Source organism: Oryctolagus cuniculus, chromosome 14 (genome assembly GCF_964237555.1).
Source record: "Oryctolagus cuniculus chromosome 14, mOryCun1.1, whole genome shotgun sequence".
NCBI classification, from domain to species: Eukaryota; Metazoa; Chordata; class Mammalia; order Lagomorpha; family Leporidae; genus Oryctolagus; species Oryctolagus cuniculus.
Window position 1 is genome coordinate 36,655,041 of NC_091445.1, and position 144,179 is coordinate 36,799,219.

The 144,179-nt window shown below is 46.3% G+C and overlaps 2 long non-coding RNA genes across 3 annotated transcripts in view; both read left to right on the plus strand.

Moving 5' to 3' along the window:
• Positions 1-1,040, plus strand: part of LOC127487493 (uncharacterized) — a 37,432-nt gene extending 36,392 nt beyond the window's left edge. For both annotated transcript variants that reach the window (XR_007914342.2, XR_007914343.2), the window contains exon 3: positions 1-1,040. This exon is cut by the window's left edge and continues 4,884 nt beyond it. This is a non-coding gene — a long non-coding RNA (uncharacterized lncRNA).
• Positions 1,041-7,022: 5,982 nt separating this feature from the next.
• LOC108178929 (uncharacterized) lies at positions 7,023-69,510 on the plus strand. Its single transcript, XR_007914340.2, has 7 exons — positions 7,023-9,089; positions 12,900-13,092; positions 35,566-35,626; positions 40,100-40,570; positions 41,510-41,608; positions 64,821-66,722; positions 67,307-69,510. It is a non-coding gene; the product is annotated as an uncharacterized lncRNA (long non-coding RNA).
• Positions 69,511-144,179: the final 74,669 nt, after the last annotated feature.

Sequence of the window (144,179 nt, forward strand, 5' to 3'; positions counted from 1 at the left end):
CTTTTTTTTTTCTAAAGTTTTTATTTATTTATTTGAGAGATAGAGTTACAGATAGTGAGAGGGAGAGAGAGTAAAAGGTCTTCCATCTGCTGGTTCACTCCCTAATTGGCCGCAATAGCCAGAGCTGGACTGATCTGAAGCCAGGAGCCGGGAGCTTTTTCTGAGTCTCCCAGAAGGGGGCAGAGGCCCAAGAGCTTGGGCCATCTTCCACTGCTTTTCCAGGCCACAGCAGAGAGCTGGATGGGAAGAGGAGCAAAGCCGGGACTAGAGCTGGTGCCCAAATGGATGCCTGCGCCACAGGAGGAGGATTAACCTATTGACACCACAGCTCCGGCCCCTTCATTATGTCTTTAGAGGCCCTATAGTAACATGCTGATAGGACACTTCAAAATTTGAATTTTGGGAGAACACAGTTCAGCCCTTAATAGGACATGCAGAGTTTGAGATGCTGGTGGACATTGCATGAGCAAAGGTTGAGGAGAGGATGAGAAGAGGGCAAGCATGTGGTGCAGAGATTCACCTGGGACACCCACTTCTCATATCCAAGTGCCTGGTTCAAGCCCCTGCTACTCCATTTCTGATCCAGCTTCCTGCTAATATGTAGCTTGGGCGTCAGTAGGTGATAGCTCAAGTATGTGGATCACTGTCAACTATGTGGAAGACCCAGATGCAGTTCCAGGCCAGTCCTGGCTGTTGTGGGCATTTGGGGGGTGAACCAGAGATTGAAAGATCCCTCTCTTTTGTGAACCCAAGAGGCTTCCATAGCCTTGGTAGCTCATGACAAGAGCCTTGGGTGATCACTGACATCATAAAAATGAGTGTCAATTCTTAAATCAACAACAGGAGTCACCTGTGTACTTGCTCCCCATGTAGGACCTCTGTCCTTAATGTGTTATACCATGAGAATTAATGGTAAAACTAATCTTCAAACAGTACTTTATACTTTGTGTGTCTGTGTGGGTGTAAACTGTTGAACACTTTACTCAGTATAGTTGATCTTCTGTATATAAAAAAAATTAAAAATGAATCTTAATGAAGAATGAGATGGGAGAGGGAGTAGGAGATGGGATGGTTGGCCAGTGGGAGGGTGATTATGGGGGGAAGAATCTCTATAATCTGAAAGTTATACTTTTGAAGTTTATATTTATTAAATAAAAGTTTTTTATTAAAAAAAGAAAAAAGATCCCTCTCTGTCTCTCTGAATTTCAAATAAGATAAAAAAAAAAAAACAAGTAAAATTCTAAGCTAAAAAAATGCGAAGAGATCACTATGGGAGTCAGGGTGGTAAAGATAATAATACAATAGTGACAGCTGCTATGTGTTGAGTTGTCCGTGTATCAGCTCTGGGCTGAGCCCTGTGTACTTGAAACAATTCTCTAAAAGAGTCATTATTCTTCTTAACCTTGGTTTTAGAGAAGAAAAGGCTGAAGCTTGGAGAGGCCAGGGGGTTTTCTAAAGTTTAAGAGCTCTTAAGTAGCACAACCAGAATATAAAACTCAAAGACTTGTACTGAAGCACTAGGCTGCACCGTCTCCGAGGCAGATTTTGGGGATGTGGCAGGGGTAATGTGTAGGGAAGAGGGGCAGATAAAGAGCAGTGATAAAAGAGAATAATCGGGGTGAGATGGTGGGCTAAAGAGAAAGGTAGTTGTAGAGGCGCCACCAACAAGGCCTCATGTGTCAGCAAGAGGAGAAATAAAAATAGGTCTGTGGGCTTGATGATAGGGAGGCTGCTGGTAACCTTTGTGAGAGCTGCTTTCTGGAGAGTTGGAAGCAGGTGACAGATGGAAGTGGGTGGAAGGGAGAATGGGATGTGAGAAGAGGAGGTGGCAAGCTTTGTCATCATGGCAAGAAGGAGCGAGAGTTATGGTGGAAGGGGATGCATTATCAAGGGAAGTCTAATTTTAGAATGGACAGGAAGATCTTACAGCATTTTTTGGTAGAAGAGAGGTTCTGAAGATGGGAGAGAGGAAATGATTTAATGAGCAAGGCATTGGCAGAGGTAGGGGTGGGAGTGTGGGACCACAGAATGAAAATGGCTTCCAAAAGGAGCGAGAACTCTTCCTCTGACACAGAGGGGGATTAATTAAGCACAAGTGATGATTTTTGATGAGCTGGGTTGACTGGCTTGGAACAAGAGAGGAGTTTCATGAATAAATAGAAGTTTCCAAAGAAAGTTAGGTACAAGAATGATGAGTGTTCCAACCATGGCTCTATCAACACAGAGATGGTTCTGTTTTCTCAATCTGTGACTTGGATCAATCCTAATATACCCAACCAAAAATTATTTGTGGACTTACCTATGTGTGCAAAGCATTAAAAATATTGGGAGATTGATTTTACAAAGATTTCCCAACTTGTTTTTATGAGACATTCTAATCTCACCCCTAGTCTGTGACAGCAGCAAATGTAGAACATGGATCAGAGTGTGTTAAGTCCTAATCCTGGGCCTTCTCCACGTTGTCTTTATAGATGACTGTAATTGTTAGGGTTGGCCAGCGTAATAGCATACAATGAAGGGACTCAGCCTCTAGCAATCTGGCTGGGGCAGCACCAAGAGCCAGTTAACTAGGAAGTAATTTGCTAATGCTACTTGTCAGTCATCTTCATGACTTGATGGAGGATTTGGGGTTTTGAGAAGTAATCAACATTATCCAGGAAAAGTTCAGGTACAGAGTGGGAGTGAGTTGGACATAGAAACTCACCTGCTCTATAATCCTCTCCCAGAGGGCCCCAGCAGTCACCGGTGGATTGGACAAGGTTCTGTTTTGGTTGCTTGGACAGTGAGCACAGCTGCTTTCTTCCCAGGGAGTCTTGGGGTGGGGAGAGTGGCTTAAGTGTTTGGGTCTGGTAGGAAGTGGACCCCAAGGCAGTGGAGACGGCGAATGAAGGTTTTGTACCAGCACTGCACAGTCTCGTGGGCCACATCAAAAGTCAAAGGGATGTGGATCGACCTTGTCACCGTCTTCCCCAAGGGTGGCAATGGCTCACAGGTATTGTCCTCTTGGAGGATATTTGGGAGTTGGCTTCTTCAGTATTCAGAAGGAAATTAGCACCATGGGCCATAACTAAAGAACTCCTGAGTCTGGAGTTCCAACCTGGGAGGCGGCCGAAGCGGGGAGTCCTTGCAGCCAAAACCTGAGCTTGCAGAGGCAATAGGAAAACATCCTTCCAGCAGCCTCAGGCATTTGTGTGTGTGTGTGTGTGTGTGTTTAAAGATTTATTTATTTGAAAGGCAGATTTACAGAGAGAGAGGGAGAGACAGAAAGAAAGAGACCTTCCAACTGCTGGTTCACTTCCCAAATGGCTCCAATGGCCTGGACTGGGCCCTGCATTGGTTGCAGTGGTCCAAGCCCATGGGCCGTTTTCAGCTGCTTTCCCAGGCTCATCAGCAGGGAGCTGGGTCGGAGGTGGAGCATCAAGGACTCCAACTGATGCCCATATAGGATACTGGTGTCGCAGGTGGTGACTTTACCTTCTAGGCCACAACACTGGCTTCAGGCATTTGCTTTAGTGATATCACACCAGGAATTTCCAGAGAATTTGTCGTATAGATGATAAAGACTCAGCATGGTGTCTCTGGGAGACTGAGTGAGGTAGGCAGGTGCCTGGGGAGACACACATGCTCAAAAATGAGACTCTTTAAGGTTTTAAGGAAAACAGGCTCCAAGGCTGAGAGTAAAGCTCTATTTTTTAAGGAATGACAAATAATAGAAACAGTAGGAGATATTGAAGGGAAGTTGAGTCTGTCCCCAGTAGTAAGAACATAAAAACACATTGTGCACTACAACCGTCCCTCATTGCATAGCAGCCCAGGACTTGAGGTTTGTCAGGATTTGCTGAAGGAATGAATGAATCAGCAAATCAAGGTGCATCTCTCTCTTTCTCTGCATAAAAGCACAGAAAGCTGCTTGAAATGATTACTTGGCAGTCAGTTTGAAATGGCTTACATTAAGGATTATGGGGCTAATGTATCTGAAAGACGTGGAAATGAAAATTAAAACCCCAACACCAATTAATTTAGGGTGGGGTGGAGTATTGGCATTGGAAGGAACATTGTAGCAGAAACCTAGACTCAGGAGAGCTAACAATAATGAATGCAAACCACCTCTGAGTTACCTATCAGTCAAAACAAACAAAGAAAAACAAAAATGCTGGATTTGTGAGTTGTTTTGAAGAAGCATGTCGCGTCACGAAGAGAGAAGTGTGCTGAGTGTGGAGAGAAATTTCTTGCCATTTTGGGTCATTATGTGATGAGCCTCATAACCACCAGCCAGAGAAAGGGCTGTTTCTTAAAGACTCTTAATGAAAACACTGAGCATGATCTGAAGTCCCCCTGGATAGGAAGGAATTCTAAAGAGAGCTGGGTAGTAGAGTCTGACCGTGAAAGCCTTATCTTTTGACTTGAAGACCTTACTGGCTGCCTTGGTCAGCGTTTCTCCCAGAACCAGGAGGACCCAACGCCATGTGCTAAACAGAGCACAACCAAGGATGTTCATTCCATTCAAACTGGGACCAGAGGAAAGAGAGGAAGTTGAGCGGCTTAACTGGTATCTCAAAAATACTGCATGTTAAAACAAGTCTGGGTACATGGTGAATAACAAAATACCACAAAAATGTTTTTATGACAGACCCTCTTGGAAGGAATTGCTTTTTTTTTTTTTTTTGCAGCCCACTTTGGACTGCATTTCTAGACCTTGTGATAAAGGTATTTATTCTCTACTGACCCTGGGGATGATTCAATGGAAAACTCCGGATCCCTCCCTCAAGTATGTTATTTACCTCCTTTCTCCAGTACATGGTGACAATTCAGAATCGAGGTTCTCAGTGAATGCTTGAAAGTCAGACATTGTCAGTTGGGAAAAGGACTCCATCACTCCCTTGTCCTAAGCAGGTGGAAAGAAAAATGAGATTTGGTGGTTAAATGGTTGCAGGCTCCCCATGCATGTCTCCACCCTACCATCATGGCTTCTGAGCAAGAACCTCAGTTTCCACAAATACTGGCACACCTGGACATGCCTGGATTGCGAGTTATGGAGGCTTCTGAGTTACAGATGCTTCTCTTGTGTATTCAATGAAGGGTTGTGCATTTGCCTGTAATACTCTTTGTTGCCATTTTATCTTCACATTAAAAATAGGTCTTTATGTTAAATTACTTTGCATATTGCCAGGGTAGAAGAGCAGCACCAGGGCTGCAAGTAAGACAGAGACTTCTACAACAGGGAACAAATCCACTCAAATCCAGGTACATGGAGGCAGCAGACTGAGCTACTTCATTATGGCGGTGGCAGCACCAGGTTTCTATGAATATTTGGTTCAGAATGTTACTGCTGTCCCTGCCCCAGGCTTGCTGTTGGCAAGATCTTTGTAAAATTTCCTTTCCCATCTCCTGTGGTTTCCCATCACAATCTTGGAATAAAATTCACAATCCTGAGCATGGCCTACAGGGTGTTGTCTACACCCTCTATGACCCCCTCACAGTCTAGGTTGCCCTTCTGCAGCCACAGTGGTTAGGGGGCTCTCGGACTGCCAAGTTCATGTCCACTTCTGGCTCTGCTCTCCCTTGGAACACTCTTCCCAAGGTCACAAACCTGAATCCTTCACCCTCAGACATCTACTCCTCAGTTTGAATCTTTTCACTGCAGCCCTGCCTGATGTGTTGTTTCTGTCACTTTGCCAAGCCTCTTGTTTTTCTTCAAAACTCTTATCACTGACATCATATAATGTATCTGCAGCATGGTTTGGTTTATTGCCCATCTGTCTCCATCAGAATGTGAACTCCCTGAGGTCAGGAAGTCTTTCTGTTTTGTTCACTCCTGGGTTTCCATGATCTAGAACAGTACCTTGCTGAGAGTATGTGCTTGGTAACTACTTTAGAAAGACTTGGTTAATATCTAATGTGGGGAGCAAACCGGACTAGACTGAGTTACTGGAATTAAGACTTATTCTATGCATCTGCTCTCCCACAATATGGCGCTGGGAGAGAAGTAAACAGCTTCCACACAGCTGCCTCCAGTTCAACCAATAAACTGTAGGACTTGCTCCTGATTGGAGAGCAGCGTACTCGGCGTGTGGGCAGCCGAGTTGGGATTGGCGGAGGAGGACTATAAAGGAGGAGAGAGACGGCATGCACCAGGAACATCTAAGGGGAACACCTGTGCAGCCCCTGAGAAGAGCCGGCCGGCGGTGTGCCACTCCCCTGCGGAAGTGGGGAATGTGGCTAGGGGGAACTGCCCTTCCACGGAGGTGGAAGGGATAGTAGCCAACCCGGGAAGAACCAGCAGCAAACCCGGGGAGGGCCGAGCAGACGAAAGAACAGCGCAGGGTCCTGTGTCGTTCCTCCATGAAGAGGGGGAGCGACAATCTAATATCTTACTTATCTATAAAATGTCAATGGCCCAAAAGAGGCTACTGTCTAAGACAGGTGACTGTGGCTGGTGTCACATGACTAGAAACTACACAGATGTGTTGGGGAGAGGCAAAGCGTGATGAGTTGAAATACTTTTCAGTCTCTTCCCATGGGAGAAAATTCTGGAGCACCACAGTCTTTGAAGAAAATGCTAGAACTACAACATGGTGGAGTAAATAAGTACCTTAGGAAATGCTTTGCAGACTTTATATCACCAAGAATCTCCTTTAAATTTCTTCTACATATTTTTTTTTTTTGGACAGGCAGAGTGGACAGTGAGAGAGAGAGACAGAGAGAAAGGTCTTCCTTTTGCCGTTGGTTCACCCTCCAATGGCCGCCAAGGCCAGCGCGCTGCGGCCAGCGCACTGCGCTGATCCGAAGGCAGGAGCCAGGTGCTTCTCCTGGTCTCCCATGGGGTGCAGGGCCCAAGCACTTGGGCCATCCTCCACTGCCCTCCCTGGCCACAGCAGAGAGCTGGCCTAGAAGAGGGGCAACCGGGACAGAATCTGGCGCCCCGACCGGGACTAGAACCCGGTGTGCTGGCGCCGCAAGGCGGAGGATTAGCCTAGTGAGCCGCGGCGCCGGCTCTATATATTTTTTAAGATCTTCTTATCAAAATGCTGAACTTCCTCAATAATACATTGATTTTTCTCAATTCGTTAATTAAAGTAGTAGGTAGCTCCCAATGAGAACAGTATATCAAAATAAAATAATCAGAGTATCATGAGACTATGAGATAATTCCTTCCAAAGCAAAGGCAGGGCTTGTGCAGCCTCATCTCCTATAATTAGATGCTCCCCATGATATACCGTGAGATTTTGAAAATAGCTCAAGGGCCCCCATTAGCATAGAAAGAGCTGGGACTTGCCCAAGATCACATAGCAAGTGACTGGCAACACTGGATCAGAATCCTGGCCTGGGACCCCAGGTCGGTGCTTGGGAGCATTATGGGCACTCACATGTTAGGTCTGCCTGAGTTACAGACTTAGAGTTCGATGGTAAATACAGGTGTTATTTACTAAACATACAGTACATTTGTGCTAGGTGATTTTCTTACATTTGATCTGATGTCCAAATAACCTTCATAATGGGTATTATGATCTGCGTTTTGCCCAAGAAGAGGCCCAGAGAGGTGGAATAAGTAGTGAAGGCCTCACTGCCAGTGAGCAGCGGAGTCAGGAGTTTCACCCAGGGTTCCCTTCTTCAAAGTTGTCAGATCTTCCTCACCTATTGCTGCCACTGTATCCAGAGCCAGGGCCTTGCATGTGACTTATCCACTGGGAAATTGTGGCCCAGAGTGGTGGTCATTTCCAATTATTCTGATAATGGGACACTTCCCCAAAGTTGGTAGGTGACAAAACACACTGTCTCTTTAACTGAATGTTTATTAGACTCCAGGCTGGGGAGGAGACAATGGCAGGAAGATTGTCCAGAAAGGTGGGTGGGCGGGGACTTCACAGCAGGGAGATATCTCAAACCCTTTCCATAGCCACTCAAGCCCCCTAATTTTCCACTGCGTCTTGGCCTCCTTCCTTAGGTCATGCTCATCTTATACACAAACTATATATTATTTGCATTACCTGGACCTGAGAGCCTTTCTCTCCGGGAATCACATGTTTCCTGGCCATTTTGGAGGACTGTAAACTCTGGGGGCACTGGCAGATGGGGAGCCTCTCACGCAGCGGTCACGAATGTTTAGAAGCTGCAAAGGTCACGTCTGCTGCCTCATGAATATTTGGTTTCTGATAATGGACTTGTGACAAACACCTATCATTTGAATGCTAATTACAATGATTTCTATTTCATCCTCATTGGCTGTCTTATGAGATGATGTTCCAGAAAGTCCCTGGTGGGTGAGAGACGTAGAATCATGTCTGGCGTGGGGCTGTTAGAAGGAAAACAGAACACTTTGTTCTTTTGGCGACCTCCCATGCAACTGACGAATCTGCTGCGCTGGAGAAGTTTTGTTTAAGTAAGGAATGAGGAATGATTCAGTTCATGTGACAGTCTAACTATGATATTTCCAAGATGGGCTGGGAGAGGCCGGACCTCTTTTCTTTACAGAAGGAAAGTGGAGCCTGGTGGGAAAATCATGAACTTGTGAAACTCAGAGACCCGGGTTTTTAACACCAGTGGCATAATTCATTTTATTATTGTTGGTGTAAGTAGTGATAACAACAACAGTAACAGTACCATTTAGTGTTGGCCAGATTTGTGAAGTTTTTGTAGTGATTTCTATTTCACAATGGAGGGGACTGAGGCTTACAGAGTGGACCAGTGAGGGTCCCGGCCGGAATCAGAATTGGATTCAGATGGGTCCAATAAGGAGCGTTTAAGAACAAGCACCTGCAGAGGCAGGGCAGCAGTAAGAGCGTCAACAAGAGGGCACCTGGGGTTGGCAGCTTTGGCAAACCCAGGGCTGAAGGGTGGAGGGAGGACACGGAGGGTGCTGGGTGTGGGGCAGAGCCTGCCTGGCAGGAGCTGGCAGCACAGGGGAGTGCTACAGTGGTCAGAGCTGTGCACCAAGTCAGCGAGAACCGAGAACCAGCCAAGAAACACCTCCACGAGGCTCTCTTTTGTCTCTGCTGTGATCTGCAGGTGCTGCTTGTTAATGAATGCAAAGAACAGCCAGAGACTGCGGGAGCCTGCTGCGGCTTTGCAGATCAACTGTCCACGCACAGGTAATTTAGAGAACGAGAAGGGATGCAGGATTTACACTCTGTAGGGCGGACCCCAGCAGAAATTCAGTTTGGATGATGCCACCCATACATTGAGTGGGACCACAGGGTTTCACACAATGGTGCTTTCTGGAGAGGGCACGCAGCTCCCAAGCAGGTTTGGAAATGGTTTAAGAGAACAGGGAGAGGATGCAGGCCAGGGGGAGAGTTCCCAGGCGCCTTTAAACAGTCTGGGTGGCACCCAGCGGGGAACGCCCAGGCTTCCTCTTCAGCTCACAGAAGAAGGAGAAGAGGAAGGAGTGAGTCCCAAAAGTTGTCAGCAGTCAAACATCAAAACTGGAGCCAGCCCTCGATGACAAGGCGGCCAATGAGACGAAGCAGCGGAGGGAAGTTCAGCGCAGGGCCCCAGAGCAGGCAGCCACCAAGTGGCAGAGCTGGGTTTTCAGCCTTTGGCCAAAACTCATGCCTTTAATATCAGATTAACTGACGCTGTGACCTTGGGCAAATTCCTGAACTGCCCTGAGCCTTGGTTTTCTCATCGGTGAAATGGAGAGAATGACTCTGGGTCTGATGGCCGGCAGGTGCTGGGTGCTGGTGGCGGTTATCATTGTCACCCGTTCGTTTCCGCGGAGATTGTTATGTTGGTATTATTTCCTCTTCCCATCTTGCCTTTCTCTGCCAGCGCTTCGGGGAAGCCTGGCGCTCTAGATTGGACTCCCATTTCCTCATGGAGCGTACCCTTAGTCACCAAGCTACCCCTGTTTCTCCAGTGTTGGGAAAAGCTCATCTGATTCAGCAGACCAGTTTAACACCTGTCTCTCAGAAGGAAGGCAGCATAGCTTTCACTCACTCAGGGGCCTCAGGGGTGTGACGGGGAAGCTGAGAAGTGACAGCAGCCTCTCTCCCTCTGTCCTTGGCCATCAGCTTGACTTTCTAAGACGCTAAGTGAGACAGGCAATTTTTCCTCCAGTGACTAGAACTCTAGTGGTTCTAGAATATTCTACTCTTTACTATCACTCAAGCTCACCTATCCCATGGGCTAAGAGGTGTTTTGCACTTGGTTTCTGCTTCCTCTGCTGAATTAAAACAAACATGTTAGCAACTGTTTTTAAAAAATGTATTTGTTTGCATGAGAGGCAGAGAGAAACAGATGGAGCTCCCTAGTGCTGACTCACTCTCCAAGTGTCTGTAATGGACACAGATAGGCCTGGGGCTAAAACGTGAGTCAGGAACTCAATCCAGGTCTCCCAGGTGGGTAACAGGGATCCAGCAAGGGTCTGCATTGGCAGTATGCTGGAGTTAAGAGCTAGAGCCAGGAATCAAACTCAGGTTCTCCAGTAGGAGGTGTGGGCATCTTCACTGTTCTTAACCATTAACACCAATAGTCTTGGTCCCTAAAGACTGAGTTTTGACATATTGGCATACCAACTAAGCCACTAGTGGTTTATGTATTTTGCTTTAAAAAAAGAGGCCAATAAATTAAGTTATAATAATAAGGAATATTTCTGAAAGAGTTTTGCTGGCAGCCACCTTTTCACGTGTGGGAACTGAAATCACTTCTGAAAAATCCCAGGTCCCCAGACTTCATGTGGACAAATGATCAATTAATTGATGCCATCAACCTTTAGCCTGAGGCTAGGCGAGTACCAGCAGAGAGCTGTTAGGCAGAGAAGCCCATCAGAAAACGGTAACAGGAACTTTCTTTACTGGAAAGAAAATCCTGGCTGTGTGTCCTTCAGCCAGCAGTTCCTTTTGGGAAGAGAACAGATGCTACTCTGGCTCAGTAAAAGGCACAACACAAGTCCTTCTCTTCCTGCTTTTAAAGCCAGAAAGCGCCATCCGTTGCAGGCCAGAACAAGACAGGTGGCGTCCATTAGAATTGGAAATGAGGTGCAGAGATAATGGACTGTGGGATCCACCATGCCAGCCTCGAGGGAGTGGCTCCCCGTCAGAGGGCTGATTGTTCTTCCCTTTTAATGAGGAGGCGCCATAAAATGCACAGCTCCTCATGCCACTTTGATTCTCTAAATTTTATTAATTGTTCTTTTGTGCATTCTCTTTTGCACAATTTGTTTTTGATGAACCACAAGTGTTCACTATAACTGGACTGGGCTGCCTCTGACAGAGACCCTGGGCTTTCTGGGAAGGGACATGGGAGGAAGAGGTTCTGTGGGAGATGATTCCCAAAGCATCTGGAAAGTTCCAGGTCACCTCCTTGGCACAGGCCATCAGCGTCTGGGTGTCTTCAGAGACGGGGAAGGCAGAACAGGAGTTTATGAGTAAAGAGCATGATAGACTCTTTGACCATGGCTGGGTTGGAAAAGGTTGAATTGTGTGGCAGAATGAGGGGATGTGGGCGCTCTATCTCGCCATCCACCCCACCCCTTCGGTGCCTACTCTTTCTTTCTCTTTCATCATAGCATGACACCTTGGCAGCCCCTCACTGCTCTATCTCCCAGGCTTTTTGCTTCATACACAGCAGAATTGGGAGAGTTGGGGCTTGAAGGACAAGACCCATATTTCATGGTTGCCCCCTTTTACAATGCTTCCCATATTTAGATAGCCAACCTCCCAATAGCAACTTCCTGCCTCTCGTGGCTCAGTTAGGGCATCTTAAATTGAAGGAAAGCTTTGAGTTCAGGCCTCAATCTCTCTTAATGGTGTGAAATGTTTTCCAACTCACAGCATGGCAACGTTTGTACTAGCATTTTCACAACATCTGTGCTTGTAACTAAAGCAGGGTGGATAGGATTTCAGTCATCATCAAATAGCTGATGTGGGAACTGTCTAGGTGATGGTGATGGTGATGGTGATGGACAGGAGCTGACAAAGAGGTACAGGTACTAAGTAGACATTCCCAACCTTGATGGGTCAGTTGGAGGGGTACACAAAGGCTGCAGGCATGTATCTCTATGAGTTTCTTTGAATGGGGAGATAAAGAAAGGAAGAAAAGGAGAGAAGCTGCAGGCGGGAGACAGAAGGGAACCTACAGGGGAATTCTAGGGCCTTGCTGCTCAAGGTGTGGTGCTGGGGCCAGCGATGTGAACATCACCAGAGAAAGTACAGGCCTGCCCAAGAACTCGTGGAGGGGGATCCGCATCGTAACAGGATCCCCAGGATTCGTGTGCGCAAGCTGACATTTGGGAAGTGCTGCCCTGGGGCATCCAAAGAGTAAAACAAGATGTGGCCTAACCCATGTCTGCCCGGGACACTGTCGCACGGTAAGACACAGAGCCTGGAGACGTGTGCTTGTTGAGGGAGAAGGAGCAGTTAGAACTCAATCCTCAGGTGACTTTTAGATGATGGAAACCAATGAAAGGGGCTGAGAGAGAAAAGTGTGCAAGAATTACTTGACGCTAAACGTGAGATATGCTGGGAGGTCTCAAAAATAATACTGCGGCTGGGAGAAGGCTGTGGATCATGTGTAACACCCTAGCCCTCTTTGACTTAGTGCTGTCAAGAGGGCCACTACCACTTGGGGCCAGTGCGATGGAAGGGCCTCGGGAAGCCTCAGAGATGTGTGCTGCCGCAAAGATGGTCACTGTAAGGAAAGGATGTAGGCAGTGGGACCCTCTGTAGCCCATGATATGTGTTAACACCGATTTAGAAACCCAAGATCAGAAGGAAATGTGCCTCAGTTTATCCCTGTGCAATTTCATCTTTTACCTTTTTACATTTTTGTACCTGGCAAGCTTTCTACAGCAGAGACAACATAAGTGGTAGTGAAAATCCAGCAAAATGTAAATAGTGCCTCTTTTGCCTGGGAGTGATGTGGAATTCTCTCTTTTCTTCTTTTGTGTCTGTACTGCCTAGATCCTGTCTGTGAGCTGATAAAGCTTTGTAACTAGAAGGAAAACAGCAAGCAGCATGGGATGCGGAAGCAGAAGGCCTGTGTTCTGGACGGACCCTGCTCTGATGGGTGTGTGCTCCATGCTCCTGTACACTTGCTCAGCCTCTCCTGTTCCTGTGGAAGTGGGGTGCTGCCACAGACCTGGGTGGAGGACGAGTAAGTACCACACAGACAACATCGCACTGGTACGTACCACACAGATTTTAGTCCCAAAGCTAGCTTGCAGGCACTGTGAGAGTCCCTTCTCTTTTCCCCCTCCTCCCCTTGGCTCACCTGATGGGAGGTCAATGCAGGGAGCCTATCTTTGGCTGGCTTCAGGGGAAGCCTTGGAATCGTCCTCTCCTTTCCAGAAATGAGTGGAATTTGTAGCCCCAAAGTTGCTCCTCCCCTTGGGTCAATTTGCTGAGATAGAATTCCTGCACTTCTCTAACCAAAATGCGGCCTAGCTGTCAGCCAAGCAGGTGCAACATCTCCTATTAATGCTGTCAGGATCTGGTCACGAGGTCTTTCTATTGAGGCCTCTTTAGGCTGGTTCTTTGGATTTCTGGATGAATAATTATAACCCAGATCTTAGTCAAGAATAACAATTACAACAAAACCAAGAAGGCTGTGTGTCTAAGATATTGAACAGGTTTCTGAAAGCAAGTAAGAAATAGAAGAAGTTGTTAGACCAACTGCTAGGGGGCTTCAGAGCACGGAGCCTGGGAAGTCCTGTAGGGTAGTTGAGTACTGAAACAGACTTGCAGTCTGGGATGTGGCTGATCAGGGCGGTCAGTAAGCTAAGAGGTCCGCATGGCCATAGCTTTCTCCTAATATGAGGGCAGGTGTGACATGTGGACCCGAAGGGCACTGGCTTAGAGGGAGACACGTCTTTCACCCAGCAACCCAGTGCCTGATGACAATCTGGGAAACTTCATGGGACAAAAGCCTCAGGTGACTCCACTTTCAAATTTTGTTCAACCAAGAGGAAGTAGGGCTCGGATCTGGAAAGATTCTGGAAAGATTTTGTGACTTGCAGATGTGGGATGTTCGGCTTTTGTTAAGATAGAACTGTAGCCCAGCTCTTGGACTTAATTCCTAATGGCCTTGATCCTCATCAAATACAAACTAGGCCATTTGTTGACTCATTCACCCTGGTTCATGTCATTGGCTTTGACAGATGGTGGACACTGTGCTGGTCAAAAAATATTTACTGGGTCGGCTCTCCCTGGGGTCTGCTAGGCAGGCTCCCTTCCCCACTCTGTCTCTATAGCCGTTTCATGGCCTCAGCTGGGCAGGGAGGCAGAGAGGCAGCTGGGGAGGAGGAGTGTGGCAGGTGGTGGGAGAACAGAGGCCCTCTTGGGCATACAAGGAGTCCATTAACTCTCGGGATCATCAAGGTGAAGAATGCAAGACAGCCTTTCCTTCCTTCCCCACACCCTTGCCTTTCCGGCTGTCCGCTGCCCTGTCACCACTTTGTTTTTTTCTGGGCTATATTTGATAAATGCAGTTTGTAACTGTGTTAAAAAAAAAAAGAGATTCGTAGTAGAAGTGACACAGTGTATTGTGCTGCAGGTGGGTCTTGAAGGTTAAACTCTGGCTTTTTGTCACTTGGAAGTTTTAATGCACAAGAAAAGATTATGCAGCAATTAATACCCAAAACATTTGAATGACTTTCCTTATTTTCTAGTCATTCAGTTGGAGATGTTTATGTGTACACTTTTTAGAATTTAATGTTGGAAATATGCAAATATAAGTACATTATTTATTTCTACTCATCAGAAGAAGCAAGCACTTAATTCCTGGTGGATAGGAGGCTACTATTGCTTTTCCAAGAGTTTGTCTTTATTTAAAAGATTTATTTATTTGATAGAGTTATACATAGAGAGGGAGAGACAGACAGAGACAGAGACAGAGATCTTCTATCCGCTGATTCACTCCCTGATGGCTGTAATGGCCAGGGCTGGGTCAGGTGGAAGCCAGGAGCCAGGAGCTTCTTCTGGATCTCCTACATGGGTGGCAGGGACCCAAGTACTAGGGCCATCTTCTAGACCATTTGCAAGGAGCTGGATCAGAGGTGGAGCAGCCAGGACATGAACCAGGGCCAATATGGTTGTAGGCAGTGGCTTTACCCACTACATCACAACATCGATCTTGATGATTTTCCTTTGAAAGAAAGATAAACCATCTCTTTGCTTGTGGTGATGGAGCATTGGTGTCATAAATCACCCACACTCTCCAACCCCCATCCTCAAAGCCACTAACAGTATTCCCCTTATGACACCAAGGGATGAAAAGACGTGTTTTACTTTCCAAGTGTTGAGAAAGAAGAACTTGAAGCAGAGGAAAAGGTAGCTCCCAGGAGTCTGGGTCAGCAAAGAGGGTGGTAGGTGGGTGAGTTTCTTTCTTTTTTTTATTTATTTGACAGATAGAGTTAGACAGTGAGAGAGAGAGACAGAAAGAAAGGTCTTCCTTCCGTTGGTTCACCCCCCAAATGGCTGCCACAGCCGGCGCTGCACCAATCTGAAGCCAGGAGCCAGGGACTTCTTCCTGGTCTCCTATGCGGGTGCAGGCACCCAAGCACTTGGGCCATCCTCCACTGCCCTCCTGGGCCACAGCAGAGAGCTGGACTGGAAGAGGAGCAACCGGGACTAGAACCCAGCGCCCATAAGGCATGCTGGTGCCGCAGATGGAAGATTAAGCAAGTGAGCCACGGTGCTGGCCCTGGTGAGTTTCAGTAGTAAAACTTGACCTCTGAGTACTCAGCTCTCTAGAGCATGCTGGAGCTTGGAAGGAAATAACTCAAGAGTTGCATTTGGGTCCTGGACACCAAAACTGATGAGTTCTTGAGGCCAGGTAGGCGTGGAGGGATTACAGCCGCCATTAGGACCACCTGCCTTTGACAAAACAACATCAGTCTGGCAGGAAGTATCTTCGAAGTAATCTCGGTGGGCCGATAATCTGAGGCATCTATCCAGATTCTCATAATAGGGTTTCTGGATTATCAGATTATAGAGTAGGGAAACATTAAAAAAAAAAAAAAAAGACAGAGGTGTGATAAGGATAGTGCAGAGTTGGGGCTGAATTTTTGACATGCTTCAGAAAAATGAAAGTGGAAAAAATCCAAGGATAGACCAAAACGGGTAGAACTAAACTACATGAGAGGAAATATAGTTAAACTATATTCAGATAAATAATAAAGTATTTTAGTAAAAGTATTTCCCAAATATTGCATGGGAAAGCTTATATGTTTACAATATCATTCAGTATTTGGCTGAAACTTGATTCCTGTATTTTTGTTCGACCATATTCTATTAAGTGCAAGATTCACTTTATTTATTTTTGAAATGCACATGCATGTTGTGCGTGCTCTTCTGTGCATATGCTATATTTTATAATAAATTTCTGTTTGAATGAGTTTCTCTTAAATTTTTGAGGAACAATTTATGCCAATTACAAAAACATCGTATTATTTACTCCATCTCCCAACACCTACATGCTTAAGAAATGTACTCATATCTCAGCAGAGATGAAACAACTGAGGTTTACAGGTCAAATAACTTGTCCACAGAGCTGGTAAGTAATAGAACCCTTAGTCCATCAGACCCCAGTATGTGCTCTCAGCACTGTAAAATGCCTGTATTATTAAGGAAAAAAAAAAAAAAAAAAAAAAAAAAAAAAAAAAAAAAAACCAGACCCAACTCCCCAGAGACCCATGGGAAACTTGCAAACATGTTTGTCCTTGGAGCAAGGGATGGTCATTCTTTGGGCAATGAAGTTCACATTAACAAGTTTTTTTAAAAAAAGAACAGGAAAATAAACACTAACACTGACATATCACATATGTTAGACTTATCTGACAAGGATTTTAAAGTCATCATTACAAAATGGTTTGACATGCAAAATGAGCATGCAGGAAACAAAAGAAAAAATAGCATCAGAAAGAAATAGAAGACATAAAAAAGAACCAAGTGAAAATTTTAGAAGTTAAAAATAGGATAACAAAATAAAAAACTTAATGGATTGTCGCTCCCCGTCTTCGTGGAGGAATGACACAGGACCCTGCGCTGTTCTTTTGTCTGCTCGGCCCTCCCCGGGTTTGCTGCTGGTTCTTCCCGGGTTGGCTACCGTCCCTTCCACCTCCGTGGAAGGGCGGTTCCCCCTGCCACATTCCCCACTTCCGCGGGGGAGCGGCACACCGCCGGCCGGCTCTCTCGGGGGCTGCACAGGTGTTCCTTCAGATAGATGTTCCCCTTAGATGTTCCTGGTGCATGTTGGCTCTCCTCCTTTATAGTCCTCTTCCACCAATCCCAACTCTGCTACCCACACGCCGAGTACGCTGCTCTCCTCCAATCAGGAGCAGGATCAGCTCCTGCAGGTCATCACTCAAGTTGGCGAGAGGCAGCTGCATAGAAGTTGTTACTCCCTTCTCAGCGCCATATTGTGGGAGAACAGATGCATAGAATAAGTCTTAATTCCAGTAACAGTCTAGTCCGAGTTGCTCCCCACAATGGATGTGCCCATTGGAGAAGACAGAGGAAAGAATCTGGGAACTTGAAGATAGAACAGTAGAAATTACCTAGTCTGGGGGCTGGCACTGTGGTGCAGTGGGTTAACGTGCTGACCTGAAACGACAGCATCACATGTGGGTGCTGATTCTAGTCCTGGCTGCTCCTCTTCCAGTCCAGCTCTCTGCTGTGGCCCGGGTGTTGCCCAAGTGCTTGGGCCCCTGCACCCACATGGGAGACCAGGAAGAAGCACCTGGCTCCTGGCTTCTTCGGATCAGCACAGCTCCGGCCATTACGGCCAATTTGGGAGTGAATTATCAGATGGAAGACCTTTCTCTCTCTGCCTCTCCTCTCTCTGTGTAACTCTTTCAAATAAATAAATAAATCTTAAAAAAAAAAAAAAAGAACTTACTCAATCTGAGCAATAGTTTTAAAAGACTGAAAATAAATAAAAAATTAATTAACAGAATTTTTCAAAAAACTGAACTACAATGAAAGTCCTCATATTTGTGTTGTTAGAATCTTAGAAAAGAAGGTGGAGCCAGGAGGAGCCAGGAAAGTACTCCATGACATAAAGGTGGAAAACTTCCCAAATTTGGCAAAACTGAGGAAGCCCAAGTGTAATAAATTCAAATAAATCCACACCAACATACATTATAACCAAACTTCAGAAAATAAAGACAAAAACAAAATCTCTTGGAAGCAACAAGAGAGAAATGCCACATAACCCACAGAGGAAAAGCCATTTAAATAACAATGGATTCCCCTTCAGAAACCAGGGAGCCAGAAGGAAGTGCCACAGTTTTTTTGTTTGTTTTCGTTTTTTTTTTTTTTTTTTTTAAGAGCTAAAAGAAAACAACTGTCAGCTCTGAGTCAATGCTCTATGAAATTATTCTGCAGGAAGAGAAATCAATCCTTCATCATTCTCTCGAAGGAAGGAAGGCTAAGAGAGTTTGTCACCAGCAGGCCAACCCTGAACAAATGGCTAAAGCAAGTTCTTGAAACAGAAAGGAGACTATAAAGGAAGGAATCTTAGAACATCTGGAAGGAAGAAAGGATAATGGAAAGAGTAAAAATAGGAGTAAATACAATAGACTCTTTTTCTCCTCTTAAGTTTTCTAAATTATGTTTAATGTTCAAAGCCAGAGGCTTAACATGGTCTGAAGTGGATTTCAGTGCATGGAGAGGGAATATTTGAGACCCTTGTATTGCAGAGTCATGGTGGGAAGGCAGCAGGGGGGCTTACAAATTTCTACATTTCAATCAAAGTAGTAAAACATTGACACCTTAGGTCTTGGTGGTGGTCTGTATTTTGATTGTGATGCTGGTTATAGGAATCTATATACGTGATAAAATAGAATGGAAATATACACATAGTTATAGCCACATCAGTTTCCTGGTTTTAATATTGTGTTAAAGTCAGGAGAACTAAGTGAAGGGTATGTGGAAACTCTCTGTCCTATTTTTGCAATTTCCTGCGAATCTGAAATTATTTCAAAATGAAAGGAGAGAGAGAGAAAGAAAATGAATGAGTGGCCATAGCACTGTAACTCATGTTTTTCCTGGTGTAGTTGTTTGACTTTACGGTGCCTCAGTAAAGCCCAAGTGGTTTTAAAACGTCTGGGTTCAGTTCTTGCTGGATAGAAACGACCACACCAATTGAAGCGAGGCATCTGTGGGTCAGCCTGAAACGAGACAATCTTGTGTCTGGAACACGTCTTGGTTTCCTGTGCTGTTTCCAGGGAATCAATACCTCGATTTTCATTTTCCTAGCCATGTGTAGACAGGACATGGTTTATCTGGAGATGTCCCTTCTCTCTACTTCATCAAAGGACATTGACTGGGTAAATTGAGAAGTCTACACAGATGTACTATGAAGAAACAGGTTGATAAAATTGAGATTCTTTCTTTGGAATTTATTCTGTTTTTTCTTCTGTTTTTCTGTTTTTTTTTTAAAGACTTATTTATTTGAAATAGTGACAGAGAGAGAGGGAGAGAGGAGAGAGAGAGAGAGAGAAGAGAGGAGAGGAGAGGAGAGGAGAGGAGAGGAGAGGAGAGGAGAGGAGAGGAGAGGAGAGGAGAGGAGAGGAGAGGAGAGGAGAGGTCTTTCCTCTGCTGGTTCACTGTCCAGATGACTTGCAAGGCTGGACTTGCAGAGCTGGACAGGATGAAAGCAGAAGCTAGGAACTCCAACCTGCTCTCCCAAATGGTTGGTAAGGGCCCAAGCACTTGGATCATCTTCTGCTACCTTCCCAGGTGCATTAGCAGGAAGTTGGATCAGAAACAGAGTAGCCAGGGCTTGAACCAGCACTGTGACATGGATGCCAGCATCACCAGTGTCAGCTTAACACTGCACCACAGCAGCAGCCCCGCTTTTGTTCTGGCCTTCTGTGCTCCTGACCTGAGCTATCCTGGCCACATACCCAGATCCTTCTCAGCTCCACCTCCAAATTAGATTTCAATTTTCCCAGTCTTTTCTTTATCCATTGCTGTCTTCCTCACCCATATCATTTTCATGACCCATGTGAATTACTTCCCTTTTCTCTTCTTGATCTTCTTTCACTCATCTTGTCCCCTTAAAAGTCATTTTCCATTCAGCAGCCCAGGTGATAAGAACAATGTCCATCAGATTGCATCACACACCTGCTTAGCACCTTAGGGGGCTCCCCTTGCATTTGGAATAGAACTTGCACCTGTTAAGTCATCCTGCAGGTGCCTGCTCATCTCCCTGAGCTCATCCCAGTGACTCACTTTGACTTGGGCTCAGGGGTCATTTTGTTGCTCTTCTACCAGTCAATCCTTGTTACACCTCAAGGCCTCAGCCCTCTCCTTGGAATGGGCCTCCTGCTGCTCTTGGTGCAGGGAGATCTTTCTTTCCATTTGTGATGCCTTTGAAATGTGCTCCATCCAAATGGGCATTTATGATCCCCTGTGTAAAGCAACCCTCATGTCACTGTCTCCCCAGTGTATCAGTCTAGATAATTTCTCCATAGAATTATTTATGCTTTATGATTATCCGATTTCTTTTCTTGCTTTCCATCATTCCTTTAGCATCTGAGGCCTGTGAGCACTGGAATATTGCCTCCCTATTCACTGCAGTAGCCGGGGCTTATTAGACATTCCTTGAATGAATGATACACTATGAACTCTAAGCTGGCAGGGACCTTCTTGCCCTAAGACAAGAGGTCCCTTGGGGACATTTGGAGGGTCTTGAGGGAAGACAGTGATGGTGTTCATCTGATACATGTATGCCAGCCCTCCAGTTTGTAGAGCTGTTTGCACCTACAGCTGTGGCAAGTGGCGAGGACACCATCACTTCCATTCACCAGCTAAGAAGCAGAGAGGTTCCTCCGGGGCACCTGGACAAGTAGCAGGCAGATATGGAATCCTGCCAGGACAGGTCAGCTCCTCGGCTCAGGCCGGGTGGCAAGTACTTTGGAACAAGATGCTCGGTCACCGCAGCCGCTGTGCAGCCCCTGCTGGTTACCCAGCAGCAGAGGCTTCTGGTGGGCCAGCAGCAGATCCTGTTCCATGAATATTTCACAAAGCTAAGAAAATGAATTCCCGGGGAAGGAAGAAGCCTCGAAGAAGCAACCGAGACATCCGGAGTGATGCGCAGGGAAGAGACAGAAGCAAGAAGGTAGATGGCAAAGAAATGAACATGAAACATTTTATTTAAATGAGCTGGGGTCTTGGAGGCTCAAGCATTTGTTGACCCAACCCGGAGACGTCAAGAGCAGACCCAGTCTCGTTCCTGTGAGAGCAGCCCTGGCTGAGAGCGCAGAGCGGGAGTGTTCCCTCTGAAAGCTCCCCGCCCTGCTGCTGCTGCAGTGCGGGCTTCCACTACGGCCCTGTGTTCCTCTGTTTTTGGAGAAGGAGGTGATGATGAAACAGTTTCAAAAGCGACTCTGCATTGTTCCCTATCTCTCCTTTCAAAGGACTCCTGGTATTTAAGTGAGCAGCGTTCCCAGCTTCCAAGTGCGTCCATGTGAGTGGGAAGGGAACCACAGACATTCCACTTGCATGTACCTTTAATCATGTGGCAAATGACCTTATTAACCACCAGGGAGTCTAGTCTTATTATTTAATTAAACCATCTCTTTCTTTTCTTCTTATTAAAACCACATGGGTTTTAACTTCTGTGTGGCTTCAAATCCTTTTCCTCTTTTTGGATGTCTGTGTCATAATTGCTGCACAAAAGAATTTCTGTTATATTGTGTTGATGACTAAAGGGTTAGCAACATTAAATAAGGGGTTGGGGGGAGGTGGGAGACAGGGGTTGTCTGGATAGGCTCACGGTGGCCAGTGATGTCACAGCCACTTGGGTGGCACGAAGGTCTGAGAAGTATACCGGCACTTACAGCTTTCCCTCGCCAAAACATCTGGAACACAAAATCCTGTCATTAGACAACCCACATGTTAGCAAAACAAAAGGACAGAAAAAAGAAAACCCTGTCCCCCCAAATGGCTGCATAAAGTCTCATTATTGCTGGTAGGAAATTAGACATTTAAGGTTATACTTCAAAGCAACTATTTTTATTAGCAGAGACTCAACATTTTGATTTATTGGGCAGCAGAACACGATTGTGACAAATATTTCCACCTCAAAGAAAAGACAAATCAGGCCTCTAAGAAGTCATATATTAAGTAGTTTAAAAATAAAGTCTGTTGCCACAATAACTGTAGTGATGAAAAGCGTATGCTCCTACCCAGGGCCCCAGATAGATGGCTACTTCAGCACACATGCCTGCAAGAAGAAATGATTGAATTTTGTGGCATGCTTTTCTTATCAAAGGGAAATGCTAACTTTTTGTGCAATGGAAGCTAAAGTGGTTAGCCTGGTTGGGCTACCTTTCTACAGAGGTTGGGCCTAAACAGGGCCTGTGTATGATCCTGCATCTCAGTTGGAGCTCCATGGTTCAAGAGGGATGCTAAGAATGGAGGGTGGACTTTGACGAGTCCATAAATACAACTCAAGAGCAAAGCTGAAGAAACTTAGAATATTCAGTCTTTTCAGAAATACACCCAGAACACCTAGAGGGTAACATGTGTAACCATTGTAGGCAGAAGAAGAACACAGAAGTAGTAAGTTGCATTAAATCGTAATCACCTTGATGTATCCCCATCTAGACAACAAGTTTATACAGACCATAGACAACTCTTTTTCCATTTTTAAAATTAAAAAAATTAATTAATGCATAGAATGATATATATTTGGAACCAGCATTGTGGTATAGCATGTTAAGCCTCTGCTTGCAATGAATGCTGGTTTGAGATCTGGTTACTCTGCTTCTGATCCAGCTTCCTACTAATGCACCTGGGAAGGCAGCAGCAGATAGTCCAAATACCTGGGCCCTGTGACCTATGTGGGAGATCTTAATGGAGTTCCTGGTTCCTGGCTTCTGCCTGGACCAGCCCTGGCCATTCTGGTCATTTGGGGAGTGAACCAACAGAGAGAAGCTCTCAGTTTCTCGCTTGCTCTCTCTCTCCCTGTCAGATAAATAAATTAGTTTTTAAAAAATTGTACATATTTCAATACCTGTATATATTATGTAGCAGTAAAATCAGTATAAGCATATCTATCTCCTCAAACATTTATCATTTCTATGTAATGAAAACATTCAATATTCTTTTTCTAGACTTTTTGGCAAATAGAACACCAGATCTTATTTATCCTCTTTAACTGTAACTTAGTCCCCTTTTACCAAATTTTCCCCATTCTTTTCCTGCTCTCCCCATCTCTGTTCACCACTATTCAACTCTCAACTTCTATGATAACAACTTTTTCATATTCCACATATCAGTGGAATCATGTCTATACTATGGAGAATTCTGTTAAACTAAGTCAGTAAAGAGCTTTAGTGAGAATGTGCATTATTGAATCTGGAAGAGAGATTCTGCAGTGGATTATAAGTTGTCTTTTTTGTGGGTCTCTGATAGAGGCATTTATCTTTCCACAGGAGGTGTGGTTTAGATGTAGTTCATCCCCCAAAGGTTCATGTATTGGAAGCTGGCCCTAGTGTGGTAATGTTAAGAGATTGCGGGACCATTAAAAATTAAGCCCAGTGGGAGGTCATGGGGGCCACTGCTCTTGGAAGAGAGCCCTGTAGTTCTTGTGCAACCCTGGCTAGATCCCTCAAAAGGACTGTTATGCAGAAGACTGGCAGCTTCCTGCCTCTCCTTGTAATCTCCTTTCACATGCACCTGCCATCATGCCATAAGGTAACAAAATGAAGGACGCCCTCACTCCAGCCAATGCCATGTTGTTCAGCCTTGCAGCCTCTAGAACTGTGAGGTAAACAAACATCTTTTCTTTATAAATTACCCAGCCACTGGTATTTTGTTACAGCTATGGAAAACTGACTAACACATGTGAGAACAGAATTCAGGGGGAAGAGCAGAGCCTGTGATGTGAGGATTGTAACTTGGGTTCTAAACTCTGCTCTGTCACTAATGCACTCTGTGACTTCAGCCAAGTCAGTTACCTTCTCTGAGACTTGGTTTCTGATCTTTAACTGAGATTGGACCCAATAATTTAAATGACCTCCTGTAGCATATTTTGAATCTAGGAGGAAGGCAGGATGACCATGAGAGAGTAATGTGATTCTTCTTCATCTTATTCTTATCACTCTACCACTACTTGGTAGGGAAATTTGCCAGGCAAGTGAGAGTATTTGTGCATAGGGGTGTGTGTGTGTGTGTGTGTGTGTGTGTGTGCATACATATGTGTGGTTGTGTGGGAGGGAGGCATGAACCATAAGTGTGTTCATCAAACTACAGGTGTAATTTCAAATTATGTAAATCACCTTAGTCTCTAAATGTCATGCAAAGGAATTTTAAAGGTAAATGCTTTGTAAATTGAATAATTGCTACCACAGTTACCAGTTTTGTAAGCACATGTTTTCATTCAATGGAGACCTGATATAATTCTTAACCCCATGTTCCAGTCCCATAAATTTTGTATATGAGTTAACTTCTAGGATTATCTAGCATCAAATCAATGCCAATAGCAGGGAGTTTCAACAAATATGCACCTGAAATGCTGCAGAATAATGATGTGGTTTTTGAGTCATCAAAGGGTAAGTAAGGGGCTGGCATTGTTGTGCGGTAGCTGGCATCCCACATCAAGAACGGATTGGAGTGTTGGCTGCTCTTCTCCCTGCTAATGTGCCAGAGAAAGCAGCAAAAGACAACCCAAGTGCTTGGGCTCACGCACTCAAGTGGAGCAACTGGATGGAATTCTGGGCTCCATGGAGTTTGGCTTTGCCCAGTCCCTGGCATTGTGGTCATCTAGGGAGTAAACCAGCAGATATAAGACATTTCTCTCTCATTCTGCCTTTCAAATAAATACAAAATCTCATAAAAAGTAAGTAAATCTTGACAAGTATACCTTATTTTAAAGATGACTTGCTGAATATCATGTACAATCAAGAGGCCCTCAGTAAGCTTTGATAGATTGGGCAGTTTGTGAACTAGAAAATCACACTTTCTAGAACATTCCATGTCTCTCAGCCTTGTGCTGATGGCCCACCCCTTTGTGACCTATGAGAATGGAGGAGTATCAAGTGAGGAAGGACAGTGGAAATCACAGGACTGATGCCCATGTAAACAGCACATTTTGAGAGATAGCCTTGTGAGAATTTCATAAATCCAAGCTGGTCTCCAAGATTAGCCAAGCACGTGAAGGTCACTGACAGTCTGTGAGAGACAGAGGGCTGGTGAAGGGCGGAGAAGAGGCCGGCAGGCTTGGTGTTCATGTGCCCTCCGAAGGCTCCCCGAGCTCCTCAACATACTGGGCTCCCACCCCTGGACTTCAAAACATTTGGAAAATGTTCATAAACATGTTCAGAATCCCATGGTGTAAGTGAAACATTTTTATAAGATTATAAAATAGAGAAAACTGGCACAGGTTTTGTTTGAACAAGTGCGCTGGTGATTTCTTTTCTGAAGGTGAGAGACTCTTACACAGTCTTAGTAATTGCTCCAAGGGAGTGTTGTGTGTTCATTTTTGAAAACACAATAAGATGCATGCAAATCTCTAAACCTTGTAGATAAAACAGCCCCTAAGCCTCAGAAATATGCAGGGGGAGAATTTGAATGAAAGATGGCTTTACTCAGGCTGTAGAACTCAAAGGGAGACCATGGGATTCTTACTTTGATCCTCGCTTTTGTGGAAACCTGAGGATTTGGGGTGGTGTCTTCATGTGAAGATTCCCCACAGGTTTCTCTACAAGGTAAGCAGGCCAAACCATTAACTAAGGGGTTGTTTCCAGAAAAATGAAGAAACACCGTCACTGGCTGATTCTAATTAATTGCCACTATTAACTGGAAAAACATTAAAAGGAAAGAAAGGGTGAGAAACAAGACTGATCTCTTGTGATCATCTATAATAGAAATTATACATAAATTTCTCCTCTCTCCCTTTAAGGCATTTTCTAAAGCCAACGAAAACCCTTTTGGGATTTGAGGATGGGTTGGGGAAGACAAGGGGAATTATGGAAGTTGTGACTGGATGCCCCTTACTTTCCTTCCCTGACCTCTGTGCACCCGTTTCAAAGGCATTCCTTTTAGAGAAGGCAAGGGCTGTGGTGAACACTTTTGAAAATGAGAAGTTGGAGCTCCCTGCAGGGCCGCTGATAGGACTGATGTTATTCTTCCAGGAAAAGAGAACAATAGGAGGAGATTTATTTAGGCCCTACGTAGTGGCTCTTTGATAAGAGACAGCCATGGAGCTGGCCTTGTTTTTGGTTAATGAACAAGCAGGAGAAGCAGCATGATCAAGGTTGTTTTAGGACAAAATTGCTGACATTCCTGAAATAGCCCCAGATTGCTCACATCTCTGTTAAGAGTCAAGTTCACTCATTTGTGAAGAGGACCCACTACAACCTCAATTCTTTTGTTATCTTGACTTTCAGCTCATCAACCTGTCCCCTTAAGTTAAAACATAGTGACTACTGATTTGACCATTGTTCTCTGCACACAGAGATGGCAGGGGTTGAGATCTGTAGCTATGGAGAACCTAATGCTCAAGGAAAAACTAGAAGACTTCATTCTTGTGGTTGAATATTCTGACATGAAGTGATAGTCACATGTAAAATAATCTGAAAATCAAAAGGAAGTGAGAATCATAATCTCTTGGAGAGCTACAGAGATGATAAAATCCAGAATGCACAAAATCTAGAATTCTATAACTATCTCAGGGTCCTGGTGGCAGCATTTGTGTCTAAATTTCATTTTCTAATCTTTCAAGAATTGTAATACTCTTGAATAGTCCATGAAAATATGGAAGAGTTTTATTTTGTGTATTCTTAGTTTGAGAAAGATGTAAAGGAGAGAAAGAATAAAAAAAACCTCAGAGATTCACTCAAAATACTAGAAGTGGAATTATGTATCAATAAATGTTAGCTGTTTTTTAAAAGATTTATTTATTTATTTGAAAGTCATAGTTACACAGAGAGAGAGAGGGAGAGAGAGAGAGAGAGAGGTCTTCCATCTGTTGGTTCACTTCCCAATTGGCTGCAATGGCTGAAGCCTCTTCTGGGTCTCTCACGTGGGTGCAGGGGTCCAAGGACTTGGACCATCTTCTACTGCTTTCCCAGGCCACAGCAGAGAGCTGGGTTGGAAGTGGAGCAGCCGGGACTCAAACCGGCACCCATATGGGATGCCAGCACTGCAGGAAGCAGCTTTATCCACTATACCACAGTGCCAGCTCCTGGCTTTTTAAAAATACTAAAACAAATACTAGGAAGATATCTTTCTTATATTGGAAAGCAACTGTTACAAGTCCACGTAAATAAATATTTTCTTTTTTTGAGACATTTATTTATTTGAAAGGCAGAGTTTACAGAGAGAGAGAGAAAGAGAGAGACCTTCCAATCACTGGTTCACTTCCCAAATGGCTGCAATAGCTAGCTCAGTGGGTTAAGCTGCCACCCGCGACACCAGTATCCCGTGGGGCGCTGGTTCATGTCTTGGGTGCTAAAGCACATGGGAAATCAGCATGAGATAGCCCAGGTCCTTGAGCCCCTGCACCCAAGTGAGAGACATGGATGAAACTCCTGACTCCTGGCTTTGGCCTGACCCAGTCCTTGCTATTGCAGGCATTCGGGGAGTGAATCAGTAGATAGCGAATCAATCTCTTTTCTTTCTTTCTTTCTTTCTTTCTTTCTTTCTTTCTTTCTTTCTTTCTTTCTTTCTTTCTTTCTTTCTTTCTTTCTTTCTCTCTCTCTCTCTCTTTCTCTCTCTCTTTCTCTCTCTCTTTCTCTCTCTCTTTCTCTTTCTCTCTTTCTCTCTCTCTCTTTCTCTCTCTCTTTCTCTCTTTCTTTCTCTCTCTCGCTCTTTCTCTTGCTCTTTCTCTCTCTCTTTCTCTCTTTCTCTCTCTTTCTCTCTCTTTCTTCTCTCTCTCTCTCTCAACATTGTCTTTCAATAAATAAATAAATCTTTTAAATCTTTTTTTTTTTAAAGAAAGGTATTTCTGGGAAGCTGCTGGGAAAGTGAAAGAAAGTGTGTGTGTTTCATTTTGTCAAAATGGCCCTGCTGTGTGCAACAGGGGGTATGCAATCCATCAAATCGAAACATAATCAAAGGCATAACGTGAAGAAATATACTTACAGCATATGCTTACCTTAGAATCCAGACCTACCCTTGCAACCTCCACTTCAAATTCAAATGAAAATGAAAGCAAATCTGCCGTGTTTCAGCCAAAGTCGCATTAGGCTTGTGAGTGTGGATGTTGAAGGGGATGGAGGAGGGTCTATGGGAGGACTTAACTGTAGCTCCGAAGCACTCCACTGATAAACCGCTGCAAGCATTACAGGGTCCAGCCTCAGGCTGCTAGCGGGGTCTGACCCATTTCCGGAAAGAGCAATCCAGCAGCAGACAGGGCTGATCTGCTCAAGGATGCGCCACTCCTTCGTGATTCTACTTCAGTGCCACGGCCGCGTATTTGGAAATAGGCGATACTCTCCTCTAGTGGGTACTGGACTCTTCCAGCCACACACTTCCAGGGACCCACTCTTAAGAGTGCACTTTTAGTTTCGATTACCTTTCCCTTCTGAGAAGGATACTGGTGGGAAAGGTGATTTATTTTTAAAGGGGGGAATCCCCTTTGTTCACTTTGAAAGGCAGCTACAGAGAGAGAGAAACAGATCTTCCACCCACTGGTTCACTCCCTAAATAGCTAACCCTATCCTCTGCTGCCTTCCCATGCACATTAGTAGGGAGCTGAATCAGAAGAGGAGCAGCCAGGACTGGGTGGGACACCAGCATCACAGGCAGCAGCCTAGCCTGCTGTGCCGCAATGCCGGCCCCTGATCTTTGCAGCTCCAGGAACTTAGGTACAAAACAACAAAGCTCTTAGATACAGGCTGCAGGGATAAGAAAAAGGCCATGTGGGCGGTAGGAGGGAACTTGCTCCACTGCCATCAGACATCAGGGCCACGTGGAGGACACACCTGCTGGGCTGCACAAGGAGTTGTCGTAAAACCTACTGCCGCTGGGTGTTCAGGACCCTGCATGCCTCCTCTGCCATCCCAGGGGCTCCCAGGCTCTCCATCTGAGGAGGTGCAAGAAGATTTGGACCTCAAGGGAGTTGTGCCCCACGCCCTGTGAAGGCGAGGGAGCCGGCAGAGTGCTTACAGGGTCTGGGGTGAAGGACCTGTCTCAGGTGGGGAACGGTCCTGGGAGCAGTGGGAGCTGGGAACTGGGAATCATGGGATCTGCTGCTGGAGACGTCAGCGAAGGGCCCTGAGCACAAGCCTCCCACCCCAACAGGGCAGTGGCACACACATATTGTCCTTGCAGCAGTCAAAGTGCAGGTGGGCACTCACTGGCACTCTCACAGGTCTGTCAACAGCAGGGCTTCAGGTCCAGGCTGCCTCTGGCTAGGTATGTTTCCTCCACAAGCAGAGGGGGCGATGCTGCTGACCCCTCCAGGTCCTAGAATCCCTTCTAGCACCGTCATCTCCAGCGTCCACAGCTGCGCCTCTGTGACTTTCTCGTGTGTGACTTTCATTCAACTGAGTCTGCGGAGACTTCCTCTGACTTTCCAGAAATGACCTAGATGCCACTTGAGAGGTCCTATCATTCAGAAATTTTTAAAAAGAATTTTAAATTTATTTGAAAGGCAAAGTGACAGAGACAGAGTGGAAGGACTGGAGAGAGAGAGAGAGAGAGAGAGAGAGGAGATAGATCTTCCATTTGCTGGTTCACTCCCGCAAATAACTGAGTCTGGTCTGGGTGAGGCTGAAGCCAGGAACCTGGAACTCCAAGGCCCAAGAACTTGGACCATCTCCCACTGCCTTTCCAAGTGTAGAATCAGAATCAAAATGGAGTGAGTATGGCTAAAGGCTAATTGCAGATCTGTTGCTTCTGCACATATTATCTCTGCTTGCTAACAGCTAAGGGTGTATCTTGTGAAACTGTGGGCCCCAATTCCCAGGAACCAGGCTGACCGAAATGTGTCCTTCACTGTTAGCTTACCACCATATCTTGGATCTGTTACTGGGTTTGTTACTGAGAACTGTTATCTTACAGGCATATTCTGGTTTTCCTCTTTATTGTTCACTGCATACCAGGTGTCCGGTTTGAAATTGTGAGCCCTAGTGGACAGAATACTATAAAAAGCTGTGTAACTCACTGTTGGGGGCCACACGGTAATAAGGACTGTTGCTCCTGATCAGTGGCCATTCCTGATCGGTTACCTTGCCTCTCCTTTGCTTCTCACAATCAATGAAATTCATGTGTGACTGTCACTGGTTTTTGAAATACTCTATTTTAGCTGACGAGTGGATGCAACACAGGTGCATTAGCAGGATGCTGGAGCAGAAGCAGAACAGCCAGGATGGTACAGTATGCTGATGTTGCAAGTGGCAGCTTAACCCACTGTCCACTGTGCCACAACACTGGCCCATCAGAAAACTTTCGTTTCCTGTTTGAACCTTACTCCCTCTCCAACCTCCTGTCCTCAGACACACACACAACTCATTCATATACAGTGAGTAAGGACAGGGAAAGCTTGTCTCCTGGTCTCCCATGGGGTGCAGGGCCCAAGCACTTGGGCCACCCTCCACTGCACTCCCGGGCCACAACAGAGAGCTGGACTGGAAGAGGGGCAACCGAGACAGAACCGCTGCCCCGACCGGGACTAGAACCCGGGGTGCAGGCGCCGCAGGCAGAGGATTAGCCTAGTGAGCCATGGCGCCAGCCTGGAAAGCTTTCTTAAAGCCAGTCCTATGAGGAGAGGGGGAAGTCACCGGCATCCCCCACAACATTTCCTGTTTTTCCCTTTTGCCCAGTGTCACTTTCTTGAATTCTAAACACAGCACCAAGATATGGCCTCAGGGGTTTTAAGAGAGCAGATTCTTCAAATGGGGGCTTTGAGATAAAGACAAGGAAAGGTGAGGATGGACCGAGTTCCCAGGAGATCCCTGACCCACGCCGTCACAGCAGGCCGCGCTGCAAACTCCAAACCCAAAACGCGAATTGCCTCCTCTCAAAGTAATTTTCTAAGCATCAAACTAAGAAGCTTAGGAAGAACTAACCTCAGTCAGTGAAGATTAGAAGATGAGCAGCTTCGCAGGACGTGCTACAGAGCTCAGTGCCAGAGCTGAGCTTTCTCTGTGGGTTGGGCCGCCCCTCCTCCGCCTGGACTGAAAAGGAGCAATTTGAGGATTTCCTGCCAGCTTCACTTTAGGAGGAGATTTATGTAAGTCGGAGGATTTCCCTGGCAGCCCAATCAAGGCCACTTGAAAAGCACTGGGGGGCTTCGCCTGAAGACATTGTCATTCAGCAGATTTAGGTCAACTCCATTTAAAGATTGGAATCTTGTTCATTGATTCCAAAGGAGATGGCCAAGTGCTCAGAAAATCATCGTCCTAACCCTGATGCAGAGCAGTAGAGACAGAGATAGGGGTGTCTTGCAAGGACCACAAGTTCCTTTGTGCCTTTAGGGCTTTCCTCTCCTGGTTCTCTCCGGTTTCCTTAAGCATGGTCATGACAATAAAGGCTAACACTCCCTGAACACCCATTTCATGACAGGTGCTGTTTTGGCCTGTACTGGGGTTAGAAAACCGGTTGTTCCCACCAAAACTGGTGCTGCGACTTGGTTCCCAATGAAACAGTAATGGCAGGTGATGGGCCTTGTAAGCCCTAACTGGTTAAGAGAGATTCACACCTTTCTCACAGGACTGGGGTAGTTACTGACTGTGAAGACAGGTTGTCACCAAGCCAGGCTGCCCCAGGTCTGGCTCTTTCACACACATGCCCACCTCTCCTTCTGCCTTCCACCATGGAATGAAGCCTCATGAGACCCAGCACGGATGTGGTACCCAATCTTAGACCTTCCAGCCTCCAAAGTAAACTTCCATTCTGTGTGAATTACCCAGGCTTGGGTATTCTGTAATAGAGACAGAAAAGGGACTAAGAAAACCTCACATGTACTTTTTCTTGTATCTTTACAACCACTTCAAATAGTAAGCAGTATGGTTATGCCCATTTTACAACATATGGGAAAATAAGATATAAAAAGGTTAAAAACCATACCCTTCCTCAAGGGTTCACAGCTATTAAGAGAAACAGAAAAGAGATTCATCCAGAGCCTCAGCACCGGACTACAATGTGTGTTTATAATGGTGTCTTTGAGCTCTCATTCTTCGTATCTATGCCTACAGGATCAAGGTGCTCTCGGTATGTGGGCTCACCTCTCCAGCACTTCCTCCAGGCTTTGTCAGTGTTCTGCCTGCCTAAACTGCCTTCCTATCTTTAACAATTTTACTTTTGTTGTTTTAGAAAGAAACTGTACTGTTAATAATAAAATGTAGTGCTTGTCAAGTGCACGCAGTGTGCCGGGCGCTGATCTGCACAACTTACATGAATTCACTCCCGTATTCCTCGACTTGCCTCCAGGATGCTGTTATGAATCCATCTGCAGAGAGGGAAGCACAGAGGTGACAGCTGGCAAATTGGGAAGCCAGGTTTTACACTCAGGTGTTTCATGCCTGAATACTGAACTTCCTGTCTCTTTTCCACTGTATCACCACTCGCTCTACCTCCCATGCTCAAAGTTTTGGCGCTAGGAAGTGGCTTTTCCTTCTTTCTCACTCATCAGTTGTCAAATAATTTCTCTACTCTCCTAATGTCTTCTCGCATGTACCAGGTCCCTTTCCCTATACTCTGTCTATCGGGGAGCATTTGCTCACTGTCCTATATGATCTAAATCAGTTGCCTCCAACCTAGTCATCTTCCCTTCAATCTCTCTCTCGGGCCTGAGTCCATCCTAAATATGGCTACCACCTCAACTTTCATAAAACATTGCTTGTTTATATCACATCTTTCCTCAAAAATCCTAAATATTTCACTTACCAAATAAAGCCCCAATTTTTTATTTAGACCTCCACAGTCTGCCCAAATAGTCAATAAACTATGGCCCATGGGCTAAGCCCCACCCACTGGTTCTTCTATTTTTTTTTAATGGCTGGCAAAGCTCAAAAGAAGAATAATATTTTGTAACAATATAGAATGCTATAACATCAAATTTCGGCATCCCTAAATAAAGTTTCCTGGCATATATTCACTCTCAGTTTTTACCGTTGGCCTATGGTTGCTTTTGACCTCTAATGGCAGAACTGCAACAGAGACCAAGTAGCCCACAGAGCCTACAATTACCATCTGGCCCTTTACAGAAAGTTTTTTCATTTCTGGTACAAACTGCATTTTCCTTTTCCACATTGTGTCAGGTTCTTTTCTGCCTTAACATTTTTTCCCTCTCATTCTTTGTCTTAGAGTAGTGATTGACAAAGCTTTTCTGTAAAGGTGCAAGAATCAAGTCCGACTGGAACCCTGAACACGGCTTAGCAATAGCCACTAGAGCTGAACATAAATATAGGTATCTTAGGTAGTAGACATTGCACCTGTGGCTATTACTCAACAGAAATTCTCTACATATATTCATCAAAAGATAGACACATAAACATTTGTTGCAACATTATTCATAGTAACTACAAATTAGGAAAGACCCAAAAGAACATGAAGAGTAAAAATGTGGTACTATTACTTAAACAATACCATAAATAGCACAATAGTAAAAAAGAACAAACAAACCAGTGTACACAAGTGTGACTCTCACCTACAGAATATTGAACAAAAGAAAGCAGAAACAAGAGAGTGCACGTTGTGGGCTCCCATTTATTATCAAGTTCAAAGTCAGATGACTTTAGCAGTCAGATTGGTAGAATTGCATTTTAGGTTCTCAGGAAACAGAGATCTGTGTGTAGGAAGCTTATTGAGGTGTCACGTGAGGGTTAGCACTTGTGGCGGCATGAAGGATCCTGGGTGGGGTTGAAAGAAAAGGTGCGCTGTGATGAAACCACAGCAAGGGGGCCTCGGCTAGCCTAAAGGGGGTTCTGTTACCTCTCAGTAGGGTGATTCTGGAAGGGTGAAGGGGCCGGAGTCGTGGTTCAGCAGATGGAGCCGCTGCTTGCAATGCTGGCATCCCATATTGAAATGTTGGTTTGAGACCTTGCTGCTCCATTTCTAATCCAACTCTCTGCTAATGCACCTAGGAAAGCAGTGGAAGATGGCCCAAATACTTGGGGCCTTGACACCCACAGGGGAGAACAGGATGAAGGTCCAGCTTCCGGCTTCACCCTGGTCCAGCCCTGCCCCTGAGGCCATTTGGGGAATGAGCCAAAAGATGGAAGGTCTTTCTCCCTCTCCCCTAGCCCTCTTATTCCCTCCCTCTTTCTCTCCCCCTCTCTCTGCCACTCAGCCTTTCAAATCAATCAATCAATCTTTCAAAGAGAAAGAGAGACAGGAAGAGGGCACCCAGGTAGGGGCTTCTAGAGGTCTTGAAATCTCCTGTTTATACAAATGGTGGTTATAAAGGTGCATTGATGTGTAAACATTATTATTTGTGTTTTATGCACTTGTCTACATTTATTCTATGTCAATAGAATACCTTACTAAAGAATGAAAGGAGTGAGTGAAAAGGGGAGAAATGGGAAGTGTAAATGTGGATCACTCTTGTGACGTGAGTATGAGAATAGTGGCACCTGGAAGTGCAAGAAGGGGTCCAGTGAGAACTCTGTTTTGTGTGGAATATAATGGGAAAGATCTGATGAGAAGTATCCACTGGGGAGAAACTGATTGACTACACTAGAAAGATAAGAGCAGGTTGATAGAGGCAGGTGGTGGTGGTTCCTAAGAAGATGGAGGAGAACTGCATTCAAATCATAGGATGTTAGCCTCATGTAGGAGGAGGGCATTTCTAACCTCTGCTTGCACCAACCGTCCAGGCCACTGATCTGCCTCATGTTGTCATGTCTCCATGTATACAAATGATGCTTATCTTTCAGTAAAGTCCTCTTGCTACCATGATTTTGAACCTCTGTGTTCCCAATGATACCTTAGCATGATGCTTTGTACAAATATAGGTATTCACTAAGGGTAGTGGGTGATGACAATGATACTAGAAATTAAAATAAAAAAGGGCATATCCATTTGTTCAGATCTGATTGGAAGGTTAAAGGAAGACAATTGTAAAAAGTTGGATACAGAGTGCCCTCTGAACAAATGCTGGTATTTTCCCACTGTGTAGGGGTTTCCTTGGCTATAGTTTATGCATCTGAAGACGGGATGGACAGATGAGGCCAGTGACTGAAGTGGGATGTCCCAAGGCATGCTACTGAGAGACGATGGAATTCTCTGTTGATCCCTTATCCAAGACTATGGCATAGCCCTGTCTTACCCTTCAAAGCACTTTCCCAATTCAGAGAGAACAAGTCCATAGAGCTGCAGCGACTTGTCCAACATCACACAGCTATTGGCAGCAGTGCAGCTAGCATCCAGACCTCTCTGGCCAGCAGCTCCATAGCCTGTCTGCCTCCGCTGACCCTGTACTCCCTCCAGATGGACAGCACATGCTGAGGTGTGAACATATCAGGCTCGGGAAATTTCAAATGTGTGCTTGATCAATGAACGTGTGGGTTGGGTCTTGGGTGAAAATCCACTTTTCCCTTGGACTTGTCTGCCCAGATGCATTTGTACTAGGATGACAATTTGTAATTACATGGAGTCTTTCAGCCTTGGAGACTTCAAAGACCTCTTCCATTATAAACATGCTAGAGCCTTCTGTTTGGCTTCATAGGTCACTCTGCAGGCCCACATCTCCTGGCGGTGGCTGGCTATTGGACACCTACTGCTGGAGGGTGAGTGGGAAATCAAAAGGAGTGGAAGAAAAATCTTCAGTCAAAACTATACACCACTGCTGGCAGGATTTCCTGTCCCAGGCATGTCCCATCATAACATCCCAAGTAGCAATATTCTACACAGCTTGGTTACAGATTACAATTCCTTTTCGCCTTGTCTTTTCCTTAAGTCCGCAATATTACAATGAAGTGAAAAACGAGAAGGAACTAGTTGATTGTTTTGTCTAGGTTAACTGAATCTAGCAGCATCTCTTGTTTTCTTTGCCCTTTCTTTCCTACTAAGTTGACATTTCTTGTCCTGTTTTGGCGTCTCATTTTGAAATCTGGTAAGGATGAGTTAAGAGAAGGTCCCAACAATGAACGACAATCTGGTACTTCCTGCAGTAAACACCGTTGGTGCTGACCCTCACACCTCACCCCTCCGCCCACTGCTGGCTTCAGCAGCAGCAGAGGCAGGTGGCTTCTGCTGGTGACAGCTTCCTCCCCCCAAGCACCTGCTCCCCTGTTTTCTGTTTCCCTCTGCCTTTCTCTAGCCCCAAGGGAACAGCTCAGTCCTCCCCGAGCAGTGCAGAAGCTCATGGATTTTATATTCCCAGGGGGAATCCTTATCTGTGGATAAGCACCCTGGTTCCTTAACCCTGCTGGGAGCATTCTAACAGGCATTTTAAACGATTCCTTGTGGATCCAGTGCCATTGAGCCTCTGTTTGCTTACACTGGTGATCTGTGGTTTTTCTCTCTTCCCTTCTCACTCTCCTCACCCTCTCAGGAATGCTTCCTGGACTCACCTGCTGAGTAAGTTACCTGCACCTGAGTCCTGGTCTCAGCGTCTGCTTTCGCATGGTCCCTCATGGAGACACCTCCTAGGCCAGTGTTGTTCAAATGATCATGAATTCAGTCATGGGCCCAACCACTTCCAAGCCACTAGAAAATTAGTGAATGCGAGTACGTATCATGAACACTTAATTAATTATATACATGAATGTACACTGGCTCATGATACAATTTCATTTCTTCCTGTGGGTTGTGGTCAAATTATTTTTACAAGCTTTTTTTTAAAAAAACTATTTATTTATTTATTTGAAAGTCAGAGTTACATAGAGAGAGAAAGAGAATCAGAGAGAGAGAGAGGTCTTCCAGCCGTTGGTTCACTCTCCAGTTGGCTGCAATAGCTGGAGCTGCGCTGATCACAAGTCAGGAGCCAGGAGCTTCCTCCAGGTCTTCCCATGCGGGTGCAGGGGCCCAAGGACTTGGGCCATCTTCTAGTGCTTTCCCAGGTCTTAGCAGAGAGCTGGATCAGAAGTAGAGCAGCCGGGTCTTGAACCAGCACCCATACGGGGTGCTGGCACTGCAGGTGGCAGCTTTATCTGCTACGCCACAGCACCACCCCAGGTCGTAGTTTAAAATGCAACTAAATTTGGAAGTGGTACTGCCCATAGGATAGAGGGTTGGAAAGAGCCCAGGACTGGAGGCAGAGGGCCTGGGTGGCAGCCTCAGTCCTGCTCTGTGGCATGTGGCAGCTCGTGTGTCCCAGGCCACCTTTTCCACACATTGAAAATGGGAGGCTCTCATGGGCTCTGGTGCTCTGCTTCTGTGGTCCATTTCTGACGTGTTGGCAGATGGGTGTTCCCTCTGAGACTGCTGCCTTCAAATGCCACCTGTGTGCAAGGTTCAGGTTATGGGCAAGCTATGTCATCAGGCACAGATGGAGAGTGGGCGGAAGACCCCTCGCAGGAGCGCTCATCCTTGTACTGGCCAGGGAGGAAGTCACACCAGGGTCCTTGCGGGTAGCTTATTCCCTGTGGCCTCAAGGGGACCGGTTCAGAGCTGGGGAGCGACCCCCCAGGAGGGCAGTGGGTAAGGGGTGTAGAGACCCAGGAGGTGGAGCCCCATATCCTTGGCACAATGGAGCTGCCTTGGAAGGAACGAGACAGGATGGAGAACGGTCCTGCGGGGGACACAGAGGACGTGGTTACTTGGATGCTGAAGGAAGATTTTTCTTTCCAAAAATCACAATGATCCCTGAGGTTGGAGCCTTGGGGAAACGTGTTCCACCACGTTTCCAGCGCCCCTCGCTGCGCTGCGCATGCGTGCTGCGGTGGCACCCCGCCTTCCACACCTCGTTTCCCTGAGCTGGGACACCCTGGAGTCCTTTCCCCCTCTCTTCATTTCATGGTCTCTCTCCTCACATCTGTTCAAAACCCAGCCATGCGGGCACTGTTTTTGCTCCCCCTGCTCTGTGCGTGATTGCCGCCGTCGGCAATTTACTCTCCAGGGGAACTAGGAGACCCTTTTAGCCATGTCTGTAGAGACAATTTTTAAAGAACAGGGTGTCTTAAATCTTTCTCTCAAGGACAGCACATAAGATATGGTTTCAAACAAGAAACATATATAAGGGAGGGAAAATCATAAAAATCATAAATGTGCCAGGGCTTGCATTGTGGCAGAGCAGATAAAGCCACTGCCTGCGATGCCAGCATCCCATATGGGTGCTGGTTCGAGTCTTAGCTGCTCCATTTCTGATCTGGGAAAGCCGTGAAAAATGGCTTGGACCCCTGCCCCCACAAGGGAGACCCAGAAGAAGCTCCAGGCTCCTGGCTTCAGCCTGGCACAGCCCCGGCCATGGCAGCCATTTGGGGAGTGAACCAGTGGATGAAAGGTGTGTGTGTGTGTGTGTGTCCTCTCTCTATAACTGTCTTTCAAATAAATAAAAAATAAATCTCTAAAAAACCTGAATGTGCCAATAGGGGACATCAGGATGACCTTATGAGACTTGAAAAAGGCAGCGATAGGGTAATGACAGTAGCCACCATCCACTGAGTATTATCATATGCGATGCGCCCCATGAGTGCGTCCCACCTTCTGACATAGCTAACTTTAAAGCCTGCAGACTGGATGCTGTTTGCATCCTTATTTTGCAGCTGATCCTGGAACAGAGAGGTTGAGAAACTTGCCCAAGGTGCCAGAGCTGCCAAGCAGCAAAGGTAAGCCCAGGGAGCCTGACATCAGAGTCTGCTTTTTTTTTTTTTTTTTTTCTTGACAGGTAGAGTTTTAGACAGTGAGAGAGAGATACAGAGAGAATAGTCTTCCTTCCGTTGGTTCACCACCCAAATGGCTGCCGCAGCCGGCGCTGCACCGATCTGAAGCCAGGAGCCAGGTGCTTCTCCTGGTCTCCCATGCAGGTGCAGGGGCCCAAGCACTTGGGCCATCCTCCACTGCACTCCCAGGCCACAGCAGAGAGCTGGACTGGAACAGGGGCAGCCGGGACTAGAACCCGGCGCCCCTATGGGATGCTGGCGCCGCAGGCGGAGGATTAACCAGTGAGCCACGGCACCGGCCCAGATTCTGTGCTCTTTAAAGAAATATATATCATGTTTATTTGAAAGGTAGAGTTACACAGAGAGAGGGAGAGACACACACAGAGATTTTCCAGCTGCTGGCTCACTTCCCACATGGCCGCAATGACTGGAGCTGGGCCAGGCTGAAGTCAGGAGCCAGGAGCTTCATCTGGGTCTCCCACATTGGAGGCAGGGGCCCAAGCACTAGGGCCATCTTCAGCTGCTTTCCCAAATTGGATCCGACACAGAGCAGCCGGGACTTGAACCAGAACCCATGTGGGATGGTGGCATCACAGGCAGCAGCTTAACCTGCTGCATCTGTGCTGTTAACTGGGACTCCCAAGCCTGTGGGGCTGGGCAGAGCAGGGAAAACTTGGAGGGGAAGGGGAGCATTAGGAGTTGCTCTTGGAGGGGTAGGTAGGAGTTGGGTGATGGGAACAGGGGGCAGGCCCGTTACGTGGAGGTGCTGGTATCTGCTGAAGTGTACCCATCTCTCACAGTCCTAGGCTCATGGTAAGGCTCCACCTCTATTTGAGAAAGGATAAATAAGGATAGAAAAATCAAATCTCACAGAAAGACAAGATACTGTATCTTCTGTTACATGCGGGAATTAAAATGAAAAATGAAACAAAAAAGATCGAAAGCCAAAAACCAAAACAGAAATGCATATTTGTGTCAGTATTGTTGCACAAATGGTTTTATCTCTCTGTTAAACAAATGGTTAAGAAGGACATACTACTATATTTTAATGATCTGTGATTAGTTTTAAAATGTACTGTTTATGAGTGAAACTGACATCTTTTCATTCGATTACTATTGAGAAACGCCTGCTGAACCATGGTCTTTTTACATTTTACTTGTTGAACTCTATTTAGTGGCTCAGTAAGCTTTTGACTGTGATTTAAATTAAAAATATGTATATCTAAACATTTTTAAAGAAAGAGTGAGGAAAGGAGGGGAGAGGGAGGGAGGAAGGAAAGTCTTGTTATATTCTTAGAATTGCACCTATGAACCAAATTAAATCTGTTCTCTTTTTATTAAATTAATTAATTAATTTTTAAAAAGGAAAGAAACCCAGTGGTGCTTTTCATTTGATTTTCTCGGTTTTTCCTTTTTTCTTCCCTTTTTTTTTTCCAGGGTGCTCAGCGTTTGGGAAGATTTAGCCATGGGGCAAGAAAGAAGGATTTATTCTAGGATCACAGGACTTCCCTCTTTGGATCTACTTCCCGTGGAAATCCCCGTAAAGATCGTATCTTGTCTCCGTCTGCTGAGGCATAAAGAAAAATGCCATGAAAGGAGAGCAGAGGAGAGGTTTGGAAAACACGGAAGATGCTTGCACGCAGAGGATCTCGTGCGGCTAAAGGAAGACTTTCATCTCTCCCTTTCATTTCTCCGGGGAGGGTTAGCTGCTCCCAGCTTTCAAATCCCCCTTCAGCGACTGGGTTGCAGCAACTGGCAAAACTGCTTTCATGGTCTCGGAAGCGTCCCTGGAGCTCCGAGAGGCCAATTCCTGCAAAGGAGCCCTACCAATCCAAAGGCAGTCCCACGCTGCAGAGCGCGAGCAGGCAGTGAGAGTGCCGGCCTGGGAGGAATGCTGCGGCATCCCAGGTGCACTTTACAAGGGCAAAGTCTGACCCCGTCTCAGATATCAAAGTCGTGCTCCATGCAGCATGGCCCTTAAAAAATTTATGTTGTGTTTATCAGCGCGGGCAGGTTCAGCGCCGGGGCCACCGCTTGGCTAATTACTCCTGCGCGGCTGCCCTTGCTCCCTCCCTTCCGGTCGCTGCAGCCAGGCCTTAGGATCCTGATTGTCCCAGGCTGTTCCTTGGACATTTATGTGTTTTTCTGAACTGGAAGTGTCCCACCGTGTAGCTGCCTCCCTCCTCGGGCTGGAGTAAGAGCTGTTTTGTAAGCGCCTCGTCCTCCACATCTCCTGTGCTGGGGAGGAGCGGGGGACCCTCTCTGCTGTCCAGCAATGAGGATGAACACCCAGCTCCACCGGCGAGGCGAGTTGTCCTCCTTTGTGTGGTCTCTCGTGTCTTTTATTTTACACAGAACACATCTTTATTCAATCCTCAAGTTTAACAGAAGTGACCCCCTCACACACTCCAGGTTCACATGACAACAGAAAGGGTCTTTCAATAAACTAAGAGTAAAGATCTGGGTTCACGGGGTGGGCCTAGGACCCACCCAGCTTTGCCGGCCCAGTGACCAGTGGCCAGTGGCCGTGCCTTACAGGAAAGCATCAGGGTCCTGCCCAGTACAGGAGGAGAAGAGAGGCGCTGGGGCTGCTTCCTGGGACTTGGCAAATCTCCCTGCCCTGCACGGCAGTTGTCGGTGGCACTGGGGCCCTGCTTTCTGCTTGGGTGACATGGCTCTTCCAGACCACCTCACAGCACACAGGTTAAGTGCAGCAAACCCAGGCACAGCCTCGCCCTGCTAACTGCCAACCAGTGACTTCAGCATTTATGGTCAAACCATCATCCTACCCGTGGAAACCTCTGCTCCCTGCCAAGGCTCATTTCATTTTCCTTCTTTCTTATGCAGATGAGCAGTGGTGGAAAATGTATTCTCCTCACCAGAGTCACCTCCCGGGGCTGCCTGCGTTCTGGAAAACTTGAGCTGAAGTTCGGGTCCGGTCACCTGGTCTGTTTTTCTCTTCCAACTCACTTTTAACAAGGATAGCCTTTACTTTTATTTTCCTCTTTATTCTATTTTAAAATGTACATTACGCAAACATTCCAAAAACACTAAGGAAATTCTAAGTAAAAGGCAAGAAAACAAATCCACAATTCCATTAGTAAAACAAACCAAGCTGTTTTCAGGCTTTGTCACCGACTCAGAGCGACGCGAACACGTAGCTTTGCCAGCATAACGATGGCAGATACACATCCTGGCAAGCGCTGTGTTCTAACTGCACATTCTACAGTAAGTTTTTTTTTTCCATGTCACCACATAGAATTTACATTCGTCTTTTTATTCTCTGCTTATCCAGCCCATTGGGTAAATATAATTGATTTAACCGTGTTCCTACACTAGTTCAGCACAAATGGCTTCCAGCTTCTTGTTATCATATAAAAACACCACTGCTTTTTTCCTTTGGCTCATTGCCTCATGGTAACTTTCTAAGAGACCCCCCTCTATTTTTGCTTTAAACACAGAGAGGTGAACCCTATTTGCTTTTACAGTGTCTTCCTTGGTGGGAGTCCCAGCGGGAACCTTCTCTCCAGGTGTCTGGGGCTGTGGGAGATGGACGGGTGGAGGAGGGGCCGGCCTTCATAAGGAAGTGGAGAAAACTCACTGCACAGTTAATTAGAAAGGGCCATGAAGCAAGTCCCTACTTTATGGCTTTCCGAGAATTGATGACGGTTTTTCTAACCAGGCCCGCCTGTTCTCCCGCAGGTGTGTGCAGCTTGCTAGACCATATGGTTTTTGGCTGTCCAAGGCCCCTTGCTTGAATCAATCCACGATCCTGTAACTGAATATCAGTTAATAACTTTTCATAACAATGTAGCTTGGATCAGCTTGTAGGTCCGGCCAGAGCCCCTGTACAAAGCGCTGTCTTTTTTCAGGCTCCTGCTGCCTCTTTGGCACACCTGGGGAGCTGCAGCCCCACGGCCGTCCCCAGGGCCATAGCAATATTCTAGGCTCACAGAGGGCCAGCTGCAGGTTCAGCAAGTGAGGAGGCCTGGGCACATGCTTGTTCTTCAGCTGTAATTTGTCTCTCTTGAGATCTGCCAGGAGGGCTGGGGTCCTGTGACTTAAATAAAAAAAAGAGCAAGAGCTTTTGACCACAAAATATTGTAGGGTGATTTTCAGCACGCAGGCAAAATCTGACTTAGTGTGAACTGATCTACACGCATCCCTAAGAGGCTTGGGGGTCGTGTGGGATCTTGAGAATGGCTGGGCCAGCCCTGTGACCAAAGGAATTCTCTACCTCCCTATCACCTGTGGGATTTCTTCCTCTTCTACACCCCCACTGCCCCCATCTCCTGCCCAAAGAGGTTCTGCTGTCTTTCCCTCTTGTCCCCTCTCCCTGATGGCAGTGCCCGAGGGAATGGATGGGAGGGAGTGATTCCAGGCTGCTACCGGTCTTCTGCATCCATGTGAACTTGTTCTTGTGCTGGAGTGGCCGTGAGCCCCAGGGAGCTGGGCATCCCTTTAGCCCCACTGTAATCTCTGATCATCAGAAACCCTTCTAAGCCATACTCGTGCTTGGGTCTCTGCAGTCGTATTGCCTTGAAATTATTCAGCTGAGAATTAGAAATGTCCTTGATCATTAAGATAAACAGTTATTGGCAAATGTCTTCAGAGCTTGTACTTGGATCTTCATGTATGGCAAGATCCCTACCATTTGATGTGCAATTGGCAGGGAGAAGGAGGAGGGGAGATTTCCACGAGCCCATGAGTATGTCTTTCCTGGTGATACCAAGCACAAAGATATCCCACCTGCCAGGCAGCGGGTGAAGGGCAGCAAGCAGCTTTTCAACTTGGCAGCCAATGGAAAGGGAGAAATGGAGCTAGGAGACGCAGGAGAGAAATGGGCAGGTGGCATCGTTAAACAGTGAACAGGAACAGCCAGACAGGAAGTGAGTCAGGGCACAGAGATGTCCTGGAGTTTGTCTTGGCAGGAGGTCCTAACCCCTGCAATGTCCTCATCCCAGCTGGACCCAGGCCGACCAGATCTCCCTGCACCCTGGCCTCGGAGGCAACGGAACCCAAGGAGAGGGTATGGATTTGTTATCTTCACTCAAGCTGTATCCCAGCATCCACCACAGAGCCTGGCCATGCTCAATCGATATGTATTGGATATTAAAAGCTGGTGTTTATTTGTAGTGACTTAGGGGCCATGCTAACCACTTGACTTGTGTTATATCATTTAATCTGTATAATAACCCTAGAAGTGAGAATAGATTATTATCCCCATTTTTAGATCTGAAGTGGAGGCACAGTGAGATCAGATGCTCTGCCCAAGTCTTCACTGCTAGCGAGAGGAGAGCTGGGACTAGAACCGAGGCCCAGGCCTGGCCTCCTCTGCTTAGCATCCCTGCTCACTTGGCCATGACCCAGGTGCCTGCCAGATTTTGTTCTAAGAGCCAGCCTCAGGAACATCACAGATCACACCCTCAGAGCCTGATCCCGGGGCATGGCGCTGCCCTTCTGGGAAGATATCTTCACCCCAAAATGAAGCTGAGGAAAATCCGACTGAAGCCTAAGCCAAATGGATCAAAACTGGAGCACTATTTGGGGTTCTCGATATTTCTAAACTCTATCCTCTTAAATGGAGCTCCCAAGAAATAATGCCTGAAGGGAACCTCAATTAAATTCTATGCTGATTCTTATGACATCCGCCCTCCACTTCTGCCTCCTTCCCTCTCCTTGAGTTTGTTCAAGAGCAACAGATTCTGGCTAAGGTCCCGGCATGGCGGGGAAGCGGTCCAACCATCTGCTGATCACTTCTGAATGATCTGGCCGACTTTGCAGCACAGCTTCCTCCAGTTTGCCCCTTGGATCCTATGAGTGGGGATCAGATCCTTGGGGAGGCTCTGGACCCAGCCATCATAGTTGCCTTGGTTACCTTCTAGCAGGGATCCAGGGGAGACCCAGAACTAACCAAGATTCTTGTGAATTGGGAGAAGTTCACAGGCAAATGTCAGAGTGAGATAATCACCTGCTTTGCTCCTTTTCTCTCCAGGTCAAGTGCATCCATCTTCTGCTGTCTGCTGTGGGTCAGGAGGAGGGAGACATCCTGGAGAAACCACTAACAAGGAATTGCTTAATGCAAGTGCCTTGCCAGACACATTAGCAGGGAAGGGTGGCTCAGTCTTCAGACATATTTATGGCAGGATGTGAGGGGGAGTGCCTCTAAAAGTGTGTGTGGCGTGGGGAGTATTAATTCTACAAGGCACTCAGCCTTTGCACACTGGAAAGAGGCAGCCTTTGCTCACTAAGCAACACAGCCCTGGCCATGGCAACTTCCTGGCAATGCAGTTTCTCTCTTAACACCCACATGCCTCAAACTTTGTCTTCATTCTATTTAACAAATGTGTGTGCATGTTGCTCAGTCCCTGGGTTAAACTCTGGCTTAAAAATGTGGGGAGTGTCTTTAGTTTAGGTTGCATACAGTAGGGTCTTACAATGAGCAGAGTGTTCAGCCATGTCTGATGTGGCATGTGTGTAGCATGGGTGCTGTGGAGCAGTGATGACAGTGCTGTATATGTGTATGGAGTAGGTATGATTTGTGGCGTAGGTGTGACATGATGGCAGGGATGGTATTAAGGTGGTGGCAATGGTGACACACGTGTGTGCTTGTGTGTGTGTGGTGTGATGGTGCATATTTTTTCTATTTTACACAGTGAGGCAGCACTTGATGGTAGACAGCAAAACATCCCTCACTCTGCTGCTCCTGGTATACCTCTGCACCACAGGTAAAATCAAGCAGACGTGCCAAGTTGGGTGGAGAAAACGTTAGCTCACAGGTTCTCGGGACTCATCGGTAAGGGAATGATGAGTGGTCACCCTTGGTTGCTTGTCTTACACAAGAAGTGAGTGAGGAGTCTTTGTTAGGGGCTGGCCCCATATCTGAACCTGTGCTTCCCAGGGTCCTCTATGGTAGACTGTGGCATTGCTCTGGTGCTACCCATCACCTCCAACTGGCATTCCTAGCACTGGGCTGAGGCTGACACGTTCTGGGCCCACTGGGGCAATAAGGGTGGTTAGCACTGACCTTCCCCAAGCAAGGTGACGTTGTGAAGATGGCAAACACTAGAAAGAACCCATCATTCCTACCCTGTTAGTGGCACCCAACCTTCCTCTGTCCAGCTCACAGCCTAGACCCAAAAACCCTGTTTTGCTAGATTCTCAACTCTTCAATTTCCCCCTATTTGCTGGCATTTTTCAAAAATTGAGTTCAGTTTGCATAAATGTCCAGAACAGGAAAAGATTTTTACTTTTTGATGATTTATTTTTTTAACCAGCCACATTATCAAGTTACCTTATTTCTTCTAATTATTTGTTAGGATTTGGAGCCTGAAAAAATATCTTCTTTGTCAGGATTTGACTGTTTCACCTTGTGAGATTTTATATTACAGGAAATTCTGATCATCTAATTTTGTCCATTTTTAATGTAATTTTAAAAACCAAAACATTTGTCAGTCTCTAAATTCTAAATTTAATTTGAAATTTTATGACTTCATCAGAGGATGTCATGTGTGGATTTTTGTTCCCCAAATAATTTGCATACCTTTAATTGGAATTCTCTAGATTTTTTTGGTCAGGGATGTTATTGCTGTTCTTTTCTGGGAAATAATGTTTTACCGGATTGATTCTCTATGTTTCTTACCAGTTGGCTCATTGCATAATTCTCTTTAGTTTTCTAGTGAGTAATGAAAAATGTTTGTCTTTTTTTAATCTCTGTAACCTCAAGTGTACCTTTAGTCACTATTTCTTTCTAACATGAAAGCAATATTTAGTAGTTTCAGAGTCCATCTTCTTAGATCTCTAACATCTACAGAGCTCAAATTTTTTGTTTTCCTTGTTTCTCGGGGGCCAAAAAGTTATACAAGGAGACTTTAAAACCATTGTGGAAAAGCAAAATAAAAAATAAGTTGATTTGGGTGCAAAAAATTTTTTGAAATTTATATAACATTTTTTTCAAGACATATTTTCCGTGAACTTTCAAAGTATTTATTCTGAATCTTAAAAATGGTCCTTTGTTTTGAGTAATTTTTGTCTTTTAAAAAATCTACTTATTTTATTTGAAAGGCAGGAGGCAAAGAGAGTGGGTTCACTCTCCAAATGCCTGAAGTAGCCGGGGCTGGGCCAAGCTGAAGCCAGGATCCAGGAACTCAATCCAGGTCTCCCATGTGGATGGCAGGAACCCAAGTACTCAAGCCATCAAGGTGCACACAGTAGGAAGCTGGAATCAGGAAAAGAACTAGAACTGGAACCCAGGTCATGTCGATATGAGATGCAGACATCTCAAACAGGGACTCAACTACTGTGCCAAGTGCTGGTCCCAGTTTTATCTTTCCTATGTCTGATGATCTCCCCTTTTCTCCTTTCTCCCTTCTCCCTTTCCTTTGTGATTTAGTGTTACAGGATGAATATAATTTCATAGATTCCTTTCTTCCTTCTCAACTACAGAGAAATGTCTATACATGTCCAACGTCTGTTGTGAAGGTAGATTATATCAAAGTTCATGAAGATATTTGTCCCAAACTTTAGGGAGATGCTCAACATACATAAGTACATGTGTTACATATATGATATAGATAGGATGTATAGTTAGGCTAATTCAATAAAACTGAGGGTTCCCATTGTCCATGAAGCACAGGAGGTCAAGATCAGCAGGAACCTTGAGGCAAGGAAGTTACTCCTTAAGAAGCATTGCCTTGTGCACCTGCCGTGGCAACTTGCAGTCAGCTCTTCTTGTTTCCTGGGTGAGGGCAGCACTGTCTTTCACAGTTGGCTGGCTCTCCAGTCGGCATGAAGTGGCTTTGTGGGATGATCCCCTGGGGAGCTGCCCCACATGTGGGGTTTCCCAGACCTATTGGACTTACAGTCTGCCTCCCTTCGAGACCCCATCCCACTGACCTAGAGGTTGTATTTCAGTGTTGTTAGTGGTGACAGTCACTTCCTCTTAGTTGTATTTTCTCTGTCACACGCTTGAAAGATTGTATTTTCAAAATGGTTGTATGTCATCCTCTCCCAGAAGTTTGTAGCCCGGGATCTGGCCTTTGAGAACAGAATATAGTAGAAGTAACACTACGTGACACCCTTGCCAGAACATAAAAGGCAATATGGCTTCCGTCTAGTTATCCCTGTCTGTCTCTCCTCTCTCCTGTCTCCTCTCCACCTCTCTCTTTTCTGGATACATGGATCTCATGAGCCTGAGCTGCCCTCTAGTTCCTGTGCTGGAAAAACCTCATGGGGAGATCACACAGAGACAGAGAGAGATGTTCTCTGTCCAGGGTCTTCCCGGCATAAACACTGGATGAGTGAATGAACCATCAGACAAGCTGGTACCTCAGCCTTTCAGCTGTTTCTGACATCTTATTTTCATTCTTTTCTTATTTTATTTCATTCTTATTTCGATTTCTTTCTTGTCATTTCATCAGGGTTATGACTGATGCGAAGACAAAAATTTGGCCACAAATTACTACCTTGAGGGCAAGCCTTGTGGCACACTGGGTTAAGCCACTACTTAGGGTGCCCACATTTCATATTGGAGTGCCTGGCCTGAGTCGTCACTACTCTACTTCTAATCCAGCTTCCTGATGGAGTCCCCAGCTCTTGGCTTCTGCCTGGCCTAGTCCCAGCTGTTACAGGCATTTGGGGAGTGAACCAGCAGATGCAAAATCAATCTCCCTTTCTGTCTCTGTCTCTGTGTCACTCAGCCCTTCAAATAATTGTCTTTTGTAAAAAAATTGCCACCTCAGACTGAAACTTGTGGTTTAGTTTCCAATTGAGACACTGTGCTATTTCCATCAGACACCATCCTTTATCTACACATCTGTGTCAATCGGTTTGTCAGATTAGCTGTTGTCATTGAGTTACGCCACCCTTGGCTGGGCTCTCCCTCTGGCCCTGCCTGCATGTACACATGGTATTAATTTATAGTTTAGGGGGATTTCTAGGTGTTCATCTGCTTGATCCATAAGACAAGCTACTTCCAAATGTTGTCAATCTATTGAGGCAGCTTGCCACAAAATAACCAGAGAGTGTTGTGTAAAGGAAAGCAAAGATAGCAATAGTTTCCTAATTCATGTGGAATCAACAACTCTAAGATCACCAGAATCTATAAACACAATGTCAGAACCAAGATTGAAGCTCCTAAAGAGTTAGAGTTTTACAAAGTGGGAACTGTTTTGTGACTATCTTCCATCTGAGTTGACAGATGATAATAAGTGTTTAAAATATTTCTGAAATTGCTCCATGTTTGCGAGTGATTTTCATTGCCATCCCACTTGACTGGTGTCAGAAGTGAAACCTGAAACATTTTTTTTTCCATCCTGACCAGCACCTTTTCCAGGCATTCTCTCTTTCAGCGAAATATCTGATCGGGAGGCAGATTGTTTAGTCTTTGGAGAAAATCAGCTCTCAAGAGGAGGGATGGGTGAGGAAGAGAACTGCCTGGCAGGATAGAGAGGGCACACAGATCTGAGGCTCAACTTGGACTAAATCTTGGTACCGGCACTTCCAGGTTTGTGGTCTCGGGTCAGTTACCATCTTGGAATGTCAGTCTCTTCATATGGGACATTGACGTGGTGCCGTGCCAATTTGCTGGCGATGCCATAGGAAACTACCATGGCTATGTGGCTTAAACAACCAAAATTTATTTTCTCACAGTCCTTGGGGTTAGGGGGCCAAGGCCAAAGTGCCCTGAGCCCTGAGCTTGCCCTGAGCGTCTCTCCTTGGCTTACAGATGACGTCTTCCACGTGTCTTCTCATGGCCTTCCCTCTCTGTGTGTCCTTGTGACCATTTCCTCTTCTTACAAGAACGCCAGTCGTACTGGATTAGGGGTCACTTCAGGATTTCATTTTAATTGAAAGACCATATGTCTAAGTGTAGTCACATTCTGAGGGGTTGGGATGTGGGACTTCAATAGGAACTTTGTTAGGGACAGGATTCAGTCCATGACAGACACCTGTCCTAAAGCAAAGTTCTGAGATGTTGGAGATAAAGTGCCAAGCACACAATAAAGATGCTAAAAATGTTGGTTCTCTTTCTGCCTTCCCTTGGTTCCAGATTTATTTGTCCTTAGTGGTAAAAGAGAATGTATTTTTTTTTTAATTTATTTGCTTGAAAGTCATAGTTATACACAGAGAGAAGGAGAGGCAGAGAGAAAGAGAGAGAGAGAGAGAGAGATCTTCCATCAGCTGGTTCACTCTCCAGGTGGCCACAACGGCTGGAGCTGTGCCAATCCCAAGCCAGGATCCAGGAGCTTCCTCCAAGTCTCCTACACAGGTGCAGGGGCCCAAGGACTTGGGCCATCCTCTACTGCCTTCCCAGGCCACAGCAGAGAGTTGGATCAGAAGTGGAGCAGCCAGGACTCGAACTGGTGCTCATATGGTATGCTGGCACTGCAAGTGGCGGCCTTCCCCCTACACCACAGCACCATCCCCCCACCCCGCCCTTTATTTATTTACTTGAAAGAGTTACACACAGAGAGAAGGAGAGGCACAGAGAGAGAGGAGAATATATTTTCTTTATTAGCAATTTACCTTCCTCCTTTTACAAAAAAAATATATTTGAGAAATCGCAGGAATATGATCAACCTTTTTTTTAAGATTTATTTATGTATTTAAAATTCAGAGTTACATAGACAGAGGAAGAGACAGGTAGAGAGAGAGAGAGAAAGAGAGAGAGAGAGAGAATCTTTCATCTGTTGGTTCATACTCCAAATCGCCGCAACAGCCAGGGCTGAGCCAGGCCCAAGACAGGATGCAGGAGCTTCCTCCAGATCTCCCATGTGGGAGTAGGGGCCCAAGCACTTGAGCCATTTTCCTCTGTTTCCCAGGCACATTAGCAGGGAGCCAGACAGGAAATGGAGCAACTGGGTCTTGAACCAGCGCCATATGGAGTGCCGGCATCGCACATGGCAGCTTTACCTACTAGACCACAATGCCAGCCCCAGATGTTCTTTCTTATATTTCCCCTTTTCAAAGACCCTAAGTCACTGGCCTCGAAAGGAATTGCTACATTTTTACTCCTGTTTTCTAGAATTCAGATATGATGACTTGGACTGCATCAGCCACACAGAGTCCAAAAGATGATCTTGAGAGGGGTGGGCATTGTGGTGCAATGGATTGAGGCACTGCTTGGGATGTGCGTATTCCATATTGGAGTGCCTGGAATCAAGTCCCATTTTGGCCTCCACTTCCAATCCAGCTAATTTCTGCTAATGTTCTAGGGAGGTGGCCAATGTGACTAAAGGACTGAGTCTCTGCCACACACGTGGGAGGCCCAGGTAGAATTCCTGGCTCCTGGCTTTTGCTTGGCACAGCCCCAGCTACTGTGGCAATTTTGCAAATGAAACAGTGAATAGAAGATCTCTCCTGATCTCTATCAGTTGCTCAAATAAAATAAAAATAAAAAAAATAAACACTAATGAAAAAAGAGATGACCTTGAGGTTGAAAATAAAGATAGAGGAGAGAAAATATAGGAGACACCCAGAAAACGGATGTTGCTGTATAGAGGCCAGCTACCTACTCAAGGCATCACGTTACATGAGAGAAAAAAAGTCTTTATTTATGCCCTTGTTATTTTAATCAAAAGTACTTCCTAACTAATGTGGAATTTGAGTTTAGTTGACAAGTTTAAGGTACATGTTAATAAACGAACTTAATGTATTTAAAAAATAAACTGACTTCATGCCTTTGAAGCTTACATCCAGTGTCTTGTGATTGACTACAGTGAAAGTCCCAATGGGTGGACACAAATTGGTGTTCCAGAAAGTAAGAAAGGGACTATTGGACAGAACCGTAGTGAGCACGGAAGCAGTTGCTATGTGAGAAAGTCAGATCACCAGTCAGAAGATGGAGCATGCATTGGCTAGTCACCAGCTGAACAGATCTGGAAAATATTCTGAGTGAAATGGACATGCACGTTCCAATTTCCATTTAAAATGTCTGATGCTGCTTAAAGAAAGGAGAGTAGTGACAAAGACAAGTATAGAGGCAGAGAGACCATTTAGGAGGCATTGACTTACTTAAGGCAGGAGAAGCGTTGACTTGGACCAAAGTGATGGCAATGACAGTGAAGAAACTGGTCAAATATATGAACTTATTTTGGATACAGTACCCAGCAAGACTTCCAGTTTATTTGGATGTGAGGTTAGGCAGTGGTAAGAGTCAAGGATGATATGTAATTATCTCATTTTAAAACTGTCTGTGAGGGTGGTGCAATGTAAGAAGAGGTGGCTAGAAGGAGATCCTTGTATTTAAGAGACAGGGAGAGGCCGGCGCCGTGGCTCAATCGACTAATCCTCTGCCTAGCGGCACTGGCACACTGGGTTCTAGTCCCGGTCGGGGCGCCGGATTCTGTCCTGGTTGCCCCTCTTCCAGGCCAGCTCTCTGCTGTGGCCCAGGAGTGCAGTGGAGGATGGTCCAAGTCCTTGGGCCCTGCACCCCATGGGAGACCAGGAGAAGCACCTGGCTCCTGCCATTGGATCAGCGCAGGTGCGCCGGCCGCAGCGCGCCAGCCGTGGCGGCCATTGGAGGGTGAACCAACGGGAAAAGGAAGACCTTTCTCTCTGTCTCTCTCTCTCACTGTCCATTCTGCCTGTCAAAAAAAAAAAAAAAAAAAAAAGAGAGAGAGACAGGGAGATAGGATTAAGAGGTCTCTGTGGATGCTTAAAGTTTGAGATGCCTGAAACATGAGGGGACTTTGAAAGGCTTGTGGGAAAGTGGAATTAAAAGATAACCTTATCTTGGTGCTTGGAAATTGAAATCTCTAAATGTTTTTTTCATAACATACATTTTCCTGGACTTGTAGACTTCTCATCTAAGTGTCAATATTGGGTAAGCAGTTGGCTATATGAGTCAAGGCTGAGAGATTCAAGCCTGAGATGCAAATGTAGAAATCATTGGTGCAAGACGGCATCAAAACCATAGGAGTGAATGAGAACACTGAAGGAAATAAATATGGACAAAAACGACATTCTGAACTGGACCCTGAAGTGCTTGTTTCTTTAAAAGTTGGGCTGAGAAGGAAGATGTGGTAAGTAGTCCCTTAAGGAGTGGCCACTGAGATAAGAGGAAAACCTGCTGAGTCCCAGAAGCCAAGGGAAAGAAACGAGAAGGGAGTGGTTGACTGTGCAACATGGGTGCAGGTTTAAGGACAGGAGAGTAGAGTGGTCACTGGGTTTGGCAAGAGGGGGGTTTTCTCTGATGGAGGCTCGGGTTGGTGAAGAAGTAAAGGGAGAAAGTGGAGACAATTCTCCTGAGTTTCCTTATAAGGGGAAGCAGAGGAGTGGAGTGGTAGTTAGACTGAAATATAGGCTCTAAAAAGGACTGAAACATTTAGGAGATTCCAAGTGTGTGTGTATCCAGTAGAGAGAGGAGAGAGAGAACGAGAGATGTTATACAAGATAAAGAGAATAACCGATCTCATGAAATCCCCAAGAAGATACAGAGCACAAGGGGGACTCTGATGGGAGAAGGAACAACTTAGCTTTGTGTTTTCATTCTATTGCCAATGATGCTATAAAGATTGCCTCAATATTTATATCAATTTGTTTGCACACTTCTAGGAAAAGATCGCCATGATCAAGGTCACGCACATTTTTTAAAGGTTTTCCACACAGTTGTAAATCTGCATCCAGATGTATCAGGTCAATTAATGGGAACTCATCTTTTTTAAAAAAAATTGACTTATTTGAAAGGCAGAATGAGACAGAGAGAGAGAGAGAGAAAGAGAAAGAGAGAGAGAAAGGTAGAGAGAGAGAGGAATCCTCCACTGATTCACTTCCCAAATAGCTGCAACAGGCTACTGTCTGTAGCCCGGAGCCAGGAACTCCATCCTGGTCTTCCACATCCTGGTCTCCCTGGACAGGAATCCAAGAACTTGGGCCATCTTCTGCTGCCTTCCCAGGCACATCAGCAAAAAGCTGGATCCTAAGCAGAGCAGCTGGGATTCAAACTGGCACTCCAGTATGGGATGCTGGTGTCACAAGTGGTGGCTTAACCTGCTGTGCCACAGTGCCCACCTCAGGATAATCTCATTTGTACCTTACATTCTCTGATAAACCTTCACTTTATCATCACGGTGATTTTTCTTTTGTAAGTGGCCAGTTATTATTCTGTTCTTTTGCTTCTCTTTTGACCTGGAACATTGGTGATCTCTACACTATGTGCATATAAGCTTTTATGTATTAATAGTTGTTGCCTTTGTCACATTTGGGATACACCCATTTCACAGTTCTCTTTAACAGTTTTCCTTGTAGTTTCCATTTTTTTACATCTGTACAAGTTCCCATGAGGGTTTACACTTTTTCCATTTTTTTACTCATTTTTCCTTTGTGATTCCTTCTGTTGATTTTATCCTTAAAAAGTATTTGTTTTCTCCCAAGAAACAATGCTTACAAAGTGATTTTGAAAGGATGAGATGCTGTGGTCTGGTTTGCCCTGCACCTCAGTACTGTGAACATCCAGCTCTGAAATGGAGCAGTCCACCCAGCCCCAGGACATGAAACATTCCCAGCGAAATTGCATCAGATTTCATGTCTGCTAAGCAGCAAACAACAAGACTCAACTAATCTACATCAAAACAATTGGCCGTAGAAACCTTCACAAATGAAACTTTTGTAATTTCAGAAGCTAAGCCAAGTAACAACCAACCCACATCATAAAGCCCCAAATGCTGCATCAAGTTACCAATTTTCCATGTAAGCTTGCTTTTCCAGTTGTTCGTCTGGTGACATATTCCTTTGTTTCATCCAGAGAAACTGCGGGTCTGGAATCGTTGCCTCCCTCGTGCCCTCCCTCTCCTTCCTTCTCTCCTTTCCTTTCCTTTCTTCCTAATCTTCAGTGTGCAGCATAGAAGTCATAATGAATGACAAATGATAGAAAAATGATAGGAAAATTAGGTGTCTCTGGCCACACGTGCTCACTCTCCCCACTGTGCAGTGGAGAGGCAAATTCAGAGGCAGAATCGTTGACTTCAGGCCCAGAATATATCAGGTCCCTTGTGGTTGGGTAATAGTGAAACCCACTTTTTGAAAGATTTCTTCTAGGCCTTTATCACCTAGTTCCCCTTTGCCCGTAGTCCCTGGCAACTTCCTCCTCATTTCTCTCTGGTATTTCCGTTGGAACTGGGCAATATGGCTCCCGGCTGGATCTAGGCTTCAGAGGATCTGCTCATTGTCCTTCCCTTCCCTTCTCGTTGAAGGATTCGGAGGATGAGGAATTGTGAGCTCTTAAGTCTGCTCCCCTTTAAGGTCATGCGGAAGAAACAAAGGCCCCAGAATTCCTTGCCCAAAGATCCTGAGCCCATTCCCAGAGCCTGTGTGGGCATCCTCCCTGGGTCTGGCCTGAGTGCTGAGTTGCTCCTCTTGGATCTGAATAGGGTTAAGGGAGGCAGATTGCAGGGGGTACAGATGGGCTGGAGTATCCGTGCGCCTGAGTGGAAGCTGAACCAGGATGGGAGTAGGTGGGGAGCAGGTCATGAGCCAGAGACTGGGGCAGGTGAACATCTCCTTCCATGGCTACATTCTGGAACTCTGAGGAGCCTAAGGATGAAATTTACCAGCACTGGGATTCCACTTGCTACACTGATATTTTTGGCAAGGCAGGAAGATATAACATAATTAACAGTCTATCCACCTGATGTTAAATTGTTTTACAAATTCTAGGGTTTTTTTTTCTAATATCTTTCCCAGTGGAGATAATGTCATGGATTCCATTGAATATAATCATAATCATCAAAGTTGCATTTAATTTTTATTATTGTTATTTATTTATTTGAAAGACAGAGCTATAGAGAGGGAGAGGCAGAGAAAAGAGAGAGAGAGAGAGAGAGAGAGAGAGAGAGAGAGAGACAACTTCCATCTGCTGGTTCACTCCCTAAATGGCCATGATAGCCAAGGCCAGGCCAGGCCGAAGCCAGGATCCAGGAGCTTCATCCAGGTCTCCCATGTGGTTGCAGGGCCCCAAGCACTTGAGCCATCTTTCACTTGCTTTCCCAGGCACATTAGCAGGGAGCTGGATCAGAAATGGAGCAGCCAGGACTCAAACCAGTTTCTATATGGGATGCTGGTACTGTGAGTGGCAGCTTAACCCACTGTGCCACAGTGCTGGCCCCAAACTTTAAGTTTTTGAAGATTGATTTATGGACCAGTGCTGTGGTGTAGCGGGTAAAGCCACCGCCTATGGTGCTGGCATACCATATGGGTGCTAGTTTGAGTACTGGTTGCTCCACTTCTGATCTGGCTCTCTGCTATGGCTTGGGAATGCAGTAGCAGATGGTCTAGGTTTTGGGCCCCTGCACCCACATGGGAGACCTGGAAGAAGCTCCTGGCTCCTGGCTTTGGATTGGCGCAGCTCCAGCCATTGTGGCCATCTGGGGAGTGAACCAATGTATGGAAGACCTCTCTGTCTCTCTCTGTCTCTGTCTCTCTCTCTCTCTCTCTCTCTACCTCTGCCTCTCTGCGACTCTGCCTTTCAAATAAATAAATACATCTTTAAAAAATATTGATTTATTGATGGATTTGAAAGTCAGTGTGACAGAGATAGTGGGAGACAGGGAGAGAGACAGAGAATTTTCATCTGCTTGTTTACTTCCAAGATGTCCACAACAGCCAGGGCTGGGCCAGGCTGAATCCAGGAGCCAGAAGCTCCATTCAGGTCAGGAGCTCAAACACTTGGGCCATCTTCCACTGCTTCCCAGATGCACTAGCAAGCAGCTGGATCAGAAGTGGAGCAGCTGAGACTAGAACCAGTGCTATGCTATGGGATGCCGTCATCACAAGTGGTGACTTAAACTGCTGCTCCTTACTTATATATTTTAGATGTTTAGGTGCATGTATATGGAGGTCCATTTTGTTAGTAAAATGACACAGTCTTGCCGGCGCCGCGGCTCACTAGGCTAATCCTCTGCCTGCAGTGCCAGCACCCTGGGTTCTAGTCCTAGTTGGGGCGCCAGATTCTGTCCCGGTTGCTCCTCTTCCAGGCCAGCTCTCTGCTGTGGCCCAGGAGTGCAGTGGAGGATGGCCCAAGTCCTTGGGCCCTGTACCCACATGGGAGACCAGGAGAAGCACCTGGCTCCTGGCTTTGGATTGGCGTGGCATGCCAGCCATAGTGGCCATTTGGGGGGTGAACCAACGGAAGGAAGACCTTTCTCTCTGTCTCTCTCTGTTTCTCTCTCTCTCTCACTGTCTAACTCTGCCTGTCAAGGAAAAAAAATAAAATAAAATGGCACAGTCTTATTTGTGGTGCCATCTATGCCCCAAACACCATCTTGGGTTCTGGCCCCCGCTGCCATTGCTGGAAGCCAGGTGACCAGATGGCCCAGCCACAGGTGTCAGCTCCACCCCCACCCTAATGGGATTTGTTGTTCCTACTTCCCTGCCTGCCCCCGGCAAAGGTATAAGAGGACTTGTTCCTGATCACGTGCCTCTCTCTCTTGATCGCTCTCTCTTAAACTCTGCTCCCCTCTCTTACACTCTCCCCCTCTCCCCCTCCCCCAACTCTGTCGGGCTTCCCCCACCTGACAATAAACCTTTCCTCTAACTCCAGTGTTAAGTGTGTTTTGTGTCAGCCTCACACGTTTGTCCTTTAACTCCTAGAACTCCAACGGTGGCTCCTCTGTTTTCTCTTTTCCTGCTTCTTTTCCCTTCTCTGTCTATCCTCTTTTCTGTTTCTGAGCTGTAACCCCATGACTGTTTGCTGAGGTCTGGTTCCAACCCTCACAACCACTAGTGTTACTGTTTTCCTTTTTGTTTCCTTGCCTGTGCCAGGTCATGTCCTCACCTCACCAGGTTAAGGATCCTGTACACAATGACGACTATTTCTGGAGGACAAACTAAAACCTCTCTAAGGCACCAAAGTACTTCATTTGTGAATGAGCACATGAAATGAAGGTGCTGAGTGCCAGGTGTGTCCCTTCTGTGTGTTTTTTCTGTCTGACCCACTGCCTACCTCCACATGCCTGTCCTTAGATCACTCAGCGGCGGGGAGGGTGGAGGAGGACAGGGACAAGTTTACCTGTTTAGTGAGACTTTTTTTTTTTAAGACTTCTGGAATGATTTTCTTAATTCTTACCACTAGGGTTATAAGTCAGTGGTTCTCAAACATTAATATGCATCACAAATCACCTGGAGGGCTTATGCAACACTTACTGAACCCAACCTGCCAAAGAATTTCTGTGTCAGTGGATGGGAATGGGGCAGGTCCTGAGAATTTGCATTTCTAACCATTTCCCAGGTAAGAATTGTTGCTGGTCCAGGGCTCACCCTGAGAACCACTGCTGTAGGTCACCAGATTTTATTAGATTGTCCTTGTTTGAATCACTGTTGTTAATCTGAAATCACTTTGAACTTGTGGTTCATGAGCAGACCCTGGCAGAGCTGAAAACATTGCCCAAAGCAAGAAAAGTGCCTTGGTACTCTAGCTGCTAGTCCCTGCATGGACCTTCAGCCTGCTTCATTAGCAATGGCCGGGGAGTTCTCCCACAGAGGCAATTTGAACCTCAACTTGGCTGAATATGAAACAACCTTGGCCATATCCTTCCCTGCAAGCTCCTCTTTAATTGCAGAAATCTGGGTGGCCTTCACACAAGCTGTTTGTGTAGCAGAGGAAAAGAGATAAGTTTGGTAACCTTGGAAGGCCTATCTCTCTTTTTCCCAGCCTCCTGGGAAACCAGTGCCCAGAGGAACACACTGTGTGTGTGGGAAACCAGAGCAGGGCTCTGAAGGGTAGACAGGGAGGCCAAAGAGGGCGTGGCTTTTCTAAAGAATCAATGGCTGTCTGGAATTGCTTCCTGCCCCACCAGAGTTCTTCAGCTGGAATTCCCCAAGTGACAGCATTCCAAATCTCTTAGCAGACTCCATGGATGATTCTGCCTAGTGGACTGCAATGACACAGAAGCACAGTCTTGGCTCCAGCTGCTGGGTTATGGCAGCCAGGCCACAAAAAAACAAAAAACAAAAAAAAATGGCTCTTCAATTGAAACTCTTGGGGATTTGCATCTGATAGAGACAAGGAATTCTCTTCTCTGTCTTCAGGGAACCATAGGGTTATAGGAAGCTGAGCCAAGCAGTGGAAGCTTAGCTACCAGCAGGGGTGCCCAGGATGTGGTGGTTTTTACAATCTTGTGCAGATCCATAGGCCAATCACTGCCTTGCTTTTCCAGCCTCACCTCTTCCAAATGACATTGGGGGTGGGTTGCTCTGAGCCTGCCTGGATCTCTCATGCTGTAAGAGCCTCCCTGGCCTTAGACAGTGTCAGTTTAATGATAACAGGAGTAGCAACAATAGGTGCCACTTGTTGGAGTGTGAACTTTACATTGGGATGCATGCCAAGCATTCTTCATCCATGATGTAATAAAATCTTCACAGTCATCCTAGGAAAAGAGATTTATTATCCCCAATCTATGAGTGACGGAACTAACATTCAGGAGTTGAAGAATTTTCCCAAGATCACAGAGCTGATAAGATGAACAGCCTTCATGGAAACCCCAGCTTGTGTCACAGCCCATGACTGCATCTTTTGTATTGCTATGTCTTTATTGATGCAAGTCAATCAACATATCTACACATGCATAAAGGATAATCTCAGAGGCAGGTTCTCATCTACTAAATTATTTAGTAACAGGAAATACACTTAACCAAACACTCCATTTTCCAGGCAAGCCAGTTAACTGAGTTGTTATAGTATAGTCAATACTCAATCAATACTCAATTAGTTGCATTATAGAAAGTAGCATTAGTAGAAATGAGAACTTTGAATAATCTATATAGCTGTTTTTGTGATGGGAGTTTGCTGTCTGTTGCATGGAAATTTGGTGTGAAGAACATGGCACCCCACATGAGGATTGTAGCACCTGGGAGCAAGTCTTCTTTTACTTGGATTATCTGTGGTTACATATTTCCTCAGCTTGTCCCCCAGGTCATGCCAGATTGCAGAATGTTTTCACTTCCTAGAGCAAAACCAATGCTCTTAACTTCATCTTGTTGGCTTTGCACTGGGAATTAGTAGGCAAGCGGATGTAGGAGTGATGAGAGAAGATGATCTACGAATGTGTCTGAGAGTAGCATCTGCAAACAATGATTCCTTCCTGTTACAGCTAGGAGTGTAGAAATCACCAGGAAAGCTAATATGCTGTTCATATAAGAGCCACATGAGAGGCAAGCTGCCTTCAGTGCCAAGTGCAGAAGAATATCTTCAACCACCACAGAGCTTCCTTCTTTGTGGTTGGCTAAAACCTTTGCAAATGTATGGATTTTAACCTGTAATAGCATTGGGCTAGTAATTCCATGAGTTCACCTTTATTCTCCCTTTGTGAAAAGTTCACTTTTGGTAAGTCTTTTAACCTTAAAGGAGATGTCCTTATGATCAGGAATGACCCCTGGTTTTAGATTCCGAACATCTAGGTCTGAAGCCCAACTCTTCAGTTTACTAGCTCATGGGGACTGGTAGCCAGAGTGGTAGCCCCAGTTGCCATGGGAACTCCCGCATGTTTGTGATGCGTAGAACTGCTTTAAAAAAAAAAAAAAACTACAAAATTTTCAAAATATCTGCTTGAATTAAAGAGCAAGGGAGGGAAGCTTCAAAGACCAGAGATAAAGAAGGAACACTGTGGGGAGGGCCAGTGGAGGCCACACAGCCCAGGACAATGACACACAGGGCAGACATGTGGCTTACAGCTGATGTGGGAATGCAAGTCATCTGGCCTCATGAGTCAGATCTGGGGTCTCAGACAAGACTGAGAACCAAAGAAAATCAGGGACAGGAAAATCTCCAGCCCACCCCTAAGAATGGCTCAGAAGTGGGATGGGATCCCTGTCCTGGACCACAGGTGGGGAGCCGGTTAACCTAGAGTCAACCCTGATTGTGTGGCATGTGACGGGTTCAGAGGACCTGAACTCTTGTGTTTCATGTGATTTGGAAAACTTCTGACATGGGAGCCCAGAAAATAACCTGAAAATCGACCATAGGGTCACTTCTAAATTATGTACAGATTAGCTCACTGACTACTGCAATGGCCTTCCCTCCCAGTATTGGACATGTAGCCTCAAAGCACACAGGAGCTCCGGGGGAAGCCTACAAGGCCTGTGGGGGCAAGCCGCACTGCTTATTTTCGTGTCCAGCTCTGAGGGCTCAGATCACAGCTTCTCTTTTCTACTTACATTCCCTATCCTCCGAAAAATAGCCACAGCCAATCCCCATTTTCCTGGGGAAGCCTTAGCACCTATATTCAGACATTCGATGCTAAGATCCGGAGTAGAGAGAGCCACAAAGACATGAGGTGCGGGATGAAGAGGTGAGGGTTCCCCTGGTGGCAGTGGGAGGCATTGCGCTCCAAGTAATCCTGGCAGGGCTCTGCAGTCCAACCAACATCTACCCCAAGACTGCTCGTTTTGCCTAAAATTGTACCTTTGGTTCTGCTTTTTTACCATGAGGTTGTCCTTATTTATTCCCACATGGAAGTAATAGCTCCCTTCTCCCAAAGTCTCACACCTCTGTACCTAATGGTATTTCTCTGTCTTATTGTATAGTTCTGCTTATGCACACGACTCATTTTCCCCCCTAGTAATAGGCACCTTGATTATAAGGCTAGGTGTCTTTCCAAGGAACAACACTTCCTCTTTCTTTGAATTTCCAAGTTCTGTAGAGTTATAAGAACCACACAAACAAAAACAACCACATTTCCCCCATTCTATTTTGAAATCATTCTCTTTTGGTACCTTCTGGGACATTGCCTGTTCCCAGGTGATTCATATCCTCTTCAGGGAAGACTTTCTTATTATCTACAATGGTTAATAGAAATACCATAGGGATTGGCCATATATTAAAAGGGAGAGAGGGCTGAGCTACAGGGACCCTCAGGTCTTGCTCCAAATGTTACTGAAACACCCAAAACCTACCTAAAGTGAGAAAAGACAACCTGTGTCTCAAAGGCGACAGCTGTGCCCCACCCCTTGTGTTGGGCAGGACAGAACTTTGATCTTCTCTTTGGGATTACTCACTGTTGACTTCTCACAAGTTTCTGTGTCTGCCTTTATCCCGTTTCTCACCAGCAATCCGCCTAGCTTCTACCAGCCAGACACTCCCTAAGCTAGAAGGCAGCTGCAGAGACGGGGTTGAGAGGACGAGTTCAGAATGTGAGGCCAGAGTGGCTATGGGGTGTTTTAGCAGGGAGCTCCGAGTTTCTGAGACCAGAAATACTTTCAAGGAAGTTCAAATGGATAGGGAATTTATTATAAAGATGCAAAGGAATGTCATGGAAACATAAACAGGAAGTGCAGCAAGGTCCCCTGGGAACTGGGAAAATCACTGGCAGAGCCGGTCTTCCATCCTTATCCCCCCTCCCCACTTTCTTTTTCCTTGCAAACCCTCTTCCTGACTCATAGAAAACTCGGGAGGTCCCCACAGCCCTCAAGAGACTGTCCTCATCCCAAGCCCACATGCCCCCTTCCCAGAGCTATCTGAGCCAATCCCTGGCTCCCAGTCCCAAGTCTCTGAACAACCTTTCTTGGATCAAGTGCCGACCCTTGGTCTAATACTGTGTCCAGGAGTAAGGGTAGGAGCTGAGAAGTTGAGAGTAGGAGGGAGCAATTGCTGAGGGGTAGATGAGTTGGAAAAGCTGTTTATTAAAGAGATGTGAATGGGCATAAAATTTTGAGTCTTGATAGAAATATGCAAGGCCAGGATGTACTGCAGATCAGACTGAACACGAGTCAAAGCTGTTCATCCATTTGACTCCCATAGAGGAAGCATTAACAGTGAGTCTGACTGGCCCAGAAGCCTACTTTCCAGGTAGGGGTGAACTCCTGGGGACCGACTGAGGACGGCGTCTTTGGAGTGATCCTGGCAGCAGCCTCTTGTTGGATGGCTGCCAATGGAAGAACCTTTGTCTTCAGAGAAAACAGTTTATTGCCAGGCCTGATTCATGGATCCTCCATTTGGAAATTATTTGACTTACAGGTTCTTATCCACTTTCGGTTCAAGAAAACAATCTGTGTTTCTCAGAACAGTCACTCCCCAAAGCAAGTTTCTGAAGGTTTAGCAGCGATTCTCCTAGTTTATCAGGGACTGGTAACTTCAGAATAAAATGGGAAAGCTTTGGACTGCCTCAGTGCATAAGAGTGGCAGTGCACCTGTTTCTCTAGGTAGTTTTCTGGCCTCTTCTGCAATCACATGAGGAGACTCTGTCTTGACCCATAATTCTTCCTGAAGTAGCTGAATCGCAGTGTCTTTCGCACTGTTTGTGATGGCATGAAGGCTGGAAGGCAATAATAATCTTAGTGGAAATGACAGTAAGAACGGCAGTCACTAGTGTTTCAGTGACCAGTCATCGGGATTCCCTAACATTTTACATACATTACACTATTTAGTCCTACACAGTGCCCAACAGCCTAGTCAGGTCAAAGCCACTTGAGGGCCTTATATCTGTAAGATGGTCTCATTAACTAGCTTTTGTTTGTGTTAGAATGTCTTTGCTAAGTAGTCCAGCAGTTATTTCTATCACTGTTTACAAATTAGTATCTTCCTACAGCTGCACAGAGTGAAATGAAGACTTGTTTGGGGCTAGGTACCCTCCCTGCTAATTCAAAGCAATACATGATGTTTGTCCTATTAAGCTAGAAGCATGATCAGTATCCTGCAAAATCAAGGAAAGGCAGGAGGAATCTGTGGCTAGTTGTATATAAAAATCAACACGTGAGTGCTAATAAGAGGCATAAAAACAATAATAATGAGGCTACTTTTTTCTTCCACACAACATAAAAGCAGTACATATTTAAGGCCAGCATTCCCAAGCGCTGCAGTCATTCTTTAATGGATTTAAATAATAAAGAAAAAGAAATTTATCACTGCTAATAAAAATACTGTTTATGATTGCCCACTCATAAAAATTGCATTATTGATTACTTTGTTCTAATAAATATTTTACATTTCATTAATATTTACAGTGGCATTAACCATGTAACCAAAGTTATAGTGTCTATATAACTTTGAAATAGGGGCAATACTTGTTTTCTCAGCAATGAGTTTTATTTTCTATTTCCCCTTCCTTTTTAGCTCAAATGCTGTGGTTGCCTGATTGTTCAGGAGTCTTGCCTTCATCAGAGTACAAAGGCAGTGGCACGCCACAGAAAGCACAAGGAGTTTGGAGTTGGATAGGCCGACTTTCAATCTGGGCTCTGTAACTTACTAGTTTCTGTTCTTGCTCAAAAAACTTAGACTCTTTGAGTTTCAATTTCCTTGTTTGTTAAATGTGGATAACCGTGATCTGCCAGGAATGGGATGAGAATGAAATAAAGTAAGCAAAATATTTGGTATAGCAGGCATTTTAGAAAGTTTTCATTTCTTATATTATGTAACATTTTTTCCAAGAAACTCTTGCAAGAAAAAATTCCTTCTGTTTTATGGAGATTTTTCAAGAATCTTTTCAAAAGATATTACTGCTTTCTTGGTTCATGCATAGAGTACACAGTGATATTTTTCTTCCTTTCCCTGTTCACTCTTTTATTCAACTATTCACCAGACACATGGGGACTTTTTATTAAGTCTTAGAAATATCTGAGAAAAAGAGATGCAGGTAGATATGAAGAGGTGGGGTACTCTTGATGCCATAATAACATTGGGAAATTTAGCTTTTTAAAAAAATAGATATAAAAATAAATACAAATTTAAAATGTCTTGAGGACACTGGTACAAATCCAGGCAGATTACCTGGATTGGGGTATAGGTGTGTTAGTTTAAATCTTTAACTTTCAAGAGCAAGTCTTGCTACATTTGGCCAGTTTTCAGAGTCCCTGGGACTCCTGGTTGGTGAAAGATTTTCGGAGTCAACTTCTAAAACACTACTGAAGCAAAGAGTTGGGGAAGGAGATTCTCTGTTGTTTTCATTGTAGCAGCTGTAAAGGTTAGTTGTTGGAACAATAACTTCACATATGAGGAATCTTGCAAAACTTCATGAAAAAACAAATATTATGAAAAATTATACATAGATTTCAAAATTTGCTAGCACAAAAATAAGCTTATCTTTCAATTACATTTTTCCCACAAGCTTTTTGAATTACCCTTTTAATACCTATGTCATCATTAAAATACTCATGATTTCCTGTTGTCCCCAGCATAGTTCCATGTCACTGCATGCATTAATATTTCAAATTCTGTCAATCCATTTTGCAGATGACCTTATTGAAAGTGATGAAGATCTGTGCTGGCAGAATGGTTGAAATGGCCAATGGGAAACCAAAGATGACACATTGTGCACAGAGAAGAATGATGCTTTACCGCACATCTGTAGTCACTGTTTTTGAATGTTGAGTTCAACAGATAGTGCAAACGCTTGGGACTAGCGAAGACCAGAAGAATTTTCTTCACTCTTCTTTGCTGTTCCATCAAACCAGGCCATTGACTGTTAGTTATGGCTCCAGGTCAGAGAGGAGTAAGCAGTGTCTTTGCTTAAACCTTTAAGAATGTTCTGCCTTCTCTTGTTTGCATTTTGAAGAAACAGTTTCAAGGCACCTATTTTTAAAAGAACACACTATTGCATAGTTGAGAATGATTTTTCAGACCATTCAAGTCATGGGGCCTGTTTGGTCAGGATGTCTAACAGAACAAGCTTCTCTGTGGGAACTGGGTCTGTTGCCTTCTTGCCTTTTAAAGTCATTAACAGCACACTACGCAATTTGGAATATCCTGCCCGTGACTCAGCTAAGTTTTATTGTTTTGTTTACTTTCCTTTTCCTCTTCAGCTTCTTCCTATTTGAGGAATTTAAAAACCTTCTTCCTAAAAGTTTGTCCACTGCAGTTGGATTTCAGCAACCTAGGGAAAGTTTCCTTCGTTTGGGCAAGTTCCATTAGACAACTGGTGAGGGTGTCTCACCTGACTGTGAATGGGCAAGTTTTTCACCTGGGGTCACACACTCACAGAGGGTCCATTAGAGTCTGGGGTTGATCCTTTCAACAGCGGACATAGATCATAACAGAAACCATAGGAAATCTGGCAAGTATCCATAGCCTTTCAAATTTTCATGTTTGTCTTTGGCTCTTAAGTGTTGGGAAGTTCCAAATGATCAGGGTGGAACAAACTGCTGGGGAGGAGCAATGGCGAGAGCATTCAAGAACAGTAGGTCTTAAGTCTTCACTGGAGCAGTGGAAAGGACAAAGGGCTGAGGGTCAGGAGGCTCAGAGCCTCAGCTTGGCACTGCCATTGATGAGAGAATGAAATGAATTGCATCTCTCCTGGACTGCAGTGCCCTCACTCATGTGACAAGGGAGGCTGTCCATTCCAAGGAACAGCCAATCTTGATCTGGGCTGAATTAATTCACTGCCTGTGATGGTCAGTAGAATTGTTCTGGGATATGGGCACTGCCATTTTTGTCTTGTTTTGTGTTTAAAGTTTTATTTATTTATTTGAAAGGCAGAGAGAGAGAGAGAGAGAAAGAGAGAGAGAGAGAGAGAGAGAGAGAGAGAGAGAGAGAGAGACTTATTCTATCTACTGATTCACTCCCCAAATGCCCATGGCTGGATAGCTGGTCCTGGCCAAAGCCAGGAGCACAGAACTCCACCCCTGCCTCCCATGTGGGTGACAGGGGTCCACTGCCTTCCTACATGCATTATCAAGAAGCTGGATCAGAAGTGGAGCAGTGGATTTGATGCTGGTGTCACAGGTGGCAGCTTAACCCTCTGTACCAATGCCGGCCCCAGCTATTTTGTTTATCCGTTGCCTATGACTGCTTTCCTGCTACAAAGGCAGAATTGCCCCAGAAAGCTTATGGTCCAAAAAATCTAAAACGTGTGTAATCTGCTCCTTTACAGAAAATGTTTGTGCAATCTTGGTCTGATGGATTTCTACTATCCAAACTCTACACTCTGTAATTTCTCTATATCTTGAACTTAGTATTGAACTGCTTCTTTAAGCACGCTATATGAACTATGTTCCTTGTTATCTCACAAATTGGGTAACTTTTTATTTTCACTCTGAAGGCCAAGATACCCATACTTGACAATAAATATAACTTGAAGCCAAAGAATCAGATCTTCCAGGAAAAGGTAAACAAGATGGAAGATGATTGATATGAAAGGTGAGGACTTGGACTTTAGTGAAATGGGAGAAGGGTTATCAGACATATCAGGCTGAGTTACCCAACTCCCTCCCTCAGAATTCTTCAAGGGCAGTGGCTGAGTCTGACACATATTGAAATGGGTTGTGTAATGGGGAAGTTCCCACTCAGCAATGGTAATGGAATGAAGCTGGACCAGCTGGTTGGCGGGGAAGGGGTTCCCTGTGGGAGATGTTATTGTGATTCATCCATGTGGGTTGATGTTGTGAGCCGGGGAGGAGAGGGAGGGAGAGAAAGAAGACAGGGAGGGAGGACAGGGATGGGCAACGTCCCGGTGGGATAAGCATTGGCCATGGCCAGGGCTCTCAGGCACTGTGGGGTACACAACCACCCCAGTAGCTTATTTGGAAGCCAGTTACTTAAAGACAAAGCAGAGTTTCCTACAGAAAAAGTACTCTAAGAAACAGCAAGAAGGATGGAATTGGTTTTTAAGAAAAATGTATAGATATACAGTGCCCCTCTTTGTATGTAAATCCTAGCAAGTCCTGGAATGCTCACTAAAAATTTCTGCTGAAAAGAGTATATTTCTTTATCCTTCTTCTCAGCCTCAAGTACTGTTGCTATGGATTCATTCTGAGAGGAGGAGCATAGTGGGGGCAAGAGGCATGGTGTCACCACACAGACACTGGGAGTTGGGTGAAAGTGGGCCAGAGGTGAGCAGCCCTCAGACTCGTTTATTTCAGTTGGTACAGCAGCCTATATAGCCAAGGCAGCCAATCTGGTCACGGGGCAGTTTATGTCCTAACCAATCACAGCCTGTTGCCAGGCAGGTTCTGTTGCCAGGTGGGTTTCAAAGCCATTCCTGAGTAACCGACGCTCGTTTGCCAGCAGCCATCTTGGCACGGCCTTCTCATTCCACCACAGAGTACAGTGTCCTTCATGATTTGTTCCTATCTCACCTCTCCAGCTTCACCACTCATCTCTGTATCTTTGCTGGTCCCTTCCCAGGCACTCTGAGCCATTCTACTTCCTTTAACATAGCAGGCTAGCTATTTCTTGTCCAGTTTTTCAATGAGTTTGGATTTCCTCAAAACCACTCCTTGAGATGAGGATTTGAGTGTCTCTAGTTCAGTTGGGAGATAATGCCAAATGAAACAAAAATCAAAATGTTAGGGGAGTAAGGAAGTGATACAGAAAAGAGATGGTGAAAAATAAAGGAATCATCAGGAAACAAGTTAACCCTGGCAGGTGACAGAAATTTGGCTCCTTGGTGAATCTGGTAGCCAGAACACACAAGGCCAGGGTTATCTTGCCTGAGGGTGGTGAGGAAGCTGGAGTATTCATACATCAAGCGCATTAGTCAGTGACAGAAGGCTCCTCTCAGGGAGGGGAGGGAATGAGTTCATTGGCGTGTGCAGTGGATTTTGGGGCTGAAGAAAGCACTGTGGCAAGGAGCATGGATCCTGGCAGTGGGGAGGAATGTTGGCCATAGTCGGGGGAGGAGCTGAGGGTGACTTTTTTTTTCATATCTCCTCTTAGATTCTCAGATTTGAAAGGCGCTGGAGCTGGAAAAGCCGGGTATGAGGGAGGGCAGGGTGAAAGCAGCTGGAAGCTGGTTGTGCTTTTCCTGCTCAGGGAACTGTAGTGCAGCGTCTCCTTGTCAACCACTTTGAGCCCTCTTGTTCACGGCGGCTGTGGAGCCATCAGACCCTTACCTGGAGGATCAAGGATTCAAAGGCAGGTGTCTTCCATGAGGACCCGCAGTAAGCTGTGTCGCCTTTTGAAAATCTGCCCTCTGAAGTCACACACTGTCACGTCCACTGCAGTGCCCAGCACCACAGATTCAAGGAAGGGAGCGCAGATCCCCACCACTCCAAGGGGCAAGGGGCAAAGTCATGTTCTGGGAAAGGGAATGTCGTTGCAGCCGTTCCCAGAAAATGCCGTCTTCCATGCCCTTGTCCTGGTGATGTTCCGGAGATGCTTTTATACATTTTTCTTCACATATGAACATTTCACTTCACATGGAAACACATCCGATTTCTCAGGGGACTTTTGAATATTCCTGGGTCTCTTAATGGTCAGAACTTTGGTTTGGTTTTAGCAGGAGTCTCATTATTCTACCAAAGCTATTGAACATACTTAGAGCTCACTCTGGCATCAAAACTGACTTGGGATATGTTTTAGCTTATTTCCATTTACAAGATGTGTCATACAATGAACACTTTCAATTGATAGTGTAACAAATATCACTAGAGGTAGAAACGATAAAGAAAAAGACTGACAGGTTGGGCTTACAGATAAATTTAAAACTTCAGCAATCAAAGATATTATAAACCAAATTTAGTAAAGTTAAAAATGAGAAACTTCTGCAACATTAAAAAATACTTGGTATTCTTAATATATGAAGAAAGTTTACAACTAAATTGAAAAGGCTGAACAGTCCAGTATAGGACATATGGGCATATTAATAGCTCATCTTCAAGGAAGAAACACAAATGATCAGGCAACGGGGTAACAGCCCCACATACTGCTGGAGGCAGGATGAAAGGGAATAATTTTCCTGGAGGACAACATGGCAATAGTCATGGGAAGTCTTGGAAAAGACACACAGTGTGCTCCAGCAATTCCTCCTCTAGGGGCTGATTCTGTGGACAACAAGGGGCATGAACACAAAAATGCCTGGACATGACTATTATCCCCACTGTTGTTTATTTGGAACTAATAGTGATGGTTAACAATGGTATACTTTGCAACCTTAAGACAGGATAGATAGATGATGATAGATACACAGATGATAGATGATAGATAGCTGTAGATGACAGATAGATAAGTGATAGATAGATCCACAAAAGGAAAGATATTTGTAATATCTTTTTATGTGAAAGCACATGCAACAATTTCAAAACTGCAAATATGATTTATGCCTTTGTGTGTGCATGTTATATATCTCCAGGAGAATATCTCCATGTGTGTACATATCTCCAGGACAAACACCAGATGAAGTGCCATGCATCTGTCACCAGAGGTTACCTTTGAAGAGTATAATTCTAGAGGTTCTGCATTAATTTTTTTTTTTTTGATAGTCAGAGTGGACAGTGAGAGAGAGAGACAGAGAAAAAGGTCTTCCTTTGCCGTTGGTTCACCCTCCAATGGCTGCCGCGGCCGGTGCACCGTGCTGATCCGATGGCAGGAGCCAGGTAATTATCCTGGTCTCCCATGGGGTGCAGGGCCCAAGACTTGGGCCATCCTCCACTGCACTCCCTGGCCACAGCAGAGAGCTGGCCTGGAAGAGGGGCAACCGGGACAGAATCCGGCGCCCCGACCGGGACTAGAACCCGGTGTGCCAGCGCCACAAGGCGGAGGATTAGCCTAGTGAGCTGCGGGCCCGGCTAACTGCATTAGTTTTTAACCAGTGTATTCTAAAACTTCTTTAAAATGAATAATTTTCATATTATTTTTCAACATTTTGTATATAAACATGACATTAAACCTTTGAAAAATGCAAGTATAATTAAATAAGGATATATACAAATATTCCAGTTGTGAAACATATAAAACATTACATTTATATTTAAATATAGTTAATATTAAATGTTAAATATAATTAATTATATTTAATTGTATTTACATACCATGAATATAAATAAATAATATATAATATACATATAATAAGTAGAAATACGCAATATGAAGTAAGATCTCATTCCCCATTAAATTTCTTTTGGAAAAAAATTAGGCCAGCTTCTTCCCCTTAGCTATCATAAACACAACCCAGATATGGCTAAATATGCACAACAATCAACTTGGTATCCGAGTGCAGTTTAACAACCGCCCATCATCTCAGTTGAATGGACTCAGGCACAGTCAGGAGACCAAGGGGCAGCAGCAGAGTCAGGGTGTGGCCCCCACTAAATGCCCCTGCCCGGAAGCAGCCTGATGCTTGGCTGGTCACATTTTAGTCCTGATCCTGAGGCTCCATCACAGAGTGTGTTGTTAACAGAGCGGCACAAACACCCTGAAAGGCATGGACAGCTTCAACGGGACTGGGCTGCTGTGGTCAGTCAAAGGCCAGCCCAAGGGCACCGCTTAAATGGAAACCTTAGGTGACAAAATCCATATTCCCAAGGCCGGCAGGTGTGAGATGCAAGTCAAATTGCTCACTCGATTCGATCTGAGCTGCTTTTGTGAAGCTTCCAGCAGTCAGTAACAGTTAAAGCAAGCTTTTCTTCCTTCTCACTTATCCCCCTGCTTTCCCATTTACGGAGCTTACAAGGAAAAGAGTCTGCCAGTGAGAATTTCCCTTGACTGTTGCACTATCGCCTGCAAAGCGCATGGTGGGTTTGCCGATAAGAATCTGTTTGTGCAGGGAGTCTCTTCTGAGGAAATAGGATTTTACTGCCTGCTGATTGCGAAGGGGCCACTTGCGTCCCACAGAAAATGCAGGTTTGATCATCAGAATCCTCTGGCTTCTCTGTCCCCTGATCTCCTCATGCATATCCAGGACATGGCCAATTTCTCCGGCCTCCATTCTCCTCGAATATGAAATGAATTTAGAAGAAATACTCTGATGATAATATTAGAGGAAAGAAATGAGACATTTTCTAGATGTTTCTATCTCATTACACATCACCAAGAGACAATGGTGTGGTTTAAAAGAATGAAGACATACAGAGTTTCCTAGATTTTTGGGGAAGCACTGAGCTATTAGGTGAAAAGGGCTGTAGACACACAAAGCACTGAGTTGTGTGCTGCTAGTACTAAGAGAGGGGCTATTTTTGCTTATAGCTTTAGGTACTTTGATTAGTTGTTTTTGCTGATGTTTTCCAGTCTTGCCCATCACATGCATTGGGAGGACTATCTTTTGTAGCAACGTGTAAGTTGTAAGCAGCACTGGGCACTGGCTCTCCTAGACACTCCCCTAGCTCTGAACCACCCACGTCTCATGATACCGGCCCACTCTTTTGCCCTGTGCACCAGCAAAGGGCGGGAGAGTGCAATGACAAACAAGCTGGGCTGTGGACCCTTGAGTCTGAGAATCAGTTTAAATGACCAGCTCGCTCACGTGAGCAAGCTCCCTAGTCTGTCTTCTCACTGATAAAACGGGGACGATGCAGTGGGATACCGGTCTACTCCAGAGATGGACTTGGATGCAGGAAGTGCGATGAAAGCGAGACTCGATTATCAGTCTTGCAGGATCCAGTGTCTGATGAGCACACCCACCCAGGGCAGTTACAGCAATGTCCTACCACGCAGGTCCCTCCCCTCATTCCTCATTGACCAAGTATTATGGGGTGTACAATCTCCCCAGACATCACCTGAGTTACAAAGCAACCTTCTTCTTTTTTCCTCTGTGCTTTATTTTCCCCTGGTAAGGTGCCTACGCCATAGCATGCTGTTTGCCTAGAAAGTTTTGCTACATCTGCAAGTCAGCTAACAATCATTTTCCATTCTGTGTTGAAAATGCACCACCAGGCATTTTCTTATCTTGTTAATAACACTTATCTCACAGAACTGTGTGAGGATGAAATAAAATCATGAATATCAAGTTCCCAATACAGTGTCAAGTACACAGTAGACATTCTCTAAGTGTTCAGTATTGAAAGCTCTTTCCCACACACCAAGACAAACGGCCTCACTCCCACTCATCCTCTCTTCCTGCTGTCTTTCTGCACCCCCGTGACATATTCCCTGCACATGTGCCACAGCAAGAAAATCCCCACCCTTGAGCTTTTCTGTCACACATGTGCTCTCCCTCCCAGACAGTAAACCCCATGGAGGCAGAGGACTGTGTCTTATCTTTGTGTACAGAAATATTGAACAGTGCGCTTTGGACTTCTGACAGGACATGGAATCAGGGGATAGAGAATCAGTTCTGCATACATCTCAAAGAGCAGTCTTCCAAACAGAGATGAAAACTGATGCCCAGAGAAGGACAATGACCTTTCCAAGGACACTGAGGCTGGAACAGGTGTCCCTCTGCCTGGCAGTGGGATCCCAGATTGCCTCTCTGGGCCCATTTCTCATTGCCCAATCATTCAGTCCACCAAGTGATTGGTGCTTAGAATATTTGCTCTGCTCTGGGGTTTGATCCAGGGGCTCTAGTTTCCATAAACAGAATGACTTTGGAGGTGGCGGTATGCCACAGTGAGCAAAGCTGCCAGCACCCTGTATCGGAGCATTGATTTATCTCTTGGCTGCTCTGCTTCCTATTCAGCTCCCTGCTTATGTGCCTGGGAGGACCTTGGAAGATGGCCCAAGTGCTTGGACCCTTGCCATCCATGCAGAAGACCTACATGGAGCTCCAGGCTCCTGGCCTTAGCCTGGAGCAGCATTGTCAGTTAGGCTATAGACTTTTGGGAAGTGAACTAGAGGATAGAAAATCTCTCCCTGCCTTTCAAATAAATAAATGTATTTTTTAAATCTTTAAAAACAAAACAAACAAAAAAAACCAAAAACTGTGACTTGTTATTTGGCCCTGGCTGGCTTCAAGTGGTGCACAAGGCCAGATGCGTGCTAGATTCTGAGTCCCTGCCCCTCAGCCATGTGGATTCTGGGACAAGCACAGTCCTTGGCACCACTGGGCTTGGTCTGCAGTGTGGTGCCAGGCTGGTGCCACATCACGTTTGCCAGTTCCCTAAATCAGGAAAGACTCAGGGCAGCTGCTGGTGCTGCCAATCAAGGTTTAAACTTTCCATCCCGACTGAGCAAGCCTTGGTCTCCTTGCTGTCTTCCAAATTAAAACAGCCAAGTGGTTAAAAAAAATCATGCTTTGCTTATTTCAGTGGGTTTAATTTATTATGTATCACTTTTCTTGGGTTTTTTATAAACTTGCCTGAAGATTTTTTTTAATTCTTCAGTTTAAATCCTGGCAGAATGTTCCCTCTCCTTTGGCAGAGTGTTGATTAGCTAAAGAAAGACTGCTTAGCTAAGATTTTTTTTTTACAGATTGCTCTTGCACTTTAATAAAAATGATATTATAGTCATTATCACCACCATTAATTAGTCTTTAGTGATCAGTAATGTGGTGCCCCACTTGAGGTGCCATTAAAACATCAGCTTCCTTTGCTTCTCAAGGCTGGAAAACAACTGTTCTCAGGTTTCCCACCCAGAACACTATTTCTCTAGGATGGTAGAGAGCTAGAGGGTGATTCTTCTTTTGTGCCCGTTTTGCCACTGAGACCAACAGAATGACGTCTTCCTTCTGAACTCCTTCTCACGTCTTCCCCCTGTGCTGCTTCTTGAATGGTAGACCTCACCGTGTCCTGTCCCCGAGCTGCTTGGTGAGGAAGAATGTGCAGAGTGTTGGCCAACTCTTCCCTTTCCGAGGCTCTCCGCAGGCTGGGGTTCCTGCAAATCCCAACGGTGACTGAGCGGGAGGTGAGATGCGTAGGAGAGTTTCATCCCCACATCACAACAAAGGACAAACAGCAGCAGGGCCCTCCCAGGGCCGGTAGAGAAGCACATAGAACTGTGGCTCTTGGGGGACCTACGCTTCTCTTTTTAAGAAGACATAAAGACCCAGGGGAGCCAGTTTCAAAATGCGTGACTAATGATCCCTTGCTTCAAACTTCAAACTGACAGGCTCCGTCCCCCACTGCCACCCCCCACCAATCAGGAACTCGCACTCCCTCTCGCCGCCACCCACGTGGCATCTGCCAGAACCTAAAAATGAGTTTCAGTATTAGCCTACGAACATCACAAAGCAGACTCAGAAATTCCAATCAGCTGCCAGGGAAGACATCATATGGCAGTCTTCGGCTTGAAAACATGACATAAGCAACAACAGAAGAGAGGAGAGAGAAGGCAGGAAGCCAGGAAGGGCAGAAGACAAGAGAAAGGAAGGCACAGAGGACGGAAGGGAGGCGTGGGGAGGTGAGAGGAGGGGTGACAAGGGAACTTGGGAGATGTGCAGGACCTGTAGAAAGGAAATTTTGAGACATAAAGCAACAGTTCCAACAGCAGAGAGCTATCTTATTTTTTGGCCTGAAAACAAAGTAACATTTTAAAATGGTAATTTATTTCCAAATTAATTGGAAAGTTAATGTATTTACTTCTAAATGAAAGTTTTAGAGAACTTAAAAAAAAAGTCATTCTAAATCTTCTGTTATCTGGGAGACTGATTATTTAAGGTTAGTAAAAGTACTTTTGAAACCATTTAGGAATTCTTATTGCCAGATGTGAAATTAAAAAGAAATAAATAAAATGGTGTTCACTAACACAAGAGTAGACCAATGAACAAAAAGAAACAAAATCTGAGACACAAACAAATGTAAGTAGAAGTATTTTGGTGGATATGAAATTTCAGACAAGGAAGAAAAAGATGGATTATGGATTGTTTAGAAAAACTATTTAGTGGGGCCTATGTTGGTTTGCCATGGCTGCTGTAACAAATCACCACAAATGTGATGACTTAGAGCGACAGAAATGTATTCTCAAGTCTGAAATCCAGAAATCAGCCTCAATAAACCAAAGCCCACATTGGCGGCACCACGCTCCCCCTGGAGGCTACGGGAGACTCTGTGCCCGGTTTCTGGGGTCTGCCTCACATCTTCGGCTTGCGGCTGTGTCATTACGGCCATCTCTGCCTGCATCTTCAGTGGTCAACTCCTCTGTGTGTCTCTCAGGATGGGGTGACTGGATCTACAGCTCACCTGGATAATGTAGGCTAATCCTCCTGGGCCAAGACCCTCACATGAATTATACCTTCAAGATCCTTTGTAATTACAGGGTAACATTTATAAGTTCTAGGACTGAAGAATGTGGTATCTTTTTGTGGTCATTATTCAGCCAACTATACGGATACATTAGATTCTTTTTTTTTTTTTTTTTCTTGAGACAGAGAGATGAGAGAGGAGACAGGAAGCAAGAGAGTGCTCCCATTTGCTGGTTCACTCCCCAACTGTCTGCAGTCGCACAGGCTAGACCAGGGTTGAAGCCAGAAGCTCAGAGCTCAGTTTAGATCTCCCACATGAGTGGCAGGGTAGGGACCCAAGTACTTGAGCTATCACTGCTACTTCCCATGTTCTGCAAAAAGCTGGAGTAGAGAATCAAACTCAGGGACTCTGGTATGCGACACCAGCATCTTAACCACTAGGCTAAACACCAGCCCTGGTAAACTATACTCATGGCACCCACACATCGAACAAGCTTATGATGTGCTAAATATTTAAATAGAAGCTCTGAAGGCAAGTAGTGATCTGATCTCTGAGATGCCTCTTTTTAGCAAAAAAAAAAAAAAAAAAAAAAAAAAAAGAGAGAGAGAAAGAAACAATTATGATTTTGCTTATCCAGAAATTAAAAATTGTTTAGATCTGAAATGACTATAAACAAAATGATAAAGAATTGGCAAACTGGAAAATGTTAAGAGGCAGAATGTTTTTGTCAGGAATTTCTGAAGATTTTAACAAACTGGAGAGTGAAAAATATCCTAGTAGAAAAATAGTCCAAGAACAAGAGAGGCCAAAAGGTTGAGGGACACGAAACATTTTTTATTTCACTTGTACTGATCACATGAAAATTAAATGTTGATGATATGCCAGCTTTGGCCAAAAAAAATTTGGAAAAATTATTAAAATCACAATACTCAGCAATGGCTAGGAAATGAGAAAGTTGCTACATCAATACTCTGTTGTGTGTTAATGGTACAGTCGCTCTCAAGAACAATGTTGCAATATAAATGAAAGATATTAAAATTTGCATTCTCTTTGAATGAGAAATTGTGCTTTAATTTAAATTACTGCAGTAAATAAAGCAACCATGCAATAGATATCCGTGGTCTTTATGGCTTCATTAAAATGTGGAGAAACTACAGAGGCCTACAGTAGGTCAGTTAGATTTTAATATAACTACAGGTTGGGATACCGCACAGGCATCATAAATTCTAATAACATGGGGAATGTTCACAATATGTGGTCGAATGGCAAGAGCAAGTGACGACACCATCTGTACCTCTGGGCCCATGAGTGTGTATGTGCTTGTGTGTGGCTCTGCAGATGTTTGAAAAGAGTGAAAGCGTTATTCCTACCTCTATTTAAAATTATAAAAATGCTCATATATGGATAAGGTGTTACTTTTATAATGTAGACAGAAGGAAAAATAAGTGCATGTATTTTAGCATTGTCTCCAGAATGAAGTCCTGTCTCCTAAATGTGGAAATGCAGGCCTTTGATGACCTATTTCCACCTCCTGTCCATTTTCACCTCCCGGAACTACCCAGCACCTGACCACCGTTGCTATAGCAACGTTGTGTTTCTTGGAGTCCTCTGAAGTGGCTCCTGTGTTTGCATAGGTCTCTGTCTTTATCCACCTTGCTCATCTGGCACAGATCTCCAGAGAACCCCCACCACTCACTCAATGCGCAGCCCGCTAAGGCAGGCAGAGAGTTTTCTTGACGCTCCCAGGGAGGAACAAGTCACTTCCTTTGCCTTTTGAGGGCAGCTCAGCACACTTCCCTACCCTGTGATTGCATCTCCACGCTGCGTCCCCATCCTGGCTCTGACACCCCCACCCACATCCCAGGATAGTGCAGGCTCCCACAGGTACCTCCAGCACCCAGTGCCAGACACGAAGCAGAGCCTTAGTTGGCCTACATAGAGCCTAATGAGAAACAAAGTTAGCTCTGGCCGTATGTGAGCAACAGAAGGTAAGGGAGGAGTTCAAAGATGAGGATCAAACACTTCTTTTTTTTTTTTTTTTTTTTTAAAAAGATTTTATGGATTTGAAAGGCAGAGTTACAGAGGGAGAGGGAGAGACACAGAGAAATCTTCTGTCCACTGGTTCACTCCCCAGTTGGGCGCAATAGCAAGGGTTGGGCCAGGCTGAAGCCAGGAGCTTGGAACTCCATCTGGATCTCCCATTGTGGCTGGCAGCATCCCGAGTAATTGAGCCATCTTCAGTTGCTTTCCCAGGCAGGGACTTGAATCAGAAGTGGACTAGCCGGGACTTAAACCAGCACTCACACGAGATGCCGGCATCGCAGGCTGTCGCTTAACACACCACTCCACACGCTGGACCGAAATATGATCTTTCTTGATGGATCAAGAATGAATTCTTAAATTGGGCATAACTTGGGCCGGCGCCGCGGCTCAATAGGCTAATCCTCCACCTTGCGGCGCCGGCACACCGGGTTCTAGTCCCGGTCGGGGCGCCGGATTCTGTCCCGGTTGCCCCTCTTCCAGGCCAGCTCTCTGCTATGGCCAGGGAGTGCAGTGGAGGATGGCCCAGGTGCTTGGGCCCTGCACCCCATGGGAGACCAGGAAAAGCACCTGGCTCCTGGCTCCTGCCATCGGATCAGTGCGGTGCACCCGGCTGCAGCGGCGGCCATTGGAGGGTGAACCAACGGCAAAAGGAAGACCTTTCTCTCTCTGTCTCTCTCTCTCACTGTCCACTCTGCCTGTCAAAAAAAAAAAAAAAAAAAAAAATTGGGCATAACTCTTTCAACTCACTCGATTTGTGCTGGTTGAAATGAAACCAATTGCATTTCCAATTTGGTTTGAGTTCCTGCTTCTTTTGGACTTTGCCGTGTGGGGAAAGCTGTTGTGTGGTTATTGCTCTCTAACTTATGATTGGTGTGCTAAATGGTGCAGCCGTGGTTAGCATATGCTGGTTGTGTCTCAAAGTAGTCTCACCTTGCAAAAATCTGACTCCTGAGCTGTGCCAAATCATTTGCTCTGAGTGAGTATTTGAAGATGGTCAGGAACAGTTGGGAAGTAGGCAGGATCCCACCACACACCTTTCCCTAGAATGTCCAGGCAGGTAAGAAACAGGAAACACAAACTGAGGGATGAACAGGCATTGGCTCAGAGCCCTTTCTATCTGCTTTTTTTTTTTTTTTTTCGTAATAACAGGAAAGTAGCTTCCATGAAATCTGGTTGGTAGCATTGCTGGATCAGAGACGTTTGAAAGGAGTTGAAAGGAGTGAGCAGGTGCCTCCGATGAGTGGTGGAGATGATGGTGGTGCTGCACACTTGACCTGGGAGCTGAGTACACACTTCATCTATGCCCAGGATGTTCCCACAGGGGGTCTCAGCTGGGACTTATGTGCATTTGTTTCCAGTGGCTGGCAATCTGCCTGGCAGAATGATTGACATGTATTAGGCAGTGGCAGTTGGGACATAGTTCCTGGAGTTTAGATCTTCTTTTCTACTCCTAAATAAAGCGTCTGTTGCTGGCTCCTAGACAGGGAGCGCAGTGTGTGCCACATTAGTGACTAGCAGCAGAAATGTTGGGTGGCGAGACAAGTGGACAGCCAGACTGGCTGGTTCTTCAGCAAGTCACAAACCCAAGGCTCAGTGCATTTCTTGATATGACACGGGGCATGGCCCAAGTCATTGTTTTTCAAACTTTACTTAGCAGAGGAATCTTCTTGTTCCCAAAGAAAACCTTTGACAGCATCTTGTTTCATCCGTGGAATGGGCATTCAAAACAGGGTTCTCCTCTCGTACCCTCCAGCTAGCCTTCCCTTGGCTCCCTTGCTGCTTGGATACCCCAAGGAACCTCAGGAACATGGGAGTTACTCATACCCCTTCATTTCTAAGGTCTTGCATTTTAAAAAGGAATAAAAGCCTAATAACACGGCTTTGTGGCTCAGCTCAGCTCAACTAATCCAACATGCAAAATAATTAAAAAGCAATGAAAATAATAGCTGAAGTTTTTAAGAAATGAAAAATCAAGTAAAACACTCACATCTGTTTCCTTCCTGCTCCTGCCGAGGAGAGAAACTCAACAAAGGCCATTAGATTCATCACCATTGCAGACTCCGTGGCCCCGCCACAGGGTGGGAGGTGGGAGCTGCGCGGAGCCGGGCTGGCAGAGGTCTGTCTCCCTGCCGCCCCCTTCCTTTCCGCCTCTGGATCAGATCTGCCCTTTCTCTCCCCGGTTCTCTCTACCCTACACTATGGGAACCTGTGAGCTTCCCAGTCTTCCCAGTTTCATTTTCCTTTGCCCACTGTGACCCCATCACCTCGCTAACAGTCCCCGCCAGATAAGTGCAGTCTGAGATCCGGGTTTCTTCCTTCCCGAGAGACCCCCTGAGAAGATGGCAACACTTGCAGTTGAATTTCCCTGCTCGCTGGCCATGGAATGTCCTGTTCCCAGCAGGCCATCCATCCCTGCCTGTGAGCTTTTTTAAAATTTTATTTAAGGAATACAAACTTCATGCATTTCATATATACGAATTTAGGAACATAGTGATTCTTCTCACGCTACTCCCTCCTGCCCGTACTCTGTCCCTTCCTCCTCCTCCCTCTCCCATTCCCATTCTTACTCTTTACAAAGATCTGTTTTCAGCTAAGCTGCCTTTGACTTTTAGCAGAACCAGCTGGAAAGCGACTGTGAAGGGCTGACTCCCAGTTCGAGGTGCCATGGGGCTCACATTTAGGTGTTGTTTTCATGTCTTCTTCCTTGTATGGGTGTTTCTATCTTTCCTTTTCCCCAAATCAATGGCCGACCTGGAACCACTCCCCAGTACCCCAGCATGGCTGCACCATGGCAGATGCCCAGCAAGGGACAGACTCCCTGGTTCTCTTGTGGCTAATGGCTATTGAAGGAAGCTTTGGGTGTTTCCAAGGGAGCTGCCCATTAGGCTTTGAGTGGGCTCAGGAGGTCCCTGGAGGTGGCGGTCGCCCTAGGCAAGGTCCTGGTGTAGATGGGGTTCTGGGGTCAGACGTACAGGTTTCCTGTGGCTGTGTTCACACTCACGGCTGTCCCATGTGACAAAAGCTCTTTCTCAGACACAACCAGCACAGGCCTGAGTTCACTTTGGCTCACATGAAAGAGCAGCATGATCTCTGCCCGCAGAGCAGAACGGCTGTTTCCCAAACGGTGTGCCCATGCTCCCTGGCTTTGCTGTGTTAAGATCCATTTCCTATGTGCTGCCTACTGGCCTGGTGTCATGGTCTCAGCCGCTGAACCCCCTTCCCTTCTAACACACACGCATACACGCTCACTGTCCTCTGGAGAGAATCACGGTGTTGCTTAGTTCTCTATAATGCCAGGATCCTGTGGAGGGTGCCCTCTCTGTATTCAACACCTGCCAACAGGCCTGTGCCATTGGCAGCTGCAAATCAACCACACGTACTTGCTTTTGCTTTCCTTCCACTGGAGAGGGTGAGCAACAAGAAGAAATTCTAAAGTGTAGCAGGTGAATGTGAAAATGTGTGTGTGTGAGTGTGTGGAGGGGAGAGAGGGAAAGAAAGGAGGGTGAAACAAAGCAGTGCGGATCTCACGGGCCTCACTCAAGCGAGGCTGTGTTTGCACAGCTCCCTGGTTGCCTACAGAGTCATCAGGGCTGGGGAACCAGTTCTACCTCATTGCAGAGTGTGCACCTGCCACAGACTGCATGCACCCAACATACTTCCTCTTTCTCTTCAGTTACTTGTCCCCTTGGGCTAAAACCCAGGATTTGCATTGGAAAAAAAAAAAAAAAAAAACATGGAGGGCACACTCAATTAGGAATCAAAAGCTCTTGTCCAAACCTGGCTGTCCCTGGGGAGGGAGAACACACACAAGAGAGAAGTGGAGGGGTGGACAGCAGGGAGCCAGGTTGTCTGGAGGTGAGCCTGGAACTGCTACCCACCACCCGTGTGACCTGGAGCAAGCGACTTAATATCCCTCGGCCTCAGTCTCCTCATCTGTGAAGTGGGGCCGGCATGAGGGCCGAGTGAGCACATGTCCTGTTCACAGTGTTCTTCATGTCAGCACTTGCTGTGTGAGATGACCTGAGATAGTGGGAATAGCCTTTTATTTTTTTGAAAATTCATTTAAAAGAGTTATGGGGAGAGGGGAAGAGAGAGAGAGAGAGAGAACCTTTCATCTGCTGGTTCATTCCCCACATGGCCACATCAGCTGGGGCTGGGCCAGGATGAAGCCAGGAGCCAGGAGCTTTATCCGGGTCTCCCACATGGGTGGTAGGAGCCCAAGCACTTGGGCCATCTGCTGCTGCTTTTCCCAGGACATTAGCAGGGAGCTGGATGGAAAGTGGAGCAGCTGGGTCTTGAACTGGTGCCCACTGGCAGTGGCTTTACCCACTGTGCCACAGTGCCGGCCCTAAGCCTTTTATTCTTACCACATCAGAGTTACTACTCTGAGCTGGGCCATTGTATTCTCCTAGTTTGATTATGGCCATAACGGTCAGAGCTGGGCTGATTTGAGGCCAGAAACTAGGAGCATCTTCCAGATGTCTCACGTGGGAGCAAGGTCCCAAGCACTTGAGCTATCTTCCACTGCCTTCCCAGGCCATAAGCAGAAAGCTGAGTTGGAAGAGGAGCAGCCAGAACAGAAACTGGCACCCATATGGGATACTGGTGCCATAGGCATAGGCTTAACCAGCTACACCACAGTGCCGGCCCCCACACTTCTTCTAGAAAGGATTGTCAGCCTTACGCATTAGAATCACAGGAAGGGTTTTTTTTTTTAAATATAGCCACGACAGTAGGTACACATTGGATGGAGCTATACAACGGATATAGATATAAATATGGATATAGATGGAGGTGCACGTATCTGTGGCCATCTGGAACCCTGTCCCAGGCCTGCTGAATCAGTCTTTAGAAGCAGACTCCTGCCAGGCGTATCTCTTCAGAAATCCACCGCTGAATGTGATGCTGGTCCTGTCTCAGGCCACTGGAGCTGGGGACCCACACTAGGGGAAGAGTGTGCTTCTGTTAGAGGGTGATCCCTACAGTACCAGACCTGATACAGGAGAGGTGAGGACAGCTGGTCAAGCTCATAAGAACTGAAACTCAACTGTGCCACCCACTCTTTTGGGGACCCTTGCAAAGGAGTTTTGTTTCCAGAATTCGAAGCTATACTACTTTTGAGGAAAGGTTGCTAAGACAATTCAATGGGGAAAGAATAGTGCTGGACAATTGCACATTAACAAGCTAATAAAGCAAAAATAAGTCAGACTTCTTTCTCATACTATGCAGAGATCAATCCAAAATGGATTATAGACCTGAAAGTTAGAGCTACTGCTGTAAAACAAATAGAAGAAAATACAGGTGTAAATCTGCATAACCTTGAATTAGGCAAAGGCTTCTTCGATATGCTACCAACATCATAAGGGACAAAACAAATGGATAAACTGACTTCATCTTTATGTTTCCAAGGATATCACCATGAAAGTTAAAATAAATCCACAGAACTGGAGAACTATCCGCAAATTATATCTGTGATAAAAGACTTGTATCTAGAATATTTAAGAACTCTTATAATTCAATAATTGAAAGAAACCCAATTTAGAAATGAGCAACAGACTTGAATAGTCATTTCTACAAAAATGGTGAATGACTAAGAAGCACATGAGAAGATATTGGCACCTTGCTCAGGTATTGGGAAATATAGATTATACACTGGAACTTAAAAGTCTGTAGCAGAATAGAATCAAAACGTATAGGATGGATGTATGGCCTAGCAGTTAAAACACTGCTTGGGATCCTATCTGGCCAATATCAGAGTTCCTGGGTTTGAGTCCTGACTCTGCTTCCAATTTCAGCTTTCTGCTACTGTGCACCGTGGGAAGCAGCAGGTGATGATTCAAGTACTTGGGTCCCTGCCACCCATGTGGGCAACCTGGATCAAGTTCCCAGTCCCCTGGCTCCAGACTGGCCCAGGCTCGGTGGTTGCAGGCCTTTGGGAAGTGAACCACTTAGAAGGGAGTTCTCTCTCTCCCTCTCTGTCTCTTTCTGTGTCTGTATGTGTATATGCGCCTATCTCTCTGCCTTTCAAATAAATTAAATAAATAAATAAATTTTAAAAACATAATATGAATTTCCGTGGAATGTTAAGCCCCCTCATACATTAGTCTACTTGTATAACTGTAAGTTTTGGAAATAAGAACACACAAAGTAAAAATCCCTGCGGCAATGACTGTGTTTATGATTATTGTTAATGTGCTTACAAAGCCCATATTTCATGTATTGCCATGCTTTCTATCCCTACTGTGACTATTTAGAAAGTTCTTCTTTGCTGAGGTGGCCACTCAGAAACTTCTTCAACCAGGAATGACTCCCAGGTCACTGCCCACAGACCAGATTTTGTGTATTCAATCTCAAGTGTACCAGGAGGACTTCTTAACCTTCTATGAAATACGGTACATGGGAACCAGGAGGAGTCGAGCAGGTGGGAAAAGTAAACACTAAAGAGTGTTGTTATACTTGCAGAAGGAGCAGTGAGCTCTCCCAGGAGACAAAGAGGGAGATGATCAGCCTGAAGCGTTAGTAAGCCAGACACCCAGTGCTGGCAGGAACTCCACACCCTGCCAGGGTGCGCAGCTGGCTCCGTGTTCAGCTGGTCAGAGGCACTGGCTTCCTCCTTGGTGTCCTTTGTAACCTGAATAGGGAAGAGGGAGGGGCTCCCTTCAGACTGCCCTTTGAATCTACCGCCTGAATGAAGGCCCAAGACATACCTGATATTCAGCGCCAGCAACGGCTTTCAAATAGCAAACAAGCTCAGCATTTACAGCGTGTATGTAAATTTCCATCACAATAGTTGTCCTGCTTGGACCAAGGGACAATCTGATAGTTCAGATAAAGGGCGGACCCTTTGAAAAAAGACACCTGCTGAAATTGCATCTCTGCCAGAGGGGCACGTTTTCGCCACACGTGATCCCTTCAGATGACTGTCGCATGGCAGAGAAACATGATAGCGACTCCGCATGGTCACGTCTGCATATTTGGATGGCGAATTGTAAAGAGATGACTGGAGAGCTCTTGGGCAGCCAGAACGTGCAGCTAGGCGATGCACCAGGGGGTTGGCCGTGAACAAGGAGACGAGGCGGAGCGTGTATGCCGCACAGGGGAGAGACTCGCTCAACCTGCACCCTGTCTTGCAGAGAGCTTTAAAAACCAGCTAAGCTCTAAATTGGAAAAAAATGCAAACATTCTCTGGAGTAGTGGAGTCCCAAATTTGAATCAGGAGAGGAAATTGTATGCTCAGAATCACTCTCATTCCCCTCTTGTCCCTTGGTGGGAGACCATCAAGTGTTCATAACCCAAATAATTCTGTGTGACTCGGAGAACTCCTCTCGGAGAAGCATTAATCCCCGGGGCTACCTTGGAACACAGCTCTGGCCCAGGTCAGAACTGGGATGATAATCAGCAGATCCTTGGTCCATCATTTGTATTTTTTTGTGGGCAAATAGAAATTGAACAATAAAGGGTCATGATTCTGTTAGGTAGGAAGTCAGCTATGAGCTTATGTGTGTGTGACAAAGGCCTAAAGAGAAAACGTCTATGTCCAGCATATGCATCTCAAAGTCATCCCGATAATGTTTCAGGAGCAGCCCAGTGTTCGCATCCTGCCTTGCCCCCTCCTACCCGATAACCTGCCAGGTGGGGGTCCCTGTCCCTTCTGCCTGATAACCTTCCAGGTGCAGCCCAGTATCTGCACTTCAAACGCCCTTCCTGCCCTTCCTCTAACGGGGGCGGCGCCAGCCAGACTCCCCTTGGCCTGGTCAGGTGTATTCTCCGCTCAACCATATAACCTCGCTCTTCCCTCAGTCCAAGCGACTGGGCACTCTCTCTCAGGCTCTGTCTGGAGAGGTGCCCATCCATTCTTACGGATGTCCCTTCCCTAATAAACCTCGCTATTTTATTTTCCACTACTCTCTGTCTCATGCATGAATTCTTTCTTGCGCGAAGACAAGAACCCTGTCATTCTCCGGTAACAATTTCAGGTTAATTGAAAGACAGCCTAAGTGAGAGAGGGAGTTAAAAATAAGGTGAGTTAAAGAACTGCATCATTTTAAAGCCATCTTAACTGAGGCTGCTATCACAGAATACCATACACTGGGTGGCTTAAACAACAGATGGTCCCATCTCACAGTTCTGCAGGCTGGGAGGGCCAAGCTCAAGGCACCAGCAAGTTGGATGTCAGGCTCATCCTCATAGGTAGTGTCTTCTTGCTCTGTCCTCACGTGGTAGAAGGGACAAGACAGCTCCCTGGAGGCTCAATTATGAGAACACCAATCCCATTCATGCGGTCTCTGCTCTTGTGACTTAATCACCCCAATGGCCAGTCTCCTGATACCATCACAATTGGGACTGGGATTGCAATCTAAGAATGGGATGGGGCACAAACATTTAGCTGTTGAAGCTTCCTCCTAGGGCAGGGCTTCAGGCGTGGGGAGGAGGCTAAACTGCCTGGGCAAAGGATGCAGGCAGGAGCTATAGGGCTAGTGGCACCTACCAACCTGAAGGACAATGAGCTTTGGAAAGGGGACATAGGGAGCAGGGGTGAGGTGAGAGTGAGAAACCTGCCTTACAGAAGAGCAGTTTAACAAGGAAGGAAAACCACTTGGTGACTCAACTCTTTCCAGAAAGTTCTTCCAGAGGGCTGAAGGCAAAGCTGTCACTCAAAGGGATTGACAGTGCCTATCACCATCCTGTTGCTGCTTCCTGTGAGCTATGCATCTGTTTTAGAAACTGGAACATTGTCCCAGGAGGCAGTGGCACAGGATTGGCTTCCACTGGGTCTCTGTGGAGACAGGTACATAATCCGACTTCCGTCTAGCAAGACCTCCCATCCAGCCAGAGCTCCCAGCCTCATGTCCAAGAATGCATCCCTAGTGCCCCTTCAAGGAAGGCTCCAGCTTTGTTCTCTGAACAAACATGAGGTGGTTGGGATGATGTCGCTCCCCCTCTTCGTGGAGGAACGACACAGGACCCTGCGCTGTTCTTTTGTCTGCTCGGCCCTCCCCGGGTTTGCTGCTGGTTCTTCCCGGGTTGGCTACCGTCCCTTCCACCTCCGTGGAAGGGCGGTTCCCCCTAGCCACTTTCCCCACTTCCGCGGGGGAGCGGCACACTGCCGGCCGGCTCTCTCGGGGGCTGCACAGGTGTTCCTTCAGATAGATGTTCCTGGTGCATGTTGTCTCTCTCCTCCTTTATAGTCCTCTTCCACCAATCCCAACTCTGCTACCCACACGCCGAGTACGCTGCTCTCCTGCAATCAGGAGCAGGTCCTGCTGTTTATTGGTTGAACTGGAGGCAGCTGTGTAGAAGCTGTTTGCTCCTCTCCCAGCGCCATATTGTGGGAGAGCAGATGCATAGAATAAGTCTTAATTCGAGTAACAGTCTAGTCTGAGTTGCTCCCCACAGGATGATAATTACATTTAACCACTTTGAAGCTGGCTGAGTGGAGCTTCCTCTAGCTTGGGGGTCCTCTGTGACCGACCACTAACTGCAGGCTGCCGCCTCCTCCCCTGCTGCCTCACCTGATAGGCAGGCACTGTTCCCACACTGGACCATGGGCTTCTCCAGGGCGGGGAGCGGGTCTTACTCACCTCTAGAACTCTGCAGCCTCCACAGTGCCTGGATAAGGTATTTCTCTTTGCAATCTTCACATTAAAGAAAATACAGCTTTAACGAGAACTATCATACTTCATTTTTATGGGCCAAAAATGTTATTGGAAAAACATTGGATTGATGTGAAACATCAAAAAATGATAACTTTAAACACTGATAAAATAGTAAACATGACTATTATGCTTTAAGTCAGGGCTACATTCTATTCAAAAGCTATTCATTTAAGTCTAAGAACAGACCAAAAATGTTTCAGCACAGACGAAAATGTCATAAAATCAATATGAATGTGCTAATTATAAGATAGTTGTAGGAAATGCAGAAAATCGTAATGCACTGGGGACAGTCTAAGTCTGGGAATTAAAAGTTGAATGACGACATGTTTGCTTTGTCTCATTTTGTCACTGTTGTACATGAAAGCTTAAAACTGAGGCTCTTAGTGGCTGTGCGGTCTGGGAGAAACGGCCTTTGTCCCTTCCTTGTAGCTCACAACCGCACTGTAACAGGCCCCACCAGTGCCCAACCCTAGAACACGGCAGCCAAGGCCCAGCACGGCAGCCACTGGATGCAAAGGACTTGCAGCTGTGTGTCTGTGTCCGTGGCAGGAGGGCGTGGAGCAGAGAAGCCTGGCCTTCAGATCAGAGGACACCTGGCCACCTCTCCAGGTCAGTGCTCCAGCCATGAGCTGGTCCGCAGACTGCTCTCGTCCCAAGAGCCAGCCTGCATTTCCCCTTTGCAGGAGGATTTCCCTGGACAGCTGGAACCAAGGTGCTGGGGGTGGGGTGCTGGGGGTTACATCCTCCTGAGGGAGGCTTTCAGCAAAAACTCACTGCTGCGGGGGCACAAGTACCCTGGCTCTCTTTTCCCTGATTGGATCAGCTCTGAGACTAGTGTTGTCTTGAGAGCTCACCTTCAGGCCTTTTCTGGACACTTTTCTGGACCTGGTCTGCCTCCCTTCTGGTTCCTGTGTTGTTTTCCTAGGAAGCTGTCATAGCAGTGTTTTCTTACAAAGCCTTGCCTTACTGCCTGCTTTTGAGGATCCGATCCGAGGATGGGCACTTACCCTTGTTGCTGACTGTGTGACTTCCCCTAAGTTACCCTGCTTATTTGAACCTCCTTCTCTGTGTAACCGACATAGGAATACTTACCCTTCTGGGACTATCTCAAGAACTGGAGGCCACGCATGTCGAATCCCTGGCACAGAATCCGTTGCCGTAGGCGTAAGCTGTAACTGTTAGATGTTTTCCTGTTCTGGTAGGCTCTCTCCACAGCCATGGAATGGTAGTGTGGAGGTGGGGCTGTGAGAGCTGGGAGGGAGAAGAAAGTCTGGGGGTATTTATTGCCCTGGGATTAAGCCCACGGCCCTTCCAGCTTAAATGGATCTGAGTAACTCTGCTGTGGGCTTGAAAACAAACAAACAAAACAAACAGGAAGAAGAACATGATTTGTGGTGTGGGTGCCGGGAGAGGATTCAGGCTTTGGTTTCAAGCACGCTCAGTGACCGTAGAAGTCTTGCGTGGTTTTGACAGGGTTTACCCTTGGGAAGAGGCCTGTGTCCTTCCAGTCCATCGCTGTGTTCTGCAGCCTGGAAGGCGGGGACAAGCTGTTGGAGCTGAGGTTCCCCTGCTGGGTGGAAGGCTGAGCTAAAATGAGATTCAAATGGCCTCACATTCAGGAAACTATCAGAATTTCTCATCTTACGTGCAGTATCTGCCAATCCAAGTGATTCATTTCCTCTTTCTGCAACTGAAGAGTTACAGAGATGTGATACCTAAGATCCACTCCCGAGCCTCAGTCCCTGGCTATTTTTCATTTTCTCTGCCCCCTTCATTTCACTTACTTCACTCTTCCTGGACGCAGAGTATGATTCTCGCAGGCCAGCTGCCCTATGCCTGCGTTCTCCAGGGTTCTGAACATCTGCTCTGGGCTGCCACCTCTACGCCGGAAGAATCCCCCTTTGCTGGTAACTGTGAATGCAGATGTAGAGTGACTATTGCACGTGAGTCAGAGATGACCTGATAAAGCCGTGTGCACTAGGCAGACCGGATGGTGCTCAGGAGAGACGGGGCAGCTCATGGGAGAGTGTTCTTTGAGTACAGAGAATGGCCGGGGGTAGCAGGAGAGCAGGCCTGAGTGGAGAGAGCTGTCTTGAGCATAGCTGTGGCTTAATTCTGGAGCAGAACCCAGGCGCTTCGCTGTCTTCAGTGCCAGAGATTAAGACAAAACCAGCCTCTGCTGGCCATGGAGAGAGCAGCGAGAAGCAAAGGTAGAGGAACACATTCATTGCCCCTGCTGAGAGTGTCATGTGAGCGAGGGTGCGGGGGCAGGCAGATGGCTTCCCTCCTGGAACAAAGCTCCCTGCACCAACAGCAGAAACCTCCCAGAGGCCAGAGGGACGGAGGGAGGTCTCCAGGTCAAACAGGCATTGCTGCAGGTTGGTGCAAAAAACCCTCGCATCCAGAGCCCGTCTTTCAGAAGGTGCTCTCTGAGGAGCTATGCCTCTGAGCATGAGCCTCCAAAGTGCCCCTTCCCCAGGAAGGGAGTGCAGGATAACCCCTCACAGAGAGGAGAGGGTGCAGAGGGCATGGAGGGGGGTGGGGGATGCCCAGTGAAGCAGGCGACTTCCGGCAGCCCTGGTGTGCCTGCATCGCCCCCAGCCCTCGACATGAAGCTTGCAAACCCACCAGGCACCCTCTTCCCCCCTTTTCACAAGGGCTAAGTGTTTCATACCAGGTCACAGCTAACGTGCATCTGAAGGATGGACCACCTTGCCGACGTCAGACTCAGGGCAAAGAATGGTCAAAGAGAGCAAACTCAAGCCCAGGAGAGGTTTGCGATGTCCTCCAAGGCCACTCCTAGAGGGAGCACCACTGAGAAAAGATATAATACTGAATGGGGGTTAGTCCGGGCAGCAGATCTTGTTCCAGAAACCCATCCCCCACCACCACCACTGTGTCCTCACAGCACGCGCTCTGCACCTGGCAGGTCACTCTGTTTGCCCAAAACATCAAATGGCCCTCCCTTTGTTCCTGGTCATCACTCCTAATCTGCTTTACTTCCTGAGGCACCTGTTTGTTATCACTAAGCAGTGTTTTTCATGGAAACTGGGCACGTGGGCAGACAGGGGTTACTTCCTACTTGCTGGATTTCCATGCACCCCTGAACCTTCACACCTGCGAGATGATGCTTGTTTGGTTAAGAGCGTGCCTGGGCCAAGAACTGCTTGTCATTGCTAGAGACAGCCCGCGTTGCCCTTGTCTGAAGCACTCGGTGCTGTTATGCCACGTGTGCATCTGCCAAACAACAGGGGGCCACGCAAAGAGGCCACGCTGCTGATTTTATGCCCAGGTCTGGGGGAGTGGGAAGTCGGCACACACTGGGCAGGTGGGAGATCAGTGTGGACTCCATCAGTTAGCACAGGGTAGAGGCAGTCCGAGGGTCCGGTTTCAGCCTTGGCTGCCCTCTGGGAGTGCCCAGGCTCTCCTTAGTACTTGCTAGAATGTGGGCCAGAGAAGTGGATTTCTCCGCTCCAGTCTCCATTGCACAAGGCTCTGTTCTCAAGCTGCGGGCAGAAGGCCAAGGCCATTGTATGGATTCCTGAGGATGCTGCTGAGAACAAATCTTTGGAGATCTGAGGTGTCTGTAGGAGCTCCTTTTTTTTTTTTTTTTTTTTTTTTTTGACAGACAGAGTGGACAGTGAGAGAGAGAGACAGAGAGAAAGGTCTTCCTTTGCCGTTGGTTCACCCCGCAGTGGCCACTGAGGCCGGCGCACTGCGCTGATCCGAAGCCAGGAGCCAGGTGCTTCTCCTGGTCTCCCATGCGGGTGCAGGGCCCAAGCACTTGGGCCATCCTCCACTGCCTTCCTGGGCCACAGCAGAGAGCTGGCCTGGAAGAGGAGCAACAGGGACAGAATCCGGTGCCCCATCTGGGACTAGAACCCCATGTGCCGGCGCCACAGGCGGAGGATTAGCCTAGTGAGCCACAGCACCGGCCTTGGAACTCCGTTCTTGGCAATTACAGCCCTGGTGCTAGTCTCCCAGTGGCTGTGCCTCTGGGCCTTCTCCTGGGGACCCTGTTGGTGACCCTGGCAGCTCCATATGGCTACTGGATCAAGTAGCTGTGCAGCCCTGATCTATCACTGTGGGGACGGGGCCAGACTCTCTGTGGCCTGTGACAGACTCATGCGGGATTTAAAGGACCCACACAGGCTCAGGGGAAATGACCGCCAAGAGAGGGCCCAGCAATCCTCTCAGGTTGGGACTACGTGGCTGTTGCTGCTGCTTCCTTGGAACTCACGGCTCTGCGCAGGTTCAGCTCCAGCTGTGGTATCACTAAGAGGAATAAATTAAAAAAAAAAAAAAGAACTTTGTGGGGGGCCAGACCTGTGGTGTAGTGGGTGAAGCCACTACCTACAGTGCTAGTATTCCCTATGGGCACCGGTTCTAGTCCCAGCTGCTCCACTTCCAATCCAGCTCTCTGCTGTGGCCTGGGAAAGCAGTGAAAGATAGCCCAAGCCCTTGTGCCCCAGCACCCATGTGGGAGACACAGAAGAAGCTCCTGGCTCCTGGCTTCGGATCATCCCAGCTCCGGCCATTGCAGCCATCTAGGGAGTGAACCAGTGGATGGAGGATCTCTCTCTCTCTCTTTCTCTCTCTCTTGCTCTGCCTCTCTGTAACTCTGCCTTTCAAATAAATAAATAAATCTTTAAAAAAAACTTTCTGGGAAAAGAAATGAAAAGATCTTTTATAAAAAAAATAAACAAAAAAAACAAAGAGAGTGAGCTCAGGGAGGGAGCGAGCTGTCAACAAGCAAAGACTTCCTGCAGTAGGACCCTTCCAAGTGGGCAGACTGGTGGGAAATGTGTGCTCTGTTCCTAAACTGACTCCTAGAAGTGATTCACTAGCTGGCCCAGTGAAAATTTGATTTCCTCTCAGGGCAATTTTATGTTCAAGAGCCATTTCACTGAATGAAGAGTTGGATCACCTGCAGCTCCAGTGTCCTGCGTATCTTGTGGCTTCCTCTGCAATAGGCACTCATTGATTCTGAGTGCCACCTTCCTCTGTGCTCCACTGCTCCTGAGACCAGCAGGCGACCTGGCTACCCTTGTCTTTGCTGTATAGCTTCTGCTCATTCAGGACTTTGGTCTACTCTGGAGTCTTCCATTGGCTTCTTATTCTCTCAGAACTTCTATTGCTTTTTCTGTATCCTTTATGGTTATCAAATCCCAAATGCTTCTTTCTTTCTCTCTCCCTTCTGATTTTGTATGTGCATATGACTGTGTATGTGTATATGTGTGTGTGGGTGGTGTCTGTGTCTGTGTCTGCCTCTCTCTCTGCCCATCTCTTGAGTCCAGATGCTGCCAGAGAATCCCACTGGATCCGTTAGCCAGCATCGTTCCTCTTGGGTAGCCCTAGGTTTCATGCTGTCAGCTAGTTTGAAGCATACTTTTTAGCTGTCCTTCTGTCAGGCACTAGTTCTTGATTTGATCACTATTGGTTAAATAGTGCAGTTCATCTGAAGATGGATTTTGCTGGAGAAGCTACTCCTTAGGGGAGTGTTTGGACATTCCAGGCTTTCCGAGTGTTGGCCTGATCCATGCACTAATTCCTCACTGCAGCAGCTGATTGGAAATGCTATTAAGTCTTCTCTTAGCAGAGTGCACACTTCACTGGAAACTGCTGCAACCAAATTGTGTGCCCTTAGCAAGTGTTGTTACGTGCAGCGATGGTTGAGACAAGCACAGTGTACTGAGTGTTAAAGAAATTGACAGAGCAGAGAATGTGCTCCCTGGGAAGCCAGAGAAGGGCAGGTGGTGGAATCACCTTTGTCACTCAAGTGTTCTGGTTTTCCAGGGACTGTAACCTAACAAATCATCCTGAAGGGTGGCGCTGGGAAGCAGCGGTCATGTTATAATACTCAAGAGTTCTGTGGGGCAGGAATTTGGATAGGATACCGTGGGCATGGCTTTGTTTGCCCAGCACTGTCTGGGGCCTTGTCTGAGACAGGACTAGTACAGCTGGGGCCAGAAACCACTTAGGAGTTTCATCATTCAAATGACTGGTGCTGAGGCTGGTGGGACTGACAGGTAGGCTCACTTGGGATTGAATCTCTAAGCATGATCTCTCTGCCTGGATCAGAATTGGCAGTGTGTGTATTCTAACAGAGAATGAGAGAGATGGAAGTCACATGGTCTTGTAGGACTTGACCTTGGAAGTCATGTAACATTGGTCCCACCATACTCCCAAACGGGAACAGGGTCACTCATACATGGGGAGGGGACTTGGCCCCCATTTCTCTCTCTCTCTCTTTCTTGTAGAAGAAATTATATATATATATATATATATTTAATTTTTAAATTTTTCAGATAACATATTTTCATTTTACATTAGAGTCAATAAAAGAATTCAACAAACAAACAAAAAACCATAGTTCAGTAGGAACACAGGCAAGGGCCATACACAGCAATCAGATGAAAAGATTAAACTCCATTTCCAGTGGGAAGAATGACAAGGACTTTGCAACCTTGACTTACACAGGCCACAGCAAGGAGAAATGATCTCTTTGCATTAAGGGTCACCTCCCTCCAGCATGCCTGTCCAAGGGAGGCTGTCTCCACGCAGCTCCCAAACTGTCTGCCTAACATCCAGCTCACCCCCACACAGTGTGTCCTTCCTGGTTCCACTGGAAGCCATTGCTCCCCTTGTTGATGATCTCGGCCTCTAACCACGAATTGTGGTTCCCATGTTGCATTTCTTCTACATCCACAAAGATCTCCACGGAGAGAGAAGGCAACATAGAGTAGGCGCCACTTGTCTCTTTCCTTGACAAAAGCATGGCTTACATTTATGTGTGGATTCACTAGATTTTGCAAAGCACTGAAGGAACCAATGGGAATACTGATAGGCAGAGAAAGGAATTTAAAGTGCTGCCTGGGTTACAAATGAAATGTCATCAAGGAGTTAACCCAGTGTCTACCCCTAACTTAGAGAATCTCTTTTGTAGTCTGAAGGCTAGTCTTTCCTCATTTTGGGGAGATTGCAACTCTACCCATGAAGTTGTCTTTGTCCTTGCAATTATTCTCATTCTATAATACTATATTTTCTTAAGTTCTAGCTATTCAGCCCGTAGTGATATCCCGGAGTGCTTCAGCAGGATGACTTACACTGGGCTTGGGCACTTCAAATTGCTTAAATTTTCCTGGAGGGAAGCTTTGGTGTTCTAATCTTGTAGGATTATCAAGAATCATTCATTCCATCTGTGTGAAGTTCTCCGTAACAATGTGAGTTAGAGACATACTTTCTTATTTTTCTTATTGCCTGACTGACAATTCAAACACACACATACCTGCCTTTCAAGAACACAGACTGGGGACAGCATTGTGTTGTAGCTGGTCAAGGCACCACTAGCAATCCTGACATCCAATATCAGTGTGCCAGTTGGAGTCCTGGATGCTCTACTTCCCATGCAACTCCTGGGAGAGCACAGGATGGTGGCAAAAGTACTTGTCCTTCTGCTACCCATGTGGAAGACCTGCATGGAGTTCCTGGCCCCCAGTTTTGGCTTAGCCCAGTTGTGGTTGTTGGAACCATTTGGGAAATGAACCAAAAGATGGGAATATTTCTCTCTTTCTGTCTCTCTTCTCCCTCTCTCTCTACTGCTGTGCCTTTCAGATAAACAAATACATAAATATTTTAAAAATATATACTAAATTCTTAAACACAGTACAAGTAAGAAAATAAGGACAAAGAATAAACATATTCCTAACTGCTTAAGACTTGGTACAACTTTTTCTCTAAGAATACGAATTAGATTTCCTTTTTATCCTTTCCTCTCGAGCACTTTTAAAAAATTATTTATGTATGTAATTATTTATTTATTTTGAGAAAGAGAGCTTCAAATCGCTGGATCACTCTCAAAAGCCAGGAGCTAGGAACTCAATTTACATCTCCCACATGGATAGGGGAAAACCAACTACATGAGCCCTCATGGCTGCCTCCCGGGGTCTACATTAGCAGGAAGCTGGAGTCAGGAGCCAGAGCCAGGTACCAAAGGCACTGTGATATGTGATCTAGGCATCTTAATTAGTGTCTTAGCTGCAAGGCCAAATGTCCACTCAAGTGCATTCTTCAAGCCTGCAGAGAATGAGAACTTGATTTGTTGCTGAGCCATGATCACACCTAAGACCTGGCTGCAATTGTGAAATTATGCTTTTAAAGTCTCAACTAAAGTCTTAGAAAAGGCCAGTGTCTCACTTAGTCTCTGACAACAAGAGGGAACAGAGTGGGTTTAAACCCGAGTTAGTCATCAGCAATGCCAAGGAACTGATGATCCTAGGTCCATAGCAGGGACTCAGCCAGACTCACAGGCTGGCTGTCTGAAAAGCTGGCGGAGCCCAGCCATGACCATGACTGTGCTTCAGGAGTAGACTCCCCTGCTGTGCACTTCCAGAGACGCCCCTGGGCAGAGATTGCTGTTTGAAACAGTAGTTAGGGGCCCTCTCACCTTGCACTTTGACCCATTTAGGCCCAGGAGACCTCAGCCTCCCAATGAGGACCCTCATGGCTCACAGTGGTTACATTTTTCTATGTCTGCCTGGGGACAGTCGCTGCTCCAAGCAGCCTGATGTCTGCGCTTTTGCTACTCTATCGTCACCTCCTTCTGAAACCTTCCTGCTGTCCTCGGTTCAGTTCTGATATCCCATCGTTTACTCCACTTCTGTTTCCTTAAGCACATCTTCGGATTGCTCCAACTGCATTCTTCTAGTCATTAACCCAACACCTTATTTCCTATTCTTCAAATACCTCTCCTCGCATCCATGGTTTCAAGACCACACATCCCTTAGCTTTTGAGTGTCGTGGACATACACGATCAAGAAATTAAAATTTTGATTTTGTTGTTAGACCAGCATGGGCATAAATGATCAACTCAACTGTATACTACTGAGATACCCACACAGACCTGGAAGAAGTCCTAAACTGCGAGTTTGTTGAGATTCATGCTAACTTACTTTGCAAGAAATCTTCCTCTTTTTAAGATCCTATGATGTGATCAAGGTAAATCCCCTGAGATTAATTAACTCATTAACTTATTTTCATTTTGTGTTTCAAATATAAATAATGTCAGCTTGAGAGAGAGCTATATTTTTATAGTTAGAGCTTTTGTTTGAAATGAGATAATAGCTCTTATTTCTTTGTGAGTTAGAAAAGTGAAAGGGGTTATATTTATAGATTTTTTTTGACATAGTAACACTCTCAATCATTTTGATCATAGTTTAGGTATAAGAAGAACAAACATCCCCTAATAAGCTTCATAAATCTTCTTTGGTGAATCTGTTTCGAGTCTGACACATACCGCATTGCTGCTGGGCTTCCAGGGTCCACCGCAGTAGGCTCCTCTCGGGAGCTCGCTCTTTTCTTCCCTGTTTGCCTGGCCGGTTGCCTCCTGGCGCTCTCCCAGGACTCAGAGTAGGTCTTACATTCTCGGGGTAGGTTTCCCTGGCTCGCCCCGGCCACGTTCTCATAGGATCACACTTGTTCTTAGAAGCTCTCACAACACCCAGTCTGTGCTAACACCAGTTTTGGTTGTAGTTACCCGGAGGGCAGGGGCCATGGCTGCTACAGCTCATTGCTGGGTCCCCAGTGCCCAGACCAGGGCCTGGCAGACATTTAAATCGCTTCACTGAGTGCTCAGATGACTGTGTGATATTTGAATGAATACATGCATAGATAGGAATGTATAAGAGATGGTTATAAGAAATGTCAGGGTTTAAACCAGGTCTCATTGAAAACATGTCTATCTAATTTGCTGCATATAAACATTGTAACAACCATCTCCTTCTTTCTCCTTGCCTCTTCCCTCAAAACCCAAAGTTAATAGGTTGCACATTACTTGGTTTCTTTTTTTAACATACATGGTTTATAACTTATTTAACTTTTAATTTGTAACTATGACATTGAGTCATCTTTAGCCTGGGTAGCTTTTAGTGTCCTATACAATGTACAGAAATAGTAATGCGCTCCCACACTGGTCTTTAAATAAGTCCAGAGTACTACTTACGTTTCTACCTCTGTGGGTACAATTCTCGACCGTCCACATGGGGGATGGCAGTGGCAGAGTGAGGCTTGTCCCCTTCCTGTGCAGAGCAGACCTAAGTGTGGTTCTTCCCCAGTCTGTGAATTTCTACTCAGGAAGCGCTGTGGTGAGCATTTCCCTGCTGATCCAACATCCACTCCTGAGACCCTTATCTCCTACCCATCTCCACTTCTTAGAATGAACAAGCTAAATGCCCTGAAGGCTAGGCCTTGCCAGCAGGCTGAGCTGGGGCTAAGAAGCAAGCAGAAGACCTTCTGTGAAGCTAGGAACATTCCTGATAAAATGGAGGGCTGCTGTCAATGTCAACATCTGTGTTCTGTGCCCTGGATGTGGCCATGATGGTTGGAGATGCAGCTGCCATCTTGGAACCATGGAGTAACAAGCTGGTGCTGGAGGGATGGAGGAGCAGATGGAACTCAGGTTCTTGTCACCATAGTCACCAGATCTGGAAACTGCCAACTTTACACTCCCCTGTCACACAAGTAAAGGAAACTCCTGCTTGTTTGAAACTGAATGAGTCGGCTTGCTATTAGTTGCAGCCCAGAGTAATCCTAAATGACAGAGTTAGGTAGGCTATTTTTAGCCATCTTCTTTAAATCTAAATCTACCCTAAATATAAGTCTAATCTTAATGTAAATATGAATCTTATCTGATCTAACCCCAACCTGTAAGATTCTAATCTCAATATAAACACAAATATTTTCAGAAGGAGCTCAAACTTCAGAAGGGGTAGCAGCCTTTCCTTTCTGCATATCTTATTTTCTGATGAGACTAAAAAAGCAATTTATAATGATGCAAATCCAGATACCTATAAATCTAAGAATGACTTAGCTCTTGTTTCATGACACACAAATAAATAAGCCTCTGCTAGGTTTTTCTGAGTTTAACATGCAAGCAGCTTTCAAAGATGTGATTTGTTTTTATTTTTAAGAAAAGTAGAAATATAACTTCCCTAACTTCCAGTAGTAGGTTCAAGACTTAGACACTATCCTCAATTCATGTCAAATCTATTTTGGAATTAGCTTATTAATAACAGACAGTATCAGCAAGCAATGTGTAACTTTCAGAGGGTACTTTTCTATGAGTACTTCAAAAAGTTCATAGATAATGGAATTAAAAGCTAAGTTTACTTTGGAGCCTGCATTGTGATTAAATGGATCCTGCAGTGGGTTAAAACCACAGCTTGTAAAGCCGGCATCCCAAATCGGGGTGTCTGGTTCCAGTGCCTGCTGCTCTGCTACCCTCCCATCCAACCCCCTGCTAATATTCCTGGAAAAGCAGTCGATAATGGCACATGTACCTGGGCCCCTGCCACTCACACGGAACACCCAGATGAAGTTCCAGCTTCCTGGCTTTGCCCAAGACCAGCCCTGGGCATCGCTGCCATTTGGGGGAGTGAAGCAGTGGATGGGAGATCTTTCTTTCTGTGTGTTCCCCTGCCCTGCTCTTCTGCCTTTTAAATAAATAAATAAATAAATATTTTAAAAATGTGCTTATTTTGATTCAAAAATTATTGAAATCCATGCATAGCTCTTTCACAATTCACATTTTCCATGAATTTTTAGAAGACTCTTCATATGCTGTGATTCTGTGTCTACAACAAGTGAGATGGGAAGAACAATAACTCTTTAGGCTCATGGTCCAACTTCCTTATTTCTTCTTTTTTTTTTTTTTTAATTTTTATTTTTTTTTTTGACAGGCAGAGTGGACAGTGAGAGAGAGAGACAGAGAGAAAGGTCTTCCTTTGCCGTTGGTTCACCCTCCAATGGCCGCCGCGGCCGGCGCGCTGCGGCCGGCGCACCGCGCTGATCCGATGGCAGGAGCCAGGAGCCAGGTGCTTTTCCTGGTCTCCCATGGGGTGCAGGGCCCAAGCACCTGGGCCATCCTCCACTGCACTCCCGGGCCACAGCAGAGGGCTGGCCTGGAAGAGGGGCAACCGGGACAGAATCCGGCGCCCCAACCGGGACTAGAACCCGGTGTGCCGGCGCCGCTAGGCGGAGGATTAGCCTAGTGAGCCGCGGCGCCGGCCTTATTTCTTCTTTTTAAAAAAGATTTATTTATTTATTTGAAAGTCATAATTACACCCAGAAAGGGAAAAGACAGAGAGAGAGAGAGATCTTCCATCTGCCTGTTCACTCCCCAAATGGCAGCGGTGGCTGAGGCTGGGCCAGGCTGAAGCCAGGAGCCAGGAGCTTCATCTGGGTCTCTCACGTGGGTGGCAGGGACCCAAGCACTTGGACCATCTTCTTCTGCTTTTCCCAGGCCATAATCAGAAGTAGAGCAGTTGGAATGGTGCCGACATAGGCACACACACGCCACATTGCTGGCCTCCCAACTCTCAATGAACAATTTCAAGCATTTTTATTTTATTTTATTTTATTTTAATTTTTTGACAGGCAGATTTAGACAGTGAGAGAGAGAGAGAGAAACAGAGAGAGAGACAGAGAGAAAGGTCTTCCTTTGCCGTTGGTTCACCCCCCAAATGGTTGTTACGGCCGGCGCATAGTGCCAGTCCGAAGCCAAGAGCCAGGTGCTTCCTCCTGGTCTCCCATGCGAGTGCAGGGCCCTAGCACTTGGGCCATCCTCCACTGCCTTCCCTGGCCACAGCAGAGAGCTGGCCTGGAAGAGGAGCAACTGGGACACAATCCGGTGCCCCGACCGGGACTAGAACCTGGGGTGCCGGCACCACAGGTGGAGGATTAGCCAAATGAGCTGCAGCACCGGCCAAGTATGGTTTGTTTGTTTGTTTGTTTGTTTGTTTGTTTGACAGGCAGAGTGGACAGGGAGAGAGAGAGAGACAAAGGTCTTTCTTTACTGTTGGTTCACCCTCCAGTGGCTGCTGTGGCTGTGTACTGCGCTGATCCCAAGCCAGGAGCCAGGTGCTTCTCCTGGTCTCCCATGCAGGTGCAGGGCCCAAGCACTTGGGCCATCCTCCACTGCACTCCTGGGGCACAGCAGAGAGCTGGCCTGGAAGAGGGGCAACCAGGACAGAATCCGGTGCCCCATCTGGGACTAGAACCTGGTGTGCTGGCACTGCAGGTGGAGGATTAGCCTATTGAGCCGCGGCGCCGGCCCCAAGTATGGTTTTTAAACACCAAATGAAAATGCAGAGATATTTCCAAGTTCACATTATACAGCGCTCTCTCAATGGTTAGCTCTTTTCATCTCTAAGAATTATCAGAGCCTATAGTTTTGACTAAAACCATGGAATGAATCCTCTCACCTCTGTCTCTGTCTTTCTCTTTGCCTTTTCTTTCAAAGCCCAAAGCTGGGCCGGCGCCGTGGCTCAATAGGCTAATCCTCCACCTTGCGGCGCCGGCACACCGGGTTCTATTCCCGGTCAGGGCGCCGGATTCTGTCCCGGTTGCCCCTCTTCCAGGCCAGCTCTCTGCTATGGCCAGGGAGTGCAGTGGAGGATGGCCCAGGTGCTTGGGCCCTGCACCCCATGGGAGACCAGGAAAAGCACCTGGCTCCTGGCTCCTGCCATCGGATCAGCGCGGTGCGCCGGCTGCAGCGGCGGCCATTGGAGGGTGAACCAACGGCAAAAGGAAGACCTTTCTCTCTCTGTCTCTCTATCTCACTGTCTACTCTGCCTGTCAAAAATAAAAAAAATAAAAAAAAAAAAAGCCCAAAGCTAATAGGTTGCACATGCTGTGGATGGAGCCTCCATTCCTGCCAAGATGTCATGACTTTCAGTGTGTCTCACCGGTTCCTGGCTTGGGCTTCCTGGGATCTGAAACACTCTCACATGAAACCAGGAGGATCTGCACTGCAGCACTGTGGAAAATGTGAACCATCAGGCAGAGGATGCATTTCTCAGAATCTGAACTCTGGGACTGAAACTTGGCTTGCGTGCTGCCTGGCTGATAAGGGTGGATGAAGGATGAAGACTGCTCTGCTGCCTCCACAGAAGAATCTAAGCTTCAATCCTGAAAGAGACAATTAGGCTAGAAGAGGCGATTCAATGGGATCATCTTTTGTTTGCTACCTATTGGTGATCACTGCTAGTGTGGAGCTGCCATTTTGATGGCCTGGGGCTGGAGATGGACAGGGGACAGGCACAGAGCCACTGGTTTTCAGGCTCCACACAGGCCTCTCTCTTGGGGAGAGGACTGACTGCATTCTGGCTGTGGCTGAGAAATATGTCTGTCTGTGGTGGCTGCCTCCCTGGAGAGCGAGGGGCTGCTCCAGTTGAAAAACAGCCTCATCTGTCTTGAACAGGCCTACTGCTTTTAGGCACTTGCCGCTTGTTTTTTTGTTAAAAAAAAAAAAAAAGTTTTGCATTTGACCTTTCAAGATGGATAAGATTGTACAGGGCATTTTCATTAGTTTGTGGTGTGTCTGCTTTGCCTCTGTAGAGGCGAGATGTCATATCTGTCATGCCTGCTCAGGGTTTTACAGTCTCTTGTTGATTGCTCTTTACAGACCCCATGAGGGAATTGGGTAAGAAGCATGAATTGGCAAACTCATGCTTATGTTAGCTTACCTGAGTGTGTTGGGGTTTCCTTTCCTCTGACATTGATTCCTTTGCATAGTTTGGGGGTGTCTGTTTTCCCCAAATATATCTTGGTGGCTCACTCGTACTTAATGTCATTATGAGAATCACTAATTTTGAGCATATCCAAGAAAAAGAAACAACTTACATCACAACCTAGTGCATCTTTTATATGAAACCCTGATAGTTTATTTTTTTTAAAAAAAAAGTTGGTCATGATTCACTAAGGAGTTACAACTTGCAATATAAAAAACATTGGAATATCATAACTAATTTGAAGGGGCAATCGGTATTTTTGAATTAAAAATGCATCTACTCTTCTGGCAGTAACATTAATTGATGTTAAAAATCACCCAAGCTCTCAGAAAACTATAATTAAAAGGAGACTTCCTCAACTTGATAAAGAACAGCTACAAGAAATCTATAGCCAACATCATACTTAATGGTGAAAAACTCAAATCTTCTTGCCAAGATCAGGACAAGATGACAATGATCAGCTCTTACTACTGCTTTCTGTCTCATGCTGAGAATCTTAACTAGTAATATAGGAAAAGAAAACAAAAGGTAGATGGATTGGGAAGCAAGAAATAAAGCTGTCTCTATCACAGATGACATTTTCAAAAGAGAAATTGAAGGAATCAAGAAAACGAATAGGAAAGCCCAACTCCTAGAGCTAGAAAGTGATTATAGAGAGTTTGTAGAATACAAAGTTAATATACAAAAGTCCATTGCTTTTCTATGTTCTAACAATGAACAAGTAGAATTTAAGATTAAAAAATACATGGTAATATAATTCATTCTATATTTATATGTAATGTAATATGTATTATACTATAATGTGCATTATAGCAAACACATTAACAGCCTCCCAAATTAAATGCTAAGTGTAAATCCAAGATTTGTTTAAAGAAAACTACAAAACTGTTGAAGGATATCAAAGAAGAATTGTATAAATGGGGAGATAGTCCATGTTCATGGATAGGATGCCTCAATAAAGTCAAGATATCAGCTCTTCCCAACATAATCTAGAGACTAAATGTCATCCCAGTAAAGATCCTAACTTGTTACTTTTTGGATATTAACAAATTGATCATAAAATTTATGTGGAGAGGAAGAAGAGCTAATTCAATATTGAAGAAAGGGATGTGAATATGAGAATTTAGCCTAGCAGTTAAGATACCTACAGTCCATTATCAGAAATACCTGAGTTTGATACCTGGCTCTGGCTCCTGTCTCCACATTCTTGCTATTGCAGATTCTGGGGGTCAGCAGTAATGGCTCAAGTAACTGGGTTCCTACCTCCCATGTAGGAAACCTGGGTTGCATTCTTGGCTCCTGGCTCCCAGCTCCTGGCTTTGGCACAGCCCAGCCCTGGCCATTGAAGGCATTTAAGGAGTGAACCAGCAGATAGGAGTGCTCTCTGTTTCTTTGTTTGCCTCTCAAAAACATTTTTAAAAATCAAAAAATATTTTGAAGGAGAGGAACAAAATGAAAAGACTGACATTTCCCAACTTGAATACTCCAAAAACTACAGAAATCCAGACAATATGGTGTTAGTCAGAGAACAGGTAAATAGATCGATGAAACACAATAAAGAGCCCAGAAAGACTTACATCAAAACAGCCAACTGGCTGGCGCCACAGCTCACTAGGCTAATCCTCTGCCTGTGGCGCTGGAACTCTGGGTTCTAGTCCCAGTTGGGGCACCGGTTCTGTCCCGGTTGCCCCTCTTCTAGTCCAGTTCTCTGCTGTGGCCCAGGAGTGCAGTGGAGGGCCCTGCACCTGCATGGGAGACCAGGAGGAAGCACCTGGCTCCTGGCTTCAGATCAGCACCATTTGGGCAGCCAAAGTGGCCATTTAGGGGGTGAACCAACGGAAGGAAGACCTTTCTCTCTGTCTCTCTCTCACTGTCTAACTCTGCGGGTCAAAACAAACAAACAAAAAAACAGCCAACTGACCTTTGGTCAAAGGCTAAAGAGAATACAATGGAGTAAAGATAGTCTTTTCAAGAAATAGTTGGGGAGCCAGAGTGTGACGAGTGTGTGATAGTGGATAAAGCCTGTTCAAGTCCTTGATGCTCCATTTTCACAGCCAAGTACTTGGCCCCTTGCACCCATGTGGTAGACCAGATGAGGCTCCTTTCTCCTGACTTTGGCCTGGCCTAGCTATGGCCATTATAGTTGGAGAGATTCTATCTCTCTCTCCCTCTCTCTCTCTCTGTCTCTCATCTCTCCCCTTCCCCCCATAACTCTTTCAAATAAATAAATAAATAAATCTTATCTTACAAAAGAGATAATTGGAATAACTAGATAGCCACATGCCCCAAAACATCTATGCACAGATATTACATCTCACATAAAGATGAATTCATTCAACTAAATGTAAAATGTGAAACCATACAACTCCCAGAAAACAATATAAGAGAAGAGAATCTAGATGACCTTGGATGTGGAGAGGACATTTTAGGTAAAAACATCAAAGACACAAATCATGAAAGAAACAATAGATAAGCTGGATTTTGTTAAAATTAGAATTTTCTTCTTTTCCAAAGACAGTATCAAGGAAATGGAATGCCAAACCAAAGACTGGGAGAAAGCATTTGAAAAAGGCACAACCGATAAAGGATTATTATCAAAATATGCAAAGAAACATTTAAACCTAGTAATAACAAAATAATCAGCCAATTAAAACACGTCAAAAGGTCAGAACAGATCTATCTGATCAAAAAAAAGATAAACAAGTGGCAATAAAATGAATGAGAAAGGGTTCAGCGTTCTATTTGTCAGAGAATTGCAAGTTAAAACAATGAACTATCACTGTGCTCCTGTTAGAATGACCAAAATTCAAAACATGAGAAGCACCAAATGCTGATGAAGATGTGGAGCACTGGGAACACTCAATAAATGCAAAATGGAATCGTTGCTTTCAAGGCAGCCTGGGTTTAGCGACTTGCTTTGGATAAGTAGAATGTGATGAAAGTGGTGGCGTGACATTTTTATAACTGGTTTATAAACAGCTGTGGCTGTGTCTTGCTTACGTTAATTTTCCTGCTAGCACTCTCTTTATGGCTCCTCTCACATAATTTCTCTAATTAATTAAGCTTAAAAGGAGCTGAGGGTTCCTCTGACTATCACTGATTCTTCCCCACTTGAGCTCTTAAATGAGGCCATATTCCCAACAAACACCATGACTGAGGTCTTGGGTGAGTCTCTGAGCCAGAGAATTCAGTTAAATCTTGCCTGCATTCCTGGCCTACGGGAACTATGAGATAATGAGTAGTTGTTTTAAGCAACCAAGTTTTGTGGGTAACTTGTCCCGCACTGACAACTGATACACTATCTTTTAGTGACACAGAAGATTGGAGCTTACTGTACTTCCTGTATACCATGAAAAAGAATTCTACAATCTGTCTTTGCACTACCCTAGCTGGTGCCAGAACCCTTTCGAAAATTGTTTCTAAAAGAATCTTTTCAGCACAAAGAAGATGGAAGATTTTAGGATTATCTGCAATTTTAGCTGTAAGTACTATTTTATAGTGGGAGCACTGCTGTTGAGAAAATTCAGAGAAAGTTACTTGGGTTTGACAAAATGGAGTTTTCCAAACCAAGCAGGACTAAGACATTTATGAACCACACAACTGTCCAGAGTTGCCCCAGCTATGCGGGAGCTTTTCTAAATGTTGGGGTGTACTCAGCCTTAGTCCCTGCATATCATCTCTTTTCCACAGGCATTCATTACCTGAGTGATCTCAGTCAGGCTCTTGGCTCCAAATGTCATCCAAATGCTGATAAAACCTAAAAATATGTCTCAAGTCTGGACTTTTTCCTTGAATTCCATATTTTTCTCTCTAACTGCCTACTCAACGTCTCCATTTGGATGTCTAATAAGCATCTCAAATTTAACACATCAATCTTCAAATCTTCACCTTCCTCCCACTCTCTCCTATCTTGAAACATGACAATTCCATCCTTTGGTGCTCAAGCCAAAAAATCCTGGAGTGATTCCTGACTCATGCCTTTCTCTCACGGCCTCTAATACCATCAGTGAGTCCCACTAGTCCCTTCTTCAAAAGCATCCCAGATCTGGCCGTTTCCCAAGCCTCTGGTCCATGTCTTCAGCGTTCCTCCTAATTGGTCTCTCTGCTTCTACTTTTGCCCCATGCAACCCATTCTTCACAGAGCATCCAGAGGGATCTTGTAAAGATCAGAGGCTGCCACGCCTCCTCACCACAATGCAATGGCTCTGCCCTACTCAGAGTCAAGGCCCACAGCTTACAAATAGCCCGGGAGATGCAGCTTCCAAGGCCCCTACTTCCTGTCTGACTTGTACTCTTGCCAACTGTCCCCACTGTCGTGCTGCAGTCCTGCTGACTCCTCCCTGGGTCCAACTATTGCAGATTTCTACCTGCTGAGAGTGGTTTTCCTTTCATCGAAAACTCTTTTTAGGTCTTTGCTCACACATTCACAGGGCCTCCTCGATTGCCTCTTTATAAATTGTCATCACCAGTCCCTTATTCTCAGAATTCCACATTCCTCCGCCTCGTTTTACAAGGGTATTTCAACATGTTCATAGAAAAAATGAACTCAAAAGATAAAGTTATTTTGGTGCAAAAGAAAACTGAGATCCATACATAATTTCTTCGTAAGATGCACTTTCCATGAACTTTTTGAAGATTTTTCCTATGCATGGATTTTCAAATGTTTCTGCACCAAAATAAACTTATTTTTTAAAGATTTATTTATTTGAAAAGCAGAGTTACAGAGAGGCAGAGAGAGAGAGAGAGAGGGAGATCTTCCATCTGTTGGTTCACTTCTGAAATGGTCCCAACAGCCAGAGCTGGGCCAGTTCAAAGCCAGGAATCTGGAACTTCTTCCAGGTCTCCCACACTGGTGCAGGGGCCCAAGGACTTGGTGCATCTCCCACTTCTTTCCCAGGCCACAGCAGAGAGTTGGATTGGAAGCAGAGCAACCGAGACTTGAACTGGCACGCACATGAGATTCCAGCACTGCAGGTGGTGGCTTTACCTGTTACACCACAGCATCTGCCCCAATAAACTTACTTTTAACTCCCCCTTTTCCTACAAACTTTTTGAGTACCCTTGTATTTCCATCCTTATCATGTATGTATCATGACACACCATATATTTCACACTGGAGTAACATAATACCACACTTTCATTATCTTTTTCCCAACACTACTACCTAGGCTCCAAGAGGGCAGGCATTTTTGTCTGAACTCCCAGTGTCCAGAACAGTGCTTGGTGCAGAGTAGACATCCCTGTTTCCTAGGTGAACGAATGATGCTCCTTGTTCACTAGCCTTTCTTTCTTTCCTTTACAATTCCCATTACAGGTGTTCATCTGGTAGTTCCCTGTGCACTAAAAGTCCAAAAGAATCTAGGATAGAGACTGGTCATTGGGAATAGGTATACATTTTCCTTTTCATTACAAGTCATAATTTCTGAAGTGTGATTCCTTTAGGTATGCATGACTTTATTTCTTTCAGCTTCTAAACACTGGTGATAATTTTTTAAGATTTATTTATTTTAACGGCAGGGTGACATAAAGAGAGGGAGAGACAGAGAGAGAGGCGAGAGAGAGAGGGAGAGAAAAGAAGAGATGGAGAGGGAGAGGAAGGGAGAGGGAGAGGGAGAGCGATCCTCCATTAGCTGGTTCACTCCCCCAAATGACTATATCAGCTGGAGCTGGACCAGGGCAAAACCAGGAGCCAGGGTGGCAGGACCCCTGGAACCCATGCACCTGGACCATTATCCACTGCCTTCTAGACATACTAGTGGGAAGCTGGATTATCATGTAGAGGAGCTGGGGTTGGAACGAGGCACCCTGGTGTGGGATGCTGGTGGTCTAAACAGGAGCTTCACCCTCTGTGCCACAACGCCCACCCCATGGTGATAATTAAGCAACTGCAAGGAGAAAAGTGTTTGTGTTCTCAGTGGTCTGAAAGAATTAGAAGAATATTGAATTTAAAATAGATCTCACTGTGTCAGCACTGTGGCATAGCATGTAAAACCACCTCTTACAGTGCTGGCATCTCATATGGGTGCCGGTTTGAGTCCTGGCTGCTCCACTTCTGATTCAGCTCTCTGCTATGCCTGGGAAAGCAGTGGAAGATGGCCCAAGTCCTTGGGTCCCTGCACCCACGTGGGAGACCCAAAAGATGCTCAGGAGCTCCTGGTTTTTGATTGGCCCAGTTCCATCTATTGTGGCCAATTGGGGAGTGAATCAGTGGATGGAAGACCTCTCTCTCTCTCTCTCTCTCTCTCTCTGCCTCTCCTTCTCTCTCTGTGTGTATGACTCTGATTTTCAAATAAATAAATAAATAAATCTTTAAAAAGAGAGAGAGAGATCTTGTCTACAATAAGTGCACTATTTCTACACACAGGAGGCATGCATATGCCAGTAGAAGTCAGTTAGTCAAAATAAGGAATACTAAACCTTTTCGAAACAAGGTTTCAAAACCTTTCTGTAGACTTGGCTCATGTCTAGACTTTGAAGAACGTCACGATGCCCTGTCATTTCCATGTAGCGCCTGTCTTAAAATATTTATGCACCTTTCTCCAGAGACTAGACTGTTTATAAATAATGCTAGAATTGATTATCAGAAGACTAGCCCAGCTAATGGAAAGGAATGCTACAGAGAGAGACAGGAGGCCATGCAGGATCCTGCCCACATTCTTTTCTGAAAGCATCATCCTTTAGGAGAGTCACAAAGGCCCTCTTGCTGAATTAGAGATGGTGGCAATCAGAACTTTGCATTTCTTGGCATTTGCTAGTTTCAGGCTTAACCTTCTGAATGCTTGAGTGTAATTACATGTGGTTTCTGAAAAGAGCCTCAGACAAAGCAAATCATTTCAGGAATGTCCTAGAGGACATCATTTAAAGGAGCTACGCTTTGGTCCCTGTAGACTTGAATATACCTTTAAAGAGACTTCCCCGTGAATTGCTGGAATTTTCAACAACACAAAAGACAATAAATAATCCCTTGAACTCAAATTTCTCCTGACTCATGGTATTCCACACTACCCAAGGATATTCCTTACCAGTGTTTCTTTTAAGTGCATGCATATAATTTCAAAGCCAACATCAGCTTTGAAAACTTGCAGCCTGACCTCATTTACCATGAGCCTTGAGATAAAGCAAGGAGGGACTGGTGACGTTGGGGTGGTAAGCCTTCTTTAGAATAATGCTGTAATGAAAGGGATACAATGATTGTGCAGTGCTTCGTTTATCTGTTCACTAGGAAAGGGGAAAAGCTGAGTGTTTAGAAACACACAGATTTCCTCTCCTGTGCCTCATTCATAGTAATATTAATATCTAATGTTTATTGAACACTTTCTATGTTCGAGGCAGTGTTTTGCATAGTCACCTCACTAATTATGACAGCTTTAGGAGATGAACGCTGTGATTACACAAGGAAAATGTGGATAGTAAGGTCACCTGATTTGCTCAGTCTATAAATTATGGAGTCTGGTCTGTATGCTGGTCTATGTAACAGGAGGCTCTCCTCTTCAAATCCCAGGTGCCTGCGGCCCAACAGGTGTCATGCAGGTCACCCCCGTCCCAGTCACCTGTGCTGCTCCTGACTGCATCGAGCTCCTGATGCCATGTCTGGGCAGAGCCAAGTTCACAAGGTCCCCCTGTGGCCTATCTCCAGGTGCATTGTTTGCCTATGCCGTTAACCTAATAGCCCAGAAGGCAAAGAACCCAGACGGATACCTTTAATAAATGGGAGTGGAGCCGGCACTTGTCAGAGGCCTGCATGGTTTTGGAAAAGCCTTCCCAAGATTGAGATTAGATCCTCAAGGATTTACTCTAAGACTTCTCATCCTCAAAGCACAGTTCTGTGGTTTCAGATCCCGTTTCTCTTCTCCAGAGGCCGCTCCCTTTTCCACTGTGTTTGTGGTCCATAAGAGTTACTGGCTGACTCCGAGGCTTAGGACAGCCGGGGAGGGCCAAGGCAGTGAGGGGAGGGCTGACTGCTTTCCTGCCACAGTGTCCCCAAGGCCTCGGGTGGAACTCTGTTGATGATCCAGACTCACTCACGGCGTGCAGAACCGCCCCTGTAAGCCTAAGTGCGTGGGTGTGCACACGGAGGTGGGGTAGTGTCTGCGCGTACGGAGTCGCCAGAGATACATGGAGTTTGTAGAGTCCAGGCCAGCACACAAATCCTGCACGCAGCAAGTCAGTGAAGCAGCGGGGGAGCTGAGCCTCAAGGCAAGGTCAGGGTCAGTTCCCCCAGCCTTAGTGATGGACCAAGGAACAGGGCACCAGTGCATGTCAGAGCCCCGTGGTTAGAGTGGGCACGCACCTCTGCGGCTGCAGGGGAGTGGAAGTGGGAGCGCACAGTGTCTCGTACCCGGGGTGGCGGCTCCCTTGTCCTCCCACACCCTGTTCAGGGCTTTCATTTGCACTGCCTCTCTCTCCCTCTGAAGCTGTGGCCACTCTGAGTGGTAAGTAAGAGCAGCCAACAGGAGCCTCACAATTTAGCAGAGCCAATTCTGTCTCCTTCCAAAAGTCACCTACTGGGAGTTTCCAACCGGTCCGCGGTCTGACACAGCTTCTTGTGTATTCCTGACAGTCTCTGCCGAGCTGCCCCGCGGGACGAGCCTCGGAGTCTCCCTCCGCAGAGGGCTGCGAGCGCTGTGGGTGGTACCTGGCAGGGCCCCCGCTGGCCCCGCGTGCTCGCTGCGGAGAGGGCCGGAGGCACGGACGGCTTCCTGGAGGAGCAGAAGGCTTTGGTGGGGTCTGGGGGGAGTGAGGGGAGGTCAGCCCTGCCCCTGGGACAGAGAGGGATCCCAGGGAACCCTCCATTAGGGGGCGCTCCATCTGAGGTGGATGCTTTGACATGGCAGGTGGCAAAAGCACATCTCCCATCAAGAAATGCTCAGTCCAGATAGGGTTAAGGAGCTATTCCAGGAGCAAGGCTGAAGTGGGCGAGCTGGTGCGCTTCCTGCTCCCTGTCTACGCCAGGTGAGTTACCACTGCGCTCTCTCCCCTCTGCCAGGGACCCTCCTCTCATCCGCAAGGCTAGGGGGTCCCCAGGGATTACAGCCTGGCTGACAAAGGCCGCGGGATCTGGCACTTCCTCAGGAGTCCTGTGAGCACCCAACAGCCAGCCGGGCCTTCTTTCCAACGATGCTGCTGAACCATAACCCAGGCTTGCGAAGATGACTCCGTTAGCATCACAGGCATTAGTAGCTGCTGTGCACACTAGATCGCACGTCGGAAAGAGAGAGAGCCCCTCTGAGGCAAGCCGGAGACCTGAGACCCGGTGACTGAACCAGCTCCACAGTGACCGTCTTGGTCCTCATCCCATCCTGGCTGGCGTGACCACGCTTTCCACAGAGCCTGGGTCTCAAACGCGGGGAGCACAAACTGCGGTGGGCAGGGCAGCCCCCATAAGGGGCTGTGGGAGGGGCCACGCTCGCCTGGTGTCTGAAGAGCGCCACGTGCAAAATCACCAATAGGAAGAGTGGAATCGTATCTTTCTATGGATCCTCAAGGAAGGGAGAAACCCCTAGGATTGTGGTGTGCTTATGGTTTGTGGTCCATCCCATCCCGTGGTGGAACACTGCAGTGCAGGGGTCAAGGGAAGGGGGTGTGATTGCCAGCTGCAGGCTTGGCTCTCATGGCAGACTGCACACCCCCATGCCCCTGCACAGATTCCTGCCTTCAGAATCCAGCTCCCTGACACCCCTTCCATCTCACTGCTTTGTGGGGAAAATCCTTGTCCCCTTTTAAGATTTATTTTATTTTATTTGAAAGGCAGAGCTTCAGAGAGAGAGAAAGAGAGAGATCTTCCGTCTGCAAGTTCACTCCCTAAATGGCAGCAACGACCAGGGCTGGGCCAGGACAAAGCTAGGAGCCAGGAACTTTTTCCGGGTCTCCCAGACGGGTGGGGGTGCCCAGGCTCTTGGGCCACCTTCCACTGCTTTCCCAGGCCCTTAGCAGGGAGCTGGATTGGAAGTGGAGTAACTGGAGCTCAAGGCAGCACCCACATGGGATGCCAACAACGCAAGTGGTGGCTTAACTCCTCACGCCACAACACCAGCTCCAAGAGCCTCTGTTTTTGGGCCTAACACATGTCCTGCTCCCCTCTTGCACTTACATCCTGGCCTGCAGGACAGGTCTCTGCGGGTTTCATGGCTGCACAGGTGCCATGTGCCACTTAGACTAAGGGACACTCCAGGACAGCCCTGACAGCTGGACTGGGTTCCTTCATTTTTCAAAGCTTCTCCAGCAGTGTGGGCCGTGGGCTGTGGCTGCACTCAGGGTGGGGAAGCCATCCCTCAGGTTGCTACTGCCTTGCTGGGGGGTAAGGAGGGGAGGTTCTCCTCCGCTGGTTCCCAAGCCCAGCTGTGCATTGGACGTACCTGGGAAGCACTTAGAAACTGCCATCACCTGTGTCCGGATCTGGTCTTTTTACATCAGGATGTCTGGAGGGCAACTGGCAGAGGAGTTCTTTAATGCTCTCCAGTGATTCTGATGTGCAGGCAGCATTGAGAAGTGATGATTTCCTCCCTCCAAGTCCACACCCTGTGCCCTCAATCAGGTAGCATACAGGGTTGGATCTACTTACTCATCCACTCTCTGGCTTCAGGTAATAAAATAAGTAATAAATTTACCAACATGAATCCCTGCCAGGAAAGACAGAAAGGTGGGAGGGGAGAATGAGTCATGTTCCCACAGACTTCAACCTTCCTTGGCGAAACTGACTTCACTGAGGGTTGCTGCTCCGGCAAGCACTTTCTTTGGTTCTGGAAGTGTCCAACTTTTGCAGGATGCCCTCCAATTTCACTCATCCAGTTCTATCAAAAAACCTTTTAAAAATCCATCTTCTTAAAAAAAAATAAAAGCCACCTTTTTTGGACATCCTCTACCTCTATGATCCATGTGGGTAGCAGCTGCTTGTCAATCAAAAGATTGGGCATAAAGCTACCATGCATAAGGTGACATCAGCTCCTCCAATCCCGGGCACACCCATGCTTTATTTGGACCAAAAGTCTCACCTTAGGGAGAGACAGGTCACTGCCTCTAGAGGTGGTTTTTGCCCTGATCTTGATTATGGCTTCTGGGACAGTGTCTCAAGTTCCATCTAACAATGGATAGCAAGGAGTCCTTGTTTTCAACAGTTTGAGACACACAATGAGAGTGGCATTTGGCCTACTGGTTAAGCCACCATTTAGGAGCCCTTATCCCCTATTAGAATTCCTAGGTTTGAGTCCTGGCTGGACTCCTGATTCCAACTTCCTGTTAATGCACACTCTGGACTACAGCAGGTAACGGTCAAGTAGTTGGGTTCTTGCCATCCATGTGGGAAACGTGGATTGAGACCCAGATTTGGCCTGGTCTAGTCTTGACTTTTGTGGGCATTTGAGAAGCGAACCACTGTGTGGGTGCTCTCTCTGTGTCTTTGTCTCTGTCTCTCTGCTTCCAAAATTAAAAAAAAAGCTCTGCAGTAAGAAAACAATTGCATTTAGATAATGGAAAGAATCAAATAGGTTAAATTCAGATCAAAGCTCATTAAACTTGCATCAACTCTTAGGCAATCACTGGTAAGATCAGAGAAATATTACTTTTTCCCCTTTTATTCCTTTTTCCCACTTCCTCCCTCTTTGATGAGATGATTGTTCCCATGAACTATGTCATTTGTTCTTCAAATCTCTGGACAGAATCAAATGTATTTGGCCACACTTTTTTTTGCAGGATGAGCTCAGGTGACATCCCAGCAAACTTCATCTCGTGATGTGTGATCTGCTCATTGGATTGAGCATCCACTTCGGATATAGCACAGTGGTTCCATCCTCTAGCTGTGTCAGTCACAGGTCCCAGCCGTGATGTGCAGGTGTCACTTTCCAAGTGTGCCACCGTCGGTTAAATTATCCATGCTGTAAAATAACAGCACTGTTTCCCGGATGGGGACTGACTTGCAGAGAGCACGTGTCGTGGTGGGGGAATGAAGGCCCAGACACTGAGCAGGCTCATTGGCTGAAATTTTGGAGGAGGCTGCTGGGCCAGGGCCACTGTGTCCAGTTCCAGCAAGTGTTCTCCCTCAAAATTTTCTTGGATAAGTCCAGAAATTTCACAACTGAAACATGGACCCTGGATTAGTTTGTGAGCACTGCCATAGCAAACAGTCACAGACAGGGGTCTTGATGAACAGGAAATTACTTTCTCACAGTTCTGGAGGCTGGAAGTCCCAAATTCAAGGCATCAGCAAGGGCATTTGCTTCGTTCAAGACCTCTCTCCCCCTTGCTTGTGGAAGGCTGACACATGTCTCTCCTCATAGCTTCCCTCTGTGCTTGTCTGCCTTTACCCAAGTCTCTGCCTTTAACAAAGACACCGTCAACCTCCTTGTCAGTTGATCTCCTCTGCTAAGGCTTCCTCTCCAAGCACAGTCACAACCCGAGGTGCCGAGGGGGGAGGGCTCCAACCACAGCTCACCTGTAGCAGCACAGCTGGAGTGCAATCTAATAACAAAGCTAACTTGCTGGGAGCACTTGGACTTTCTGTGTTAGCATGCCTCTGAGTGCCTCACATGAATTATCATTTATTTAATCTCCACAACCCTAACTGTTCGTGCCATTATTATGCACGCTTTAGAACTGAGGAAATCAAGAAATCGAGTTCATGGCAAGGTCCAAGGCCACGCTGCGGCTAAGAACAGAGCCAGGACCTCGAAACCAGGGGTCTGGTACCAGGCAGGCTCTCTGGAACTCCCTGCTCCCCATAACCTCTGCCTTACGGGGTTCTACTTAGAGAAAACTGTTCTGTTTGATAGCGCCACCAGAATGGGCTTCACAGGTCGCCAAGCCTGAGGCTGTAGCTGACTGAGGGCCCCAGCTCCTGTGCTTTGAAATCCATGCCCATGTTTTCACCAAAGCCCAGCTTCCCAGGCGCTGCCCCCAGTACCACAGGTCTAAGTTGACAGGTAATTTTTGGCTTGGGATTCCCCCACAGCCTTGCCCAGGCTTCCTTCTGCCCTAGGGCATTTCAAGATGCCCTACCCAGCCCCTAGTCCTTTCCTTCCCTTTCTCTGGCACCCAGGGCAGGTCAGCCTTCCAACCCCCTTTGCACCCCTGTGTGCTTCGACACCTCTTGAAGCCTTCTTGCAGGGCCTGGGCTGAAGCAATGTTCTAATCACCCCAACTCTTAACTCTGAATCAAGTTTATTTAGTTCACTAGTGTTTTAAAAGCCAGGGCACTAAACATACGGTTTTTCTCACTAGGTATGATTTATGATGTTGTTTTACTTTGTGTTCGGGAGATCAATGTGGTTTAGGCCAGTTTTGATGTCTCTGCTTTCTCTCTTTGCTCAGCACACAGAGCTCCCGGAAGCTGGCACGTAGGAGGGCATGAGCAATTGAACACTGACTGGCAGATTGACAGCTGACAGCTGGGTGCAGGTCCCTTCTGCCCCGCGATAGTCTGGACCTAGGCTAGCAGGGGTGGGGAGGCAGGGCCTCTGAGGCTGGGTACGAGCATTACCTGAACAGATGCCTGATCCTTCACCGAAGCAGAGCGCCATCACGATGAAGCTGGCTGCTGGGAGACCCTGCGCTCACTGGGGTCACCAGGTTATCCCTTGCCGCTTGGAGGCAGGAAACCTGGTCCCTGGTTAACGAGTTACACAATATATATATTTGTTTAGATAGCATACAATTTATATTTACAAATTTACATAATACATAATTAGGTATATTAATATGTAACAGTTTATAATATATAATACATCCAATATAAATTATGTAATATATAAGATATAAACATATGTATTTATTTATATTTATTTGCATCCATAAATGTATTGTAATTTATAAACTAATATATAGTTATGTTATTAAAGTAGCTTTAAAAGAAATTAATTTAGGCCGGCGACGCGGTTCACTAGGCTAATCCTCCGCCTGCAGCGCCGGCACCCAGGGTTCTAGTCCTGGTTGGGGCGCCAGGTTGGGGCGCCGGATTCTGTCCCGGTTGCTCCTCTTCCAGTCCAGCTCTCTGCTGTGGCCCGGGAGTGCAGTGGAGGATGGCCCAGGTCCTTGGACCCTGCACCCGCATGAAAGACCAGGAGGAAGCAGCTGGCTCCTTGCTTCGGATCAGTGCAGCGCGCCGGCCGCAACATGCCGGCCATAGCAGCCACTTGGGGGGTGAACCAACGGAAAAAGGAAGACCTTTCTCCCTGTCTCTCTCTCTCTCTCACTGTCTAACTCTACCTGTCAAAAAATAAAAAATAAAAAAAGAAATTAATTTATTAAAAGGCATTAGTATATAAATTATACTAATGTATAAATTTGTTATGTTTTTAAAAGAAACAGCTAGAAGAAACCCCTTGCCCATTTTTCCTTTATCAAGTGAACCATTCACTCTAAATCTAGGTGAGGGACTTGAACCCTGGGCTCCAAGTGCTCCCAGTCATGTTTAGCTAGTTAGCTGCCAAGTGACCTTTCAGCTTTCTGGGCCTCAGTCTCCCCTTCTGTAGTTAAACAAAATGTGGCAGCTGGCAGGAGTGAGCTCTATGCTAAGTAGTTCAGAAATGCCCACCCTCACAAACGCTGATGAGCTCAGACACAGGTGCAGGGTGTCAGCACAGTGGGGAGCTCGCCTTCCAGCAGCGGAGGGCAGTCGGGGGACTCACCTTGGCTTTGCCCCTGAAAAGAGCCACGCAGGGCCCCCCACCCCTGACTCCACACTCTCCGCAGTGCTCTGGCCATGGGCCAGTGGTGTTCGAGAGAAAGAATAGTCCCAGCTGTCACCTCGCCGGCTGGCCATGCCATGAACATGGCTTTTCCAGGGTCGGGAGGAGCAGCTAGACCGTGGAAACCTCAGAGCCCCTGTGATGCTGTGTGATGTGAACAGCGTGTCCTGCTGAAGCTCTCTTAGGGTTTAAAAAAAAAAAAACACGCTAGCAGGGATTTTTCAGTTCACAAGATCATCTCAGGATTTCCTAACGCATGCAGGAAGCCGAAGGATGCTGTCTCTGCTGGGCAGCGTGAGCACTCGCGGGGCAGCTTTGATGTGACTGGTGGGGTAGTGTTTGCTGATAGGGCCTGCTAGCAATACAGCGAGGTGATGTCACTCTTGGCAGGGCCCACGGGGAGGGACATGAGGCCAGCAGCTCTCCGTGGCTGGGACAGCCCCTTCATGGTTCCCTGAGTTTACCATTGTGGAGCAGATGAGATCGGAAAGTTCCGTGAGCTCAGCGGAGCCGTCTTGCCTCCTGGGATGGGAGTTTTGTCAGGAAACCTTGGGTCACTGGCTGGTCTACATAAATCCCCGAGAAAGGTTTACACTGCCTTTGAAAATGCTCCCTGGGATCCAAGCATGCAGCAGAGCTGGATCAGTAATTGCTGGGAAGATAGCCCTTCGTGCTAGAAATACTTCACCTGCTGTGGAGAGATGGAAGCTCTCGGTCTCCAGGGTCGGGTAGCCCCGGGAAGGGGAGGAACAGGAATCAAGGAGGAGCAGGGCCAAGTTCAGGCTACCTTTGATTCTAAAATTGTCAAACATATCCTCTGTTCTTCAACAGAATATATATATATATACACACACATATATGTGTGTGTATATATATATATATTCTTTTAATTTCTTGAATTTTGCTTGCACCAAAACCCAGGGAATCATGTTTCCAGGAGAAGAGACTACCTGTGGTTTTCCTCCCACCAGTTCTGGTCCTGGTGGCAGGTGCATGCACCCATAACCCGTGGACAGCTCCCCTGCAGGTTGCCCCCCCCCCCCCGCAGTGTCCACACCTGACTCTTTGACCCTTTAGGAAGATGCCTGCTCTGATGAAGGACTAGGGAGAGCCCCATCCATGCTTGTTAGGGCCTAAGGAAAGCTCGTTGATTTGAGGGAACGTATTCACTGCAGAAACACAGGGCCAAGTGAGCACAAAACTCAGGGGAAACTCGACCACGATATTCCAAATTGCCAGACCTTCTTCAGGAGGGATAGGTCGTACATCACCCCAAAACAGTGCATTATTTGTCAAATTGCCTAGATCAACAGGCTTTTGTACAAAGGGAAAACACGTTCCTTTTTATAATCCTTGAGAATAATGGAATTTTACGTGGCTGAAGATATTCTTAGTGACTATTCTGCAGAAAAAATGAGATGTATAGACTAGAGACCATGCAGCAGGCTTGGAAAGAGAGAAAAGTGTTGGTAAAGCCGGTGATATATTCCCCGGGGATTTTTATGATCATCCGGGATCTGTTGCAATGGGAAAAATCTATCAGGCTGCTGTGTTGAAGCCATTTGAGAAGAAGGCTGCTGGTTATTTCCAGCTCCACGGAGGGCAACAGGCGTGTGTGCGTTGCAAGGCAGCTCCGTGCTACACGATGTTCAAGGAGCCTGGCCACAGCAGCGTACAAAGCAGAACAAATCTCTGTTCTCACAGAGCACATTCTGGAGGGGAAGAGAGGCAATTAAAAATAGATAAAATAGAGAGTGTCAGATGGTGACAAATACTGCAGGAGAAACCAAAGCAAGGGAGAGAGACGCGGAGAGCCAAGGTGGTCCTGGGAATGGACAGGGAAGGCTTTGCTCACACCGTGATCTTCAAGTATGGAGCCCAGGGAGGCAGAGTGTCAGGAGGACGCTGGGGGTGATGATCCAGGCTGAGGAAGCAGCGAGTGCAAAACTCCTGTGGCAAAAGCCTGCCGTGGTTGAGGAACGGGAATGAAGCCGGTGTGGCCATGCTGGGGGGTGCAGGGATGAGAGTAGTGGGAAAGATGGCAGAGGTGGCAGGATACCAGGTTGCACCTGCCATGTAGGCCCAGCCATCACTGGCTTCTGGAACTTTCCTCTGCTGCTGGCCCATCCATAACTTACCTACAGGCTCAGTTCCTCCTCTAAGCCAGAGCTGACATCTGGTCACAGCTATTGCTGAAGTCCCTTCCTGATACCCAGAGCCCACACTTTGTGATAGGTCTTACAGCACTGCCAAGGTGGTTAATTTCATGTGTCCGTTTGCTTGGGTTAAGGCAGGCCCAGAAAACTGGTAAAATAGTCATTCTGGGTGTGGCTTTGGGAGTAATTCTAGAAGAGGCTCGCATTTGGATCAGTAGACTGGGGAAAGAAAATCGCCCTCACCAACGTGGGCAGGTATCAGCCAATCTGTTGAGGGAAGGAGTGTAGTCAAAGGGCAGCTGACTGGCAAACCCCCACTTCCTGCCCTCTGCTATCAGAGCTAATTGGTTCTCAGAACTTGGGAAACTGAGACTTACACAAACTGTGTTTCCGGATTTCTAGCTTGTAGATGGCACACCATGGGACTTCTCATCTTCTACAGGCATGTGAGCCAATTCCCATAATAAATCCCCTCTTATGTGCTTTTATATATCCTGCTGGTTCTGCTTCCCTGGCGCTCGCTGCCATGACCAGCATGTTACATTACGTCATTTCCCTTGTGTGTCTTCACTTTCCATCCAGATCCTTGATCAGCTGGGGAGAAGCCATGTGCAGCCTTTTTCCTTCTTTGCTACAATGATTGACGCGGTGTTAAAGCCTTCAGCAAATACAAGGCGAGTTGCTCGTTGCTCGTTACATAGAAACTCTGACTATATTTAGAGCTTTAGGAACCTCATTAGCTCTTTTTCCTTCTGTCTGAGTCTGAGAGAGAATGCTGGTAGGGACAGTCTCATCTTGCCTACTAATCAGTATTCTTTAAGTACAATGATTTAATGCAAGAAATATCTCAGTCCCAAATACCAGTATAGCAGAGTTTCCAACTTTGCTCCACTTGCCCCACTTAATTTAGTTTATAATTGGAAAACAGTGAACATTTTTTTCAAGTAATTCTCAACTTACTCTTTGTTTAAATAAGAAAATGGATTTTTTAATCTCACAAGCAGCTTCCAAACCATAAAGATGTAACATTCTAAGCTTCTTAGAGATGGACTCTTGGCAACTGTTCTGAAAAGGGCAGCGTGTACACAGGCACTCAGGTTTGGTGATCTTCCTGAGTAACCACCTCACCTTGCTCTGCTCTGGACTTCCCGCTTGGCTAGAGCCAGGAGCAGGGTCCAATAAATGCCACTGTGCAGGTCCTACTGTTATTCCCATTTTACAGGTGAGAAAGTTATCTCAAGAAGGGTGTCATGCACTGAAGGTCACACATATCACTGGTGCCAGATTCAGCATTAAAGAGTTGGGTTGAGGGGCAGGCATGGTGGCATAACTGGTAAAGCTCCAGCAGCTGATGCCAGCATTCCATATAGGCACCAGTTCAAGTCCCGGCTGCTCCACTTCCAATCCAGCTCCCTGCTGATGTGCCTGGGAAAGCAGTGCTTGGGCCTCTGCACCCACGTGGGAGACCTGGAAGAAGCTCCTGGCTCCTGGCTTCAGATCGGCCCAGCTCCTAGTGTTGTGGCCATTTAGGGAGTGAACCAGCAGATGGAAGACCTCTCTCTCAGTCTCTCCCTCTAGTTGTCTGCAACTTTATGTCTCAAATAAATAAATAAATAAATCTTAAAAAAAATAAAGTTGGTTGGTAGGGATTGTTGTTTTTGAATGTGTAATAGGATGTGAAATGTTGTGTCTAAACAACAGGAGCCTTCTATTTTGCACTTTCTTAATTTGTCACATGTCTCTGAGGGGACACATAAGGCAGTTTCTTGGGTCCCTATATGGTGAAGCAAAAAGACCAGAGAAACCTGAGTAGAGAAAAAAAGAAAGGACCTTGAATCTGGACTGCTTCTTGGTGAGCACAAAAGTGGCCAGGGTAGTGGGGCAGTAGGTTAAGCCACAGTTTGCAATGTCATCATTCCCTATCAAGTCCCAGATGCTCTGCTTCTCATCCATCATCTGCTAATGTCCCTGGGAAGGCAGTGGGAGATGGTCTACTCGCTTGTGTCCCTGCCATCCACGTGGGAGACCTGGATGGAGCTCTAGGCAGCTGGCCCACCAACAGGTGGAAGTTTCTCTCTCTGTAACTCTGTATTTCAAATAAACAATCCAATAAAAATAAATAAAGAAATCCATCTACTGGTTCACTCCCCAGATGGTCACAATGGCTGGGGCAGGGCCAAGCCAAAGCCAGGAGCCTCGAACTCCAATCAGGTATCTTTCACGGGTGGAGGATCCCAAGCACTTGGATCATCTTCTGCAGCCTTCCCAGGCACATTAACAAGAGAGCCAGACTGGAACTAGAGTGGTCGGGACTTGAACTAGTGTTCCTATAGGATGTGCGTTGCAGGTGGCAGCTTACCTACTGCCCCACAACATAAATAAATAAATCCTTAAAAAATGAAGTGGCAGCTGAAGAAGGTGCCTTGGGGGAGAAGGAGGAGAAGGCACGTGATGTTTTTTCCTGTGGTCAGCAAAAGTTGCCATGCACTTCCTTCCTGGGTGCTGCAAGTGATCAGTCTTGGATGGATCCTGCTAGATGCCAAGATGATATCTGAATGCGAATGAGGCATTCGGAAAAGTGTTTCCTGATTCTTGGGCTAGGTGAACACTGATTCTGTCCAGATAGGAACCAGGAGGACAGGAGTAGAGGGCAGTGTCCCAGGAACTGGTACTCCCAGGTCTTTGGGAAAGATCTGCAAACTGGTCCTGCGCTGGAGATGGGCGGGTACGTGGGAAGGGGGATATTGCTGTCTTGGCTTCCTCCTCTCCCAGGAATGGCCAATAGGAAGAGCAGGAGGTTTAACTTCAGGGTAGTGACACACTCCCTCCCACCCCTTCAAACCAGTCCTTCCCCTCTGGCTGTGTTGTCTTGGGTAGACATGAGGGAGGCCACAGAATCTGGACAGCTGAGCCCTGGCCCTAACTCTCATGCTCTTTTTATGGCCTTAGGAAAGCTTCCTACTGGCTAGCCTGTTTCACAAAATGACTTTGCTTACCAAATGACCTCTAAGATCCTTTAGCCAAACGATCTGTGATCCTAGGGTCTTCAGTACGTCTGTGCTGAAGATAAAGGTTAATGGAGAAGAAGAATAAGACAGGAGTAGGTCGGAGCTGGTGCTGTGGCATAGTGGGCTAAGCCTCCACCTGCCTGGCTGCTCCTTTTCTGATCCAGCTCTCTGCTGTGGCCTGGGAAAGCAGTAGAGGATGGCCCAAGTGCTTGGGTCCTTGCACCCATGTGGGAGACCTGGAAGAAGCTCCTGGCTCCTGGCTTTGGATAGGCTCATATCATGCAACTGTGATCATTTGGGGAGTGAACCAGCTGATGAAAGACCTTTCTCTGTGTCTGTAATTCTGCTTCTCAAATAAATAAGTAAATAAATAAGTCTTAAAAGAAAAGAAAAGAGAGAAAGGAGTGGGTCTTTGTGTGACTTTGCCATCTGTCAGTCATAGCACAGGTTTGATCAGGTAATGTACCTGGCATCTCTTTAGCTCTAACACCACTGACGAAAGAGGTTCCAGCAATGTTGGGAAGTGACGTCCTTTCTGCTCTTTGTTTTTTAAGATTTATTGTGTTTATTTGAAAGGCAGAGTGACACACACACACAACACACACAGAAGAGAGGGAGAGAGAGAGAAAAAGAGAGAGAGAGAGATCTTTCTTCCACCAGTTAACTCCTCAAATGGCTTCAGTGACCAGGGCTGGGTCAGGCCAATGCCAGGAGTATGGAACTCCACTCAGGTCTCCCAGATGGGTGGCAGGGGTCCAAGCATTTAGGCCATCTTTTGCTGCTTTCCAAGATGCATAAGCAGAGAACTGGAGCAGCAGAGGAGTAGCCAGGACTCAAACTGGTGCCCATCTGGGATGCTGGCATTGCAGGTGGCAGCTGGACTCACGGGGCCACGACACCAACCCCTGCTTTTTGCCAGTAACTCAAACCTATATCCAGGAAACCCTTAGCTGTACTTGCACAGGTGACTCGGACCTCTAGCCCACATGTCCTTACCCTGTCTAAGGTTTCCTGATCTGTCACCCCATTTTAAGGACGAATGAGCTACACTCTCAGCCAGCTGAAATTATTTTGCCCGAGCTTACAAAGAGTGGCCCACTCTTCTACTCATCACTCACAGTCTAGCAAAAGCAATCGGGAAGGAGCAAAAGGCAAACATGGACATGGAAAATGTAATGGTGCCCTCCGTCAGCAGCCTCTTGGAAAGCTTTTCAGCTTCTAAATAGTGACTAATTTAACTCCATAAAAATAAATTGGCTCTGGGTCAGATCATTTGTGTCTGCCTGTGGAAAGATAAATTGCATAACAGACCCAGCCAAATACTGTAGCCTAAATATCAGCCCTATTGGAACTGCTAAGCTGAAGTCTTCAGAACACAATTCATAGCATTCCTCATCCTCCTGCTTCTCTCTCTGCAGGCAGCGGGCTTTCTTCCTGTTCCCAGAACTCCAGACAGGAGCCCCCAGAGTGCCCCAACCCTCTTTGACATACCCAGCTTTCTGATTTATGGGAATCATGAAGGATGACTGTGCTTTATCTGAGTGAAGTTCCTCAGTGTGGCAACCTCACCGTGACCACCAACGTGGGCGGTTGTCAGCCACAGCTGGGCCTCTGGTCTTTGGAAAGTGCTCTTTGCTGTGCGGGCAGCAGCCTGGGTGCACCTCAAACCCTGTGCACTTGTTTTTGCTAGGAACCTGTTATGGACAAAGCAGCTTTTCTGGGCTCTGTGCAAAGGTCCATTGTAAACATTTGCTCAGTCTGTGTTTGATAAACACTTGTAAGCCTCCTAGAGTGAGCACTGCAGAGCTGAGTAGAAAGAGTGTGGGACAAGGCATGGGGTTACTGTCAGCTCAGTCACCGCCCAGCCTACAACTTGCAAGGCTCAGCTGGAATTTTCTGGGCCTTTTAAGTGCATAACAAGAGAAACCAGAACTGGATCCAGGCTGACCTGGATCCTTGGCAAGACTACGGCTGGGCTTGTGGCAGCTAAAGTCCTGGACAGAGACCCAGAGTGTGTGTAGGCATGGCTGTGTCTCCTTGCATGAAATGCTTGGTTCTCACTGACGCCTCTGCCTCATGGAGCGAGATGGAGGCAGACAGAATTTCCTCCCTCAGTCTTCCTTTGTTGCCTTGCCATTTCCCTGCTGAGCTCGGGGAGTGAGGGAGGGGAAGGAAGTAGTGTGGGGTAGTGGTTAGGAGCTCACACTGTGAACCTGGCAAGACAAACACTTCCATTCCATGTCCACCACAGCTCAGTGAGCCTTCCTGGTTATGGGCAATGCACACTCCTGGCTTCCCTTGGCTGGGGCCTTCATGCAAGTTGAACAAGACAGCAGCTTAACTGGTCTTCTCACTAGAGTAGCATAACACTGGCCTTGGTAAGCAGCAGATGAGGGAGGGTGCTGAGGGGTCTGAGACAGGTGACAAAGTCGTACGAAGAGGAAGGTTCTCAGAAAAGAGCTTTTGGAAAGGTTAAGCTGAAAAACTGGATCATTCTCAGGGCATCTTTTTTATGTGTCTGACTCTTTTCTCTTTGGTGAACATTTTTCTGCTTTAATTCTCTTCGTTACCACTCCAGCCCCCAGAACTTTAAGACATGCTGCTTCTCACAGCTCCTCAGCGTCTCGAGGGGAAGAAGGAGGAGGAGCTGTGTCCACGTTGGCAAAACTGGTGCCAAAAGGTGGCACAGCCACAGGGGCTGAGAATGAGGCCAGGGAGCTGGGGGCAGGGGGGCAGAGGAGAGCCAGGTCATGGCATGAGCTGTGCCAGGACTGACTGGGGCACCAGGTCCCTTCCAGAAAGCATCTTGCAGCCAAGAAGGAAGGGGAGTGGGGTAGGTAGGGTGGGCCTGCGCTGCCCGTCCTCTGTCACATGGGGAAAGGGCAAGGCGTTTGATCTGAACATCAAGGTGTGGCTTTAGGGTCTTACCCCTCGGGTGCTGGCCAAGCTCCTGGGTGCCTGTCTGGGTGAGGACAAGGACCACTGAAACCCACATGGGTGGTCTTGGGGTGGTCCTAGGGGCAGTCCCACGGTCAGAAGTCTCTCGTGAGCTGTCTCCAGCCATCCCCACTTTGGCTCCCGCCAGCAACTCACCACCATTATTCCTCCCTTAAGCCACCATGGTCAAAATGGTTCCAGAACGCGTTAAGTGGAACCAACACTGAGTTGGTGCCAGCACTACATGGTGAGTTCAGAGAGCCCGTGTTCCCACATCCCAGTCCAGCTTCCAAGGCTGTCTCCTGGCATTTGGAACCTCCCTTCGTTTCCCAGTCCATGTCTGTGCTTTGTAAGATAAAGGACAAAAGGATCAACAGAGAGGGATTTGGACCCAAATACCCAGAGCCCTTGTTATTCTAGACCAGCTCGCCTCCGCAGCCCTGCATGTGTTACTGTGGCCTGTTCCCCTGGGGAGATGGGAAAGTGCTGTTCCTGGGGCCTTGGGAGCCTGCTCCTGAGGTGCTGTTCACAGTTATCTTAGGAGGCAAGGGAGGGTAGAAACAGCCAGCTTTCTGCACCTGCTCCTTTATCCCGATCCTTAGCAGCAGTGGTGAGAGAAGACTCCATGGTTGCCAGGAGCCTCTGTCCTCACTGTGCATTCCCATGGCCCAGGTCTGCACCTAGAACATACGGTGATGCCCAAGCGGAGGGCTGTGTGCGATCACCCAGATGGAAACCCAAGGCTGGCTGGGACAACCCACTGGGTGCGTTCTCCACAGTTATTCCCCAGGACCCACCTCGGAGGAGCTTCCAGTTACTTGCATGAGTTGAAATGGACAACAAGCGTGCAGCTACACCATCACTCAAGGTGCAGACAAGCAGGGGGCAGAGGGCTTCACCTCTTCTGCCTCCTGCCTTTTGTCTCTACAGCAAAGATGAGTGCCATTCCCCAGAGAAACCAAGGCAGCTTCTCTCTCGCACTTAGCTTGCCTGATTGATGCCCAAATTAGCAACTTTGTGCATTTGCTTGACAGTTTTCTTTCTGTTTCCTGAACTTTCTCTAGGGACAGTGTTAGAGCAGGGCTGTTCAGAGCAGAGTCATCGCTTTAAAACGGCTCCAGAAAAGAGTCCATCATTTTCATTCTAAATAAACTCAGTGGAAATGTAAATGGGAAGTGTCTGGAAAGTTCCAGAGCCAGCTGATGAGCGATCAGCACCAGCAGAGCCCTGTTCCATCAGGCCCTGGGCGCTGATGACCCTGTTGCATAGGGAAATATGTTTGTATGAAAGATAGCACAAATGGGTTGTCAGCCGGCGGGTGTGGCAATCATTTTTGTTGTAGGCAACACACACTTTTTTTTTTTTTTTTTTTTTTTGCTTGCCAAGTTTGTACTTACAACCCATGACCCTCCCTCACCCATGTGAAATTCTCTCTCTCACATTCAACATCTCTTCTAGCAGCAGAATCTGTAGTCTTTGTCTTCGGGACAACCCCAGGTCTGACATTCTTAGAACTCTGCTGAAGCCTTTCCGCCTCTGTCCTGCCCATTCTAACCCCAGTCGATTCTCCAACAGGAGCCAGATGAACTTAGAAAATGTCAAGTCACACCACGTCTCTCACGTGCCAAATCGCAGAATAGATGCTCAGAATAAATTCCAAAGTCCTTAGCAGGGTTGCCAAAGCTTTGCCTCCTCCTGCTCTCCCAGCTGTCCCTGTGCTTGGGCCTCCTCGGCATCCTTACTAGGCCTTGAACAGAGACAAGTCTGTACCCCAGGGCCTTGGCATTTGCTGTGCTCTCTCACCAGCATCCTAGAGTTCTCTCCTTTTTCAATTTACTCCCTTATTTCCTGGCCGTCTCTGGTGAAAGGCTCCTTCATCATTGAGATGACACTCCTTTGACTCCAGTCTATCCATCCTGGCCTGTTCTCATTTGCTCTAGATGAACCATCTCCACCTGATGTGTTGCACATGGATTCGTTCCTCTAATTATCACCAGCCTCCTACAAGGGCAGGGACCTGCTTGGGTTCACTGCAGTATCTCCAGTGCCCTAAACAACCCCTGGCACAGAACTGGTGCTCACAAAATGCATGAGTGACTGAACCTCAGTGTCCTAATGTTCTACACCATGAGCTGGCCGTGATGCCCAGTAAGACTGGGGGTGCTGGAGGGGGTGTTAATAAGAAGCAATTATCAGGGTGACCAAGGGTTTTGAGAGAGTAAGCAAATGGAGGACAAATATTATTTAAAAATTACGGAAAAAGAAAATAAGCAGAGAAGGATCCTGGCTAGCACTCACCCGCTGGCTGATTCAAAGCCAGGCCAGATTTGTTCTCTGGAGTTGCTGAAATCTGGTTCTTGTCACGGGCCAGCCCAGACATCCATTTTGATACACATATTATATGTCTCTTGGCATGCGGCTTACTTATATCATTTACCAGATTTATTGAAATTACGGAAAGCAGTGTGAAATGCCTCCTGCCAAATGGGAAAAGAGGTGAAAATGCTGACACTTGGCTCCCAGCCAACCTCAGAAAAGTTTGGAGTTTGAGAGCTCATTTCTCCTGGGTGGGGCGGCTTTCTCTTATCAAACTCCCATTCTCTGGGCAGTCCTGCGGACATGTCTGTGCACCTGGTGGTATTTTAACATTCCCAGATCCATATTCTGTTGTGTGCAAAAATTGACATTTTGGCCCAGCTCTCGCCAGAAGAAATGAAAAGGCTTTCTTTGCCCTGCTAATTGTCTGTCTTCTCATATTCCACTCTCTTTCGCTCTGATCGGCTAGGAAGATGCTTGGGGAAAATGGACCCATTTGATACACAAACCACTAGGCCCCACCACGTGCCAAGCGTGGGTCCAGCACAGGGACCTACAAAAGTCTCGGCCTCCTCCACTCATCTGTCGTGTGGTGCAAACTCTTTGAGATGCACCAGCTGTTCTGCTGCCCCCTGCTCTGGCCACCGTCGTCTCTCACCTGAACCATTGCAGAAGCCTCTTAATGGGTCTGCTGGCTCCCAGCTTCCTCCCCTGGGAGTGGAAACGGCACAGCTCCTCCAGCGTGGGGTTGTGGAGGTTGGATGAGGCGGTGCGTGAACAGACTTTAGCATCGTGCTGCAACAGAGACACTCTGTAAGATCTCACTGGAGATCACTCCTTTTAATTATGATTCTAGCTCGTGGCCCAATGGCCTGCTTTCGGTGGGAGTGGAACGATCTTTTCCGTTCGATATGCTTCTTGTCTAGATTCTATTTCTGACTTGAGTAGGTCTTTTTGCCAGGGGTCAGTCATTGTGAACTTTGCATTATGCATGTTTCTAGCTGTTACCTAAACACTCGCCTGGTAGGGATGTTGTTGCATAATTTCTCTGTGATACACAAAGGGGTTTTGGCATTACTGACTCTAAAACATCTTTATTTCCAAATTATCAGACAGATACTGTCATGAGGTGGATCAGCAGAAATAATCAACCCCTCCTCTCACCCACAGAGATCTCATGTGTAGCCCCCAAGTGCAGCTTACCTGGTCACGCAGATGTGTCACAACCCTTGGGGGATGTACATTCAAACACAGAGGACAGTCAACCCAAGTGTGTGTGACAGCGTGTATGTGAATGTGTGTGTGTAAGCGTGTGCGTATGTGTGCTTGTATGTTTGTGAATCAGTATATTTTAGTGTGTGTTAATGACTATGTGAGTCTCTGTGATCTGTATGTTTGTGTGTGACTGAGTGTATGTGTGTAAGTGTGTATATGTGTCTGTGAGTATATGTGTATGAGTGTATGTGAGTGTGTGTGAGTCTTTGTGTGTGAATGTATGTGAGTGTGTATGTATGTGAGTGTGCAAGTGTATGTGCAAGTGTATGTGTGGGTGAGTGTATGCATGAGTGTATATATGAGTGTATGTGTGAGTGTTTGTGACTTTGAGTGTATATGTGAGTGTATGTGTGCAAGTATATGTGTGCAAGTGTTGTGTGTATGTGTGTGTGAGTGTATGTGTGTGTGTGAGTATGTGTATGTGTTAGTATATGTGAGTGTGAGTGTGTGTGTATGTGTGTGTGAAAGAGAGGGAGAACAGTTCTGAAGGAAGAGAACTGAGTGAACGCATTTCATCCCTCAAGAGGGCCTCGTGTGTTTCAGTCCTGCTCACCTGGGGCCCGCGTAGCTTCTCAGACTCAGGGCGCCCATGTGCAGGGAGCCAGGTAAGATTCAGGGAGTCTCTTCAGGGATGAGCACCTGGAATACCCACTCCCATCCCTTAGATATGAAGAAGCTGGAGAGGTCTGGGGCTGCGACTGTCGTCCTTATGCTCCCGTGTGATGGGGGAAGGGAAAGACGTGTTCTTCACTCACAACATGCATCCCGAGCACCTCTGGTGGGCAGAGCACATGGCTTTGCTCCCACGTTGGGGGCGTCTGGGTGAGCACAGCTGAACTCTCATCCATTGCCAACAGGCTTTCCCTGTAGCGACTGCACGCATGGTTCTTATTCCTTTGCTGATGTATCCATGAAGGGTTCCACAGTGTTTGCTACCTGGCAGATACTGCCAGCTTCTTCCGTGTACAGACGGCAAATGTCCTTGTTAGCATATGATAAGACCCTGTAATTTTTCCAGAAAAGAATTCTGTTCATGTTCAGATGAATGCTATGGGTAACTAGGACCCTGTCACTGAACTAAATGGACTATAGTTTGCAGAAGGTAATTGCTTATGAAGAATAAAGCCATTTTGCATCATTCATACAGAGAGCATCGGTAGGTGATCAGGTTTCCTGTGGATGTGCTGTGAGGTTATCCTGAGAATTCAGGTCTGAAACATTCTTCTTAACTGTTTTTTTCTTTTCTTTCTTTTCTTTTTTTTTTCTTTTTGGCAGGCAGAGTGGACAGTGAGAGAGAGAGACAGAGAGAAAGGTCTTCCTTTTTTTCCGTTGGTTCACCCCCTCAATGGCTGCTGCGGCCGGCGCACCGCACTGATCCGAAGCCAGGAGCCAGGTGCTTCTCCTGGTCTCCCATGAGAGTGCAGGGCCCAAGCACTTGGGCCATCCTCCACTGCCTTCCCAGACCACAGTAGAGAGCTGGACTGGAAGAGGAGCAACAGGGACAGAATCTAGTGCCCCGACCGGGACTAGAACCCCGTGTGTTGGTGTGCCGGTGCCGCAGGTGGAGGATTAGCCTATTGAGCTGCAGCGCTGGCTTCTTAACTGTTTTGGATACAGTTATTTTCAAGGTGTATTTTGCCTATCTTGCCATCTGAAATGGAGTGACTGAACATATTTCAGCCTCTTTTGATGACTCAGAGTCGTCACCAAGAGCATGAATAATTTGCTTGTGCTATGGATAAGCAATGACGTCAGGCCCTTTTGAGTTATGAGTTGCACTGGGAAAATTCCTAGGTAAATGGTCAAAGGGTCTTAGATTTACTGAGCCTCTACAATTGTTCCAATGCTTTCATAAATGTCAGTCAGTCTTTTGCTTGTCCCTGTCTTGTGTTTGTCTCTGGAAACCTCCCTCCTCACCCAGCCTTTATTCAGGGCTAGGTTTAGAGCATCTGGTTTGTGTGGGGGGCTGGCTTTTCCACGCAGAGGGTATAGCTCCATCCAGACCATGTGGTGCGGGGCTGCCTGCCAGGAGCACTCCTGTGGGTGGGAGAGGCAAACAAGTAAACAAAGCCACAACTCAGCACGATAGCGCTCCCTTGCTCTGCTCTGGGAGAGTGAGTGATCCCACTTAGGAGGGCGGAGCTTAGCTTCAGGCTGGACAGGACCAGAGCATGTGGCCTGCTCAGTGTCCATGTCTGTTAACTCCCGAGTCATTCCTGAGCGGCAGTCCTGGGATTGTTGATGCCAAAGTGCTCTGAACATGTGCGGGGTGCTGAGCATATTATTGAAAAGGCTTGGGGTCGCCGGAACCAACCAGCCCTTTGCCTGCAAGTTAAAATACAGGACAACGTGGTGCCTGAGAGTAGAGATTCCACATGCGCATCTCTGGTCCTGCCTTTGCATTCTTCTCTAAATTTGTGTATCTAACTGCCAAGTCCCCCACTCCACATGGATGCCTCATGATGTCTGAAATGTCACTTTCCTTCCCACCCCTCACCACTGCTCCATTGTCCCAATCTTGGCAAACAGCAGCACTCTTGTCTTCCAAAAATCGAGACATTATGCTCGAGTTCTCTCTTTTCCTGTCCTAATGTACATTCAATTCATCAACCAAGCCTATGAATTCTTTTATTTAAAAACAAAACAAAACCAAATCTTGAGCTTGACATCCACAAGTGACCTTGCTTTGCTTTTACAGAAAAGCCCTGGCTCCCAGCAGTGGGTTCAAGCCCTGATGGATCAGTTTCCTATTGAGGCTTTTATTTCTTCTTTTCCCATGCTGCTCTGCTGAACTCCTATCACACTGGCCTTGCTTCTGTTGTTCCCTGCTCGTGTCTCGGGCCAACTCATTGGGTTTCCTCCACCAGAACTGATCTGCCTGTGGCTGACCAACGGCTGATTTCTTCCTGTTATCACTGAGATCTTAGCCTCCATGTTACATCCTGGTGGCCACCTGTGCCTGTCCCTCTCTCTCATTTATTGCCATGCATGCACATCATGGCAGACCCTGACGCTGATCATGGGGCTTCCATGTGCAGATCTTTGCAGCTGTTCTTTGGACCACAATGAATGCTAACACACAGCCAGTAAATATTTGTTATCAAATATATTTTCTGTTCTTCTCAGTTGTCAGGGGTAGGAAGGAGCCAAGTTGTCAGCTCGTGGTGAGAGCAAGCTGCCTGGCATTGGGAGATATTTCTGAGTCAAGTGCTAAGTTTCCACCAGGCAGCTTTCTCCATCAGAATATCCAAAGAACAACAATAGAGCCTACTTGAGAAAACAGATGACAGCGTCTGTTACAGTATTCAAATGGGGTTTGTTTGTTTTCAGAGTTCTCCTGGTTTAGATCTTACAGCATTTTTTAAAAGCAGATCTTCTCAAACACAGCACTGGATGAAGTTGAAAGGAATGTCTTCCCAGCCAGCTCCTTATGTACCGTAGATACATTCCCCACAAATAAAATAAGCAGCAACCTCTCAGAACAGGGCTGCAAGCTTGAGATTCTTCTGTAGCTGTCTGTTTTGCAAATTTACATTTAAAAATAAGTGTTGTGCCACAGCTCTCATCATAAATGAGATAGGGAGCATACCAGCATTTTCTGAGACTTTGCAGTAGAGTCACAATCAGTCAGTCAATGAATACTTGACATATGCCTACTGATGAGCAGGACATTTTATGCAAGAATTTTAAGACATGGTCACTACTTTTTGGAGTTATTACAGTTTAGGTGAAAGACACAAGTATCTATAGTACAAAACACCATAGGATTAATAATCTACCATTTTTTCAGTTTTAAATGTTTTTAAAAAAATAACATCATTTTTTAAAATTTACTTTATTTATTTGAAAGGCAAACTGACAGAAAGAGAGAGGCAGAAGCAGAGACAATGAGAGGTCTTCAATTTGCTGGTTCACTCCCAATAGCCAAGGCTGGGTTAGCCCAAAGCCAGGAGCCTGAAACTCCATGCAGGTCCCTCACATGGGTGGCAGTGGCCAGAGTGCCTGGCTCATCTGCTGCTGCTTTCCCAGATGCATTAGCAGGGAGCTTGGTTGAAAGCAGAGCAGCCGGGACTTAAACAAGTGCTCTGTTATAGGAAACCAGCACCCCAAGCAGCAGCTTAATCCGCTTTGCCACAATACCGGCCCCAGTTAACTTACCATTTGGAAGGTAAAGGCCTAGAATATTTGAGCTCTAAAGGATCTTTCCAAGGCCATGAAATGCCACTCCATGTCAACCACTAAATACGACAGTGCATTTCGATCTTTAAGATGCAAAGAACTGCCTGTGTTAAGATCTACCTTCTGATTCAGTTGGTCTGGGTGGAGCCCTAGAACTTGTAATTTTAATAGGTTCCCAGGGGATGGCGATGCTGGTGGAAGAAGGACCACACTTGAATTGCCACAAGATAAAACAGTGCTATTCAATATATGATCATCAAATTCCCAGATCCCTCCCCAGAGCTACTGAGTTAGAATTTGTGGGGATGGGATTCATGAGTGACATTTTAACAAACTCTCCAGGCAATTCTTATGCATTCTAAAGACAGAGAAGCACTCATGCACACACTAAATGTGGAAAGGTCAGATGCATTGAACTTGGGCCATGTGTCCTTTTCCCCAGCAATTAGCCCCCAGGGTGATATCAGGACTGTCAATTCGGTGCCAAATGGTTTGGCTTGATGTTTCCAACATCAGCAGGTAGAAGGCAGGCCAGGAACTCCAGCAAGAGACTGAAACATCCCAACATGTTCTTAAGCACAGTCTGAACCAGGCCAGAAAGGAAACAATGGCCAGAAAGCAGCAGTGATTTTAGCCAGATTGATGGCTATTCTTATTGTAACACTCATGAAGAGCAGAGATTTTGTAATGGATTTAGCAGATGTGGACACCCTAATGCCAGAGCGTCTCTCTGCCTAAAAGGGAATCGCAATTATCCAATATGTTTCCCCATCCCTTGGCCTGAGATTGAGTTGTCACCAGCTTCCAGACACTGCTCCAGGCACCCCAGATGGTACTGGCTAGCACGCTCTGAGCATGTCATTGCAAACACATGCGAACCACATGAGGGTGGGGAGCTCCTGGAGACTAACGCATGGCACTACCTCCAACCCCAGGTCCTTACGAAGTTGCTGGGGGGAAGAGAGTGGGACCCAGGTGCTGGGAGGTCTTGGGAAATTGAAGAGCCATGTAATCCCTTCCTTCGGCAGAGGGAGCTAGGCAGACAAGAGGAGACCCCTCCAACAATGAGTTAATGAGACAGCAACATATATTCATGTTCTGGCACTTTCTCCCACTTTCTCGTTTCATGTCAACACTACTCAAGTGTTTGGTTTAGGAAGCATCTTTTAAGAATCAGGATAGATCCATTAACTTTTCTTTCTCTCAAAGGATTTTTTAAATGATTTATTATTATTTATTTTGCCAATGGTATATGTAATGACTTTGTCCAGCTAGTAATAATTTGCAGTTGACAGATTCCTTAGATAATTGATTTGCTTTGATCAAGTGGGTCTCACGAATCTAAGGACCTCATTAATCAGCGTGTGCCGCTGAGTCTGACTTTGGAAACTGAGCTGCCAGAGTCCAGTTCTGCACCGTGGAGCATCATCAACAGGTGTGTGCCGGCCAGCACTCTCCTGATGCCTTGGACTGTGCAGGAGCCCTTTCCACTGTGTCCAGACTCAAAACACAGACACAAGCAAACAAAAACTAAAAGGAAGAAAGTTAATGTCTGCAGAAATGGGATTGCAGCAGAGTTGGGGTGGGGGTCGTCCCTCACCTCTGCCCTAGGCCCCTTTCACTTCCTGTCTGCTCACGAATCCTACTGCCTGAGCTTGAGTTTGAAGGCACAGATTTCCCTTGCATGGGTACTGCTTTAAATGTCCCCTGAAAAGCAAAGCATTTTGTCAGGGAGAAGAAGATAGCACAAGGGTTCAGAAGGCGCTCGGGGCAGCAAGAAGAGAGCGCGAAAGACTTGAGACAAACCTAGCTCTTCTAAATATCTCCAACCTATTGCTGGGAGATGCCTGATCTTAAGAAAGGTGACATCTCGGAAGAGCTGAGTTTCTCCATCTGACCGAGCCCAAGGAGACTTCCCCACACCTTCTCCTCCCCTCGCAAGGCTGCTGAGAGAAGAGAACGAAACAATAGTTTGAAAGTATCGTAAAAAGCCAGAAGTGTCCCGCAGATACAAGCTGTTGTTTCCCAGGGTAATTTTTCTTGCCTTGTGCAAGGTAGATCTGACTTTTCGAGGAAGACCAGGTACCGTCCAGTAAAGTGGAAGGCAACCCAAAGAATGTTGTCTATAAACAGTGCTTGCATTCTTTGAAAGTCTTACCTGCTGCAACATACAACAAAACAGTGATTAAACCATCAGATGGGGACCCAAGGACCTGAGCGACGGTGTGTTGGTGGTAGCAGATGCTTAGGATGGAAGAAAGCTCGTGGCACATTTGCAGTAGCCAACCCCAACCCACGGACAGTCTCAAGTTATTTTAGTTCATTTCCACCTCAGCTTTCATGCCATCCTTAGCTGGTTGCCATTCCAAAGGATATTATGTATACAAAGTTTCAGTTGTTAATTGTTGATTGTTTCATTTCAGGGACCAGAGTCAGAGAGAAACAGCCCTGGAGATAAAAAAGATCAGACAGAAAAGTCTCTGAAAAGTCTCTAGCCACTGATCCCTGGAGTTAATGAAGGGGGATTTATTAGACCCTGATCCCGCCGGTCAGGCCGTGGGTTATCTGGACAATCAGAAGACTGAAGGTGAGTAGCCCACGAAGCGTGGCTAACACAGAGATGTTTCCACCTGGAAGGATGGCTGCGGTCCAGCCCTATTCCTTGTGGATTTGTTAATTGGATTTGTTCTTGCAGTTAAGGCAAATCAGCATATATTCTAGTTAGTGGTTTCAGGCGCTGCAAAATTGGACTTCTGCTTAAGGAAAGGTGGCCAAGAAGTAAAAACACTTTCTCAAGAGGGTTAGTCCTACTGCACTGAAAGACAATTTACATGGGAAGCAGAGCCAGAGAGGAAAGTGGAAGTTGTGTGTCTAAATTTCACGGCCTAGGGTGGGAGATGTAGAGGCAATGTATTTAAGCATTTCCACATACGAAAGAGGCTCTGGGTTAGGGAGCCCTGCAGAGACAGTGCATGCATACAAAGTTATGGGGCCACGAATCCAGCAGTTTCTGTCCCATATGAACACTATGGTCACACAATAACATCATGGATAAATCAGAGTGCTGTCCTCGTTAGAAGACGGTGGTGCTACCGGCGTTGCCGTTAGTGAGCGCAGGTGTGCTGAAAGACCCGTGTGCTTTCCACACTGGCTGTGAGAAGACTGCTCTTCAGTTTGCAGCAGCAATTGTTACCGTGCAGCCAGTGCAGTTGGTGGTGGGACGCAAGCCTGTCTGGAGTTGCACTCCACTTGGGAAGAATCCCCTGCCCCTGACAGACCTGCCAGGATTTGGGGGGTGGGGGTGGGGTGAAGAACAGAGACCGGCAGTGGAGCCAGCGTGGCTCTGCTGTTGAAGGCCAGCAGCTGTACACTCAGAAGGCTACGGAGGGGTCGGCGCCATGGCGAACTAGGTTAATCCTCTGCCTGAGGTGCTGGCATCCCATATGGGCACCGGTTCTAGTCCCGGCTGCTCCTCTTCCAGTCCATCTCTCTGCTGTGGCCTGGGAAAGCAGAAGAAGATGGCCCAAGTCCTTGGACCCTTGTACCCACATGAGAGACTGGGAAGAAACACCTGGCTCCTGGCTTCAGATCCGTGCAGCTCCAGTCATTGCGGCCATTTGGGGAGTGAACCAACGGACAGAAGACCTTTCTTTCTTTCTCTCCCTCTCATTGGCTTTAACTCTACCTCTCAAATAAATAAATAAAATGTTAAAAAGAAGAAGAAGAAGAAGAAGAAGAAGAGGAGGAGGAGGAGGAGGGAGGCGGCTGCAGAACCAAGTGTGACACGACATCCCAAACTGGCTCCTTGGACAGAAAAGGAACATGTGTGAAATCAGAACAAACTCTGTGATTTTGTTGATAGTGTTACACCAATGCTCATTGCTTAGGTTTGATAAAAGCCCCCATGGTTATGCGAGAAGCCAACATTAGGGGACGTTCTGAACTTTCTGTCTTTGTAGTTTTTCTGTAAATTGAAAGTTACAGCAAAAATTTAAAATTTATTTAAAAACTGCCTGGGGCAATTGGCACAAAATATACAGGAATGAAATGGGCAAGCTCGGGCCACTCACCAACTGGTCAGCTCCTGTCCCATCCAGGGATGCTCAGCTGTTTTCCTCTGGCTGATGGCTCTCATGTGGAAATGCAGGTCCAAGAGGGACAGAGTTTCTGAGTCTTCCAAGAGTATCTGAAGTGTGTATGTGTGATCTGAATTTTAAAGACATGACTCAAAGACATTTAAAACACGTTAGAAACAGAAAATACAGCTGCCTCATGAATAGTACGTGGCCTATGGAAAAATTTTCTCTTCTGGACACCAGAACAGGAAGTGTGCAGGAGAATTATTCTAGAAGCTTTAAAAATTCAGGCTCCTAGATCTCAACCATAGACATCAGAACTGGGTAGAGTTGGGGCCAAACTTAAGATTCTGCATTTTTAATAACCCTCCCCAGCAATGTGGGAGTAGGAGTTCCTAGATTCTACTCTGAAAAATGCCCTGTTAAGGAGACAGATTTCTTTTCCTCCATTTCATCTTTTCCCTAAATTCAGTTTCTCATTCTCTCTCATCATCAGTGACACAGCTTCAAGGTCAGTGTTAAAATGCAGTTCCAGAACTGTGCTGGTCAGAACAATAGACATCAGTCACAGATATGTAGCTAATGAGCAATTGAAATGTGGGGTTCTAGGTGTAAAATACGGACAGATTGCAAAGATTTATTCATGTCTAAAGCTGTAAAATACTGGGGCTGGCGTTTTGTGGCACATCAGATTAAGGCTGTGTGCAATGCTGGCATCCCTTGTTGGAGCACAGTCCTGGCTTCTCTGCTTCTGATCCAGCTCCCTGATAATGCACCTGGGAAAGCAATGCAGGATGGCCCGTGCTTGGGCCTCCATCACCTACGTGGGAGGCCTAGATGGAGTTTCTGGTTCTCTGGCTGTTGTGGTCATTTGGAGAATGAACCAGCAGATGGAAGAGCTCTCTCTCTCTCTCTCTCTCTCTCTCATTCTCTCTCTGTAGCTCTGCCTTTCAATTAAATAAATCTTTAAAAAATGCAAAATACCTTATAATAAATGTTTAATATTGATTAAATATTAAAATGATACTATTTTAGATACATGGTGTTAAACAATATATATTTAAAATTAATTTTACCAATTTTATTTAATAGTAGCACATGTAAAGTTATATATGTGGCTTACATTTGCTACTCTCATTATATTTCTATTGGATAGTGTTAGTCTTAGAACCTTCAGTGAAAGGGGCTGTTTTCCCCCTGCAGGCCCTAATATATAATGATGAAAGGCATGGTTAGTGGCCGGTGCCGTGGCTCAATAGGCTAATCCTCGCCGGCACATCGGGTTCTAGTCCCGGTTGGGGTGCCGGATTCTGTCCCGGTTGCTCCTCTTCCTGTCCAGCTCTCTGCTGTGGCTCGGGAGTGCAGTGGAGGATGGCCCAGGTGCTTGGGCCCTGCAACCCATGGGAGACCAGGAGAAGCACCTGGCTCCTGGCTTCAGATCAGCACGGTGCGCCGGCCACAGCAGCCATTGCGGGGTGAACCAACGGAAAAGGAAGACCTTTCTCTCTCTCTCTCTCTCACTGTCCATTCTGCCTGTCAAAAAAAAAAAAAAAAAAAAGGTATGGTTAGCATGTTTAAGTCTGTACTTCTGCCCAAGGCACCAGGGTTAGGGATTTCTCAGGGCATCGGGTGATGGAGCTGCAGGAAACCATTGTTCGTGCCTCCAGGGAGACGGCAGTGGGCTGAGATTTGGAGCCATCCTTTTCCTGGCTGTGTCTGTTATCAGAGGTATGACTAAAAGACAGTCACACAATTCATATGGCACAGAGGGACAGGACAAACACAGTCATCACAGGTACTCGTTCATTCCAAGAGCAGCAAGGAAAGCTACAGGTTCTGAGTCAGTATCAGGTGGGCATGGAGGAAGGCAATGCTGCTGGTCTGGCCCCAGGTTCAGAAAAAGCATTTCCCAGAGACACCTGACGTTGAAGTGGGTTTGGATTGATTGGTTGATACTAGAATCATTCCATGAAGAACACCAAAACATGGACAGGAAGACAGAATGGAGCTACTGTGAGAGTGGCACAGGATTATGGGACCTCACATGTGGCCTGGGTGGAGCAGAACATTCAGACTTTATTTTCCATCTCATTCATTCGTCAGCTCTCCAGATATATTATGTCAGTACTTCCTCTTCTTATTTTTCTTTGAAAATCTATATTGTACATATTTAGGTTGTATGGCATCATGCTGGGTTTAATAGATACATGAGGGTACTTCAATAGGTTCATGGAAAATGGAATTTAAAAATAAGTTTATTTTGAAATACAAGTATGTGCATGGTGCAGTGATCACTACAATCAAATACATCAACCACTATCATCTCATAAAAAGTTGCTCCTGTTTTGTCTGCTTACCACTGTGTGTCTCTGCGTTAGTGTGCTTCAAATCTACTCACTTGGAAAATTCCCAGAATAAATGTTATTGACTAGAGTCCTCATATGCTCCATTAAATCCTTAGACTTATTCACCCTTCATGACTGCAACTTTGTATCCGTTGATCTGCAGGTTTCTATTTCCCTCAGCCTGTGATGGTCACTGTTCCACTATTGCTGTGCCTCCTCCTCCTCCTCCTCCTCCTCCTCCTCCTCCTCCTCCACCTCCGGCAGATTCCACAGATAGTGAGATCATGCAGTGTTTTTGTGTCTGGTATATTGTGCTCTAGCTTCATTAATGGTGACAAAATAGAAGAATCTTCTTTTTTAAAATTATTTATTTGCTTCCTTATTTTATTCATTTGAAAGGGAGGCATAGAGAGTGTTACCCTCTCCATGGTTCACTCCCCAAAGGCGCATAACAGTGGGGACTGGGCTGGGACCAAAGCCAGGAGCCAAGAACTCAATTTTGATTTGCGTCTCCCTTACGGATAGAACATTGAGTACCTCTTCTGATAACTGTTGCCCATTTTTATGTCTTCTTTGAAGCCATGTCTCTTCAGGTTATTTGTCCATTTTCTTGTAAGATTTATTTACTTTATTTGAGAGAGAGAGAGTGGTTTCCCATCCACTGGTTCACTCCCCAGATATCCACAAAAGCTTGGATCAGGCCAGGCCAAGCCAAAGCCAGGAGCCTAAAACTCCTTCTGGGTCTCCCATGTGGGTGGCAGGAACCTAAGCATTTGGGTTACAATCTGCTGCCTCTGAGGCACATTAGCAAGATGCTGGATCAGATGCCAGGACTCCAAACAGGCACTCCAATATGGGATACAGGTGTCCCCAACTAGAGGCTTAATTCACTCACCACAGCTCTGGCCCCTTTGTCCATTTTTAAATAGGCTTATTTATTTTTTTTCTATTAAGTTACTTTTTTTTTTTTTTTTTGGATATTAACCCTTATCAGATACATGGTCTGTAAATGTTTTCTTCTAATCTGTAGGTTGCTTTTTCATTGTGTTGATTGGTTCTTTGGTCATGCAGAAGCTTTTTAGTTCTTTAAAAAAAATATCTGCATGCCTCAAGAGAAGTTTCGTTTGTATGTTTCTGACTCATTTAAACTTAACTTGTTAAAATACCATTTCGTAAGAACAGTTTGAGGTTCAAAAATACTCCCAATCCCCATTTACAATTCTGCTTTCCCTCAACCTGTATTTGGGTCTGAAGTCAGGAGCTGCCAAGGTCTCATAGGTTCACAACTTGGCAAGGTGAACTTTGCTGATTCGGTGGTGAAGAGCCGACTCAGAATCTACACCCACCTGCCCAATCTTTGGGGATGCTTGTCCTGATCTCATCTGCCTTGGTCATGTGTATGGATCTCTGTTGGTGTTTTAAAATTAAAATTATTTGGCATTGCTCTCACCTTTGGCAATGGCCCTTTTGTCTCCAAGCCCCCAAGTCCCAGCCTCTGCTTTTGGTTCCCAAAGCTCTGGTCACCCTTCTGCTCTCTGCAGTCACACACACACACACACACATACACACACATACACATACCTGCAATCAGAATCACATTCTTTTCCCAATGACTCCTCTGGTAACCTTGGGCCTTTAGTCCAGGGCACACACTTTCCCTTGCTGTGCTGCACATTTTGCAAGTGTCTTTCAGGTTGTTCTTTCTTCTTTCCCCTTCCATTCTACCATGAGTAGTTTAGGTATGGCAAATCTACAGAGGCTCCCTCCTTATGAAAAGATATGACATTATACGCCTGTAGCAGTCAACACCCCTGCAGACAGTGCTGTGTTTTATTACAAACAGAGGTGAGCTGAGACATGTGTCCAATGGGTACCCATCCCCTCGACCCCCCAGTTCAAAAGAGCAGTTAAGCTTTTAGCATCTGGGATTCTCCATATCTTGTCACATAAGTCCATTCAATCTCATCAGTGTCCCTTTTTTCCCAAGATGCTAAGCACTCCCCACCTCAGCCAGCTTCCTGGCCCCTGTAGGGGCCCCATATCTTGTCCCATCAGAATAGCCCTATTTGGGACCAGTACTGTGGTGGAGTAGGCTAAGCTTCTGCCTGCAGCACCAGCATCCATATGGATGCTGGTTTATGTCCTGGCTGTCCTCTTCCAGTCCAGCTCTCTGCTTATGGCTTGGGAAAGCAATAAAAGATGGTCCAAGTTCTTAGGCCCCTGCACCCACATGGGAAATCCTGAAGAAGTTCCTGGTTCCTGGCTTCGAATCCACCTGGCTCCTGCCTTTGTGGCCATTTAGGGAGTAAATCAGCTGATAGAAGATCTTTCTCTCTTTCTGTAACACTACCTCTAAAAGAAGTAGATAAAATCTTTTTTAAAGATTTACATTTGTTTCCTAGAGGCTTTCTGCTTTTGGCAAGACAAGAGCCACCAGAGCCCAGAAGTTAAGGAACAGGATCCTGTGTTCAAAAGCAAAGTGAGTCTTGGATGCCTCAATACTCTGCAAAAGCAGATGTATGCATTAGAACCATGACGTCAGTATCAACATAGTCAGAGGAGATACATCCTGTTTTCATAATCTCCATTGGTTGGAAAATCCTAATGGAGGATTCCTTTGGCTTATCATTGCCTAAACAGTGGCATTTTCATTTCAGAAACGTTGGTTATGCTCAAATATACACCATCATCCACGTATGTGTATATATAGATGTGAAAGGGAAAATAGCACAAAGCAATTTGAAAATATCCTGTCTCAATGACAAATCAAAGGATGATAGTGTTTTCAAATTGTAATATAGGAAAATGAAGCTATGCATATAGCAGATGTCCAATACTTTAATTAGTTTGTTGAAGACTGGCTCTCCAGTTTAAGAAGTAAGTCAAAGGAGATTACAGTAAAAGAGAAAGGAGACAATTGAGGCAAAGGCCTAGATGAGAGAGGACTGTGACAACTGAACACCACATTGAACTCCAAGCCTCATTGCAGTCAAAGGAAAAGGGCAAAAGTGTTGAGCATTATAGTCTTCAGGTCTGATAAAGGAGTTGGTAAGTTCTTAAGCAGAGGCTTGTTTTCTCCTGGCAATAATTTCTTCATGGTTTTTGTTGGATTTATATTTATATAAATGACAATACAGACAATACAGTGGCTTACTGAAGATGAAGAAGCGATTTTCTCATAGCCATGTCTTATGCTGACCTGCAATAAACCTTGAGGGCAAGCTGTTGATTAAGTCATAACTCAGTGAGGGCATTTCTTTGGGGAGTTTCGCTAATGCAGGCCAGACCCATCACTTCCTGGTGATTTATCTTAACAAATAGCCAGAGCTCCGAGGGCCTAGAGGAGTGAGTGATCAGCATGGCTCAAGACGCTCACTGTGGAACATTCAGTTTCTGGAGACTGGATCGTGTGTTCAAAAGCAAAATGAGGCAAATGCTCTGATTGCAGCTGTCAACCCTCCAAAAGCAAAACAAAATAATAGAACATGGCCCAAGTGCTTGGGACACTGCCATCCACAGGAGACCTTGAAGAAGCTCCTGGTTCCTTAAGTTGACCTGGCCCAGCCCTGGCTGTAGCGGCCATTTTGGGAGTAAACCAGCAGAGGGAAGACCTTTCTCTCTCTCTCTCTCTCTCTCTCTCTCTCTCTCTATGTAACTTTGACTTTCAAATGAATAAATAAACCTTAAAAAAATTGATGCTTTGGATTGTTCTTCCTCTAACGGGCTACAAGGTGTAGGCTTTCAATGGTGACCTCTCCAGTAACTGGAATGACAAAACATTTCTTGGAGACGTCTGTTCTGCGCAGTCCAATGGAGACAGTCAGGGACAATGTGCCAGGCCACATCTCTCCTTTGAAACCACTATCCAGAAGAAGCAGTTAGCACCAAAGAGGGGGCCTTCCAACTCCTACTGGAACTACTTCCTGGGTGGCACTGGTTGGTAGTGGCCTGACACAGGGTGTGGATCATTTCTTGAGAGTGGGTGTGTGGGGTGAGTCTGTCACAGCCCATCAACAGGTTGCACCTGGAAGCCAGCCTCTGACCCAGCACCAAGGGGAGGGCGTGACCTTGAAACCTCAGGGCTCCAGCTACCAGCTCAGGCCAGGTGCTACCATCAGGGGCTGAGTTCATCTGTGGTGTGAATAAACAAATGTTTGAATGCCACTGAATATGAGGTCAGCAGCGACTCTGGGGCTAGAGCCAACTGCCCTGGCTTGATCAACACGCGAGGAGGAGGCAGGGTAGGACCCAGGCCTGCAGCAGGCTGGGTAACACGTAATCAGAGTGGACTCCAGATTTCTGGCATCTGAGAGCCTTGAGTTCCTCATGACAAAAAGAGAGAAAAGCCAGGGACAAACCAGTTGGTAGGATTGTGCACGGATCCGGTTAGCTCGAAGGCCTCCCATGAGCAGGGCTGGAGGCAGCCACTGGCATTCTCCCCTTTCTCGTCTCTTTTCCCAGAGTGCTCTCCATGTCCTCCTCTGAGCATGGCCCCCCCTGCCACCATCACACATAGATCAAGTGGAAAGAGGGAGGCCATTGGGAGAATCTCCCTGCCTAGTGGTTCTCAGAGCATGGAGAGCACACGAACGCCCACAGTGCTTCCTAGAAACTCTGAATTGGTCTGGGGAAACCACAGACATCAGTATTTTTTCCCAGGTGATTTGTAAATGCAGTCAGGTTGCCAGCCACCATCATGGTCAGACTAACCCTCACCCTCCTCCAGCACGCACTCTCTTCTGCACTGAAATAGCTAGGGCACATGCACGCTTCCTCTTCTCTGTCTTTGCAGAAATCTGCAGGGTTATTTTCTCACTTACTCCATGAACTTTCAAATATTGCAGAAGATTGCTTATCTGGAATGACTGAGCCTGACTTAATTGCTATTAACACTATTTCTAGTGTTTATGGTAACATAACTTCAAAAGAACCCTTTGATTTGACAAACGTGTCTCCATGCAATATTTCTACGCAGTTGTAAATTAATACTTTAAACCAGTTATTATTCCTCCCACAAGCTTAAGCAGTTGCAAATAATAAATAACCAAGCACTGGATGAGAAAAAGCAGTGAAAGCCCATGAAGAGCAAGCACGCTTGCAGTGTCAGCCCCACAGATGCAGCTGCAAGGCCACCGCCCACTGACCTAGCGCAGGGATAATGCCATCACCCTACACTACACACAGCACTGAATTTGCCCACCATGGCGTCAATGGCATGATTTTGATTTATATTTGAGAGGCAGAGAGACAGATAGGCAAAGTTCCCAGCCAAGCGGTTCACCCCACAAAAACCAGGGCTGGGCTGAGGCTGGAGCTGAACCTGGGGTCTGGGAACTCTGCCATGTGGGTGGCAGAGACCCAGCTATGTGTGAGGCAACATCCGCTGCCTCCCAGGGCCTACAGTAGCAGGAAGCAGCAGGCGGCAGGCAGAGCCAGGAATCAAAACGGGGCACCCTGATGCTGGGTGTGGACACCTTACCCAGCATCGTAACCACTCGACTAAATACCTGCCCTGTGGTTCATTTTTAAATTGCTGATCTTTCAAAAAAATACTTTTCAAAAGCATTCTGTGATTCGCATGCTGTTTG